This window comes from Leptinotarsa decemlineata, unplaced genomic scaffold, assembly GCF_025532065.1.
Source record: "Leptinotarsa decemlineata unplaced genomic scaffold, Ldec_3_MD MMD2_tig00000882_RagTag_RagTag, whole genome shotgun sequence".
NCBI lineage: Eukaryota > Metazoa > Arthropoda > Insecta > Coleoptera > Chrysomelidae > Leptinotarsa > Leptinotarsa decemlineata.
In genome coordinates, this window is record NW_027412556.1 from 2,979,103 (window position 1) to 3,101,580 (window position 122,478).

A 122,478-nucleotide genomic window follows, 5' to 3' on the forward strand; every position below is an offset into this window, starting at 1 on the left:
AGTGACGAGCTTTGGGGAATCACTCGTAGACTCAAAGGAAAGAAGACAGCTCCCTCACCCATTCACGGAGAGCGCGGAGTATGCTACTCCCCCGCCGACAAAGCGTTGGCTTTTGCTGACACGATGGAACGTCAGTTTCAACTTAACGTTCAACTTAACGTTCACCGCATCCTCAGGGAGGATGACGATGATGACATTCGTCCGGCTTCTGTGGAAGAATTAAAGGGCTACATCAAGGCCGCAAAGGCCAAGAAAGCCCCGGGGGTTGACTCAATAACAAACAAGTTATCGAAGAAGCTCCCGGAAAACTGCGTCGAGAGCCTACCGACCATCATCAACAGCTCTCTGGCTCTAAGATACTTCCCCAGAAGGTGGAAACATGCGGTCGTCGTCATGCTCCCAAAACAGGGGCAGAACCGGCTTTTCCCGCAGAATTATCGCCGATTAGTCTGCTCTCGTCGGCGGCTAAGCTGGCTGAAAGAGTCGTACTTCAAAGGCTCAACGAAGAAGTTGAGGACCGAAATGTTCTGCCTGATGAGCAATTCGGCTTCAGGAGAGAACATTCCACTGAGTTGCAGGCTCTGAGACTGGTCGAAAATACCATCGCGGAGCTAAATAGGAACAAAAAAGTTCACCTAGTCCTATTAGACATTTCGAAGGCCTTCGACCGCGTTTGGCATGAAGGCCTTCTTCACAAATTAATCGCGTTCGACCTGCCTCGGGGCCTGATCCGGTGTATTGGGTCTTAAGCCTGAAGAATAAAATCACGATCTATAACATGATGTTCAAGTCTGTCATCATGTATGCTTCAGGCGTTTGGGGACAAGCGGCTCCGACTAACATCTCCATTTTGGAGACTTTACAAAATAAAATTCTACGGATGATTGTGAATGTTCCGTGGTTCGTGCGGAATGAAGCCATCCGCAGAGATTTGAAGCTGCCTTCCATTCAGCAGTCCATCCAGTCGAGGAACCGGCGAGTTTTTGATTACGCCGAAACTCACGAAAATCCGTTAGTCAGGGAAGCTATAGATTACGCTGTAGACGACCCCTCCCGATAAAGAAGGCCCCGACACTCTGTCGAATGAGGCCCCTATGTCCTCCGTTAACAGATGAATAATATCTTCATCCATCTCACCCCAGCCAGGTAGGGGTACACCGCGAAGGGCGGTATGGATGTCTGAGAACTTTCATGCCACCATCAAACATCAGTCATGACCCGTTTGTCTTTCTGGCAAACATCAGTTCAAAGGGGAAGGGAGCCAGGCTTCAACCTGAATAAACTCAAGATGGATTACGTCGTCATCGCATTTCAATATCAGTTAAAAGGGGAAGGGAGCCAGGCTTCAACCTGAATAAAATCAAGATGGATTACGTCACATCTTCAATCGAGGACCGCCTGCCCGGTACTGACGATGCCCAACAGGCTGAAACAGCTGTCTACTGATGGAATAGTACTTCTCTTTTGATTTTCATGGGATTATTTTCCAGCAGCTTGACTGCATTAACCTTCCTCGATTGACATAAAAACTTGGCAAATTGACTTGGGTGTCACACCAATAGTGGTTTTCCACTTATGTCTCGCTTGCGTTTACTCAGTTATTTTAATCAAGTACTTTTGTTGGTTATTCACATTTTGTTTTCAATCGAGGACCACCTGCCCGGTACTGACAATGCCCAACAGGCTGACACAGGTGTCTACCGGTGGCTCTTGAATTGAAATCAATATGGGAAGGATCAGAATAGTACTTATCTATTTATTTTTTATTTTCATGGAATTATTTTCCAGCAGCTTGAGTGTATTAGCCTTTCTCGACTTCAAATCCTTTCGCCAGGTTCCAACCTGACCAAAACCACGATGACTTTCCACATTTTGTCTTCAATCGAAGACCACCTGCCCGGTACTGACGATGCCCAACAGGCTGAAACAGCTGTCTACCGATGGATCTTAAATTGAAAACAATATGAGAATGATCAGAATAGTACTTATCTTCCGATTTTCATGGAATTATTTTCCAGCAGCTTGACTGAGGACCAAGAACCGACCCTTGTGGAGCTCCATAACTTCCATCACCCTTCATTTGGATAACAAAACGTAACCAGAAAATTTGACGAGTCGGTTCTAAGCAACTGTTAAACGACGAAGGAAAATAAGTACTAAGTAGTATTATCAACGTCTTTATATTGATAGTATAAGCAAAACAATTTCCAAAAATCTTCGTGAGAGCGTCCTGAGTTTACATTTATTACATAATGAAACTTTGTCTAGAAATTGCCTTGAATTATACGTAATACAGCCATCACGATGATAATTTTTTAAACCTGCTACATCATCGTTTCCTGAGTCGAACAGGATAATATCCATCTTTGAAACGAATGCTGATATCCATTTTCAATTTTTTGTCTTCTAGTTTTCCATCGGATTCTATGTGGAAATGTTGTAGTATCGTTACAATCATTATCTTCAGAGCCATGTATGCATACGATTTTCCTGAAAAAGGTAAAGAAAACGAAATATAATAACTGTGATGAAAATTAATGAATCTATCAATGATGATAACTACAGAATTTTCACAATGCTAGCTTCATTGTGGAATAGTTTGATGTAGCAGTAACTGAGGAAGCTACCTTGTATCGAAACGCATCTTGAACGAAATTTATTGTAAAAATTCTATAATTTTTAACGTGGGAAACGAAATAGTTGTAATTATTTAAAGATAATGTAATGAGTCAAGTGAAACTTCAATAGGATTTCAATCGGAATTGTTTTGGAGGTACAGGGCCGAGAAATTATGGACAAACCCATGTTTTTCAAATCATAATTGTAGCCGAAATAGAAGTATGATGTTAAGTACTATGCTTGAAACATTCCGAAGCCGGTCTGATCGGCGAATTTTCCGACCCTTCTGCTGGAATCCATAAAATTCAAGTTCACAATGGAACGATATTTGAATAAGAATTCCAATCATCACCCGCGACAGAAAAGAGGTTGTTAAAACTCTGATAGAACCGGTAGATGGCGAACCGCAAAGACTACAAGAGGAAATGCGTTTATAAATAACAGAAATAACGAGGCCGAAATCAACCCAACCATACAGAAACCCACCACGGTGGCAGTGGATCGAAGGGCTAATGAAAGAACTTTTGTGCCCTTCATAAGCAGTGTGACGGACTGAATTGAAAGGATCCTAGAAAAACATGGAGTTATGACCATTTTCAAGCCCACAAGAACGATAGAGAATGGTCTCAGATCAGCAAAAGACCCCATCGAGTACCCCAGGAGTATACCGAATATCGTGTAGTTGTGTTTCGTTCTGAGCATAAAAGAAGTTGCTTCTATGGCCATACAGATAAATCGGCATAACACGCTCTCTTAGCGTGTTATGCTACTAGCATAACACGCTAAGAGAGCGTGTTATGCTAGTAGATGATCCGTTAGATAGGAAAGCTATCGATTATGATGTAGATGACCCCTCCTGAAATAGAAGGCGCCGACACTTGGTCGAATAAGGCCCTCAAATCCTTAGCTAACAGATGAATAATTTTCTCACCCAATCACCCCAGCCAGGTAAGGGTACATCGTGAAGGACAATTTGAATGTCTGAGGACCATCATGCCATCATCAATCTCCAGTCAGTTGTATCTCATTCGTCCTCCTAACGAACACACGTTGGAAGGGTAGGAAAGCTAGGCTCCAGCGTGAGTAAATCAAGATGATCAATCGGATTTTCAATTTGCGCATCGCCGCAAGGTAGATCACTTCGACCGTTGCTGTATTGCCTTTGATAATGTATGCCGCAGTAGCAGACGAATTCTCAGGTATAAAAGTCTGCAGATCACGGCTAATAAGCCCGGAAACAAACAAACAAATTAATCACCGGCCGTGAAACCCTACACACCATGATCAATAGTATACTAGTTTCTTGATGTTGAATTTTTACTGTCATGTAGGGATTAACTTTTTTTGTCTCTTGGAACTAGTGCTTGCAACTGGTCCCATTATATTGTTTTGTGAAGAGCGCTATTTTATTTTACCATTCGCTACTTTACGCTATTCTATTGTTGTTGATGGTAGTAACGAAAACGTTTATAATTATCATCATTTAATGAGCACCGTATATATTCAGTACATTTCTTTGGAACATTTGAAGATTTTGAGCATACTCACCAAGACATCCTCTTGGACCAGCACTGAATGGCATGAAAGCAAACGGGTGTCTTTTTCCAACTGCGTCGGGCAAAAAATGATCCGGATGAAATTCATTTGGTTTCTCCCAGTAATTACTGTTTCTATGGATGTTGTAAATAGAAACCATAACCGAACAACCCTTTGGGATCAGCCACTGTTCTGAAAAATGTGAATACTCATGTAGTAATCATTACGGACAGGCGAATATTCAATTCATGGAGCAAAGAGCAATCTGATGAATTGATGACTTGATTTTGGATGATGGAGGGCAAAATCTCAATCTTCCAGTCAATTTAGCACTACGCTTTAATGCTTCACACAAGAATTTCCTGCAAATGCCTTACGATTATTTTTGTCCGACGGTAAAATTGAAGCTATCAAGTCGAACATGCAAAACGTCACATTGAGAAGATCCATAAAAAAGTTAACACGCACACTGATGTCAAAGCTGGCCAAAGTCGCTGCTAGTCGTGCTAATGAACTGATGTGCATTATTCAAAATTTAGAGGACCACGATGTTGAATGGCTCAATGAGAACGGCATAGACATTCCAAAAGTTGGATGAAAGTGAGCAGACACGCAACATTGCGCAGCAAACATCCAATGACATTGAAAATTCAGAATCATGGATTCAGGTGTCATGGACTGAAGAAAATTAATGGAAATTAATATGTATACCAAGAATTTTGAAGCAGTTTGTTTTGTTCGTAATACCGTTTTTTTAAATGCGTTAAATCTATTTTCTTATAACTGTTGCTCATGAATCAATGGAAAAAAAACAGAATACATTAAAAGAAAATACATCTAACAATGTTTACTTAAGCATGGGAGGGGAGAGAGCTAGGTTTACGTAAGCATGGGGGGGAGAGCTATGTTTACTTAAGCATGGGAGGGGAGAGAGCTAGGTTTACGTAAGCATAGGGGGAGAGCTATGTTTACGTAAGCATGGGAGGGGGAGAGCTATGTTTATGTAAGCATGGGAGGATGTGAGAGCTTTGCTTACTTTTGCTGCCAAGGGAGGTGGGGTGGTAAATATGCTTAAGTAATACTTGAACGGCAAATTTTTTATTTCGCCCCGATTAGCTACAGGGTAAATTCAAAATATTTTTCAGAAAGAAAAATGTTCTAATTATCATAAACCTTCTTAAGGTGAAACTTCGTTGAGAAGTTCATGAATATTTTTTCGACGGTTTTTGAATTCATCACCCACCTAACCGAACGTCTTCTTCCGTCTGTCTGACGATGAACGCTGCAATAGGAAATAACCGCAATACGTCCTTTACAACCATGTCAAGATACTCAAATGTGTCCAACTGGCTTTCTTCAATTTCCTTCTTGTCTTCGCCCATAACATCGAGTACTTCGTCCACAAGTTTCTTCTGGATGTTGGGGTACATTCCAAGGAGAACAAGAGTAAAAGACACAATGGAGGTAATGGTGTCTTCGGCCTGAAATTCAAAGATAATAATAATAATAATATTTGTTTCCATTGAAATATAAAAAATCGAGGAGGGAAGGTGGAAATTAATAAATTTGGCCCTTGAAAAGTCTTTTGGGACTTGTTCCGAAGCGATAGATAATCACCAGAAATGCAACACTCTTCTCGACGCGCTTTTCACGAACCAAATTGGCATCTTCAGCAGATGAAGAAGTTTCTGGTGCATTTTCAATTATTAGTTGAGTGAGGTATAACATTATTCTCAGGTGAATTTTTGTTGTACTTACTGCTGAGTATAGTGTGACAAGATGATGCAGCATCTCTTCATCGCTTGCAAAATTAGGTACTTCACCCTGTATCTCAAGTAACTTGTGAATAATGGGTTGGAAAGATCGATCTTCATAGTTGTTGAAGCCTGCTTGCGCATTTCGCAATGTCTAATAATAAAATTATCGATATTATTCAAGTGAAGAACAGGGAGTTAACATGCCGAAAATTTATGAGAAAATTTGATAATTCAGCTGGTTGTTTCAAAAGTTTGGTTCGTTTCAATGTCATGTGTTTTTGCATAAATGCACTCATCAGATAATATATCTATACAAACAATAATTATTATTTATTCGAATAAATCCGGAATTTTGGTTTATTAAATGTTTTCAAAGCATTCGGTAGCTCATTGTAAAATTTGATATCTTTATAATAAATCGAATTTTTCTCAAAATTGTCATCTTGCCAAATGGTTGTGCTGGTCACACCATTTGAAAGTCTTAAGTTTGACGATTGTCGTGTCACGAAGTGTTCTGGCGATGTATTGAATTTATTGGAGCCTCTGGAGACACCCTACATTTTGTTTTATGAAAGAGAGGACATTGGCAGATCAAGATCTTCAGATCTGGTGTTGCAGGTTGTTCCGGGGTTTCCTGCAGCTGAATAAGCAAATGCGCCACTGGAATCAATGAAGTCGCCTCGGAGCGCCAATTAATTTTTGTTGTTGTTTTATAATGCCATGATTTGCTTAATATAATTGTTGTTTTTAGCTATTAATTTTTAATTTTTAATTTTATTAGTTCTTTCATGGATTTGAAGTCGTTTCATATAATATCAGAACATGGAAGTCCGAACTAATGAAATTCATCATGAAACATTGTCAATCATCTTCAAATAAACACACAATTTTTATGCTGACGGAAATAATCGGCTTGTGTTACGTTGGCAATAGTGCACTGACTCCAATGGCGCTCATTTTTATAATACTAAATAATTATTCACTGAGGTAATAGAGTTGGAAGTAGACTCATTAAAACAGACAAAACTTTTAAAAAAACCAATACGACAGAAGTAAACATCACATATTTTAATTACACTAATATTTCAAAAATATTCTAGAAACTCACCTTCTTCATGAAACCGAATATAACTTCCTTTCCCCTCTCTTGTTCATCATAATAATGAAATAATTTGAACAGATAGTCATTTTGGAGCCAAACTTTGACTATACGTGCATGAATTATCGTGTACATCCTAGAAATAATGAGTTAATTGAAACATGAATGAACGGTAAGAAAATTATGAATAATACCCAAATCCAACCTTCCGATAAACTTGCGGTTATTATATCAAAATATCACAGTCGCCACGCACCCTTCTGCAAAGATCAAGGGTTGAAATAGTTAGGGGAATTTTCAGACAGGGTAACACATGAGTGGCAAAAGCGGTGGGGTATTCCATCACCCTCATTTCTGAGAAGTCCATAGATCAGATGGGAAAACGTTCTCGTTATTTAATTTCTCAACAGAAGGTTGCAGAAAAATATGTGATGGAATTAGCCAATACTCGATGAAAAATGTATAACGTATAATGGGGAATGTTCCTCAATTTGGGTTATTACAGCAAATGCAAGTTTGAACAAAATAAAGTTGAGTTTATTTCATGGATTTTTCAAATTCACTTCGAAAAGTATTCAACTTGATGTTTCAAATGTTGGTTTTTAATTTTTAAAGGGATTTGTTTCTAATTCACATATTGGTAACAGCGCCTATATCAAGTTGAAATAATGTATACGTACCTAGATATTCTACTTTAAAAAAGGAAAACTATTTTTATAAATCAACAATTGAGGCAAAATATAAATTATAGTTCAATACCATCTCCACAAGCCATATAAACAACAGTTGTTTTGTTATTTATTTATATAGAGGAAGATATGTTAAGCGCACAAAATGTCATGTCACAGAATGTCTCGGAACTCGGAACATAAGTAAACAGAACAGCACGCCTGTGAAATATGTCTCTTTGTTTGTCTCATACAGGTAACAAATTCATTGTACCTTATTAGCTATAACCGATGTTGCCAAATGGTGAAATGGAAACGAATCCCTTTAAATGTTGAATGCATTATTTAATTCCTATTTTTGAAGTATTTAAATAATTTTAAAAAAGGTTGAAACGATAAGTTTAAAATGCGTTGTTTTAGAGCTCTTTTATGAAAACTACTTGATTTTCGTCAGGAGGAACATTCCCCATTGTAGGGTGGTCAGCAGTTGGTGTGATTCACTAAACTTTCTGCAACCGGGCCAAAACCGTGCCAAACCATCTCAGCAGAGTCCTATTGTGAGGAAATCCACACCGCGTACCGTAGAATGCATCATCAGCAGCAGCAGCAGGCACTGTTTAACATAAGAGGTCCGACCTCGCTCCACGGCAACGCCCGTCCGCACGTTTCACAAATCACCGTCCGAAAGTTGAACGAATTGAGGGTCGAAGTTCTACCTCACCCACCAGACTTCCCAGACCTCTCGCCAATCGACTATCATCTTTTCAAACACTTCGATAACTTTCCCATCGGTAGAACCTTCGCCAATCAGGATTAGCCAAAAACGGCCATCGTCGACTTCATCAAATCCTGAGTACACAATGCTGACGGAATCAATTGGATCGTGCTACGTTGACAGAATAGCAAAATATCTAGTTGCGATTATAGTTTGCCTAGTGAATTGAGGAATCAGTGTTTCTCAGTGATGACAAAAATCAGATTCCGTCAATAATTAGTTTCCACTGCGAATCAGCGATTTGGTACTGTTTTCATTCAAAGCTTTGTTGAATTCCAAACAACAGGCCATATTGAGGTTACTTCTATCGGTACCAATTCTTAAGTTTCATACATGTTTTTTGTTTCCGTACAAACTCGTAAGTAGTTTTATTTTAAGTTTGGTCATCTTCTAAAAAATGCCATTCTGTTACTTTCAAATTTTGTTAAAATATGTTGAAACCAGTTTTTCTGGTAACCAGCTGTCGCCCTTCTACGAACAACCCTCAGAATTACCGAGGTCTTACCTTTTTACGTGAGATTCTCAGCGCGGGTTGGGCGATAGACAGTAAAAATCGATTGTCCAACTTGTGGGGTCGAACCACCGTTTCGTCCATGTTTTTTTGTTTTCGCACTAACTCGTTAGTAGTTTTTTTGTTGGTCATATTCAGATTTTGTTAAAATCTGTTGACACATGTTTTTCCGGTAACCAGCTATCGCCCTCCTGAGAACGACAACCCTCTGAATTAACGAGGTCTTATGTGCATGCGTTCAAGCCAGTGAAAATCGATCGTCCTGCTGGTTATCGTCTAGATTGAAGAAGAATCTCTTGTCTTGAAGTTTCCTCCTTTTTACTTGAACCCTCTGTTGATTTTTTCTTTCATTTTCATTAAAAATACCCATGTGATATTTACATGAAACAAAAATAAAATCTGAATCTTTACCTAGTGAGTGTCCTGACAAAGTTGTCCATTTGACCAAATTGAGCCTTCGTTTTTGTCCCTAATATTGTTTCTGAAAAAAACGTACGTTACTCCACATCATATTCATAACTAATAATGACGAATGACAAATAAACTACTCGTGAATTTCATAAAGAAAACTTTACTTTCGGTTACTATACATATCATTTCCTTCGCCAGGAGGAAAAAATTAGACGATTTATCGCCACTTTCCCTCAATGATGAGGTCATTCCATTTGGAACGGAGGTGAAATATCTTGGCATTGTACTCACCTGGAACTCTCACTTGGAAAAAGTTCTATACGAAGCCAGATTGTCCTTATGGACATGTTGAAGGATTTGTGGTGAAACTTGGGATTTAGGTCCCAAACAAATCCATTGGATTCATGTGATGTCTGCCAGACCAATGATGGACCAATTATGGAGCAATTGCTTTTTATGTAAATTTAGTCCGCCCTATATATCTTGTTCCGTTCAAAAGTTGAGGTAGGGGGCTATTATCGTCGTATTATCGACGCGACGTGAAGAAAGTTGATAAATAAGTGACCCAAATTTTTTTTACGTAGTTGAAACGAACTTATAAAATATAAAATGAAATTCTGATGCATACCATTCACGAAATCTGCTGAGCACCTATGAATAAATGGTTCAATGTTAATCGTTGCTCCATCGACTTCATCTTCCAGGATGCTGATCAGAGTTTTCGTGTGACGAAGAATAGATGGAAAATATTGCTGAATATTTCTCTTTGGAAATAAGGGAGACATTAGACGTCTGTCACGTTTCCATTTAGTTCCTGAAAATCGATTCAAAATTGCCAGTGAATGAAGTATTAAGTGGGCTAAGAAGTTCACAAGCTAATACACAGATGGCGTTGCTAGTATTGCATCCACATGCATTTCAGTTAACTCTAACCTTCAAAAGCCACGTGTACGAATTTCATAGCTGAGTATTGGTTTTTGGAAAAGAACATTGTGAGTGATACAACTTTTTTTATTGTGAAGAAAATAGATTAAAATGAATTTCGTGTTTTAATGAAGTATTGTTTTTTGCCGAAAAAAATAGTGTTGAATCGAAGTCATGGCTGGATCAACATCATCAGAACTTTGCACCAGGAAAATCAACCGTTGAGAAGTGGTTTTCTAAGTTTAAACGAGATAAAATGGGCACCTAGGACGATGCACACAGTGGACCAATGAAAACATAAAAAAAGTCCAGAAAATAATTTTGGATTACAGTAAAGGGAAGTTAATCCAGATAGCTGAGGCTCTAAAGATATCAAAGAAACGTGTTGGACATATCAGGCATGAATATTTTAGTTTGCAAAAGCCCTGTTCAAAGTGTGTGCCGCTCGTGCTCACAATCGACCAGAAACAACAACGAATTGATTATTCTGAGCAGTGGTTGAAGCCGTTCCACCATAAAATAAACGAATTTATCAGAAGATATATGACAAGGGATGAAACATGGCTCCATCATTTCACACCAGAATCAAAACGATCGTCATCTGAGTGGACTAGACGTGGTGAACCGGCTCCAAAGCGTTCAAAGACGCAACAGTCAGCTGTCAAGGTTATATGGTATCAGTATTTTGGGATGTGCATCATATTATATTTATCGACTATTTCGAAAAGGGAAAACTATCAACAGCGACTATTACATAACGTTATTGGTTTGCGTGTTTCATCAAGACAGTGCACTGTGTCACAAATCAATGGAAACAATGGCAAAATTGCATGAACAGTGCTTCAAATTGCTTCCGCATCCACCGTAATCTCTAGATCTGGCCCCCAGCGACTTTTTTGTTTTCAGAGCTCAAGAGAATGCTCGCTGGAAAGAAATTTGGCGCCAATGAAGAGCTAATCGTCAAAACTGAGGCCTATATCGAGGCTGAAGACAAATCGTACTATAAAAATGTGTATGACCGCTCTAATCGTTGTATCGCCATAGAAAACAACTATATTGAATAAAAAAATCTAATTTTTACCAAAAAAAAAATGTTTTCTATGTTAGCCGAGGAACTTTTTAGCCCAACTGTTACATATTAATTGTTCTTAGATTATGAGTATCAATACTGACCGTTCGAGGTGATCAACCCTTTTCCATCGAATGTTTCCAGAAATCGATATATGTCATCTTTCCTAGAGAATTTATATGACGACATTACTTTCTGCGGAAAAAAATCAAATCTTTAAAGAGGTTTTGACACTTGATGAAAAACCATACGAAACATGTACACGCTGCCCGGAAAGTCATGAATTGAATAAAAGGGGAATATTTTTTGCAAAATGTTAACTTGAATCATTTTTGAAACTAAGTTTTTTCGTTCTCGATGTCGCCTGATTTGATCTGAGAGATTATAGGAGATTGAAACGAATGTGTGGAAAAGTTAATAGGCAAAAAAATTGTAGTGGCCGATAGAACTAAAACCGTTGGAGTAGGATATATCCAAAACAAGAACTGCTCCCAGAACTGCAACACTTTTCGACGCGCGTTTCAAAAAACAATTTGACATATTTAGGAGACGAAGTAGACTATCTCTAAACTTTAAAACTTAGCTATTTACACCTAAATGGTATTCACATTCATTTCAGGCACACTTCGATACTTTCTTGGGTTCAAATTGCCGGAAAATTTCTCCGTTAAAGTTCCTGCTAGTTTAATAGAGTGATTCATTATATATTATATACTTATATATTGTATAAGTTTGAAAATGTCCTTATAGGACGAAACTGCAGTAACGTTAGTTACAAATAAAAGTGGTAAAAAACATAGAAAGTTAAATTTCTCTTTTCTTCATTAGGATTTCCTACCACGTAGTAACGGCTACATCCATCAATTAATTGATTAATTAATCATCATCTTCATCACGAACGAGTCTCTGTGATCACCTGTGATGGCGTCATGGCAACAGAATTCAGAGTGGGAACGGAGTGAGAGAGTAATAGATAGAGAAAAAGTGAATAGAGAATAGAGGAATAGAAACTTGTAGAGGGAAATATAGGTATCACACAGCTGCACGCATTAAACTTTATCAACGAATTTTTGTTATTTCGGCTTGCGGAAATCGTCAGATTATATATTTTTCGTTATCCTTGAATTATTTCCTTCAAAATAAAAAAAAATTGCTATGATCGAGAATGTTGTTACGTTGAATGTCGTTACGTCACTCTCAAATTGTCAGATTACTGGAATATACACTTTTTAGCAGGTAATTAACTCACCCTACCTTAATCTGACGCGCTCGAGAATTTCTGATGATCAATTTTTTTTTACTAATCTGATCCTTTGTCCCTCACAGGCGGCCTTATATATGGGGCTGATATTTGGTGGAGGTACTTAACCGGGTACAAGGTATCCCCCTGTATATTAATCTGCCGCGCTTTAGTAAATCCCCGCTTGGGCTCCCCTATTATAATACCTGTTTTCTTAGGCGAGTTGAACAACACTAGGCTTTTCTAATATCCAAAATTGGATATGTGCTTCGTGTTCTTTGAAACGAGTTTCAACAGTTCGTATAGACGATATATTTTTTGTCACATTCCTCACAAATTATTTCATTTTATTTTTAATCATATTTTAAACAATATTACTGATTTTCAGCTTGGTGGGAATTTAGGTAGCTTCGACTGTCTAAATTGACCGGACTATAAAGAACAAACTTTCATCGTTGTTCAATGAATAAAATCAGAAGAAACTATGAAGTTTTAATTGATGTATAAGTCGAAAAGAACACGAAAATCATTTTCATACGACTGAAAGCTCAACAAATAGCGAAAATTAGTAAATCTAGGAAGGAAAAACAATCGTGGTACTGAATTAGGTACCTACAATTCAGAAATCGGAAAATGTAGTGGTAGTTTACTAAATTTTTCAGCAGAAAAAACCGTAATTGGTTGGGTGATACGGAGAACACATGAAAGAGGAGGGGGAAGAGGAGGTGGAAGAGAAAAGAAGATCGAGAAAATCGAAATTGCTTCAGTCAGAAACAAAAACTGATTCAGAACCGAGAATCGCAAGAAAATAATGGAAAACTAGAAACATATAACAACGTTATCTACCTACAAATCAACTTTACCTGTGCCAAATTGACATCTGTGATAACTAACACGAATTTTGGTCCCAGCCATATTCTCAAAGGGCTTGTATATTTTTCACAAATACTAGCAGCCCGGTCATATAGTTCTGAAACAATAAAACTCATCTGTACTTCTTCAAGTTACTCTGATTGTTCTGAATTTCAATGTATTTTGGTTAGCAGATCACAATTCATTCTTAAACAGTTGAGAAGATATGTCAAAGTAGCTCCCTACTAAGAATATTATATTGAAAATACAATATGCATGTAATATAAATGTTGAAATTGAAAGAGTAACTTTAGGTATATTTTTGTTTATTGGGATATACCTACTCATCAATCTGCCGAAACTACGTCTTCAGAAAAAAAACTAAAAAAATATTGTATTGTATATAAATATTGGCAATATTTATATTGCCAATACCTAAAGCATTAGATTTTATTTCTTTGATAGCAGTCAAAATATCATCATCACATATATCGGTGAGGAAAAAGTTCACAGGAGCGTTCAATTTAGCGTTCAATTTTGTAGAATGAAAGAGTGTTATTATTAGAGATGAAACGGATATCCGGTATCCGGCCTTGTTTTAAGTATCCGGCCGGATACCGGATAGTAATACAGTATCCAGCCGGATACCGGATAGTAAAATTTTAAAAAATCTCATAATTTTACACAAGGCAAATCATACTCCAATAGGTTATGGACACCGTTTATTTTTATAATCGCCCATCAAAAATGTTTGTTTCATTAATTATTAGTTTAATACTCAAAATTAACAAGTGGCAAATTGTGATGAATAAATACCAAATTTTCCGCGTTTTTTGGTAAGAGGCGACTTCGCTTGGCTTCGTATACCAGACCAGCTTCTGAAAATAGCCTTTCGCTGTAAACGCTACTGCCAGGTGCTGAAAGATAAATTCTAGCAAACCTTGACAACTGCGGGTACTGATTTAGATTAACTGACCACCAAATGTATGGGTCGTGATTGCGATCGATTCGAGATGTCTTTAAAAAAAAGTCAATCTCGTTAGCAATTGGATTTTGTTTTTCTTGATCGCGACAATCACTACTATTACCCTTTGCCACTTCATTGAAACAATTCCAAAAAGTGTCATGAGCTTCACGTGTGAACTTGGATCCAGTTTCATCTTCTTTCATTCGTTTAGCAGGTGTTGAAGACGGCGATGATCTTTCACTGTCAGAAGAAGATTCCTCGCAAGGAGTTTCAAGAACTCCTAAATAATCTGACTTGAACCTTGTGTCTAAAAAGGTAGCAATTAGGTAGTTTGGATTATCTCCTAAGGATTTAAAACGACTTTCCAATTCAGCTTTCAAAAAAGCTCTCATACAGGAGAGGCCAGAACTTGTAATTTTCGTTATTTATTCAAATGGTTTTAAAAGATTTATGCACTGCTCCATTAGGCCCCATTGTTGTTTCGTCAAATTAGTGAGTGTGTCATGTTCAGCGACATAAAGAGAGATATCCCTTTTTTGTTCCAACAAGCGTTCTGCCATGTAGTAGGTAGAGTTCCACCTCGTGTTGATGTCCTGAACTAACTGATGCTGCTATTTATTATTGAATAGCTCATGGCTACGGCTACGGCTGAGGCTTTTTTGTATCTTCCTGGGTTTGAAGACTGTTTCGATGTCGTGTTTGCCCAATAGTTTTCCAATTCAGTCCGTGACCCTAGGGATAAACGGTAGATATGCGCGTGCAACCATCTGATCCTTTTTCGCTTTTTGAACCGTGGTGCTCTTCGGTTTCGCGCCCAACACCCTAGCATTAAATTCACCATGGAGATTGAGCAGGACCAACGGATAGCTTTCCTAGATGTACTGGTAGAACGATGTCGTACCAGACTAACCCACAAAGTGTATCGGAAACCCACACACACGGATAGATACTTGCACGCACTATCGAACCACCATCCTAGCCAAAAGAGAGGAGTTATCTCAACTCTAACGGAACGGGCTCGGAGAATATGTGAACCGGAACATCTGGAGAGGGAAATGAAATACCTTGAAGTGACCTTGAGATCGAATGGATACAGTGCCTTCGAGATCAGGAGTCAGCCTATTTTATTCACAAAGATATTACTAATATAATGCTCTTAATATTCACGTGTTTGCTCACCTCGCTTATCTATACTAACTCATCACTACTAGCGCAAAACTAATATGATGATCCGATGGTCAACTTGCTACTTTTATAACGGTTCCGTATTTCTGGTATTTTCTGGAAACTTCGAGTATCGGAAGTTGGAGAAGCGGCGTTACAAGTCTCATATATAGCGGAAGCAGATTCGAATACTGGGCAGAGCCGCTGTGTTGCCAGATTTTAAACAATTTCCTCAATCTAGGGGAAAAGCATATTTGGAATGTCGTGTTCGTTAAATTTTTGTGAAAAAAGTCATAACTCAAAAATCTTACGTGTTGGGAAATTTTTACTATCATTGTCGCATTTAGGGACTAAAAATCAACATGGCATTACAGTCGCAAACCGGCTGAAAATTAGTGTAATCAAGAACCATCCGATGAGTTTGATCTATTTCATATCCAACAACGCTATCCGAAACGAGGATATCAAATATCTGGCCAAAACAATTTCCACATCATTCACCCTGTGAGTATCACAATATATCATCCCGTATGAACAATTCAGCCTGCTCTATGACACAAAATAACAAATAGACAACCTGACTTGACTGTCTAGTTCTGTCAGTGGTGTCTTTGAACATGTTGAGAGAGCACCAGTGTCGTCTACCAAATCCTCCTCCTACCATTCTCTGCCAAGTGATCGACTCTGGACTATTCATAAAACTCCGAAGAAAATGCCACAGTTTCATAATGATAAGCAAGAAGCATCCGATGAGTTCGGTCTACTTCACATCCAACAACGCTATCCGAAACGAGGAAATCAAACATCTGGCCAACTATTTCCACATCATTCACCCTTTGAGCATGTTTGCTCTTTACTGGGAATTCCTGATCTTTATTTGCTATACAGCGTCGTTCTTCATTCTTACCGTTATAACGTCTGAAAAAGTTCAACGACATATCACTCTATCATATATGTTCATCTCTTACCTGGATCTTATCATTACTGCAGATATTGTGAAGATGTTTTTCACTGGATATTACGACGGCGTGAAAAACCGGACCATCCTCAGGCAAAGTAAGATAGCGATACACTACTTGAAGACCTATTTTTTGTTGGACTTCGTGACAATCCTGCTCTCTCGTTTTTCATTAACTTATGTGATACACCCTACGTCTGCTCTACAGAAATTTATCCTGGTATTGAGATTCTTGTACAGCTGGAGAATAATACGTTTGAAGAGATGGGCAGAAGCGTTGGAACTCTTCCGCTTATATACCAACTTACCGAGCGTTTTTCATAGAGCGCTGAGGGCACTCTTATTGTATGTAATAATGTTGCAGTGGCTGTACTCCCTTATCTTTCAATTCGGCATTTTCATGGATGTTCAGTTTGATGTAGACGTGCGCTTCTGGAGGGATACAAAGTATTCGAACTATTATTCAGCCACGTTGATGATTCTGCTCGTCAGTTATGGACATTCAGTTCTGAAACACACCCACGAACTGGTAGGGGTTATTATTGGCATATTGGTCGGCTACTGCCTACAGATGTTCCTCTTCACTCAGATACTACAGGTTTGTATAATAGTATAATAATAATGATAATAATTTATTCCAGTTAGATCACAATTCAAATGATATTGGAACAGTCAAAAAAAGAACAAAACACCTTGTATATATAAAATTATGAATAATAGTAAATATTATAAAGTAATATTCTGATAATTATCACCGGTTATATACTCAAGAGTATAAGATATTGTTACGATATTTACTTGGGGTTCGTTTTTAAAACACAACTGCTGCACTGATTATAATTCACTTAGAATACTCGCTTGCTTGAGACTTCGAACACTATCTTACTACTCCCCTCTTTGCCGAAGGAACTCGCTCTTTTATAGTAAGATCGATGCATCTAGAATTTCTACAAGTTCCATATGCATCGCGATGTTTCGCTCTCAAGATCGACGTTGGAATTCTTTGACCGAGACTTTTCAAGTTACCGCGCGTGTGACGTCATGCTCAGGTAGAGGTCCCTTAGTCGAATTGAGGTCCCCTCATTGTATCGTTCGAGTCTTTCTAGGTGAACGACCTTCATTTTTGCTCGGGGGCTACGTCGAATCCTATACACCACGTCATTTATTCTCTTCACTATCGTGTAGGGTCCTTCCCAAGATGGTGGTAATTTGAGGGAAATTCCTTTTCTACGACAAGGGTTGTACAGCCACACTCGATCTCCTTCTTCAAATCCACCAGTATTTGCCTTGACATCTTATCGAGCCTTCATCCTGTCACTAGTCATCTTTAATCTTCTTGTAGCAATTTCGTGGATCCTTGTCAAGCTATCTCGCAGTTCGTCTGCGTAATCTTGCACCTCTTGCTGCTTGGCAAACGGAACTCTCCTTGGGGGTTGTCGAATCGGGTGGGCTTGGCCAGTATCAATTCTGTGTTTAAACAAGTTAATTCTTCCGAATGTTGTCGAATCAAATATATCGCTTTCGTTCTTGATGAAGTTTTTGACAGCTTTAAGTTCTTCTTCTGATAAGTGTTCAAGTGATTTCTCAAGAGTTGTCATAACACTTTTAGAGGCTGCCTTTATTTCCTGGTGGTCGTTTGAATCACAGTTCGCCACCCACGTGACTGGTTCACAGGTTCCTATGACATCATCTGCTTCAACTGTTACTGCTTCAGGATACACATTGGCAACTCTCACAGGGATGGTTTGTTTCGTTTTTACTAAGGCTCTTGCACCCGGTATCTTCATAGCGTAAACTACTTACTCCAAAAAAACAGGAATTCGCACAGTATTCACTAAGCGCAGTTTCACAGGTATTACCCTTTCTGTTGGAGTGGTAAGGACAAATTCCTCTCCTCCAAACTTCATAATCCTCTCTTCGTTGTCGAATGAAAAGCCGTACTCAGTGATCAAATTCATTCCTAGTATGAATTCATCTTCTATGTCTGCAACGTACACTGTATCAATAATGGTGAGTCGCCCAAGAATCAGTGTTGTTTCAGCTTCTCCTCGAATAGGTGCGTTTTCACCAGTGACTGTTCGAAGCACGAAATTGGAAGAAGTTGGCTTCACGCTTTCAGGTCGAAGGATGTCGCTGGGTACCAAGGAAACTGCAGCCCCCGTGTCTAGGGTGCATATCACGTCCATTTTATTCAATTTTCCTGATATGGTTAGGCTGTCGGTTGTTCGTTTTAGCCTGTTAACTTGAATGACGCTGGGGGCTCTGTTATTGTTAGCCAGCATTCGCCCCGATATGCTGGCTAATTCTAGTTTTTCCTGCCGCCAATTTGAGGACTCGCTGGATTACCTTGTCCTCACAGGTGATTGTGTACGTGACGACACCCTCGCAGGTGAGTTGGATCTTGGTTACATTCTCACTCTACAATATTTAATGAGATGTCCGGGCTTTCCGCACCTATAGCATGTCCTCTTCTTCTGGGTGCTGATTCCACTTATCATTAACTTGAGTTCCTCTAGAACCTTCTCGATTGAACCAGTCGCTGTGCCGGATCGTTGTTCGGGTTCTTCTATAGATACTGCCCGCACTTTCGGCCTTGAAGTATTGAAGGCCGCCTCTACTTCTAACGAACGTACCGAGGCGTCGCTACTCCTCTTGAAGTTTGTCAATCGCAAAGTTCTTTGGATTTCTGGGTCTCTTAAACCATCTATAAATAGCTGCACCGCTAGCTGCTCCTTGAAATCTCCAGGTGCTTCTGGATAAGCCAGCGTCTCACATCGGCTTCGAATTCTTGAAGACTCTCACCGGATTTTTGTGTGCGCGTCTTCATTTGGGCCATACCGCAACTCTAGTGCAGATATCAGATCCACGTATTTACTCTGTTGTTCGGTCATCAATTCCGGATCGCAAAAACAAATGAGGAATAATAGCCTTTTAACGTTTGATGGAAGCAAAATAATTTAGACGTCTCTGCCCTTTTGAAGTGTCAGTGTCAAATTCAGAAATGTTAAAACAGCACCAATGTCGTCTAAACGTTGCTTCTGTGGAAATTCTCAACCAGGTCATAGAAACGGGAATATTCATCAACCTCCGAAGAGCATTCCTCAAGTTCACAATGATCAGCGACAGTCACCCTCTGACTCAAGTTTATTACAAATCCAAGCACGCCAAACGTAACGAGGAAGTGAGACACCTGGCCAATTACATTTACGTCATACATCCCTTCAGCATGTGCAGTCTCTACTGGGAATTCCTCGTTTTCATGTTGTACTCCTTATCTTTCTGGATATTGGCTATGTTTGCTACTTACGAAGTCGCGAATATTTCGGAACATGTGATTTATATCAAGTTCGCCACGGATGTCATACTGACGTGCGATATCATGAAGATGTTCTTCACCGGATACTACGACCCCGAACAGAGCAAGACCGTACTCAAGCCTTTTTTTATTGCGAAGAAATACTTGAAGACCTTTTTCATACTCGACTTTTTATCTACTGCGCATTCCTATTCAGCAGTATTACACCAGTTCTTACCCAGATATTTTCATGAGGTGAGAATTGCCCTGAGAATTTTCTACGGCTTGAGAATCCTGAGGCTAGGCAGATGGGCCGATGCTTTGGAATTGTTTCACTTGTACACCAACCTATCTAGTTTCTTCAGCAGAGCTTTGAGATCCTGGTTCATGTTCACGATCATCGTAATGTGGTTGTACGCTGCGATCTTTCAAATCGAAATTGCTATGGACCAGGTGTTCAACATAAATGTTTTGGAGTGGGAAAACGGAAACCTACAGTCGTATTATTCAGCTACAATGATGCTGCTACATGTCAGTTTTGGGGACCGAACTTTGGAATACACCCATCGAAAATTCGTTGCTGTCGTCTTTATATGCATCGGTTACTGTCTTCAATTGTTCCTTTTCATTCAGATACTTCAGGTGGGTCGTAGTCCAATTATTAACTATCAGCAGTTCTGAGGTTTTTTTTTCATTTCAAACAAATAATTGTATAACGACATAACATCGGATTTACAAAAAAATAGTTTCTCAATAAGCAACGCAAAAAATTCGAAAACTGTAGTAACGACTCTAGAATCGTTCAGTGAAAATTGTGGAATCTCGGAATCCTGGGCCAGCCAATGAATCTCCATAAAAACGGTATTGTTAAAAGCTCAAATAAAAAATAAAAGAAAATGCCCAATCTTGATTACAATTTTCAACAATAATTTACTGAAGAATGAGATTGTCAAGAGAAAACAATATTTAGAGCAAAGATTTCAATTTTATGCTAGTCTAGTGCACAAACCACTTTATCACTTTTTCATTATGAAAAACGACGTTTTTGCTTGCTTTTTTTGAATGAAAATTACATTTTTATTAGAATTACAGAGATCATGTGACTCCTTCAATCAATTAATTGAATTGGTTGAAATTGCAAAACAGAAGAGAATTGCATTTCGTCTGTTTCATTCACAAACTGATGAAAAAACAACAACCCACTTATTTGGTAAATAAACTTCTTCCCAGACATCAGATACACTCAAGAAACCTTAGATTTAACAATAATTTTCGCATTCCGAATCATAACAGCCCTATTTATGAACGATCCTTCACGTAACAAGCCGTAACAATGTATAATTCATTCAGTGAATTTTTTTAAAATTCATCACTACCGCTATTCAAAAGTAAACTTAAAACTGAATTGCTCAGTCAATAGTGATCCAAACATAAACATTTGTATTTCATCTTACTACTGTCCTGAAATTGCCATTTATTTTTTGTAATTTTATTTTTTCTAACGTGGTTGAGGGGAAGAATAGCGCTTTGCTAAACTCCGCCACGTAAAATAAAGACCATTTATTATTATTATTTTTGTACTTTCTGCACTTTCTGTATAATGAAAAGTGTTTTTTTATTAATTTATCTTCGAAATCCTAAATAATGACATTTTCAAAGACTAACTTACATATTTTTTCCAATAAAAACGACAATTTCTTTTCTTAAATACAACCCAAATAGCCTAACCCAAGTCACTAACCCAACATCGTGCAACCTACACTCCTTCTCCCCACTCCCTAGTCTATGTCTAACCCAAAACCTAACCTAACCTAACCTAATCAAACCTAATATAACATAACCTTACCTAGTGGTTTGTGGCTAGTGACACTGCCGATATTATCGCATGAGCTATTGAGGTGCGTTCCGTTTCATAATAATTGATACACTCCAATTTACCTTTTTGTCATTCAAAATTATTTCTGATAATAAAATGATAGGGATTTCGGTTTTGTGTCATGAACGTTGTTAAACTATTAATCACTGGCCGGATAAATTTCATTATCATAAACCTGTGACCGGATATGTCGTCGTAACATTCCACTAGCAGCCTTTGAAATTCGATATTTTTTTGCTTCACTATCTTTAGACCTCTGACTGTACCAATTAACGGACAATATTTCGTATCTCATTTTTTTACAGCAAATTATTGTATTAGATCCAAATTTGCTGGAAAATACAATATTATCCTCATAATGGTTCATTAGTCCCATTTTTATTGTTTTATCATCAGGAATATGATCAGTTGTTCCATGACAACATCGTGTTGTCATGGAACAACTTAACAATATCACAACAATATTACTAAAAACGTCAGTTTTTTGTGTTCGCGAATTCGCTTTAACAACGACCATGGATGAAACTGAAGAAATTGAGGAACAAAATCAAATCTTTTTAGAAATATTGGTAGAATCATTTGCAGCGAGTGTTGATTTACTGCCTAAAATAACTCAAGAGCGATTTCAAAAATAATATGAAAAATTTTGAAACGGAGGCTGTTAACATTAACTTTTCATATACACTTCCATAATTGAATTGATAATCATAGGCTTCAAATTTAACGATTCAGCAATGTTGATTATTTCTATTGTTCCTATTGGTCAATCGAACAAGAAGCGGGAAATAGGGCCGTGACGTCACCAGCCTACCACATTCAATTTTTAATAATTAATTACGGGAAAACAACGGTACTTAGTGAGCTGAAACAAAGTGCACTGTTTTTCAATTTGAAATGTCTATCAAGTGAATCATAAACCAAAAATCATGAAACAAGTCCATTGTCATCTGAATACGGTTATATCAAAATAACAGTATGGAATTACGAAAAATTACTTTTCAATTTTGTCAGAGACAACTGGCAGTCATCGTGTATTTAAAAATCTACTCCGTTGCTGCGTCTACTTGAATTGTTACTGGATTTTTTTTCTTCCTCTGGGTCTGTTTTATGAAAGATTTTAAATAGACGTAATAATCCGCGTGATATTTAGCTCCTTGAGCCACTAAATCTAACACACCTACAATTTTTTTATGAATCTTGCGAGAATATTCACTTTTTTCTCGATTTATTAAATTTAAAATTGTTTTATTGTAATCAGAGGTACCTGCCTAATTACATAGCTGATTTGGTGTCTTGACGATTTAGACTTTCTCCTTTCCTTCATTTCATCTGTAAGCTTTCGAATTCATCCAAGTATTGGTCACAATTTCAAACTTGTCTCATTTATTCTGTAGCCGTTCTCTCAGACATATCGAGCGACACCAGACTCCTCTGGTCTACGAAATCAGATATGTGAAACGTGTTTCTTAAAACACTTCATTAAAATTCGCTTAGTTTGACCAACGTACTTCATGACGCAATCCTAACAGCTTATTTTATGAATCTCAGACTTTTTCTTTTCCGTTATCCTGTCATTCAGCTTGCTCCGTAGTTTTTGAAGTGTATGAGCAATTTTGAAAGCAACTTCCATTTTAGATTTTTTCAAAATTCGGACCAATCCATCAGTATATTTTGGCTTATATGAAAAAACGGTGTCAAGAAAGGTACTCTGAATTTACGTTTTCTCATCAACTTGTCGAAGATTTCCCGTCACTTTTAGCTATTTCCTTTTTTCTCGATGTTGTACCTTTACCCCACCATTTTTAGTTGTGGACAGCTACAGTCCGTCGCGTATTTCTGATATATGTACAGGGTGGCCCACCACATTCGCCTCGGTATTTTTACGAGAAATGAAGAGAGTTAGGGAAAAACTTTTAGCACAGTTATATGTGGGTCCATGAGGAGCATATTCCAAAATTATTTTGAAATATATAGGGTGAGTCCCAAAAAAGTTGCATACCAAAGTTATATTTTTTCTTATGAAACACCCTATATTTTTTTTATATTTTTAGATACTATAGACAAAATAAAGGTGAGTTTTTACTATATTTTCCATACTTAAAACTGACCGTTTCTGAGAAATTTCGAGAAATTTAAAAATACAGACCATAATTTAAAAATTGTTTTCACCTTGTAACGTGCAACGAGCTGCTCGTGATTAAATGTACTGCTTAACTGAAAGGATAAACATGAAATTTTTAATGCAATATTATTCAGAGTGGCGGAAAAAATTGCCTCAAAATTTGGACACACATTTAATCAAATAACTTCGCAGGAGTAGATTCCCTTCAAAACTATACTTTTGCTTCAGAAAATGGATGCGGTAAATTATTTCTTTCTGCCAGTTGGTAAGCTAAGGTTTAAGCATCCTGTGTGGCCAGCCCGTACATTCTAGACTCCATGTCCTTAATATAGTCGACAAGTTCCTGTTCTTGTTCTTGGTTAAACACTGTTTGTTTGCTACCTGACTTTTTAACGTAGCCTACAGCTATTTTATTTTTGCCTTTGGCTCTTCTTTTCAATGCCATCACAGGGAACTTAAACTCTCTACTTGCGGTTTTGTAAGGCATGCCATCTCTGACGGCATCTAATGCCTTTTGCATTTTCTCTTCAGGCCAATTTTGGCGATTTGTTTTCCATATATAAATTCTCGGCATGATCTGTAAAAATAACAAATACTAATGGGGTAAAATGATTTCAGAGATCATTTTAAACACACAGAAAGGGATCATATCTCGCCCCAAACACCAAATTCCAACATATCGATCAAAACAAAACCTTCAAATACCGCGTGCGGTGATCGAACATTGCTTAAATATTAGCGACTGCTGTTAATACCCGGATATAAAACAAGATTTCTATAAACACGAACATGTAAAAAGTAATGAGAGTCAAAAACATGCTTACCTTAGATCAGAGTCACACTTTTCGATTATTTTTTAATTTAATCACGTCAAGCGCTCGCACCGACATGACACTTGGAGAGGCAACTGGTAGGGGTGCGGAAAACATGTTTCATGTGCATTTCGATACATGACACTAGTTGTCTCTGATTTACAGCGGGGGATCATTTGACCTACAGGGATCGTATTACCTCACCTTCCCCTACTGGTTAAATGATGACAAATACGTTTTGAAGGAGATCAAGGCTATCAGCACTGTCAAATGATTATCAGCTCGACATGTTTCGAAAACAAAACACACCCGTCTGTTTCTGTCTCTTCCAAGTGTCACGAAAAAAATTCTAAAATGTTAAGAGAGCACTTATGTCGTCTACACGCTTCTCCCGTGGAAATTCTCAACATATTCATAGAAACTGGAATATTCATCGACATCCGAAGAAAATTCCACAAATTTATAATGATCAGCGACAGTCACCCGAAGACCTCAATCTATTACAAATCCATACACGAAAAACGCAACGAAAAAGTGAGACACTTGTCCAATTACATTCACATCATACATCCCTTCAGCATGTGCAGTCTCTACTGGGAATTCCTCGTCTGTATTCTGTACACCATATCGTTCTGGATATTGGCCATGGGTGCTGCTTACGAAGCCACGAATCTTGGAGACACAATCGGTTTCCTCAAGATTTCAACAGATTTGCTGCTGACAGTCGACGTTATGATGATATTCTTTACCGGGTATTATAACCCCTCGCAGAGCAAGAGCGAACTCAAGCCATCGTCAATTGCGAAGAAATACTTGAAGACTTACTTTTTACTGGACGTCTTATCGGTGTCCAACTCCTACGCTGTCCTCGTACTCAGGATATTTCCAGAAATTGGAGATTTTGTGACGGCAAGAGTGATACTGAGAATATTCTTCGCTTTGAGAATCCTTCGGATGGGCAGGTGGCGGGATGCGGTGGATTTATTCAGTTTATACGCCAACCTATCAACTTTCCTCAGCAGAGTGTTGCGAACCTGGTTTATGTTCACGATGATGGTGATGTGGTTGTACGCTATGATGTTTCAAATCGATATCGCCCTCGATAAAGTGTTTTTGAAGAATGCTGAGTGGTTGGAAGCACCCCAGTTTCAGTCTTTTTATTCGGCTACAATGATTCTTCTACACGTTAGTCATGGAGACCATTCTATCGAGTACATTCACCGGAAATTGGGAATAGTGTTCTTCATAGGCATTGGTTACTGCGTCCAGCTATGCCTCTTCATTCAGATTCTTCAGGTTGGTCTTAGTAGTGGTCCACTTGAACTCTTCAATTTTTCCTTTTGGCGTTTATAGATCGACTGATACTAAGTCTGCGGTAATGGATTCAACAACAATCAGATAGGGATATGTAATGTTGGTAGCAAATTGCCAAAAACGATTCTCCTAGATAGGAAGACTTAACAGATTGTATCTGGTCTGGATTCCTGCCCATACTGGCCTCGGAGGCAATGAGGCTACTGAATCCCTTGCAAGGGAGGGTGCTGCAAGCAGCTTCATCGGACCAGAACCTGTCATTGGCATAGCTTTAGGCTTTGCCAAACAAACATTGAACATCTGGATGGCAAAAAGATGTATGGACTTCTGGCAGAATCTTCCAGGATTGGCTCACTCCAAGGCGTTTATTCACCAAGTTGTTGGACTACAGTAGGGATGAACTACGATGTCTAACAGGCCTTCTTACAGGTCACTGTCATTTGAATCATCATATGCAGAGACTCGTCTCTGTTTAGAAAATGATGGAACAGCAGTATATAACTTGTGCCTGCCCCACTTGGGACCGAATCAGGTCTCCTTAAAGTTCGGCAGAGCCGTACTCTTACCATCTGACCTGAAAGACCACTCACCATACAAACTAATCGGCTTCATTGAGAAGCTGGGTTTATTTGGTCGAGTGTGAATATGTGTGAGCCACAATAAACCCTTGTGGATGGCGGTGGAGGGTAGAATGGAGCCACTCACTTTAGACCTAACCTAATATAACCTAACCTCAAAAGCTGCTCCCTTCGGGATTGCTACTTGTTCAAACCAGATAAGTTCCAATCCTTGAAGAAATATATATTGCATTTTTCAAGTTTTGGTTAGAAGATGGCTTTAAAATATATCTATTCAATTCTTTTCAGGTTTGGATAAAATTCTCCAATGCCAGAAACAAAAACGAGAGCCTCTTCCAGCAGTTCACAGAATACCTGAAGTACAAGGACCTGCCGGTGAGTTTGAGGAAGAAATTCTTCTCGTTCTACCAATTCAAGTTCCAAAATCAGTTCTACAACGAGGCTCACATCAACAGAATGGTTTCCAAAATTTTGAAGCAGGAGATTCTGGTGTACGTCACGAAAAACCACGTGCAGAGAGTAGAGTTCTTCAAGGATATGCCGGACGCCGTTTTGGCAAAGCTGGTCTCGCGTCTGAAATCGGAGATATACCTGGCCAATGACGTCATCCTGACTGCCGGAGTTGCCGGCAATTGCATGTATTTTATTTACTTTGGAACGGTTGCAATCTATTCTCCGGGCGGGAGAGAAATCTGTCATTTGGAGGACGGGGCCCACTTTGGTGAGATCGCGCTCATCTTCAACGAACCTAGAGTCGCTTCCGTCAAAGCCGTGACTCCTTGCGAACTGTTCATATTGAACAGATCCGATTTTTTGGAGGTGTTGGAGCCGCATCCTGACATCAAGGACAAAATCACGCTATTGGCGCAGGAGCGTTTAAGAACCACCGGATTCCTCCAAGAGGATAATGGATGATGGGTTGCCGTCCTTTCAGAATTTGAATCTGGGTAATTACTACTGAAATGTTTAACGTTTGTTGATAATATTGCGGTCGCATACGTTCAGTAAATCTTTGTATCACGGAAAACAATCTCTGAAAAATTCGAGCAAATTTGCTTGGAGTATTTTTCAATGATACCACCAATGATACTACCATAATTTTGTTCAAAAATGTTTATACACTTTTTTCGTTGAATTAACCATTTTTAAATTACGAATCTATTTCAATGAGCCATTATCTGCACAGCTAGTCTCTGAACATAGCATTTCTAGATTTTCACAGAGGTCTAAGATATATGGAACGATAACACATGGGCTGAGAAGTTCCGGGCCTGAGAAATAAAACGCGTTTTTTTTTTGTTAAAATATGGCTTTATTCATCAACTTTATCTCCATTAAGAGCCAAACAATCATTCCAACGTCGCTCTAACATTTCAATATCACTTTCGTAGAACGACTAATCTTTTGCCTCATAATAGGTCTTAGTTCCAGCAATAATCTCTTCGGTCGAGCGAAATTTCTCACCGGTGACCATTTTTTTGAGGTCTGCGAACAAAAAAAACTTGCTGGAGCTGGAGTCTAGACCTAGAGAATACGGTGGATGCGGAACCAATTCATGCAATTTGGCCACTGTGTTGATTGACTTGTGATACGATGTGTTGTCCTGATGAAACAAAAATTTTTTTCGCCATATGCGGTCGTTTGTTTGCAATTTCAGCCTGCAAACACTCCAATAACGCTATATAATACTCATTGTTGATGGTATTTCCTTTCCAGCTATCGCTTCGCTTGAACAGTAGGTAAGTTTTTCCATCAAGAAGCAATGTAAAATTAAAACACAAAATATTTTTGATCCATTGTTTTGAAAACAACGAAAGTAGTGTCACTCTTAGCACAATAACTCACAAACTTTTGAGTAGAATTTCATGAAATTTCAACAGCTTTCTTTTAAAGTTTAATACCTCAGAGTAATATAATAAGAATTTTGAGAAACAGGTATCGGACTATCCCCTTCTGTACAACATATGGGCAAAGGGTGGTGGCGGGTAATGAGAGGTTATGGAGGGTTTGTTTACATTTGAAGTAAGTGGGACCATAAAACAGTGGCGGTTGGTTTAGTTGATAATCGGAGGGATATTATATATTTACAAAATAAATCATTTCTGGTGAAAATGTATTCTGTTCAAATAGTTACTACAGGAAATCTGATTAATTATTAATGATTATGGAAATGAGGCCATTATTTCTACCACCAAGGGTCTTTGTGGACTGGCAGTATGTTTTTTTTTATAATTCATGCTGATGAATTCTATAATTACGAAAAATCATGAATGTAAATGAAAAAAACTGTATTCAAACATGAAAAATATGTTTTTCATGTGTGTGTCATAGCTCATATTCATTCTGTGATCAACAAATTAAAAAGCTTTCTACTCAATGTTTAGTTTGTATACTCAATAGTTATTCTTGTGCAACCGGTGTTAAATCTGTTATTGCTCACTTAACAACTAACTTACGTCACACAAAGAATATGATTTCCGTTTTGGATTTTCTTTCTTTGCACGAGGATCTCGAGTTGCATACAGAAAATATTCAATAAGAAATGACGGTTATTTTTTCAACCTTTTTTTTTGGTTGGGATATGTCAAATAATGATATAATATAAACCTAGTTTCAAAAACTTTATTTATTAGAATAAGATCAAAAAAATGATCATTGAAAACATCAAAAATATTCCCTTTCATAATGTCGGTCCACAAAGACCCCTAGATACCAATTTTGAATGGAATCACATAATATCAAACCTCAATTCTAATTATAAATGTTCATGATTTCGAATCGAAAATTCTTTATATCGGACCTCACAAACCGTACCGCTTGTTTATCAAATCTGAGAATGAATCACAAATTTCTTCATCTGATTTTATGAGGCAAAGTTCATCACTTTCGAAATTGACATTTATCCTTGTTATCAATTAGTTCATTTGAAATAATTTAATTTTAACCCAGTAAACCACGCGCTTTATTATAAAGCTACACATAAATAAAAATCAGAAAGTAAATCAAATTTCCTGTAGGAACTATTTGAACAGAATACATCTTCACCTGAAATGATTTATTTTAATAAATATATAATACCCCTCCGATTATTAACTAAACCAACCGCCACTGTTTTATGGTCCAACTTACTTCTCGTAAACAAATAAAGTTATGCTGCCTTCAACGTAAGGATGCAAATGGCCTCTCTATTGTCTTTTGTTACTCTGAGGTTAGTACTAACTGAGAAAGCGGTGAAATCAATAAAGCTAGCGCCATCTATGTGTCAGTCCCGAGACTTTTCAGCCCAGGTAGTATTCCTTCGGTTATTAGAGGAATGTAGATCAGCCATAAAAAGTCACAAAACACCTAAATGAAATCTCTAAAATTGATGGATTTTATTTGTGAAGAACATAGTTTGCGTCATCAAAATATTGTTAATTCATAGAACATTTAAAAATGTCCTTTCAAGTTCAAATAAAGTAAATAATTGACATGAGTGAGAAATGGAATTAGTCCAAAAAAGGACCCTTGTGGATCCTGGATATCATCCGATCTGTTCTACTGAACTGCATTATTTTGAAATCTTCAAAAGGTAATAGGGATGTATCCACTGTAGTTTATGGCTCATTCCAATAGATTCTTGTTTTACTTTTGGTTTTCTTAAAACTTCCTAAATTTTTGAACTTGTATTTGTAAATAACGTTACTTCAGTTCTGTCCCACAAAGACATTTTCAAACGAATACAATAAACTGTTTGATGTATTCGTTTGAAAATGTGTTTGTGGGACAGAACTGCAGTAACGTTACTTACAAATACAAGTGTTATAAAAACATAGACAGTGTTAATCCTCATTTTTCTTGCGTTTACTATTCAATGGCTGAACTTATACCCAACCTAAGATTTCAGTTGATCGCTATTTACCCAGATTCAAAGTCAATGAATGACTTTTTCTTCTCTAGTTGCCTTTATAGTTTTTTTATAAACATGTATTATGATTTTCTGTCCGCTTTTATCATTTTTTGAATTCTGGAATTGTCTTAGAATCCCACTTTCAAGATTTGATAGGTATTTTTAAGGACAAAATAAAATATTTGACGCATGAGCTTTATATACTTTATTGAATTCGATCTACAGTTAACCAAGGTATTTCTTAATAACAAACTAATGTTCAAGGGCAGTATGTTTGAGTTCATTTTAAGAAAATAAGTTCTAAAATGAACATACGTATAAGGACACTTTTTGATTTATGAAAAAGCATTGAGTTTAAATACTCAAAATAATTCTCTCCAAATCCAAAAAATAAAAGTCCCTTCAACTCATTTTGAAAAATGTCCATGGATAACATAAAATAAAAACCAAAAATGGACAATTTCCAACTTGAAGTGAATGGGCGAAATATCTACCTTCTGATAAAATACACGGATGCCTTGATTGTCGACACGTTTAATAACTGGAGTATTCATTATGATATTGCAATTGTCAATTATTCGATTGCTCAAGTATTCACATCTATTACAACAATTTTATAACCAAGCACCCTAAGATGACCTCTCAAATAGAAATCTAGAGGATTCATATCAGGATTACGAACTGGTTACATTTAAGGACCTGGACGACCAATTTAGCGATTAGGATGGGTGATATCGAAATGCTGACGAGCAAGATCACTAAAATTAGCTGGAGCCCCGTCGTGCATAAACCACATGTTGACTCATCAGTACGCCGGATATTTCTTATAACAAAATGGCAAACGATCTCGAAAAAAGTTCGCGCCAGTTAGGTCACTAATAATTCCTATCCAAACTTTCAGCGAAGTGTTGCTGAAAATTACTTTCTCTAATAACGTGGGAATTTTCGTCAGCCCAAAAATGATCATTGTGAAAGTTTATAACAGCACACCGTGAAAAATCAGCCTCGTCCAAAAATAAAATATTTGGTAAACAACTATTATTTTATATTGAAAGGATTATATTTTTAGGAATGATCAATTTTTGAGAAAGTTTTTGCCTTTCTTGTAGAAAGCCATTTAAAGCTCCTGACGAATACTTCACAGCCCCAGAACATAAAGTCAATATCTTCACCTACTACAAAATGGCGGAACATTTAATCATTTCCTGAAGACACACTTTAATATCGATATTTCTAGAAATATTCCTTTTTATCTGCCCTATTCCAACAACCCGATAAGGTTTGTTAATTTATTTTTTGTTTATAAAAACGTCAAAAAATGTCAGTACGACAATGAACATCATTGTTCAGCTAGAACATTCTCATTTAGTTTTCGGTTTTACTCGTAGAAAAACATTTAAGCGATTTTTATTTACGGTGCGACGCGTAACTTTCACGAGACCGAAGGGATGTTCAATGAACGTTTTCCGAATCGTCCTATCTGTAAGAAATATTTGAGGGAACTTTATCCAAATTCACAACTACCGGTAGTGCACATAACAAAAAGCCCCCAGGTCATCCGTCCATTCCGGAAGAACAGCAAGTGCAAATAATTGGTGAGATAGTAGTAAATCCTGAACAGTCTACTTATTCCGTCGCGAATGTTTGTGAGGTGTCTCCCTCTACTGTGTGGGGACTTTTGAAGAGAAAGAGGTATAATCCATACAAAATTAAAATGGTATACCAATTAACTGAAGATGACCCTGATCGAATAATTTTGCGAAGTCATGACGGAAACCATTGCAAGACATCCTACCTATATCCATAATATTTGTTTTAGTGACGAATGTACACGTTAATCCAGACAAGTAAGAAACTATTTGGATACTACTTTTCCAGGTCGTTGGATTGGCCGTCGAGGTCCTACAGAATGGCTAGCCCGCTCGCCAGATTTGACATCTTTGGACTTTTTTATGGGGCTATGTGAAGCCCCAACAGGTTAATGCTTCAATATCGGATATACGGCAGAGAATAATAAATATTTGTAGAGATATTGACGTTAATGTCGGATATCGTATAGGCAACCATTTCGAGCATCTTCTGAACTGACCTCAAGCTTATTACCTCATATTATATAGTTAATTGTCAATTTGTTCAGGCAATTATCAAAATTTCCGCCATTTTGTAGTAGTTGTGAAGCATTTGTTATAAGCTTCAAAAAGATATGTCACAAGACCCCCCTTTCCATTTAGTTTTTTCCCAGATGTCGCCCAGTCGCCATCTTGAAAGTTTCATTTGTCAATTTCAATATAAAATGAAGTATTCATGAATTAATTTCATTATCCCAAATTTCATTTTTTTGAGTTGACCCGTTCGAAAAATAAAAGGGGGGGGCATTAAAGAAATGCACTGTATATGAATTATTATGTAACATTGGGATTTCGCATTTATTTGGAATATTCAATAATTTAAAATGAAAGAAAATCACTTACCATCATCGTCACAGAGAAAGTCCAACGCATTCCCTATAATCGGGAAAGCAAAAGGTCCTGGAAGATTCCACGAGAGCCAATAAAATTTTCGATTTTTATAAAAATAAGTGATCATCAGAGAAACAAAAACTGAAAGTAAGATTTCAGTTGTCCAGTGGCAAAACATTTTGAATTTATGAAATTGGTGAAAAATTATACACGAAAATATTCATCAAATCTAGAAGAGAACTGGAATCACTTCTTAATGAACTTTGACAAGGAAAAAAAGAGCGGTAGAGATTCGTTTCGAAACTAGACTGAACTGAATAGTCGAATTTTTCAAATAATAATAGACTTTATGGTACAGATCACGTACAGGCGAGTTTCTTTATAAGTACATATTGCGCAAAGAAACGATTTATTACTTCAAATAAAATGCCATCAGCTATGTGATCAGGTTAATAATTCGAGTTAAGACGTATCACCGGGAGTCAGGTGTATGATGTGGAAATAGTTCGGTAATTTTCAAGTACGAAACACCCAAATAATTATAATCACAGATTACAATTAGTAAATTAATTTTCACAGAATCCGACCAAGTTAAAGTACTCTCAGAAAGTATCACCATTAAATTCGAACAAATTTTTCGTTAATATTGGTGTATATTGCTGAAAATTGTTTTATATACAGCTATAACATTTAAACATATATTGTAAAATAATAGATAAGGCAAAATTGTAAAATTTATTTAGGGTGGTATACCTGTATGGGTGGTACACCTGCAGGGTTTACCTGTAGGGTATATCTATATAGCATAAATAGCGTTAGCTTCGCGATAATTTCTAGTTTATTATCCTTGAAGATGATCACTTGGTGATCGAAACACGTGTCGAGGTGTTAAAAATAGCGATTTGGTGTTGGGAAAAAAACTCCGGTAATATTATTTTTAACTGCACCAATATAGAATTTCAACACTCAAATCGGGATCACTTCCTGAACTGAAAATGGATGACACGACAGCGATAACCATCCCCGCATTCCCCCGATTTCTATTCGTCACCGTAACATGGCTTCAAATTTAATTTTATGACTCTTCAGCCAATCATACGAAGCGCTAAGTCTACAGTCCAAGTGGATTAGTTCGCAGCCGGTTCATTTCTTTTATTGTTTTTTTTTGGCCTTTGAGAGTGTGCACAATATCGTTTACTTCGACTATAAATTATGTGTTGATTCAAAATTTTTGCCAGTTTTAATGATACCGTTTTTATAGCTCCATATCTCAATAAATATGTATTCTACTGTAACGTGGTATATACTGATCGATAAAGAATGTTGTACTCAATACTTTGATGCCGTTCATTTTTAGTCTATTACTATATTATGTCGTTAGAGATTTTCGGTAGATTTTGTTCTACGACAGAACTTTTTAATAAACCTAATATGTGCAATGTTCATCATCTCAAGTTTTAAAATTATTTGATTTGTTGAAAGCAATCACGTATGTTTTTAATTTTGAGCCAAAAGAATGACCACACTTACGATTTATAATCAAAATGATTGGTTCTCTGTACACGAAAATATATACAGGGTGTCCCTGGACTTCCTCTTTTCCTCTCGGGAATGTATAGATGGGGTCAAAATATCACCAGCACTTCATATAACTTTTTTTCCTAAAAGCCTTCGTTACCAAGTAACGGGCCCTCGAAGTTACAAAATGAAAAATGTTTTTCTTTGATAACTTTTCAAGTGAATATTCAAATTCATCCAAATTTTGGTAATTGACTAAACAAATGAATTCCTTCGATGAGCTTTCATGCAGGAGTCAGTTGTTTTGCTACAAAGTCAGGAACGGACTACCCCCGATGGTCCACACCCCAAAACTTTGAAATGACAGATATTTTTCAATATTTTTCAACAAATTAAGGTTATTTGGACAATTTTATGAATAACAGTACTCGTGTGGAAAGTCGATCGGAGCAACGAGTCTTGATAAAAATGTAGTTTCACTCGACGACATCAAACCCACTCGTCCACCATTATTTGAAATGAATAATTATCAAAGCACCCTGTATAGTTTTGCAAAAAAATTATGGGATCTAAGAATATTTTATTTACCCCCGCCGTTTCAACACCGTGTCTGCTCAACAAGATCTCACTAGCTCTTTCACATTACTAATTGGTAGTAATCCCACATTATCATAAGCGAGATATGACGGTTCAATGAAGATTTATTTGGATCCTTCCTCACCGGTCGCATTTTCTGGTTCCAAAGCTCAATGACAGTGGCGGCGCAAGACCTAAATTTAATGTGGGCGTGGTACATTTCGCGAGGCTCTCTGATATGCAAGAAAAGGGTTTATAATATAAAAAAAAATTCTCGCATATAGTCAGTGGGCATACTTGAAGACTATAAATCAAATCATCTAAAAGAACAATTGGTTCAGGCCAGTCTCAACTTACCTACACTGTAGGTTAATGAACTGACACCTATCAGAAAACAACTACTCCCCTGGCTAATACCACGAAGGGCGTTGGATTATATCCGACAGGTGTCAGTGCAGGATTCTTCAGCATATGCTGTTGGTGATACAACTGCTGCAATAGATTTTCAATTATTGCAACCGTTGAATACTCACCCAAGTGTTCATATAAAACCAGACGATTCAATCTAATGAAGCTGATGTATAATAAAGTAACTGTGGTCCCCTACAATAAAAACACAATTAAAACAAACTTTTAATAAAAACATTTTATTGTCTGAAATTGTACATAGTGATAACACAAAGTGTAGACTAGAGAACGCTAAAAGACTTTATTCGATTGTATAAAAAATTGTATATTGCCTAAAATTAAATTACTTGGGTCCGATATAACAAGGCACTTCAATTGTCAATATAAATGGCTGTTTCTTCTTGTATCGAATAAGAAGCATGGTTCTATGAAATTTAGCAACAAAAATTCATAGAAATATCTTGATAGAAACATTTTTGGCACAGCAACATGTTCATTATTTTGAAATTATTCGGAAAAATACAAGATCAAAAGTTTACGAAATACTTTGAAAAGAAAACTAAATATAGGGTGTAACCAAATTCGACTGAAGAGTGAACATTGTAAAGTAACGTTCTGATCAACCCGTGTCAGTTTTTAAAATAAATTAAATAATAGTACAGTAATACACCACAATTCAATATTGAAGAAAACAATTTTGACTAAAATAAGCATAAGTTAAGATGCACTGAAGAAGAAACAATCAACTTTATGTTCAGGTTAAAAATTGCTCCAGTACGAAATATTTTACTTCAATAAAAAATGTGAGACTCATTTAAAAGTTATGCGAGAACATCAAGTTATCCCGTTCCTTCTTCAATCACCGAATTCGTTTCATTCTTCGTTTTCTGATTCGTGAAATTCTTCATCGCCAGTGTCAAAACTGTATCCTATATTTATTCGACGAGTCGTTCAAGGACTTGCTATCTCTTCCCAAGGAAGAGCCTCTTCGCAAAGAATTACTACCGTATAACCGAACCTTTGAATGAGGAGGTAGAGAGTTGGCCGAATTGTCGCTCAGAGTCGAGCCGGAGTCCCTCTCGCCTGCAGAACCGCTTCTAGCTCTGGCGGACGGTTTGCGCAACGAAGCGCTTGAGCCTCCGCTTTCTGACAACCTACCGTATTCGCCCAATTTTCTAGGAGGAGGGATCAGCGATCTAGCTGGAGACGCCCTTCTGCTGCTCGAATTCGAACTGAGCGATTCGCCCCCGTCGGATTTCTTTTCATTGTCGGGGAGGCGGTTGTAATCGCCCATGCGTCTGGGCAGGCCAGAGCGTATCGAAGACCTGGGGGGCCTTGGAAGAGAGCTCGGTGCGGGGCAGTGGTTGGCGGGACTGCTCGAAACAGGTTGAGAATGATTGTTGTCGTTATTTTCTTGCATCCGTTGCTGTTGAGATGTGCGGCCCTGCTTTTCAAGTAATAACATGTCCCCCGACTCGTGGCGAGAGGGAGGAATTAAAAAGGTACCCGATTCGAACAATGTCCCCGTGTTTGAAGTCACACCTGCCAATAGTGGCTTGGGTATTTTTCCTTTTCTCTGCGCAGTGACTGGATTAGCGAATCCTGGAAAACAGCAAAGACCCCGCTGAAATAAGGAAGAGAAATCCAGTGTTGGGAGATGTCCAGGACCTGAGTGAAAGACGGGTTAGTCACACGGCAACGCCACACCAAAGGGGCTACGCCATGCTGGGAGAGGGGTGGGGGTAATAAGGTAAGTAATGGGTGAGTTCAAAACTACAAAATGGAAATGAAAATAAACGGCATATTTCTGATTTGAATAATTTTAGTTGTTGGATACAAAATACGTTGTATATATATGCACACATGAAAGGACAGAAAATCAAAAGCTGACAGCTGACAATCAGGGGTGTTATGAAGCTCCGCAACCATAACCGAAACTATCGGATATCCGAAATAAAAATATACCCATAACCGTAACCGGTACAAACATTTCGGATAGTTTCGAATAAGGGCGGAGTCCAAATAAAACATGTTACGACAGGTTTTCGATTCACCGCTCGCGCGCCGCCTGAATCTGGCATAGTTTGTTTGTTATTTCTAGTTATAACATAATCTCATAACATAACCTCATCCAGAACTGTTGGAATATGAACTGAATTGCAAGAGTTTGACTGTCACGCGTAATTTTGTATTTCTCAAGTTTATTAAAGTTCTACTTCAACTTTGGTGTTTCACTACGATCCACAGTTTCAAGTATAGTGTATAAAAATAACTTGTCGTTTTTGTATTTAGGAGTAGATACTCATTTCAATGAAGTGGAGAAAAAGTCATGAAAAATAAGAAATTAAACTTTCTATGTTCTTTACCACTTTTATTTGTAACTATCGTTACTGCAGTTATGTCCTATATGGACTTTTTCAAAATAAATAAATTTTATTGTATATATTGTATATTGTATTGTATATAAATAATGTTATTGCATTAGTTTGAAAATGTTTTAAAATTTATTGTATTAGTTTGAAACTGCAGTAACGATATGTCGTTACTGCAGTTTAATCCTCTATGGACATTTTCTTACTACAGTTTTATTCTAAATGGATATTTTCAAACTAATACAATAAATTTTATTGTATTAGTACAATAAATTTTATTGTAGTAGTTTTAAAATGTCCATATAGGACGAAACTGCAGTAACGAAATGTCGTTATGAACATTTCTTTACTGCAATTTTATTGTGTTAGTTTGAAAATATCCATATATTAACTTTCAAACTAATACAATAAATTTTATTATATTAGTTTGAAAATGTCCATATAGGACAAAACTGTAGTAACGAAATGTCGTTATGGACATTTCGTCCAATATGGACATTTTCAAACTAATACAATACATTTTATTGTATTAGTTTTAAATACAATACAACTAATACAATCAATGTTATTGTATTAGTTTTGAAATGTCCATATAGGACGAAACTGCAGTAACGAAATGTCGTTATGGACATTTCGTTACTGTAATTTTATTGTATTAGTTTGAAAATGTCCATATAGGACAAAACTGTAGTAACGAAATGTCGTTATGGACATTTCGTTACTGCAATTTTATTGTATTAGTTTGAAAATGTCCATATAGGACAAAACTGTAGTAACGAAATGTCGTTATGGACATTTCGTCCTATATGGACATTTTCAAACTAATACAATAAATTTTATTATATTAGTTTTAAATACAATACAGCTAATACAATCAATGTTATTGTATTAGTTTTGAAATGTCCATATAGGACGAAACTGCAGTAACGAAATGTCGTTATGGACATTTCGTTACTGCAATTTTATTGTATTAGTTTGAAAATGTCCATATATTAACTTTCAAACTAATACAATACATTTTATTGTAGCAGTTTGAAAATATCCATATAGGACGAAACTGTAGTAACGAAATGTCGTTATGGACATTTCGTCCTATATGGTCATTTTCAAACTAATACAATAAATTTTATTGTATTAGTTTTAAATACAATACAACTAATAAAATAATTTTTATTGTATTAGTTTTAAAATGCCCATATAGGACGAAACTGATGTAACGAAATGTCGTTATGGACATTTTGTTACTGCAATTTTATTGTATTAGTTTGAAAATGTCCATATATTAACTTTCATACTAATACAATAAAATTTATTGTATTAGTTTGAAAGTTAATATATGGACATAAATTGCAGTAACGAAATGTCCATAACGACATTTCGTTACTGCAGTTTCGTCCTATATGGTCAATACATTTTATTGTATTGGTTTGAAAATGTCCATATATCAACTTTCAAACCAATACAATAAATGTTATTGTATTAGTTTGAAAATGTCCATGTAGATTCTGCAAAATGTAAACTTTTCACGGAAAGGAGGTGGCACTTTATTACTTCATCTCAAATCAAAACACAGTGAAAAGTACAAAGAACTTTTGTTTCTGGAACCAAATAACCAGCAAGAACCACATACACCCAAACAGCTGACAACTTTATACAAGACTGTCGAGAACGATTGTCTATAACAGAATCTTCAATAAAAAATGGTACCTGGGATGAGAGTAATGCAAAACAAAAGGAATTGGTCGAACTGCGTCAGTTTACTTGAGAATGATTTAGTAAACAGAAACTGGTCGTAACAAATAAAAATCTTAGTATAAATTAGACAAGAGTTATTTTTTCTCTATTCTATATTTAATATGAATTTCTACAAGATAAATAGGTCATCAATAGATCAAAAAACATACTATATTTATTTTACATATACATTGAGTGGGCTCAGAGTCATACATTCTTTCTAAATGAATACACACACCTTTGAATGAGGCGTCTTTTGGCGGGACTCATCTCTACAAAGACCTCACCCGGAAGGGGTAATCCAATGACCGTTACAGGTCATTTTATAATACTATCAAGTTTCGCCCGTGAGAAGAAATTTTTTTGTATGGAATAAATACATGATTCTACCAAAAAGAGTAAAAACTAGATTATTTCAAAAAATAAGAAGTTTTTTTTTGTTTATTCAAATTTGTTACACAACATGTGAGTTTTGTGTATGTGATCAGATATATTTAAATCCGTTCATGTATTTTTTGTTACTTAGTGTACTATTTTTTTTGGAAAATTAATAATCAATGAATAGACTGGTATTCCATCAACATGCAAATCTGTCCATGCTTGTGCATATATATACAAATACGTATCCATTGAAAAGTAATGTACTTTATTTTATTTCCATTTCTTTGGGAAATCTGAAGCGGATCATAGGACTTGAACACAAAATCAGTGAGTTTGCAAACACTTGTACACACTTATAAAAATAAATTTTATTGTTTCATCATGCTGCCATACAACATACAACACTCACAAATCTTAAATAAACAAAATTTCGAAATACTGGTGATTATTCAGACCAAAATAAATTAAAAAATAAAAATAAGTGAGATTCCAAATGTCAAAAGAAAGTTGATTATTTGAGGGGTACAATATCAATGTTTGATAAAACAAGATTAAATAAATATTTTTGTATAAATAAACAAATTACTATGTACATAAAAATGAAAGTAATTTGATAAGGTTAAAAATGATTTTTTGTCTACTTTACTTCAATAAAACTTTCATAGACTACTCGAAATTAAGAATGTAGTGAATGTAGGGATCTCAAATTAAACACACAAAGGTTATATACAAAACAAAACCAAACAAATATTCAACTCTAAAATAGCACTCAAAATAAAACGAAATTGAAACTGACTTACTATTTGACTGTATAAAAAACCAATAATTCAAATTTTAATTCAACTGTTCTGTACGAAATCAATATTAAAAACGATAATGAAAAATACGATACAATGGATTTTAATTGTGACTTAAATAAGAGAATTATGAAACATAAAAAATAAAATTTTTGTAACAGAACTACCAATATTGAATTTTGTTTAAAGAAAATATCCTTTATTTATCTTCGATTACTCCAGAAACATAATGGACTTATTAGGCACAAAATTATGAAAATGACAACTTTGTGAAAGAGGGTATTTGGAAATATATACTCGTGAAATAAAAAATGGATCATCAGTGTCGCGAAAATGGCAAACTTGATGCCTTTCTGAATTCAACAAATGATTGAAATGAAATCAAAAAATGTATCTGACGAGTCTTGATTTTGTTTCATCAACTCACAAATTGAAATCTACAGAAGTTTTCTCAGTTTTATACTTGATAATGGGGTCAAACCCGAAGCCGGTCCTATAAATAAAATCTACCAGTGGTATTTAGACAAAAGTGTTTTTATTCATTCAATAATAATAATAATTATTATTATTATTATTAAGGGGGTCAGTAATCCTGTGATGGCCGAAAAAAGAGGCAGATGTAAAAGACTGCAAATTATATACAAGACCAATAAATTCAAAACGATCAATGGAGTGTTTCCAAGTGAAGTTTTATCTTCGAGAAGAATCCAAATATATAATAACTGACCATTGATTTTTTTACTTTTTCTGGACCTAAAAAAGGCATTTCATAATGATTCTTCAAAATTTTTATCAAAAAATTTACTAGTTATGGGCTTTCCCGATAATGTGTTGTGTTTTTATAGAATCGTATATGGAAAATCGTAGTTTGGTGGTTGAATGTAATGGAATTACATCAGCTTCGCATAATGTGAAACTAGGTATTCCACAAGGCTCTGTTTTGGGTCCATTGTTACTCTTGATTTGAATCAGTGGCTTGCCTGAATTCGTATCAGATTGTCACATAATGAGTTATTGATGAAAATAAATTTAGTTGTTGAGGAATTCAGTAGTTAAAAAACTGATTTTCAATAAATCCAAGTCAGTATGGATGAAATAATTTCTTAGAAGGGATTTCTGTAAATTTTCTAGGAACTATTTTAGATGAGAAACTCACCTGGGGTAGTCACATACAAAAAGTGTGCAGTACTTAGTTTGGCTTATTATTCAATCAAACAGTTGAAACATTTTTTGGATAGGTTTGGTTTACTGAATGTTTATTTTGCAAATGCATGCTTCCAGTTTGAACATAACGGCTTGGGATTGTGCGAAGGAATTTTCTATAGTTTTCAATCTCTCAGAAACAACTGATAAATTTTATATTCAATCTGGGGTTTCAAGAAAGTTGTAGAACAATTTTCCAATGAAAAAGTCAGTTGTGCGTAGGACACCAGACTCCTCGATGTTTGATAATATGTGAGATATAATAATAATGCTGTGAATAACTTAAATTCACCTAAAAAGTCCATTATTTCATTTCTGTGCAATTCGGTGGAGCAAACTAATTAAAATTTGCAACTGATATTCAAAACCCAAGTACAGAACATGGCTATCTATGAGTAGCTATACAGTCAATAAAAGGTCTCTGTTTCTCCTACCTTACTAAGAAGCTGAGAATCTAGTTGGCTATCTATTTCTTTCAGTTGATTATCCAGTTTTTGTTTCGTACTGTCGTAGGTTTTATTCGATTCATATTTACTGTAGGACGGCACGTGATAAGATGAGTCACTACCGGTATATGAGTTTCCGGAACCAAAAGCTGTGGAATTTGTCAAAACACTGCTCACTAAAAGAAAAAAAAACTCTTAAGTTGTTTTCTATCTCAATAATTAATATAGATAGAAAGATAATCTGTATAGATTCTTTGTCAAATTACGAAAGAGCAGAAATATGAATTAAATATATGACATACTGAGAAATATTTCAGGCTAAGGAGCATAAAATACAATGATAAAATTTCAACTAGCAGTCAATTCAAAAGTCTACCAGAAAAGTATTCTTCTACTGAGTAATATGCCTTTGACAGAAGCATGATTTTCAATTGAATTGAAAAAAGTATAAGAAACGTTTTGGCTTTCTATTTCTTCATTTTTTGTATGAAGCTGAAAAAGTCGAAAGCCAAAACGTTTCTTTCCAGATTTTCCATTACTTCTTCATTTTTGGGAAATCACACAAAACTTCTATCTCTATCAAGTATAAAAAATGTGAAGTGGTTGCATTTTTGGTTTGTTGTAAAAGTATTCATGTTGTAAAACATGTTATGAACGATTTGAAAGGACTCTTGTATGTGGAAATTGACATAATGTACACACGAAATCAACATAGAGTGACACTTTCTATCGAATAAAAAGTAAGGTTATAAAACTAAATTCGACTCACCTAACTCTTCCCTGGAAACAGTCGATCCTAAAACATGATCAATATCCGTTCCACCGAGGCTAGGATGAGGTGTGTGATGTGGGGAACGACCCAGCATACTCGAAACGTCTTTGTCGTATGTGTGTTTCTGCAACACCCTAATCATGGCATCTCTTTCGGCTAGTTTAGATTCCAAATCTTTCAATCTACAAAGAAACGAGAGAAATAAATTTGTAAGTGATGTAAAATAACGGAAGCTTTACCTGGACTCCAAATCGGCAACCTTCTTTTGAGCTGCATGAACCTCGTCCATGTGTCGTATTTTCTCATTTCGGGCCTCCGCTATGATTTTTTCAGTCTCTTGGCTAGTTTTCTCTAGTGCTGCTATCTTGGCATCCCTAATAAATTGTAGTTATAGATTGTAGATGTTTTTCATAAAAGGGTAAAATTTTTTGAACAATTTATAATTTTTTTTCAATACCAAGTTAGTTTTCAAGGCAGCCAGAAACCCTAGAGTGAAAGTCTCCCCGATATATGCTACAGAAGAAACTTTCAAAATCATCACCTCACCAAGCTCAACATTTCTGGAAAGTTCACCTTATTTGCAGATGACACTACCATACTTTGGAATAATAAAAACACTTGTGAGTTGCACAAAATAATCTCTGCCGACTTGAAAAGAGTTGAAGATTGGCGTGATTCAAACATTTCATCATTTAACTTAACGAAAACAAATTTAATATCATTTAGATGCTCAATCAACGAATTTTTTTTGAAACAGATCACTGGAATCTAAAAATAACACTAAATTTCTAGGAGTGTTCATTGACCAGAATTTAAAATTTGTGGATCATGTTAAACAACTCACTAGAAAAGTTTCCTCTGGCTGTTATGCGGTTAGAGTGATTTATAAAGAATTGCGGTTCAACACTGCAAAGATGGCGTAGTAGACACTCATAAATTCTCAATTATGCCACGGAATACCGTTTTGGGGAGCAAGCAGTCTAACTTTATTCAAAAGTCTACTAATTTTACACAAAAGAGCAATACGGTATATAGGAAACCTTAAACCAAGAGACTCCTGTAGAACCTTCTTCAAAAAACATAATATTCTAACGGTAACTGCATTATTTATACTGGAATCTGTGTGTTTAATAAATAAGCATAAATATATTACATTTTGCTGCATCCTCTTTGCATTATAACACCTGAAACAGCAGACACACTCTGAAACTCACGGTGCCAACTAAAAACATCACTAGAGACTCCATATTTTACAACGGTGGAAAAATGTACAATCATTTGCCTATGGATATAAGATCTGCCAATATAAATGACTTCCAATTCAGGAAGTTAGTCAAACAATTTTTATCTGATAGACCCTATTATTTGGATGAATATTTTAACGATAGCTTTTAACTGACTTACTCATATTTTTTATCTGTATTTATTGAGGAGCTCTTAAGTTGTTACTTTTTATGTCTACTCTTTTATAAAATTGACTTTTACTCTTTTATATATACATATCTTTTATATCCTCCATTTTAACATAGTTTGTACCCATGCATTTGTTATGTATTGCATTTCTTTAAGTATTTACTACCCAAGCTTTGTCTACAAGATTGTCCTATGATAAAAAGGAGGTCCTTCATCACCTGACAATTCGTTAGTTAGAGAAGCCACAGATTATGCTGTAGACGACCCCTCCCGATATAGAAGGCCCCGACACTCTGTCGAATGAGGCCCTCATGTCCCCCGTTAACGGATGAATAACTTTTTCATCCATTCCACCCCAGCCAGGTAGGGGTATCCCGTAAAGGGCAGCACTGATGTCTAAGGACTTCATGCCGTCACCAACTCAGTCATGAACCCATTGGTCCCTCTCAAGACCAACAATCAGCCAAAAGGGTTCGTCCAAACCTGGACGAAATCACGATGACATTCTGACCTGACAATTACAGACCTATATCTATTATACCCATCTTGGAAAAAATAATAGAGATCATAGTTAAAGAACGTCTGATGAGCTTTATGAATAAATATAGTATTCTCCACAAACATCAATATGGCTTCATGGAAAACAGATCCACAACTGATGCAGTTATGGAAATAATACAAAATGCAATAAACAATGTGAAACGTGGCGAACACACCTCTTTAACGTTGTGGGATCTGAGCAAAGCATTTGATTGTGTTAATCACAATCTCCTTATCAGAAACCTTGAGTACTATCTTTAAATTTCTTTACATCCTATCTCTCTTCAAGGAAACAAGCAGTTTGTTTGGATAGTACTCTGTTAGATACAAAAATTGAGTCTCATGGCATCCCTCAGGGGTCTGTTCTGGGACCTACATTATTTGTTATCTACATAAATGACATTTTCGACTATATGCTTCCCAAAACAATAATTTGCTTTGCAGACGATACGACAATGCTAAATGAAAGTTCCGATATTGACGTTATATCAAAAGTAAACCAAGAACTGGAAGAAAGGGCGAAAAAATGGTTCTCACGAAACAAGTTGAAGCTAAATAGGGATAAAACCCAAAATATTGTTATATCATCAAATAATCGCTTAACAAATAACAATCATGTTAAACTTCTTGGCAAAACTGTCGATGATTCACTCAAATGGGAAAACCACATTGAAATGTTGTGTAAAAAACTATCCAGCCAACTTTATCTACTTCGTAGGCTGAGGAAAGTTCTGAGCACCCAAACACTATTAAACTCCTATCATTCACTATTCCACACTCACCTAACATATGGTGTACTCCTATGGGGTAGATCTTCCTATGCTCTCAGAGCATTCCGTATGCAAAAAAAAGCTCTCAGGATTATAGCAGGTGTCCCACTTAATGAACACTGCCAACCACTTTTTGTAAAATTCACAATCATGCCATTGCCTTGTATTTTCATCTACCACACACTGCTTCAGATTCACAAGAATAAAAATGAATATTTTTCCCATTCAGACTACCACAATTACACTACCAGAAATGCACAAAAACTGATACAACCACCGGTCAAGTTAGAAATGTCAGTGCGTAATTCGCTGGATATCAAACTCTACAATGTTTTGCCTTCTGATCTAGTATTGTTGTACATGAATGTATTCAAGAGGAGGGTGAAAAAATATCTTATAAAAAACTGTTTTTATAATTTAAAAGATTATATGAACTGTACATATACAGAATGATTTTAATATTTTCATGTTTTAGATGTTGTGCTGAACCATCACAAATTTTACTGTCTTTTTTATTTATACATAACTTTGTACATTGTATCATTGTTTCCTGACTTGTCATAAATGTAATTTACATATAACATGATCAAATAAATCTATCTATCTAATAAAGCATATTATTATTATAAAAAAAAAAACTCTAATTTTTTCAACTTCCGAGCAGCGCGACCGTAATATTAGGAATGGATCAACTCGACATACTAAGTCTAGTTCAAATTAATTCCTGTAGGAGTTTTCTTACTCGAATTAAGGTTGGCAATGGCACAGAGGATGTTTATCTATAATATCGACCGAATCATGAAACGTCTGGCGACAGTTGGAACTTGACTTCCGCTAGACAGATTTTCCGAAATAAAAATCTATTTACACCTCATTTTCTGTTAACACATTTTCGGTAATCATGGAAGGGCCTCACTAATCATTTTTTTGATATTTTCAATTTGTTGTGGAATTTGCCGCGGTGGTAGTGCGCCCGACTCATGATCGGAAGGCCGTGGGTTCGATTCCCGCCCCGGCCAGATATTTTTCTCGAGAAAATTTATCTGGTTGAATCTGGGATGATTTTGCAACCTTGTTAGGAAGCACACGTTAAAAGGTAAGACCTCGTTAGTCCTTAGCTCGCACAAGTTTCTCAACTTCTGAGAGTTGTCGTTCGTATGGGGGCGACAGCTGATTAACGGAAAAACAGATTTTTAAAACAGAAAATCAGATTTATATTTTTTCGACATTTCATTCGGAAATGTCAACTTCGAAGGTTAGATTAGGTCGGCATTTATAAGAGATCGTATAAATTCTGAGTTGAAACTTGGAATTTCTAAATTACACCATAGAAAATGAGGTTAAAATCGATTCTCCACCTCTCAAACTCGGTTCCAACTGTCGAGAAATGCTCGTCCAAGTCAAACTAGATACCTAGAAGGAAGATGAAAGAAGACATGCGCCATCTGTTTGTGAATAGGACAACAATGAAAACTGCCAAACATCTTCAACTATTCTAAAAATCCCTGATTGACTCTTACTTTGGTATGCTAGCGGCATCAATAGCTGCTTGTCTCAGAGTACTCTCCTCCAAAAACCTCTGTTCCCACTTGGAACACTCTCCTTCTAAAGTCATGATTCTTTCGTCTCTTTCCCTCAGTCTCCGCTTCAGTTCCGATGCAGATTCGTTTCCGGAGCCATTAGGCGAGTCCCATCCTCCACCTATCACTTCACCTTGGGTTGTTTTTGTCCGTTGAAGCTCCCTCTCCAACTGGAATCGTAGTTTCCTTTCCGTCTGTTCGCGACGATCGCTGGCCATTTGCATTGAAGATAATGCTCGTTGCAGTTGGGATACCCGCTCTACGTACACCTGTTTTTTACGACACTGAAACAAAGATCATAAACAAAGTTCTAAAAACTGAGTGAGAAATGGTTATTTGGAAAAATTAGGTGACTGAGTTTGAATAGTCAAATATTTCGATTGGATTTCTTACTTCTTCTTCTAGACGAACAACATTTCCCTGAGCATTTGTCAGAGCGGTGTCTAAAATGTCAATATGGGTCCTTTGTTCTTGTAGAGTAGCACGCTGGGCAGCCAGTTCAATCTCTTGTCTCTCCTTTGCAGCAGATAACTCCTTATCTATGAAAAAAGAAAAACAATGCAAATATTTCATTTTCAAGTCTGATTCAGAGAGTCAGAACACTGGAACTAAAGCAAATAAATATGGTTTAAAAAACTAAAAAACACGATTTTAAAGAACATCGAACTAAAAAATTAAAAATATTTTTTTTTGATAAGCTTAAAACAATAACGAACGAAGCGACGGGCGCTTGACATACAAAAAATATGACACAAAGCGCCCACGCTTTAAAAAAAATATTTTTTAACTTTTTAGTTCGATGTTCTTTAAAAGCGTGTTTTTTAGGTTTTTAAATTATATTTATTTTTTAATTTTAGTTTCGTATGCTATAAAAGTGTGTTTTTTAGTCTTTTTAAATTATATTTATTTTATCTAAACTTTGGGATCAATCAGTCTTATATTGTTTAGAAAAATGACCAAGCAATAATGTCGATATATCAAGGAGGTTAAATACAGCGCCATCTGCCCGCGAATAGTCTGTTATAAAAATTGATGGCATTTTACAATGGAGAATTTTTTAATAATACTGGAGTTTTTTTCCCAACACCAAATCGTTATTTTTAACACCTCGACACGTGTTTCTTGTGATCACGAAGTGATTGATATCAGCAAGGAAAATCTACAATGACAGCAATGTTAGAGATTATTCAAAAAATCATAGATGCCATTGATAATCAAGAGGACTCTCAGATATTAAGCTGTGACTTGAGTAAAGCTTTCGATACTGTTGACCATGAAATACTGTTAGAGAAATTATCATATTATGGAGTAAGAGGAATTTCGTATGAACTGCTTCAGTCATACCTGTCAAATCGTTTTCAATCGACATGGTGGAAAAATTCACTATCTCAGACAATTCCGGTAACTCAAGGAGTGCCCCAAGGTTCTATTTTAGGGCCAATTCTGTTTATCATCTACACAAACGATCTTATCGAAAATATCAAGGTTTATGCATCAAGTGCATATGCAGATGATACAACTTTTCTAGTTAAAGACAAAGATGAAGGTGACATAAGACAACAGACAGAGCAAGTTCTAGCCGAAGCAGATATTTGGTTTACGGCAAATATACTCCTGCTAAACAAAGAAAAAAACTCTAAGGCTAATGATGTCAAGCAAAAACAATACAGAGGAAAAATCACTAAAATTCCTTGGAATACATCTGGACTCAAAACTAAATTGGAAGGTACAAATAAGCAAAACGAGTAAGAAGCTTAATTCAGCAATATATTGTATAAGGAGAATGAAAACAATTTCAACACATGGAGCGGCTAAAATAACCTATTTTTCAAACTTTCACAGCATAGCAACTTACGGAATCCTTTTGTGGGGCACAAGTTCTGATTCAAACAAAATATTTGTTCAGCAAAAAAAAGCCATCAGAATTCTATGCGGACTTGCATATAGAGATAGCTGCAAAGAGGCTTTTCGTCAACATAGAATCCTCACCATTTCCAGTGCATATATATATACATAGTTGTCTAAAATATGTTCACGCAAATCCAGAGATGTTCTCAAAAAATGTACTCAATCATTCCTATGATACCAGAAATAAAGATTTACTGCAAGTTCCTCTTCATCGATTGAAGAAAACGGCAAGGATGCGATTATTGGGGCGCAAAATTATATAATAAAATTCCAGACTTTGCAAAAAAGAAACACTCGAATGAATTCTCCATCTGGCTGAAAAATATCCTAATAGAAAAATGTTTCTATTCAATAGAAGATTTTATAAATGAATAATACATGTACTACATCTCTTGTAGGTTTACATGTGCATGATAATTTTGTATATATTTATTTTATTTTGATCTGTGCATCTCTGTGTATATGTATTATAATTTTAATACCAAGGAAATAACGACGTTGTAATGTTTCATTTACAATGAATAAATTGATTGATTGATCATCTTCAAAGAGGAAGATTAAGATTGAGTTTTAATCTTCCTCTTTGAAGATGATCACTTGGTGATTGAGGTGTTAAAAAATAACGATTTGGTGTTGGGAAAAAACTCCAGTAATATTCATCACTACACCAAAGGTTCCAAACAGTGCATCATAAGTATGAGAATTTTTGAAATGGTCTCTCTTATACGAAGGGACCCTCAGAACATTAGCATGGCGAGTATCCCGACAGTGAATGCTCAAGTTTGTTATGTACAAGTCAATGTTCCTATGCACAAAAACAATACATTTCATTATATTTATTGTGGGTGCAGTCAAGCATAACAAAAATATTGGTTTTAATATATCTAAAACGAACTTATTTGCTTCAAATGTTCCATTAGCAATTTACAAGTTGACATCTTTGTTGCGAATAAACCATCAACTAAATTTCTGCGACTAATTATTGACAGTGATTTGAAAATTGAAGACCATATCAGGGGTCTCAAATCAAAGTTGTCGTCTGAGTCTTACGCTGTAAGGCTGACATCTTGTGAGTTAGGATTTGCTGCTGCCAAAGTTACAATCACTCTATCATAGAATCTCACCTACGATATGAAATCCCTTTCTGGGGTGCATGTACTGTGACAACATTGCAATCAATTTTAGTTATACAGAAAGAAGCTGTATGTTTTCTGTGTAAAGCAAAGCCAAGAGATTCTTGCAGATCACTGTTTAAGGAAAAGAAAATCTTCACTGTAATATCAAGTTTTATTATTGAAACTATAAGTCTCATAGTAAAACATCAAAATCGGTTTTTAATTGACGCAAACGCCACCCGCCAAAAAAAACTTTAATCTGCTCATTCCAAAATATTTCCTTGTTGAACTCTTTTTTTTCTGCCCTTTTTTGTCGTATATACATATGTTCAGAATCTATTTGAAAATTCTATTCAACACACTAGCAACGTATATTATTTTATAGTATATAGTTTCACCTGACCAAGTAGGGCTAGCTAATATGTGTAATTTTGTTTTTTCAATTATTTTAACCAAGCTTTGTCAATGAGAAATAAATTTTCAGACAATAAAGCATATTTTGACTTTGACTAACCGTTCTCTTTTAAAAGTTGCCCTACAACTCTCTTGGTACCCCAGATTGAATATCACTCTGAGCAGTCAACAAACTTTCTCTTTAGAAAATTGATCTACAACTTTCTTGATACCTCAGATTGAATTTTAATCTTATCAGTCGTTTCTCAGAGATGAAAACTGTAGAAAATTCCCTCGTAATTCCCCAAGCCATTATGTTCAAACTGATGTGGGAGTACGCATTTGCAAAATAAACATTCAGTAAACCAAACCTATCCAAAAAATATTTCAACTGTTTAATTGAATAATAAGCCAAACTAAGTTTACTGCACACTTTTTGTATGTGACTACCCCAGGTGGGTTTCTCATCTAAAATAGTACCTAGAAAATTGATCTAAGTCAGTATTGATTTCATCAATACTGACTTAGATTTATTTAAAATCAGTTTGTTACGTTGACACAACTACTGAATTTGTCAATAACTAAATTTACTTCCATTGATTATAGGATAAAGAAAATACTTTTGTAAGAATATATGTATAAATAAATAAACAAAAGTATTTTCATTGATAACTCATTTCTCGTTTTTCCCAGAAACAGTGATTGTAGTATCGTCAGCATACATAATTATGCGACAGTCTGATATGAATCAAGCCAGTCATTGATAAAAATCAAGAATAACAATGGACCAAGAGCAGATCCTTGAGTTACCTTTCGGCCAGATAGCCGTGACTTCAACACAATTAATTTCCAGTTAATACAGACCAACACTACTTACTTTGAGAAATGAGTTGTTTAATCAGCCCCTCCCTCTTGCCGAGTTCCCTTCGCAGATTTTCGGGTACGCTGTAGTCTGGAACGGGAGATCTCGAAAGCATCTGCGTCGATAACAAGTCAACTTGCTCTCGGAGAGCTTTGTTCAGTTCTTGATATCTAGCACAGTCCGATTGCAATCGAGCTCTAGCTGCACGTTCAAGCCGTTCTCTTCTGTCACAGGATTGGACTAAATCCTCGTGGCCTTTGTGAACTTTGAGAATTTCTTGTTCAAGCTAAAAAAAATTGATCGAGAAGTAGCTTACTATTTCTAAATTATTATTTTTGTAACAGATCTCGTATTACCCAAAGGGAGGTAAATCTGTATATTCAATCACTTTATGAAATAGTAAATAACTAATCAGACTTTAATCGTTCCTACTGTATTTATTCTGTATGTTGTATTGTGAAAAATGTCATGCTTTTAATAAGAGATTTCTTGTTCCACGAGTCTATGTGAAACATAACAGTATGAAATAATACACAACACACTAGTAGGATAAATACACAATTTCACCACTAAATCAAAACAATATATATCAAACCCCAAAGTTTCAATAGAAAACAAAATCTCACCTTCTGCGTTCTCTCCACTCTCTGATAGCAATTTTCCAACTCCTGTTTCAAAGCACTATTTTCCTTGATTAAAATTTCCACCATTTCAGCGGAAGGCCAGATCTCTTCTCCTTTAGATTCGTTCTCCTCCCTTCCTCTTGTTGGAGGTCTGGGCGCAGAAACGCCTCTTCTAAAGAAGGAGGCGTCACATTTGATCGAATCGACATTCGAGAGATCCGGTTGAGATTTCGAAAGAGTTAGTTTCTCCGCGTTTATCTTATTCTTATTATCGACAGCTTGAAGTAACGGGGACTTATCGGACCAGTTCGGATATTCGGGCGGTGGAGGAAAATTGTTGATGTCAAAACTGACGGGATCGAAACTGAAGAGATTCTCAATATTCTTATCTTTGGCAGTACTATTGGGGGACGGAACTTTTACTTCTTTGGCTAAGTGCTTCAAAACTGACGATTGAGATAAGTAATCGTCTGGAATTTCTGTAATCTCCTGCACACCTAAATAAAAATACATGAAAATGGTACCAGTTCAATAACTTGTTTATTTATACACGCATTGCCTATTCTTACAAAATAATTAACAAAGAAGAACTTTATTTCCAGATAGGCAAGCCTAATATAAACATAATTAATGTACTTTATTTAAATATAATATATATAAATCTAAATAAATTAGTCTATTATAACCAAATAACAGAAAATCACAAAAAAGAAAAGAAAACTATATTGCACATATTCTATATAGGATACACGTTTACATATTTACTTATATATTTATTCAAAACAAAGTCTTAGTTATTATTATATTTTAAATATAAATTAGCTTTAATTCAGTTTTTTGTTATGAATATTACCAAATCCCTCTTGAATAGACGGAGAGAAGAAGAGTTTTTTATGTTATTTGGTAGTTTATTAAAACTGTCCAGACCTTTGAAAAATAACGAGTTCATACTGCTACATGAATTTGTTCTTGGGATGTGAAAATTGGTGTTCGATCTAGTATCATGATGATGTACTTCACTATTTGTGATTAAGAGGTTTACTAAGTATGTTGGTTGCAATTTATTTATTATTTTAAATATAAATATCATAGTTTGATAATACAATCGTTGAGAGACATTAAGTATAGGTGTCATTCTATTACAGAGTAATATTATTCCCATTCCACGATTTTGTTATTTTTGGAATTGATTTAATTTATTCTGATTCAAGAGATATAAGAGAGTCCCGCAAAAATCGTAATGAGGTTTTATTATGCAATTATAGCACGTTATTTTGGCATACATTGATAATAGAGATGCCACTCTAGAAAAAAATACAGTTTCTTTGATATTTTGCTTATTATATAGTCAGCATGATCATTCAATGAAATTGTATTATCTACAATGAACCCTAGATATTTGATTTTACTCACTATTTCTACATCACTGAGGATACACTACAAAAACACACTTTTGTCTATTTTCCACTATATTTCTTTATTGTTGACCGGTTTCGGCTATTATACCATTTTCAAAACTAACTGATTACATTTAAATCCGAGTAATTTATACCTATATTATTCTAGCATAAATGATTTGATATACCTGATATATCTGATATACCTGATATCCGGTACCTGCGTTTCATATACCTGTAAAATCCGTGAACATAACAAAGCTTTCAATATAATGTAGGTTTTGGGATCTGGACTATAGGTTCAGGAGAGGACTATTGTTTAATTCAAGTTGTTCGTTGAGGACAATAGAATTGGGATCTTTCTTTGACCTGTTTATTTCCATAGATTCCAACAGATTCATCATTTTCCCTTTTTCGCATGTATGTAGGATCTTTAAATTATCTTTATCTATTTTATGTTTCGAATTTTGAAGATGTTCGTACATTAATGATTTTTTATCCGAAATGACATGTTCATGGTACCTTGTATCAAAATTCTCCCAGTTTGGCCTGTATATATGGCAGGGCATTCACAACATTCTATTCGATATATACCAGATCTCTTTCCTTTCTCTAATTTAGGTTTGGCATTAAATAATATGTTTCCTAAATTTCCGTTGGATGTGTAGGATGTTTGTAAATTGAATTTTGAGAGATAATTTTTAATATTTTCGAAGATTCTACCAAATATTCCACAAAATAAACAAGTCGTCAATCGAAGAAGTGAAATTTCTACATCAGTTTCGTTAATTTTAATTTTGACTGTGTTTCTCTCCCAATTTTATTTTGTTTATACTTTGTTGTAATGATCATCGCCTTAGTTTTAGTGATATTAAGTTTCAGTTTATTTATTCCAAGGTACAACTCAATATTTTTCAATGAATTATTCATCTTTTCAATAACGACTTGCTAGGTTTTATCGTAGGTATATATTAATGTATCATCTGCAAATTCACACATATGTACTATAACTATCAGCTAGATGTAAGGAAAAACATAAAAAGATAAGAAAGGCAAAAATAAGCTAATCAATCACAATCTTTTAAAAAGAATCCAAGGAAGAATTGGAAAGTTTTAAATCCACATTGCAAGTGTTAGCAAGTTTCAGAATTCTACCTATAAACTCATTCTGGCCATAATTGGTATGATGAAAGGGTACTTTGAAAATTTCTGTATATCTTGTTCTCTTTGTATTCACATTCAAAGTTATAAGTTCAACAAGATCCGGGGAATTATGGCTTACCATTTGGCAACATCGGTTATAGCTAATAAAGAACAATGAATCTGTTACCTGTATGAGACAAACAAAGATGACATATTTCAGAGGCGTGCTGTTCTGTTTACTTATGTTCCGAGTTCCGAGACATTTTGTGACATATGACATTTTGTGCACCTAACCTATCTTCCTCTATATAAATAAATAACAAAACAACTGTTGTTTATGTGGCTTGTGGAGGTGGTATTGAACTATAATTTGTATTTTGCCTTAATTGTTGATTTATGAAGATTATTTTCCTTTTTCAAAGTAAAATATCTAGGTAAGTATAAATTGTTTCCACTTGATATAGGCGCTGTTGCCAATATGTGAATTAGAAACTACCTTTAAAAATTAAAACCCAACATTTGAAACATCAATTTAAATACTTTTCGAAGTGAATTTGAAAAACTCATGAATTAAACTCAACTTTATTTTGTTCAAACTTGCATTTACTGTAATAACCCAAATTGAGGAACATTCCCCATTGTAAGCATCTATTGTTTATGTAAATATTAATAGATGCCTGACATATGCTGATTTTATTAATATGTATGTATTAATTTGTGTAAATACTGATGAATGTTTAAAAAACCTGTAAATTATCTATCTATTATTATCAATATCGTCTACTAATATAGTTTACCTGTACTGGAAATAGAAGGAGATGGTGAAGCAGAATTTCTTTTAGTTATTGGAGATAGTTTGGGGTCGTTGCTTAAAATGCTCGACTGATGTGTCAAGAAATTTGGAGGCGAGATATTTGATACTTCCCTTGGTCCCGAATTTCTTCCTGTAAATCATTTAATGTATGATTTATTTCAAGTACATCTATCATATTCACAAATATTGGAAATATTTTTTATGTTTAGAATCAAACTAATGAATAGAAATTTTGCAGTGAGCATAATAGTGAGTTCTTTACACAGACTTTGATGATAATAGCAATGTGGTGCGATATTAATTTTCACATGATGATGTCATCATTAGGCGAGATTCAGTATAGTGATCTGTACCAGAAGATACAGACATTTATCTGCTTTGGTGAAATTAAATAAACTAGACGAGCTAACACACAAAATGGGCCTTAAACAGATTTTGAACTTAGTTTATATCAATGCAGTTTATACAATTGGCCCAAACAAAATCAGAGAAATTCAACCAAGATAACACAACCTGAATAAAGAATCACATAATGAACTTATAGTTCTTCTATGTAAAATATGTGTATGTCAACACATCATTTTGAGATTACAATTAGCATCTTTTAAAAGATAGAACGACAATCCACATTCTCAACTTCATCAGAAAGTATTTAAAATCATAAAGAGTATCATCAGCATAATAAATGATGAAAAGACAAATCCACATTGCAAGTATATAGAAAATTAGTGGTCCCAACACCGATCCTTGGGGAGTTTCTTTATTAGGACTTTCATCATATAATATCTCAGTTTTATTGCTTGAATAATACTATGAGAGATAAGCTGTTCAACTATTCAATATTTTCGAGTCTTCTGACAATTTATTACAAAAAAAGCTTTTTATTTTCTCCTTCTCCATTTTAAGGGTGCTAATGACGGTTCTGAACCTCCCCCACCACTCATCCTTGACCTTGAATAACGGAACACGGCCTTGAGCTATGTGCCAGTCATTTGACCTTGAATATTATAAACGACCTTGAGCTATGATCACGTCATACAACCTTGAACATGAAGTTTGACCTTGAGGTTGGACTTTCCCTCGCCATCGAGTCGGAGTGGGGTTTATAAGAAATTTGGGGCTAATGTTTCAGTCCATCAAAGCGTTCAGTCTGTAATAGGTGCCAGCGTCAGCGGTGAGAGGATGCACGAGGATCCCCTGAAAGTCATTTCGAGATTGATACATTCACATTCTGCCATTCACCTAGCGGTTGGCATTTTATACATGCTCGCTGAGCAGACGGTTGCCGTGATTCATTCAGTCAGAACGAGGATTCAGTGGTGCCAAGGATGTATTGCAGTGCTGCTTTTGACACTTTGAGCTGTGTGCACGTCATATGACCATGAAGGACCTAAACGACCTTGAAGTATGAGCACGTCATATTAACTATCTATCTATTGTACTGAGCACCGCAAAAATCCATGCATATTTTTTTTGTTTTCATCATTCATTTCCAATTATGGCCACAGTAGAATCATAATATAAATGAAATTATGTTACAATCAGATAATTTCTGAAAAGGAATATTTATTACAACAAACTGATGAATCTGATGTTGAGGAATGAGAACCGTTATCTCATTTTCACTCTTTATGAATTATAAAACTTGACTATGCAAAAATTACAAAGTAACTGAATCCAATTGAGCGTTTTAATATTATTACCTGTCCATGGTTCATCTCCAGCACTATGAATGATCAGCGTGTTATAAGATGAAGAAGAAACATCTAAAGAACTACGATTCGATGGCAAGCTATCTCTCAATGAACTCCGTTTAGAGTCACTCAAGTTTTCTTGACCCTGTGGTTCTTGTCTGGGTGTATGCCTAATAACATATTTTTCTTCATTTGACAAATTTTCATTAGAAGTTGACACATCAGTTTCACTACCGCTCAGACTTTGACGAAAATTTCCTGAAAAAAAAAAAAAGTTTAGCTATGACGACAAAGAGGATTATTGCTTACCTTGACTCAATTTGAAAGGTCTGTATCTGTTGTTAGACTGCATTTTTTCACAACTTTCATAAAACTGCATTCGACTACCATATTTTACAAGCTAACCTGTAAAAATATAATATTTTTCAAAGATACGAAAATATTATTCAGCATGTTCATTTAAAAGCTCCCATAATATTTCATTGGCAAAACATAATATGCAAAATTCACAATTATGTGAACAGTAGGTACCAAAATAAACAATTCATCATAATTTTCCGGCAGATGTTAAGGGTTCCAACAAGAAAATTAATCACTATGAATCTGACTTCAATTCCAATTTTAACGAGTATTTATGTTCAACATGGTTGTCTAGATGCTGTTCCTTGAATTTCCAATGACACATTTTATATTAAACCAACAAATATATTCTTAGATGGAAAGAAATCTACAAAAATATAACATAATTATTACAAATTGAGTTACGATGTATACAGGTAGACAGTTGCTTGTATATAATACTAAAATTTGGATGCGGACCATAATTGACATTCAAATAAATCAACAGTAAAACAAACATTTTCAAAAGCAAGGCTTTATTCACTTGCTCTTAAAAGAAAAAAATTAATTTTAAACAAAATCAAGACCATCAAGTTACTACATTATACAATTTATATGAGTTATTGTCAGTAGATTTACTTGTTTCAAAAAAAGAGAGATTTTTATATTATATTTCATAAAAAATAAAAGATCAAATTATGTATTGTTGTTTATCCACACAGGTAAATCTCGTAAATCAACATATTAATTTTGATTTCTTTACTATTACTGCCTCTAGCCAAAATATCTAGTTTTCTATGCAAATCTGAATTGGATAAGGAATTTATGTATATAAGAGAAAGCACTAGGCCATGAATAGATCCCTGAAGAACATCACATAGAACAACTACTCATATTGGATAATGGAAGTCCAAACTAATGAAATGCAGTATCAAATGAGTTGAAATGTGTTGTTGGAATAATCCACTGGAATGTTTTTGTCAAATTTGAGAACTCACCTATAATGGTTTTTATCTATCAAATAATTATGAAAACAAGTATACACAATACCCCTAACTACTATTTGGAATAGTACTATGTAATTATTACTATCAAAGGCTCTTCATAGTTCTCATTTATTTAAATCTAAGTCAACTTGAAATTGAGTAATAACATCTACTATTACTGATTCTCTATCAATAATCTTCAAAAGCCGTTTCGTCCATTTCAAAGTTAAATTTTCTCAGATAGTCTAGATAATTGTCTAGGGAACTATCCATGAATTAATTTAGATAATACTTAGTTATTGAAATTGGTCTGTAATTCATCATGATGTACATGGTACATTAATAATATATATTATACAATAATAATACACAATAAATATAATAATAAAGAAATGCCAAACACTATAATATTATCTTTAAAGATATTTAGAAAACATTCCCTGTGAGTGGTGTTTACACAACTTTCATGTTTTTATCAATATCCACTGTCCAGTGCATGTCCATCATACTTAAATGTTCATGGTGTGATGTAATTCAATAGTTATTCAAGGAATTTCACTGCATTCCTGGCATTCCTAAAAGCGCCCATGATATTTAGTAATTGGCTGAGTTCTGATAAATCCTCCGAGTTTAGTGCTATTAAGTTCGCTCCCAATAAAGGAGAATGAGTCGCATGAATTGCCGTACAATTCTAAATCATAGGAAAACGGAAAATTAAAATTTATCTCTTTCAACAAGAATGCAGATTGAATCTGTCAAAACTTTCACAACTGTTTTTGTTCCAAATTTCAAGTTCTCTTTGAATAAACTTACATATCTTATTTTCTAAACACACACTTCGTAAAGGCAGTAGTAATCATAATGCACAAATAAAACGAACTAAAAAAGGAAAAAGTTAAAAAATGGAAAATGTTCAAAACTAGCTCATTACACATCGTCCACACACTAAACACATCGATCACAGAATCTTATTTCTGTATTGTCAATTGTCATTTTATTTGTTCTGACGTGTTTTATTTGATCTTGATTGTGACTTGATAAGTCTATAGAGCCTTGACCATACAGATATTCAAATATATATACTTACACATTTCGAAGGTGATATCATATTTTTACCTTAAGATGTTCATAGTCATAAATTCGTCAATTCAGTTGTTCATTAAAGATTTTTATTGTTCTCTGGTTCATTCCCATATTACCATTTTTCCTTGTTGTTCCTGATATCCACAGAGAGTTAAAATATAAAAAAATTGAATTTCTTTGGGAAGAAAAATCTTTTGAAGACAAAACACTCATATTTTTAGTGCCTAAATACAATTTATTCTGTCATCTGATGCGCTGTAACTGCGACGTGTTAGTCTTAACAATTGACATTTTTACTGGATTATTACCATACAACTCATAAACTTGTAGTAGTAAGATAGAAGTTTATGATTTCTGTGATTACTACCAGCTGCTGAGAACGCAACATTTTGTATAATTATCAGTTTCACCAATGAAACATACGAAAGTAATATTTCTGGCACAGCATACTATCAAAATGGAAGACGTAACTTAACATTAACTCAACAATCCCAAAAATATTTGACCTTGATCGAAGTAATTTAGGATGCCAAGAGCCACGATCTATAATGAGAACTAGTCGGGATAAATCTTTTTAGCTACGGCATACGTTGTTTAATATTGTATAAGTAATAAAAAATTTGATACAGTGACAAAAACTGAAGAACACGCCGAAAATGGCTTGCACAAATAGTGAATTATTTGGCTTTCCCTTATGTATAGTTCGATATTCTGTAGGTTAGCAGATTAGCCCAGTGGTAGCAGTTACCAGTAGAAGTAGAGAGAGAGAGAGACAGAACTATAACTAAGTTCTAGTTCTGTCTAGTTCATAGTTCTGTCTGTGGTTGAGAAACAGTACATAACCTAATAAACATTGTTCATTACTTTACTTGACACTATTTTGTAAACAATGAGCACATACGAAATCAGCAAATCTTCGGTAGATTGTCCCTACTATTTTTTGGTAAATAGTCTATCAATTTTTTTTTAGTTGCTGAGTCTGAAAGCTGAAATACTTAGGAAACAACAAGAACTCACCAAAGCCAAATTTGATAATGAAGTGAAAGTTAAGATTTTGAAAAAAAATACACCACTGGAAATTAAAAATAAAGGTATAGAATCTCGAATTAGGAATGATGAATGCCCAGAGGACGAAGACTTGTTGAAGCAATCTAGGTGAGCAATGATCATTTCACAATATTTTCAACTATATGAAAAAATTGGTAATGGTGGCATATGTTCAGTCATATAGTTCCAAAACAAACTTCTGATTGGAAAATCACTGCTGATATTGAAATAATACTTTCATAATTTCATGTCAACTTTGCTAAACGATTTTATACTTGAATCATAGTTTTAGAATTTCTGAAAGACTCCACACAAAGTTCAAGGTTAATATTTACTGCCCTACCGCTCAGAGTGATAATTCAGCATTCATATCAAAGTATTTGTTTTGAAAGTATTTTTCTTTTGTGCTTTTTCTTCCAGTTCGTGTCCAAAAGTTACTTCTTTGCATGATCTATACATCCATGTGTAGAGTTACTTATTTTCAAATTAATTACTTCCTTTCTTTTTTTGGAAGATTCCCACATTTTTGTATCAAATGGGAAGAAGTAGAAAGCGCCAAAACCTTTCTTTTCCAAAAAATAATTGAGTATATTTTCTATGGTTATTTCCATTGTTATTATGATTTTTATACTTTCATTTTAGATCTGAATAAGTTCTGATAATAGTATTCCGTATAGTCCAGACCACAAAGGTGTTACAAAGTTCATTTATAAACGATAATATATATTTATTAAAGTTTATTCAACTTCTATCGATAACAAATTATTTAGATAAAAGTACAGTTCAATCGAAATATAATACTTTTCCAATGCAGTAAAGTTGTAACTATGTGTATTTGTACAAGATGAAACCATTTCATTCTCACATTACTTCGTCAGGATTGAACATACCCTAAAAAGTCAAATTTAAGTTTTCGTTGATTCTGTCGACACAAAATTTACCTTTGCACGTCTCAAAATGGAATCTTTACTTGCATCATAGGGATGATCTTTAGATGGAATTTCAAGAATAGCTGGAACTGGAGAGTTGTGACTATCTATAACATGTCTTATGATTTCTGCAATGTTCTGATTTATCAGAATGATATCAATATCATCTCTCTTGATGAAACGCTTGAAACATTCCTCAATTTCACTCACAGCTGTATTTTTATCCACTACCAAAAAATTTGGATGTCTGTTCTTATTTATCTCGCCGACTCCTCCCAAGAGGAACCCCACACAAGTATCCTGGAACAAAAATCATTCAAATTGGAAATTGAGAAATATTAAGTTCTTAACCTCATCTCCAATCACTGATATCAATTTTCCTTTTATTGCTGCGTGTAATGCCATTATACTTTTTATAACTACTTCTTTGGGACTGAGAAATAACTAGATGAAAAATTTATTGAACAGAAAACCTGCACCTTGTCACATGACAATATTGACATTCCTTATGACGTAGAACAAGTGATTCAAAAATGACAGCCGTGACAGCGTTGCCAACGTCACCAAAACGTCACAGGCACACTGTGTTCCACAGACAGCGTGATAAGAATTCATTGAAAAAAAATTATTATTATATAAAGAGTGGGGAATTCCTAAATGAAGAATGTAGAAAATTTAAATATTGATAACCCCTCCCATAGATGTCCAGATCATGAGAACAGAAGTTTTGGGTGAAAATTTAGGAGATATTAGTTTTTTGGGGAAAACCCTTTTAGATTACTACTTTTCCATATATTTATTTTTCCAAAAATACGTATGAACCAGGGTGTCTCGGCCTTCTGTGAAAAGCACGTTCCACTTGTAAACATTTTTCTGACTCGAGAGTATAATCACCGTATGTCACTGTCAACATTTCAATTGTTTTTGAGCACTTTGACACAAATTCTTTGATCCATCGTTTTCGCCGAACATGCAAAACACTTCCATAGCCCGCGAAATTTGAACATTCACCTTATTATTTTTGCATTCTTTTTTGAATGATTTTTGATATTCACATTTATGAGATAATTGACTTTTTCTGTATTTTACTAGTTTATATTCACAAACATGCTTCTCAGTAAGAGTTTAATTGCGCTGAATATTTATAAAGTAAATGCTTTTCAGGTCTGCTTTGGAATATAAAGCAGATTTGTATGAAAAACTGTCATCAGGCTCAACAGCTGAAGATAAAAAGATTGGAAAACGATTCTTGGTGAGATTTGATAAAAAGAAACCCAAAGTAAGTGACCTGCCTCCTAGTGGTTCGGAAGATGAAGATAAACTTGTAGAAAGTGATGATGACTATTACCAATCTGATGATGATATCAACATTACAGACCCCGGAGAAAAATTGTAAGAATATCATTTAACAAAATGAAAGTTTGAAATTAATCTGTTTAATTATTCAGTGTGGACTATGTCGATTGTTTCGGAAGGACAAGAAAGTGTTTACAAAAAGATTTAGAATATTTAAAATCAAATGATGAAGAACTGCGCAAAGTAGTTGAAGAGAAACGGAAGCAAAACCAACAACAGTCACTGTCTGAAGACAATGATTTCAATAAAAACAACTCTGAAAGTAAAGATGAAATTATCACTGAAAAAGAGAAAGAAGTTGCAACTACCAATCCTGTTGAATCTGAGCTATTATCAAGTGATATGAGAAGAGAGATGTTGAGGAAGCAATGGGAAGCAGAAGAAGAGGAATTGAGGAATAAGTCCAACATTCACTACCAAGATATATTGTTTGCAGGTGAATAAACTTTGATGTTTTTGAAAGTTTCTAAATTGAATGTTCTCTTAGTTGTTATTGTAAATGATCACATAAAATAATTCTTTCAGAGGCGAGAACACATGGTGTTGGATACTACAGTTTTTCTAAGGATGAGGAAGAGAGGTTAAAGCAACAGCAAGCGCTGAAAAAATTAAGAGAAGAAACGGAGCAAAAGCAAAAGAAAGCACAAGAGTTGAAAGTGTCAAGAGAAAAGTTGCTAGCAGCAAGGATAAAAGCTGCAAAAAACAGAAAAAGAGCTAGGATGGGTCTACCTCCAGAAGAAGATGGTAAGATGAATCACTCCCACAAAATTAGAGTAACTAAAATGTTCAATTTCAGAACCAGAACCTCCACCAGAACCAGAAATAACTGAAGAGGAGAGGAAGAAACAAGAAGAAATCAAATTGAAAGAACAAATGAGAGAGCAAATTCTAGAAGAAGCAAGAAAGAACCATCTGAGGCCATGGGACATAGGAAAGGAAGGAGTAAAAGAACATTATGTGATGACTCAGGAAGAATGGGTGGAGAAAAAAAGGGATGAGAGACCGGCGGCTTTTGCGCCCCCTTCATCCGATAGGAAAGATTTTAGGAGCTGCGAAAAAAAGTTTGAAATGAAAGATATAGACAGATCTTTGAAATTTTCCACCAAAAAAATTGATGGAAAAAGGCAAGAAAAGGGTACATTAGCAGGATTGAATCCATATAAAAGTCGTTATAGAAACAGCAACCCTCAAGAAGAGGAATATGATGAAAAACCAGTCAATACGAAATTGACAAAAAAAATCTCTGATTTTAAGGAAATTGCACAGGATGCAAGAATGTCTCCTAGACCAATAGTAGATTTGACAGAGGCTCAAGAACTAGAATTTGATGACCGACTCTTGGGTGACTTTAATAAAGTAAAGCAAAACATGAATCAGATAGATTCTAATGAATCGGAAAGAGGAAAAGGTGTTGAAATTGCTCCTCCTCCTTCATTTGAATATTATGGTCCTAGTCAAAAGAAAATCAAAAGATCTCCTACAGTTAATATGTTTGAAGACTCCATAGAGGCTGGTTTGAAGTTTTTGAGGAAGCAAGTTGAAGAAAAAGAAAAGCCACCAAGGCATCCAAAGGATTTGTTTCTTTTTGAATTATCACTGTAAATAAAAAACAATGTACTGTTCTTCTAAATTATGCTGATATTGTTGAATGTCACAGTAAAAAAAGCAATAAAATATATTGTTTAATGAGTGATTTCACTGAAGAAAGTCTACATCGCCACCAATGAACAATAGTTTTAAATACATGGTCAATGGATCAAATTGGACTAACAGTCCTCAACTAGGTTATAAAAAACTACATAAAATTCTTATTACTATTAGATGTGGAACTGACAATTCAAATGTTGAAAGTGTCACAACCTTTGAATTTCTACCTGTCTATTGAAAATACGTTAAGTTTAAATGATTTGCTTGAGAAATATCTCCAGCCGTATCAATAAACTTTTCTTGGTTAAAATATTCAAAAAATTGGTTAAGTGAACACAGATGTGTCGAGACAAATTTCTCATCCCAATAGAAGAAAAAAAATGATGGCTACTTGAGATAAAAAATTATACAAAACCTACTGTTTACAATCACATAAAATAAATGTTCCACATTTATGTTCACAGAATTAATTAGTTCATCCCCAAGCTTGTGTCTTGCAGTAGTGTAGTACCAATTTACCCTCTGTACTATAACATTCAAACAAATTTTTCACTGTTTGATCTGGGGATGGTGCAAAGGTTTGATTCACATATATAAACAACTTTTCATTTTGCTCTAGTCTTATATACTTCTTGACAAACTGTATGATCCAGCCGATTTTCTGGTCACCATCAACTGCCCACTTTTTTTCTTCATGATTGGGGCGTTTCCAGTTGGTTTCAGAAGAATATCATATTTTTGTTTTTCCTTCGTTTTCGATTGTTCATCAGAATCTGGTGATTCGTTTGGTAGGTCCACTGCCAGTGAAGGTAAAGAATCACCAGTTTCTTCGCACTCTTTTATATTTTCGCTACTCATTTCTCTTGGCAAAACACCCTTAATTTCTCAAATACATTAGTTTGATATGCAAAACGTGAATCGTGAACGAAATAAGAAAAATCAATAAAAGCTTTATTCATTCGTAAAAAGGATCGATACACCACTAGGTGTGTTCGTTTAATAGATATCTGAGCAACGGATAGCACTCTCTTTTCTGGGCTGTGTTCGGTATTTACACGAGCGAGTAAAAAAATGTGATCGTTTAGCACCCAGATTAATATTATAATCAGGCGGATTCTTCAGATGTCACTTGTCATACTTTTAAAAAATAGTTGATTTTTAGATATTTTTGTTGGTGAAATTTTTGATTCTGACATTATATACTATCTCCATTATCATGGACATGATAATGTCTTCTTCAACACTGATCATTTTTGATAAATCCTAAAAATCTTTTTGCATTTCAAAAAAAAATTAAAAATTCCAATTCTATTCTATAGAAAACCCCCACAAATCATATTTAGTAATCAAGAGTAGATGATTTGTGATGACTATAACACAAATGTCAACTTGTTATTCCAGACAGAATTGTGCGTGATGAAGTGGTATCTGCTCACTCGGTTCCAATATTTCAAACCAAACACAGCTTCCGTAAGTAAATTGAAACAACACATCTGTCTAGAGTTTGCCTCTAAAATATAGGAGCCAAGTTGCAACTGTCACAAAACCCTCTGTTGAATTATTATATCATTTGTGAGGACTTATTATATAGTACTTTCTATAATAAGCAAACCAAGCGATCATCCAGGGACTTCCCATGCGCAAATTCATGATCCGTATTTTCATATAGCAAAAGGCTTCAAAAGAGTAACTACCTGGACCGGTTGAATGATTGAGGCTAGCCCACAGAACACCCATAATTATTTCAGAACTCATAAATATAGAGAGAATTATGAATTCTGTGGGTAGGCCATTCCCATTTATATCGAAAATTTAGAAGGGTTATTAGATTTTTTTCACAATAACGATAGTTGAAAATTATTTGATATTTTTGAAAAGACAGAAGAATTATTTATAAGACAATTTCACTATATTATAATCATTGTGAAACTGTCGACATTGAATATTATGTATGTCATTGTTTCTCCCCTCTCAACTTTAAACGCTATCGTAATTTTTCAAACAGAAAAGCAATAGTGTGACGTCACTTGCCGCCGAGAGAATGTCAATTATTTTTTATTGAAAAAAAGCATCTTGTGATATGTTCAAGATACATAGAAATATCATATCACTTGAACCCCTCCATATGTAAAATATTTTGACAAGAACTCGATCTACGGCACTCTTGATTCTTCATAAAATAAAGAGTTCCAACTTACTTTGCCATTCTATTCAAAAAGGCGCTAAGCGCACACACCAATGTTTACATTTGGAAACGATTCTTGGTCTACCTATCAATATGTGTACAAAGTTGGGTCAATCTTATTACTCGCTTCTATAGTTTTTGTCAAAACAAACACCTAGTTTCCATGCATCGTTAATAAGTCCTTCGAAAAATAAGTAAATATATATTAGTTGTGTTCGTGGTCTACTGCGCCGAAGGGAAGCTAAGACCATAAAAATAAAGAAGAAGAAGAGAGAAGATGTATTTGGCGCTTTTTTTAAGGGTTGTTAAGATGAATACAGAAAAGTATAGATTCAAAGTTCAATATATTTTTAAATTTTATATTCGAAATTTGAATATAAGCAAAAATTGAAAACGAAGAATAAATAACCTAAATCACAAAAATCAACAAATTATAAATGAAACAAGTAAATACTACATGCTATTTAAAAAAAGGTTCTTTCGAAGAAATTATAATCTCTCGTCTGTGAAGTCAGCCAAATAAATATAACAGCTGAAACCGTATCAAAGCTATTTTCCGACTTTGCTGGCCGTGGTCTGAAAGTGTTTATGGCTGATGTTTCGCGTATAAATGCGGTAGATATTACCAAATACAATGAGATGATAGGTTTTAGAAAATGAAAAATACAGACAATTTCTATGGAAAAGGATAGAAAAAATTAACACGAACAAAGGCTGGCTGCCCTCACTCAATAATACCCTAATCAGGCCTAGTAACCGCACCAATAGAAAAGAAGCCATGGCTATCATGAAATGACTTGATGTCTACTGCAGCTGTAGACGAAATATCAGTCAAAAAACTACAAACCACGACTAACAAACTTGAAACACACTTTAGTGTTATCTCTGGCCATGAAAGTGTACATTCTTTGAACAGTTAAAACTGTTCATAAATGATTCATAACAGTGTTATAATGAAAAATTTTAGCCTACATGTAGCTTCTTTATTATTTCACAATAAATCAATTTCAACATTTTTCTTTGGTACAGTTTTGCTTCATTTTTAATACTTTAATCTCATAAATTTTGTTAAATATTGAAATATTGCTAAATTAACTTTTCAAAACAACACCATATCTCTGATCAAAATTTACAATAAAAATACCCACCCCAAGTTCAACCAATTCAATAAATTGTATACTTTTGATCTAATATAACATTGAGACCCCCACATGAAGTTCGCCATATGTTGACGTATAATAGATGATTAAAACCTGTTTAAAAAAATAATACTTTGAATTGAAATATCCTAACATTCCTATACAGTAGGATCTGTGAAATTCCTGCCAAAATAGAAAAAATTCCTGGCTAATACCATAACAGACATTGGATTTTGAGACTGATTTTATTTCTATTAGAATTTTGGTACAAGTGATGTTTCCTGAGCTTGAGTTCACGAGATTAAAATGTCACTACTTTATTGAGGTGAAATGCATTTCTGGACTTCAGACAAGGTTGCAAAGTCAAGCTTTGACTTTCCCAAACGAGATTCATTCTGCCTTTGGAGATGTAATATATCAGGCTAAGGTTTAGCCTAACACCACTGATGAGTTCTTTGGTGATTCGAAACAGCGTGTTGGATCATGAATGTTTTGCAGGGAACGCCAGAGGACGAATCTCATTCGGCAATCTATAGATAACATCTTCATAACAGATATCGTCCCCTTAACTTCAATAGAGGAGAAATACTCTGAAATTGATTTCAGAAAGGTCCTGTTGCTGGACAAAAGAGAAGCATCTGCAAGAATTTTCTCTGCGAGAAAATTTGCACAAATGTCTGTTGAATATAATCTAATGTCCGTCTTGGTGTTAGTCAGGAAAGTAGTTGTTTTCTGGGTGAGGCATTTGTTAGAACCTGCTGTGTAGGGAGAAATGAATATTTTCAATTCAAAATATTAATTTTCTTGGTATGTTTGCATCTCTCCTTGACGCAGTTAAAATTTCATATGTTGTTTCAACATAAAGCAATCTCCAATCTCAAAGTAATCACTGAGAGAGCCTGGGCAAATTGTTCAAGAGACTCTATTCATTTATCACAAAGAAATTACAGATGAATATTTCATATACACAGTTTTCAATTCCAGACAATCAAAATTAAAACGTGTTAGTCGTGTTTGGCTGAATGTGCACCCCCCAAACGTGTAATAATTTCATACACAATTAAATATATTACAGCCTAGGTGTGATCCTGGTAAACACCTTCATACAATGCCTATATTTTCAACATCATCTAAAATAAAAATAGAATATTAAAACACAAAGTTACATCCAGTTCATCAACAACCTTTCAAGAATCTGAAAATTCAACATATTTCATTAGCTGCCAACTTAATACCTGATCACCAACGAAATTTATTGATTCACAGATCATATATGTATAGGATAAATAGATGATCAACAATAAATATAAAATTTTTCACATCAAGAGGGCCAGATAGTTTTTATCGATAATATGTATATATATAGTTTCTCAACTACCAAATGCGATTTTCTGTTTGAGGAGCTCTCATCACACCTACTCCGCCGCCTAGTCGCCTGTAGTTCATAGATCCGCACAGTCTCCATTGATTTTGCTCAGTGTCGTAAAATTCTATTGTTTTCAAGTAAGCAGTTCCATCAAAACCACCCACTGCATATAGCTGCCCGTTAACAACCGCTAACCCAACCTGTGGAAAAAAAAATTAAATAAATACTACTGACAACACTTGAAGAACATGTTTTCAATAAACAAGCAGATGTGTTGAAATATAGAACATTTAACTCTTTCAGTTATTTTCATCAAAGAATAGCCACCTCAACAAATGAATCTAAAACTATGGGGCTGCTGGTTAATCAGATCAAAAAGAAAAGTAATGACTTAGGTTAGGTTAGGTCTAAAGTGAGTGGGTCTATAAGGATGTCCAGAACACGTGACCAATTCTCGAACAATATGGCCGCCTGTAGGCACACAATGAGTACAATGACATAGGTACTTCACGGTTTTTTCGTGTTTTGTTATCTTTGAAAGCTGTGAAAATAATTATGATGGCTGTTTGTAATAAAAGTGATTATTTACTAACATTGGAACGTGAAAACAAAGACATTGCTATGCATTACAAAGATAAAATCAGAGTGATACAGTGCATGGATTCTTTTACTTTCACTTCAGAAGAAATGAACAGTTCAATAGAATGTTTTCCACCAGTTACTGCTTTCGATATGAGTTCTTATCTGGTGCTAACTCATAGTTTCTATAAAAATCAGCAGATGAAGGCCTACAAAAGTTTGACTGGCTACAAATATTTTGAAGCTGGATTTGTACATGATTGTGAAGCAAAGTCAATTGGAGAGCACATTGTTGTGATTGCCAAGGTATTCAGATATTTTTCGAACTTGATTTATTCATAATTTTCGCTGAATATGTATCTTAATTTTAGGTGAAGCATTCACAAAGGATGAACAATCCCTCCACTGCAAGTCTGGATTATATTCACGAAATGTGATGCCATAATTTCAGCTCATTATACCTGCATGGCAGGCCATTCTGAAGTTTGCACTCACGTTGCTACTGTATTGTATGACCTGGAATGTGTCAACCAATTCTAGAGTGTAGGCCAAGTAAACAGTTTTTGCATGCGGCTTTCATTTCATATTCAATACTGAATTTTATCATATATCTTATCTTTCAAGTGTTTTTTTATTTCTTGTTAACTCATTTTTGACTCAAGAGAAATCACTTTTTTAAAATAACCACTATTGTGGATCATTTGTTCAATGAATGTGTATTGAAACTGACTTCCTCGTCTGACGGGGAGAATAAACAAAATAATATAACCTTATTTTGTGTTTCATTAAATTAATGTATCTTTGAGTGTTTGGACAAAAAATATTCTATATACTAACGAATCCTAGTTTGTGACCTACTTAGAACTTGAAATTAGAGCAATATGGTGTAAGGGGCGTGTCACTGAATCTGATAAAATAAAATTTGAATAACATATCTTAAATGGTTTTAAGACAAAAATATATATATTTTTATAAAATATGTAAGTAAATCTTAAGATGAGCTTTCAAATGATTCAAATTCTGTGATATGAATTGATAGATTCAATTTAATTAAAAGTTTGTTTTCTTATTTTTGGAGTATGCGAACAAAAGTGTGATTTTACAAATGTTTTTCAATTCTCCACTACACCTTTTCATTCTTCCTATAGTTTTGATTTGTTCATTTTTATCCATTCTCTACTTAACCTCTCCAAACCCGTATTTCTAATTGACCCCCCTCCTATTTCTTATCTTCCATTTCATTCTCTCTTTGGATACCACACCTCTCTATTTCTATATCTTTCCCCTTTAATCCTATACCTTTTCCCCTACTTTTTGATGAAATGAGAGATTCTATAAAAATAAGAACAAAATTTAGATTCCAATACTCACCCCACTACGCCTCGATGTCATAGCCACTATCGGACTCCAAGAATTCATATGTGGATTGTATCTTTCCGCACTACTCAATTCCATGCAGTCATCCCTTCCTCCGACTGCATAAATCAAGTTATTGAAGACGGCGCATCCCAAGTGTTTCCGACGGGTCGACATCGGACTCACCAAAGTCCATTTGTTATGCCTAGGATCATATCTCTCTACAGTGTTCAGGGGTGACTGACCGTCCGAGCCCCCAATCGCGTAGAGGTAACCCCCGAGCACCGCTACGGCGACTCCTAACCGTCGGGTAGTCATCGGCGCAACTTTGGTCCATTTGTTCTCCTTCGGATCGTACCTAGCACAACATACATGTGAAGTTTTTTCAAAATTCTCAAATTTATTTTACTATACCTTTCGACATGGTTTAAACACTGAACACCGTCCTGACCTCCAACGGCATACAACAAATTATCCAACACCGCAACCCCCACACTAGTCCTGCAGGAAGTAGTTGGTGCAACGTCACACGACCATTGATCTGTTTGTGGATCATACCTGCATAAAAGTATAAAAAGTGTCACAATAATCTCTGATAAAAAGCAAAAGAAAATCACTTTTCAATATCAGGTTGTTTCAAAAGTTATGCCCGTTTCTATGAGCCTACTTTAAATACGTCAATTTTTTTAGTATATGTACAAAGGTGGGCCCAGAAACTCGGCCTGACCTGGAGATGGTGGTAGTTATTTGAAAAATATCACTGTATTAGAAAGTTCACAATCTGTAAAACATATGTTTCAAGTTTGAAGACACTGCGTTGTTTAGTATTTGTTTGGCAGACATCAATAACAAACGTATTCGATTAATTTGTGAAAATAAAAAAAATTGGTCATTGTTATGTGGTTGTTATGGAGTATTCTCAAGAAAGAATGAGTATTTTCTTTTGTGACTTTTTTGAAAATGTGTATTGACAATTCTGTAACAATTTTTTTCTGACAGTAGTTATCAACATAAAAAAAACTATATCTAGATCTACAAGGTATCTCAAAACAAATGAATAATAATAATAATAACGTTTATTGTGCAAAAACAAGTTTTATACACAAAGGGAAATGGGTTAGCCGGAGGCTATCTTCCACCCGTCCCATAATTAGCAGTTACAATAGTAACAGTTACAATAAACACAAAAATAATATAAAAAAACTATTGTGGAGATAATATAAAAGATTACAATCATTTTTGAACATCTAAGAAATGAATTTTCAAAGTTTTTTTGAATTGATATATAGACAAATGAATATACGGTAATAAATTATTTAGATACTTCGGTCCAAAGTAAGAAAAACATCCCTCAAAATTGGTGGTAACATGATATGGAATGGTAAATGTATCTTTTCTTAAATTGATAGAATGATTATCAGATCGCTTACTAATTAATCTGAACAAGTAATTAGGAGTTTTGCTTTCCAATAGTTTATATAAGAATACAGATATGAGATAACGAATTCTAAACTCAATATTCAGCTGATCTAATTTCAATAAATATGGAGTTACATGATCACGGTAGTTTATGCAGCACACAAATCTCATGCAAGAATTTTGTATGCGTTGAAGTTTGTGTTTATTATAGTCTGGCAAGAATTTGTAATACACTGAGCAGCAATACTCAATATGGGGATAAATCAATGATTGAACTAATTTCAGTTCTGTTTCTTGAGAAAGCTGGAACTTGAACTTGTACAAGGATTTCAGTTTAAAGAAGCAAGTTTTGTAAATGTGTTTAACGTGCTCGTTGAACGAGGGAGTGTTATCGATATATACACCTAAATTTTTTGCTGAATTCACCCAGTCAATCAGTTCATTGTCAAGAAAAAGATGGAAATTTGTTTCAACTTCATTTCTTTGTAGGTCAGACCCTAAACATAGGGCTACTGTTTTATATGGATTTATTCGAAGGCCATGCTTTTTGGAAAACAGAAGTGTATTTACTAAATCTAAGTTCAGCCTGTTGATAGCATGGTGAATATTATTAGATTGACTTGACTTGATCAAAACTTCTTTCTTCTTTATCCACAACAGTGGTAAAATACTTTTATTTGAAAGGCCTCAGCCCGACCAATATAAAATCTGAACTAGATTCTACTTTGGATGAGTCTGCTCCTTCGTTTACAACCGTAAAATATTGGGTAGCAGAGTTTAAATGAGGCCGTATGAGCTGCCAAGACGAGCACAGCAGTGGTCGACCAAATGAGGTGACGACTCCAGAAACGGTGAAGAAAATCCACAAAGCGGTACTGAGTGATCGTCGACTAAAAGTGCGTGAGCTAGCAGAATTTGTAGGCATTTCAAAAAGTATGGTACATCATATATTATCTGAAAATTTGGACACGAGAAAGGTGTGTGCAAAATGGGTGCCGCGTTTGCTCACACTCGAGCAAACGCGGTGGTGAAGATGTTTCAATTGAGTGTTTAGCGAACTTTCACAGCAACAAAGCAGAATTCTTGCGATGTTTCATAACCATGGATGAAACATGGGTCCATCACTTTACAGGCGAGACAAAAAACCAATCAAAACAGTGTACTCAAAAGGGAGAATAGGCTCCAAAGAAGGCGAAGACCGTTTCATCTGCAAGCAAGGTCGTACCAACAATTTTTTGGGATGTGCGTGGGAGGGTGGAAAATAGCTGAATGGTCAAAGATTTTCCAACGATGAAGAAGTGATGTTAGCAGTTAATGACTATTTTGAGAAAACAGTATCGAACTTATTGAATGTCGCTGGAAAAAGTGTATAGAGCTAGCTGCAAAGAGATTATGTTGAAAAATAAGTACATTTTTTTTTTCAAAATGTTTGTGTTTTCTTTGTTGGGTCGTGTACTTCTGGGACCCCCCTCGTATATGTATAGCCCAACCCTAGAAAAAAATATAAATAGTAGTCATAACTGCAATTCCCGACACTCCGAATTATTTTGATCCCAAGCAAAAAATGAGAAATTTTCAAGGTTTGAAAATATCAAACAAATCTAACTACAGGATAGAGAAGAAAAAAATGTTTTGCAAAAAATATTACCTTTCGATAAACATCAACAACGAAATGGTAAGAAGCAGGCAATCAGTAAAATACATGGGAGTTAACATTGACCACAAAATCGACTTGAACAGCCATACAAAAATGATTAAAAAAAATGCATCAATGGAGGAAAACGCTTTCGGAGTCTGACATTCAAAAAAAGAGGAATCAACACTAAAACTGCAACTAAAATATATAAAATGATCTGTCGTCCACTTCTCGAATATGCACATGTAATTTATTCAAGTTGTCGTAATCCTGCGTTAAATAATCTCCAAACAGCTGAAACATCTACACTAGGAAGTATTACCAAAATGGGTCACCCTCAGAACACACTACACAAATCCCTCAAACGCACTGCTTTATAGAACTACAAAAGTGAAACCTGTAAAGGAGAGACTATCAGACCTAGGAAACCGATTTGCCAAAATTGAAATCAACTTGGAGACCCTACAGGCTTTATGTAGGGAAAGAGCTCAAGGACAACCATACAAATTCAAATACCCGGAAAAACTATTTGGGAAAACATCAAATCACTCTCATAATTTATAATACTTTTTTTTCTTTTCAGAAATATAATGTTCCTCAAATCTATCATGTAAGCATATCTAAAAATCACTGCAAATATTTAAAAATTGTACACTGGCTGAAGGATTTCGGTCGATGGCCCTTTGGTATTCACCAATAAATGACATTTATTTATATTATTATTATTATTACCTTTCGATGCTGTTCAGGTAACTTTGGCCATCATGACCGCCCACCGCGTATAAAAGATCATTGAGTACCGCCACGCCCACACCACATCTCCTTTTGCTCATGGGAGCGACCATTTTCCATTCCATTGTTTGAGGATCGAATTTCTCAACCGAGGCTATTGCGTCACCACTACACCATCCTCCGACGGCAAATAATACTTCTCCTGAGAAAAATATAAGAAATAGAATATCATTTGAGTGTTTTCAGTTAGGCAAACAGTTAACTAACATATGTACTGTAACTGTCAAATATATCCCTGGACAGATGACTTGAAACTTTCTCGTGATCTGTTCGTTATGTATGCTGATGACACATCTTTGTTGATAACTCAGGAAAATATTAAAGCCACAGTTGATAAAGCATCTGATGAAATAAAAAGAATCCAAAAGTGGTTCTCAGACAATGGTCTCTTGTTAAATGAAAGAAAAACTGTGCTTTTACGTTTTAATCATTCAACGTCAATTAATGGATCAATTCAATAAGAGGACACAAAATTTTTGAGTTTGATATCCTCAATATCTTATTGTATTGAACAACTACGCTGGAATGTAAATAAATCACTCTTAATAATGTACTACCATGCATACTTTCATTGTAATATTTCCTATGATATTATAGTTTGGGGAGCATCTAGTGACTGTTCCAGAATATTCAAAATTAAAAAAAATATGGTATATAGCAGTTGCAAACTCATCTTCCAAAATCTCAGAATATTGACTGTCACAAGTATATACATTTATGAGATATTAAAATATGTAAAATTGCATATAACCAGTTTTCCTACTCTTAATGGTAATAAGAAATATAATACTAGAAATTCCCTACAGTTGGAAGTGCCAACACATAGATTAGTTGTATCTGAATCATGTCCCAGGTTTATGGCCATTAAATGGTACAATAAACTTCCAAGTACAATAAAAAACTGGCTCTAAAATAGTATAACTATCATATCAAAGAGTTGCTCCTGGATAAATCCTATTATTCTCTCAAAGAATATATGATGATAACTTATGACCCTGTACATGTAGAACATTTTAGGCCGATTTTAATAACGAAGATGTTGCATAAATAACAGATTATTTTATGTTTTGACTATTATATATTATATTATCTAAATTGTATATTGTATATTGTGCCTCTAAGTGCACTAAGTTTGTATTTTTAATTGTCAATGTCATCTATAGATGATCCAACTGAATGAATATTATTATTATTAATAGTTTATTTCCTAAATTATCAGATTCTTCACAAGATGAACTGGAAAACCTAAACAATGAGTGTGGAAATAACGAGAAAAATAGTGACACGCATTTGGATATTGACTCACTCAAACGACTGTTACATAACAACTGAGCGTCCAAAATGGCTGAAACTTTGGTGTGTAACTGTCAACAGATGAACAACGAAATTCACTAGCTTTTATTTACGAGTGCTGCTATTTTCATGTTGAGGCCGGAAACTTTCCAAACCTCCCTCGTATATCTGTTTAAATACACTTCTGCAGTTCATTTCTTCAACTAGTCCTCTCTGTGTTGACTGTTCCCTATCTTTTCACTGTGCCTACAAAATAAATTTATTCCAGTTTTGCTTTCAGTCTTCAAAAGGTACACAAGACGCTATATTTTCACTCCTGGAAAACCTGTACACCAATCTTAATGGAAAAGAATCTGCAGCGGCCATGTTTAGTAACCTAACCAAGGCCTAAGATTTTGTAGACCACATGCTACTTCTCCGCAAGCTAGAAGTTTATGGATTTAGAGGATCTACATTACTTTGGAATATCATTGACTTTGGGTCGATGATGGTCACTATCTTGCACTGTTGAGTGGCTAATAAGCCCGAAACCGGTCTGCAAGTGTGCCCGTTCCATAATTGAAGGTCGACTGTTTCAATTGTATTGCCAATTGCATATGCAGGACATTTTCTGTGAAGATTCCTGCACTGACGCCTGTCGGACATAATCCAACGACCTTCGTGGTATTAGCCAGGGGAGTAGTTGTTTTCTGATAGGCGCCAGTCCATTAAACCTACTGTGTAGGTATATAGAGACTGGCTTGAACGTTTGAAGTTCCATTTGCTTTAGATTTACTTATATTTGTATCTGTTCAGCTGGGCTTAATATTGTTCTGTCCATATACTCTGCTCTTATCTCTAAGCATTATTTTATAGTTTATATTTTTTAATTTAATGTCCCGTATACACGTTTCACTTTACTAGACTTTGCCAATAAGATGTTCAGGGTAATAATGAAGCAAAGTTTCTCTAAGGGGAATGGTACGTCTTTTAACCCCTATGAGCTATTACATCTATTATTAGAAAATGATTACCTCTTCGAGTCGGCTTCCTAGGACGCGTTCTAGGCCCTTGCATGAGCGGCCTTTCTTGTGGTAACAGCAGGTAATTCTTCGCCTCGTCTACCAGATCTCTGCAAGACTCGTCGGATCTAACCAACAAATCCGACCCCACCGTACCCACCAGAAACTTGGGACTCAACAAGGGCAGGCGAACATGTTGCAATACTTGGGGAAGGTGCTGCCTCCTGTCGGAAACGTTATATTTAACCCACGACATGACGGCGTTGAAAACTTGTTCCTCTGTACGTACGTTGAGTTCATCGCTAGCTATAATGTCGACTAGCTGACCTATGGGCAGCAGCAGGAACTCCTCAGACTCCATAACTTCCTGAAAGTTGTGCTGCGTGAACTTATCGGCGATCCTCAACAGCTCCCGGCACGAATGAGTGTCTGCGAACGCCCTGATGCCCAAACAGTTCGAGGGATCCAACTGCCGCTTGAGGAACTCGCAACAAATATCCTGTATCTCGGTCAACTGCAGGAGGCAAGCCGCTGGCAGCAGCATCTGCACGTTCGATTCCTCCACGACGATGTGAGAAGTGTAACAAAAGTCTATGAGCAGATCCATGGCCAGCTCGTCGATGTCGCGGATGGTCACTTCAGTCTGGCGAGACTCCGCGAGCTCCCCCGTGAACATCGCCCGGAAGTAGGGACTGCACGCGCTCAGAATTACTCGGTGAGCGAATATTTTGCGAGTCCCCACATTTAAAACAACGTCGCAGAGCTCCCGATGCCGACGGAGGAGATTGAGTTCCGTTAGAGTGGTCTTGGGATGTTTTTCGGAGGAGTGAGATAGGCGGGCGGGGGAAGGGGGGCGGTCGCCTCCGGTCATCTCCCCCATTCTGCACGGACCGCGGAGATGGGCGGCCAGTTGTAGACGTAAGGGCGGTGACGCCCAACCCCACACGGAGTCTATCTGTGAAAAAATAAATAAATTCAATAAGTAATTCATTTGATATATTTATTTGTTAGGTATAAACGGGAGAACCCTCAGTTACAACGTTGTAAAATATACATGTATAAAAATATACTTTAATCCAAAAACAGTTACAAAATGTATTAATTTATTTATTTACTAGTACTATGTTGCTGTATCGCTGCTGTTCCAATGTTTTGACAGAATCAACGAACTTAGGCGTGCGCAGTGCTTTCAAAAAATTGTTCTACAGCGCCATCTAGTAGCGAGTTACAGAAAAATTGATAGCCTAAAAACCTTCTCTATGAAAAAATTACTTATACATGTCAAGTTTCATCGCGATCGGTTGAGCGATGTAGAAGTGTATCACTTACCAACCAATATATATATATATATATATATATATATATATATATATATATATATATATATATATATATATATATATATATATATATATATAAACTCGAAGATTCTGACGGATAAAGTATGATGAGCTGGTTTCTCGGACAGGTTTTCTGTGACAGGACTTACATCGGCCAGACCAACAGACGAATCAACATTCGCAAAGATGAACACAAACTAGCAGTGAAGGGAAAAGTCACCACGTCTTCTCTCTTCCAACACGTACTTCAGACAGGACATAACATCAATTTCGATAACACAAAAATACTAGCAAGCAACGAAAACTTTTACTCGCGAACAATCAGAGAGGCTATTGAAATTGAAAAACGACCTAAAAATATGAACAAGAGGGATGATTACCATCAACATGGAGATCCGTTTTATCGCTTCGCACAAGCAATCAGACCGCTCAACCCCAGAAGCAAAACTCGGCAGTGACAATTCAGGTACAATAACAGAGGCAGGAGGGGCAGCTCAGGTAATAAGACCAAAACAGGTAGTCGAGCAAACACAGGTGAAGGGAAACATCCATCCCTATAAATTGAGACACAGAGTTCGAACTCTGTGAAACTTGTATTTAAATTGACACTACTTAAGACTGCATCAACTTACAGAGTGACCTTAACAGGGTTGAAGGATGGTTCAAGAAGAATAAAATGTGTATGATTGATGACTTGTTTATTTTGTGGTAATTCATGATTTCCATGGCTTCCAACAAATTATTTTTTTCCTTTTTTTACATATGTGTATAATTTACTCATAAGTATTTTGTGAGTTTTTCCTGATATTATCTTTTCTATTAGAGAAATTGTTATATACCTGATTGTTTACTGCAATTTGCAATCTTGGAAATTCTTTTCAGGTAAAGGGATTGCGAAAGCTCTGTGTACCATCGACCTAAACGCAGACAACTTATCTGAGAGTGGACTGAAAAAGTCAAAGGGGATTGTACAGTCTGAGAACGTGTTTTTCCAGTAGATATTGAATCGAAAACCATTATTGACTCTTGAAATGTTCAAATCTAAGAAGTTAAGCTCCTTGTTTTGTTAGATTTCTACTGTGAACTTAATTTTGTTATGCAGACTATTGAGAAAGTTTAAAAATTGATTAATTTGTCTGTTTGAACCATCAAAACCAACCAGTACGTCATCAACATATCTGAACCAAACCACAATATGATTCTGGAAAAGGGGGGTTATTAAGGATGCGGGTACTTTCTAGTGTGTCCATGAAAATGACTGCCAGAATGGGACTTAATGGTGAGCCCATAGGAAGAAATGAGTTTTGCAGATAAAAATTATTATTATATTTGAATAAATTTCGTTTCAGACATGTATCAAGAAGTTTTCAAAATTCGGTAGTTATATATGGATTTGTATGACTCTTATCCAATATGTATTTCACGAGGGGAAGACATTCGTCTGTTGGAATGTTAGGAAACATTTTTTTTACATTGAATGATACTAGTTTGATATTATTTTTGATATTCAGATTTAATAATTTGTCAGCTAGGTCTACTGAATTTAGAACTGTGTTTGAAGGATTAAATTTTGTGAGGTCTCGTGATGAGTTTTGAACAGTGAGATCACTAATTTTAAGTGACAATACTCATGCACAAGCATAGATATTATATTCCATAAACAAGTCATAAGTGTTTATTAGTAACAAATGGAAAACAAACTCTTACCACTTTGAACTTCTGACTTGAGACTGCTGAAAGAATTCATCCCCAATTTTATCACTACTGACTTCTTCCATTAGTTAAGGATTGTTTCAATTTCAGAATGGAAAAGTATTCCTTCTCAAATGAGTGAAGACAAGACAAGGCTTACAGTACAATTTTGAATTTATTATCAATACAGAATGTGGAGAGAAATTATTTCTCGTCTTATTGGGTTCAGAAGAAAACAAATCCAAATCGAAAGTAATACATTCTTCCACTCACCTTTGCTTTATTTAATTAACACTGCTGTGAAAAACAGGCCTGTGATTCTTAAATTGTAGAATAAAATGAAAGTATATCAATTATTTTGTTAGCGGCATTAGTTCAACTACTAAATTATTATTTTAAATAAAATTGGAAATCCCAACCAAAACAGATTCACTCGACTTTATTTATTGAAGTGACACTATTGACACTAATGACAGCAACACAGCACAACAATAACACAACCACAGAATAGTATTCTGTGAAAACCACAGTATCATAATACTACTGACACAACTACTAACCGTCAAATTTGCCACTCGATATTTTATTCTCGTACTAAAATCATGAAAAATGGAAATATACGATTTCACATCAACTTGAAATGAAAGAGAGGAAATGTATTAATTATTTCATTCTTGTTACCAGATGAATACTTAGTGGATAAGGGGAAACATATAAAAAAAATAGACAATATTCAAAATGTATTTGATTGAGTGCATCTGTATTTATGTAACATTTAAGTAAATTATTTAATTTTTTTGAGAAAATCACTTCGAGAAAATTTTGCAGAATGGGACTGTTTCAAAGACTACAAGAATTTTACTTTTCATGGTACAATATAATTTATCAACATTATTTCAATTAATAGCACATGTTATGAACATTAAACTCCAACTCAATATCCAATTGAATTTCATGTAGAATGAATACGCAGTATAGAATATCAATGTCGTACAATGATATTTTGGTAATACTTATAGATAACTTCAGATTTTCCAAGGTTTAAAAAGTGTACAGTGACTGAAAACAATTACAGAGGAAAATTCTGAATAATTATGTGTCAAAGTCGTTAACTTTAAATTTAAAAAAATAGGCCGAAGTAGGCTAATGACCATAAAAAGTAACCAAAGTATAGGAGATGACTAAAACTGAATCCCACGACTAGGTTAATATCGTTTATATACCTTTCCATTTCGTAATTCCAGATAGACAATGAATTGACCATATTTTCAGTTCAAATTTAAACATTAAATTTAGCGAACAGAAATATAAGTCGATTTTGAATTGTTAATTTATGAATTTACAAGTTTTTATTAACTAGGTGAATAGAGCATATTGTTTTCACTGGTTGATAACCGAAACTTTTCACCAGTGTTGAAAGTATCTGAGTCAATAAAATATATTTTTTCAGAAAATGACAAAATGCTTTGCAAAATTTACTGATTCTACTCATGTAGAATGTAAAATATAACATAATTCTTCACTCTACAATTACAAAAAAAAAACATAATCATCGGTTTTTCAATATAATCACGATGGCGAAGATTTTAGAAACACAAAACAATATTTCTAGTTACATTTGGAACATATCTTAAATTCATACTATTTTATTGGCGCGTTCGGTTGATGTTCGGAAAATATTGTGCACGCGCGATAATGAGTACAATGAATCATCCTACTTCAACAGAACAGGACTCGGTACAGAATGATTGCAGAAAAAAAAATATATGAGCGTTCATTGACTCAGACAGCAGATGTTGAAGCAGTCGAAGTTGTACAAGCAAAAAATAATTTGCCATTTTGAATTAATAAAAACGAAGTGATTCTATTAACTATTGTCACCATTATATGTAACTCATTTTCTGCATATTTTTTTTCTCTAACGTTACGACCAACGCAGATAATTTCAATTATCAGATGTGGAACCTTTAATTATGGGCAGATTGAATTTGTGTCAGATCAATATCGAAATGAATCTTAAGGACACAAAACAATCGAAGAATCAAACAAAAACGAATTAACGTGACCGATCATGGAAGAAGCAAAACTATGTTAATTATTTTCGTTATAGAAATGTTTCTAACCATAATCAAACAAGAGAATAACTGACTAATTGACACATAATTTGCCTACTTGGAAAATATATGGACCGCTAAATTTGAAGTTTATACAAATTAAACTGACAGATTTCAAAATGGGAATTGATTATTACGGGATTCTACAAATTCCAAAGCATAGTACTGACCTGGATATAAAGAAAGCGTATATTTCTCTTTTTATGAAATGTCTAATATATATTGTTTAATAATTCATTAACAATTTCAGATATCGGAGTTTAGCATTGGAATTTAACAAAGAGTTACTCGAAAATAAAAATGCCCAGGAAGTATTTATGCTCATTGGAGAAGCATATGACGTATTGAGTAATCCTTCCAGAAGAGCCATTTTTGATCAATTTGGGGAAGAAGGTCTTAAAAGAGGAATCCCAACAGTTGACGATTACATTCCAGCATATCACTACCATGGAGATCCATATGCTACTTACAAGTGATGACATCTTTTTGTTAGATATTTATACCTTAAATCACTCGATACGTTTTCATTGTAGAGACTTTTTTGGAACAATTTCTCCTTTTGCTGATCTTCTGGATGTCCTTAAAAATCCTCCACTGCTATATCAGATGGCAGACGGAAACAAATGTGTCCGAAAGAAACAAGACCCCATACGACATCCCTTATATTTAACCTTACATGAAATATTCTTCGGAGGAGTGAAAAAAATGAAGATTCAAAGGCTGGTTTTTATCAGCAGTGAACAAGAACGAACTGAAGTTAGAGAGAAAATACTCAATGTGCCTATAAAACCTGGAATTAGACCAAAAACAGAAATAGTGTTTCCTGAAGAAGGAGACCAAAATCCAGCTCTGATACCAGGTTCGACAATAAGTTGATTTTGTTGAAGAATTTATATATGAGAATGAAAAGATAGAAACAGTTAATACAAAATAATTTAGAAGTGTCATTTGCGTAACGAGCGACATTTTTGCCGAAATGAAAAAATTATTTTATCTTCAAATCATCTATTGAAATTTGAGTTGTACGCGATTAGAAAAAATGGTATCTGCCTTTGCCCCCATACGATTTCAGGTACCAGCAAATAGCAAACAAGTTTCTTAGAAATCAGTCATTAGTTTCGATTTTGTCATTATTTTTTGAATATTTTTCATATGCTCAAAATGAAAATTGGTTTATTTATAGCCGATGTTATATTCATAACAGAAGATAGGCCAGATGAGACCTTCACAAGAGTTGAAGATGATTTGATTATGACGAGCGACATAACTTTGGAAGAAGCTCTTCTAGGAACAACAGTAACGATAAAAACAATTGACCACAGGACAATCAGGGTACCTATAACAGATGTTGTTTAGTAAGTAAAATATATGAATATGCTAACTGAATAGTGAACATTTTTTGTCTTGTGAAAGGTATCACATATATAATCAATCAATTCGTAAAATAGCTTTAAAACCCTACATCAGAGTTCACTAATCACAGCTAATTGAAACTTTTTGGCGGATACTTGTTCTAATATTATTTCTAGAGCAGTCCATAGCATTATTCACGCCGGTAACTAGTCCATGACATACCAGATGTTTTTGCAATGTGAAATGGTTGGCGCGATTGCCCCAAAATTTTCAATTTCTTCATTAGAGGATGCCTCCTTTGAATTATATTTCTATCTTGTCTTTATTTGATGAGTTCAGTCATTATGTCCATTAACTCTGATTAGATTTATTTCTAGACGATTTTTTTATCTAAGGTTAATAAAATAGAACTACAGTTTTCTCTTATCCTCTTTCTTGTAGTGCGAACTTATGTTATTTATACCCATGTGTTTCTTTCAGTGTTAAGCCGTCTCACGTTTCTGCTGAATTAATAATGAGAAATTACATTAAAAATGCTAAGCCTCCCTAAAACTTGTCCTAGACTCCTTGCTCTGTAATTCTGCACTCGCATTTCGCATTATAAGCCGTTGTCATTTACAAAGTCAGGATTCGGTATTTTGGTGTTTTGTCGAACACAGAACACACATCACAGCCTTCGAACTTAGAACGTCATAACCATTGTACCCATCCCATACCTGAAATAAAATCTTCCTTATTTTGAATAAAATAAAGCTCAGTGAAAAGAGATTCACAGAAAACAAAAACAGAGCCGTAGTATTATGGATCTTATCATATATATTGTGAAACTGAAGAATGTTTTCAAGTAGTAAAAGATCAGTCACAGTAGAATGCTCAGTGCTCTTAACGGTTGGCATTCTTACGCACGTGTGCAGAATTCAAACTTTTTCAGGTGCATTATTGAACACGCCTGATGAAGAAGCTATTGGGAAGAATATCTACCGATGGTGGCGCTTCTCAAACGATAAACGGCCGATCGGAATACCTGAATTTGGAGTATAGGTTATTTTTATTGTTATGGAGTTTGGTGTGTTTGGAGATTTCTAATTGAAAATTTTCTGCCTCAGTTCCAATATTTCCGATAAACGTTGTATTTGGACTATGTATAGTGAAACATAAAACACAGGTTGCGGTTTCGTCAGTATTTCCAAATTCACTCACGAGAAATCTAGTACTATTTAATATTTTTATTACGTTCTTACGCCGAAGCACATCTATTGTTTTCATAATTCAATCATTTTGATAGTGTAATTTATCGTTTTCGAGTAAATTTGGCAGCTTGGATTTGAGTTCTAAGAATCTTAATTCGATATATAGAGCATGCGCACTTACAAATGTTACGAAATTTTTATATGAAAATAAAATACCTAACTCAAATACGGACTCAATATACTATATATTCAGTCCATGTCTAAGCTTTTCAAATACATAAAAAATGTATATATTCTGTTTTTTTTTGTAGATTTGCAAGAAAGCATTTGTAGATTGAAATGATTCAAATATATATAAAAATAGAGGCTATATTGATATGTATTTTTCATTTATGATGAAGGTATGATTTTGAAAAAATAGGCAATATTTTTTCCAGCCCTGGATATGAAAAACTTGTCGAAAACGAAGGAATGCCTATATTAGATCAGTATCCTAGCAAAGGAAATCTGATCATACGATTCAATATATATTTTCCTTTATATTTATCACAGAGCAGCAAGGAAGTCCTGAAGAAGGGGTTTCATTTAGCCAGACTTGGTGGAGGTACGAGTCAACATGAAGTGATTAATAAGTTAGTTTTAGCAGACAAAATTATGCGAGTTGACCCTGATGAACGATTACCCCCAATGTAATTTATTCAAGTGTTCAAATTATTACCTTCAAAAATAAAGTGATGTTGAGAATTTATATTGTTTTATTGTTGGTATAGATGAAAACCAAGTGATGACAGCAATTTGCTCTGGTAATAAATATGTCAAACAAATGATCTTCGTAACAAACGAGAAACTTTCATTCCTATATGTACATGTATGTCATATCACTTTTGTTCGAAACGTGAAGTGATTGTAGATCTCACTACAACTTAAGTAATGATAACTCGAGAACGAATATTCATATATGTAGATAACACTCTGCTTGAATAGATTCGGAGGTCACAACATACATTGAATGTATAAGAAATATAAACATTAATACTATGAAATCATGAAATATCTATAAACGATAAAAAAAATGACAAGAAATTGAAGATCTACAGCTTGTCAAATGTAGGAGACTTGAGAATTTTCACAACCTCCCTAACAGAGTTCTATTGAAGAGGATGGAAACTATATATAAAATAGCATTCGTCAAAAAATAAAATCTTGTCCACTGTACTATCGATGTAAACACCTCAAAATTATTAATGCAAGTGAGGAAAGCGCTCTCACACGCATTCAGTGGGCAGAACGACTTAATTAATGATGAATGTACTTAATAAAATCATGGTTGAACGCACAGAACGATAACTTTAAGTTATAGTTCTGTGGTTGAACGTTACTTTTTTCTTCTTCCTCCCTCTCCGTCATTTCTTGACCATGCTTTCATGGTGTTTTCAATCATACACGAAGTTGCACCTTGGAAAGTCAATTATGTCAAATACTAAAATAAAATAACACAATCTAATAATTTGGAGATACAATTTTGATAGGTACTCATTATATTATATGACAGAATATTTATTATAGTTCTGAAAGGAATAAGATGTGAAGGTCAAGTTGAACCAGGTATTATTTATCATTTTTGAGATGAACACAAAAAGTTTCATTCTTTTGGAAATCAATTTAAATCACCATCAATTAATTAATAATTCGTAACTTTTAAAATTTACATTTCATTCAAATGTTTATTCACTGAATTTGACAAAATGTGTATTGAAGATATAATACACAACAGAAACTTACCCCAAATGTGTGTGTGTAACACAAGTTATAAATATTTGTATATACGTTTGAGTACCTGAGTATTTTTTAATAATTTATGCATTATAGATGCAAGGGTCGTTTATTCCCCGCTGTTGGATTTATGCACGAGATGGAGCTGTTACTAGTTAAAAATTTTTCTTAGATGAATGTTTCATACATGCAGTCGAGCTGCATTGAAATTAATCGAGTCCCAGGCACACTGCTGTTTCGGTCGGATCTTTCCTGTACTGACGAGAGGTCATACTTCGAAACCAGTCTGTGATTGACTTGACTGATTTTATTATGGTTCTACTGCTGGATGAACGAGAAATATCTGCAAGACCAACCTATCTGAGGTATCTTGCATAAATGTCTTTGGGTATAATTCAATGCCCATCGTGGTATTAGTCGAGGAAGTAGGTGTTTTTCGGTAGGTATTCACTAGAATCTATTCTGGATTCAGTATTCAAACTTATTTCAATGACTTTGTCAATAAAACATCATCTTTAGACAATAACTTTTTTGATTCAATGATTCTGCTGTACATTACACGTACAGGGTTTAAGCATTTTTCAAGCAGATTGAAGCTGACAACATTTAGTATAGAAGCAAGTCTTTCGAAACCCACTATCAGTTCTGTTTATTTTTGATCCGTCGAAGGTCTTATCAATTTCAATATGTATTATAATTTTAACATTATTGTTTTTCAAATGCATTAGAAAATTGATATCTTCAAAGCTATGGAACAGACTGAAAGATACCATTGGATTCATTTCATAAATTTCTTTCAGAAAAGTCATGTTCAAATTTAATTTATCAAGTCAGATCAACACTCCTTATTCTTCAGTTTAATACACTCTCTTTTACAGGCCAAATAAAATTAAATCACATCATCAACACATTAAAAAAACATGTATTGTTTAGACCACATAATTGCTAATTCGTTGTCTCAGATATGCTACCTCTTACGTTCACCTTTAACAGTCTTGCGCTTTTCCTTTTTTTCTTCTTTGAGTTGCTTCTGTTTCTCTCTGAAATTCGAAGATGAATAATCAATGACTGGACTATATTTTCAAATGGTAGTTTTACAGTTACATAATTATCAGTAATAAGCAATCCTAAATATAAGTTTAATCAGTCAATGGCTTTTCTTACTACCTTCCTACCCTCAAGACTCACTTAATAAAAAACTAACCAATACTTCTGGTTAGGTAACGTTTGGCACTAAATATTCTATATTGAATTACTAATTTCTGAATAATACATAGACGTGATGGAATTAGCCAATCCTTGATGAAAATGAGTATCGTATACAAGGCAAAGCTTTATTGTAACATTTTCATTGAACAGTTTACAAAATAGCAACTTGTATTTCACTATACGATAACTTCCACGAGTGTGTTCATACTGACAAAATTCTACCCAATTAGTGCTTTATATAATATAATAGAATACATCTGAAGTATATGAGTTGGGTTCTTGCATGAAACTTTATATCAGTCAAACAGAAAGAACCTTCTCCCAAAAAATAAAAGAGCAGTGAATGGTTTCTTGACAATGAAGAAGAATTTCATGTGTTCAACCACGACTTTTTGTAATGTGGAAATTGGTAATTAGTTTATTACAAGTCTATTTAATGATTTCCTGAAATTCCTTTCCTAATGTTTGAATTTTTAATTATTTTATACTAGAATTCAGAACATCCTTGAGGAACCTACTGTTTAGTGAAACATGTGTTGCTGTTTTGTAGTGACCTCACCTTACCTACCTTAACTTTCTTGTAACTTAACTAAACTACTCTTTTCGGTAGAAATTATTCAACTTTCAATGAAGAAAACAAAGGAATTGAATATAAATTACCTGTCTTCTCTATCTTTTTCCTTTTTTTTCTGACTATCAATTCGAGCTTGTTCTCTCTTGAGCTTTTCGGCTTGGGCAATAGTTTGAGCATTAATGTTTCTTTCCAACCCATTTTCATCACTGCTACTATTTCCTTCATCACCTTCACCCTCATCATCAGTCATTGCACTATATTGGGAGAGAATAGCATTTCGAAGTTCCCTCTCTTCCTGAGTATACTCCTTCTGTTTGGTAGTAGTAAATGATTGAGATTCCAATAACTTAGCAAGTTTGGTGTTAACATCTTCACTAGACATTTGAGTTTCAGTGATTTTCGGTTTATGTAACTGCCACTGTTCAAGTATTTCATTGCAATTTTTTGTAATTTCGTTTCCTGTGAAATTGAATTTATTGAAGCAGGCAAAACCAAGAATTTTTATTAACATACTGCAAAAAGAAAGACCGACTACACAGCACTTCCTCTTAAAAACACTAGGTAAAATGTCCTTTGGTATTTTATAAGACTTTTTTAGGTTCAAAGCACAAAGATAAAAATACTCGAAAACGGTGAAGAATTGGACACATGTTACGTGAACTCTATTATCCGAAATGAACTCCTCTATTTTCTCCCTCAGTTTAGAACATGACTCGTGAAACATCCTGTATAAAAAATCTTTCTTAAACATCAAAATTTGCTAGTTTCTATATTTTTTTTATTATTATTTTATATAAAAAGTACCTTCACGTTATCCGAATTCCTGAGAAAGGTGAAAAATATTAAAAAAAAAACTCCAAGATCTCCAGAAAAATTTACTTTTCTTCGATATATACCATAAACTGGTCCCTTAGTACATAACAAAATCCCAGATTAATCTGTGCTGTACTTAATCTGTGACAAAACCTTAAAAAATACTTACGTTTTCTACTATCTCCGCAAGTAGCCCTTCGAGAGCTTCGTTTTTTTCTTCCTGAGTGTCATCACCTTCAAGTATTCCTTGAATGTAAGAGCCGAACACAGTTTCATCTGTCTGAAGTTGTTTTAATTTTTCCTTCAACCAACTTGAAAACTCTCCACTGGCTTCTGCCATTTTCGATTTTTCTAGCTGTCAAATTGACACAACTGACAACTGACAGTGTCACATATTAAAGCAGGATATCCACAGCTGCGTTATTCGATGATCCGACAATCTGAAAGTTTTCTAATTGGTGCAAATACAAATAATTATTTCAAAAAGATTTTCTGAATATTTTAACGAATATTGGCATTTTTTTATTGGTGGACGTACTGAAATTATATTAACAGGATATCCGACTGATTTAATTACTAAAATATGTTCAACTTCATACTTCATCCCATACATTTATTCACGAAATACAAAGATCCAGAACATTTCACCATTTTCTGTCAAGAATATATGGGTATTTCATATCGTTTCATATATATTGAAATGTATATAAATTATTATCCATAGTTTTTACTGGCTCATCAAAACAGTGAAAACGACAAAACCAGTAAAAACTTGAAAACATATGAAATACTATTTTCATTTCTTACTTCAAAGAGAAAAAAAGGCAACTGTGGATTGGAAAAACATCAATTCACATCGTCGCTTATTTTCTCATAAGAATTATATCTAAAGTATTATACTTCTTGTGAGAGAGAGGTAACGATGTTGCTTGATGAGAGGAATTTGAATTTTCTGGCGTGGAATAAATCCATTGGAAACGCTTTTCCTCACCAGAACAAAAGTGCTGTCTCTCGACGCGTGTTTCTCTAACCCAGTTAGCATCATTAGATATCTCCCTGTCAACTTGTTATTCAGATAGAATCGAGAGTTCGTTTAATATACTTCGCTCAGTTGACTCTGTGATCAAGTGGTATCTAATCTGCATCTGCTCTCTCGACACCTGATTTTTGAAACCGAACACGCTTAAAATCATGTGAAACTTTCTGTCTTCCTGACAGTTTTTATTTTTTTCTCTGAATATATTTGCAACATTGCTTAAGTTCTGGTGTTCCATGTTCCATGGTGACCAGTCATTCTATGGGGAAGAAGAAAACAGCTGAATGGATTCGTCTGTATTTAAGACAAGACTGTTAGTGAGTTGTCGAAATCAGAATCTGGTTAATCTCTAATGTGTGGTTGAATGTATTACTGAGGATATACGTAACTATTCCTAAATTGGTGTATCCAAAAAAGTGATTGTGATTTTTGTTGGTACTGAAGGACATTAATGTTTGGTGAAAATGAGTGAACTTTTACAAACACAAAAACAAGTCGATTATTAATCTGTTAGTGCAAAAAAAATTCAATTGTCGGCATAAATATGAATAATTTCTTCATAGACTTCAAGATTTTGTAATATTTTGTTAATGGTTGTTGTGCGTAATGATTCCCTGTTAATAATTACCGAATTTGGTGCGAGAAAAGAGAAAGAAAATTACAAACAATGTCAACTTTGAAAAGTGGTGGTCTAACCAAAAAGGAAGGCAAAATGAGGATCCGTGCCTTTCCTGTAAGCAGTTTTTGAATAATATTGATCACTTTTTTTCCTGGTGTTACATGATGTATGAAAAGTGATATGTATAATTATATCATTTTGTAACATTGCCATATGAATCCCAAATGTGTGTCAGTAAATTTTTGATCTGTCATATTTTTCAAACAAAAAAATATGTGTCATTTTAGGAACAAGAAATAAAAATTCATTGTCATTTTACAACTTTTTATGGAACATTTTAAAAATATAAGATAATTCAAATCATTCGAAAGTTGAAATTAAGTTCATAGGAAGATTTATTCAATAGCTACATATCAATATTTCTCATGATATACCATATATATCATGAATAGTAACTCATATTTTACAAAGTATTGGGATCATTGGGAAACACCAGGAGATAAAGTAATTGCATTTTTTATTATTATTTTCAATTTGTCCTACATCTGATTTGTAGATGACTATGGACGAAAAATATGTCGAGAGTATATGGGCCCTGTTGAAAAATGCTATTCAAGAAATTCAAAAGAAGAATAACTCTGGACTGAGTTTTGAGGAACTTTATCGCAATGCTTATACCATGGTTCTACATAAGCATGGTGAAAGGTTATATACCGGATTAAAAGAAGTTGTTACTAACCATCTTGAACTCAAGGTAAGAAAATCTCTATTTATTGGAATACAGTACAGTGACAGGACTAATTTTTCAGGTCAGAGAAGACGTATTGAAATCATTACATAACAATTTCCTAATGACTTTAAACCAAGCCTGGAATGATCATCAAACGTCCATGGTTATGATTCGTGACATTCTGATGTATATGGATAGAGTTTATGTTCAACAAAATGATGTTGATAATGTTTATAATCTTGGATTGATTATATTCAGAGACCAGGTGAGTTCTAGGGAAGAAATTATTTATTGAGTTCACTTAGTTGTTTTGCAAATAGAAATTATAATTAAGTGATGTATTTTGAGAAAGCTACAACTTTAGAATGCTTCAAATTTCAGACATTTTTTTAGTGATGAGATAATTCCTATTGAAAATCCTTTGTAATGTAATGTTCCAATTAGGAGAATAATCCAATGCAAAATAATAGAATAGTTGGTAAAAGTTGATATTAATCAAATAACTTGACGGTTCTGTTTTGGGTTGTGAGTAAATAAGCATTTATTCAGATATTCAGTTAACTACTATAATCGTATTAACAACTTTTATTATGGGTGTGCTGTTAATAACTTCTCGAGTCACCTAGGGAGCATCACGGCTATTTGTTATCTTGTGGGCCATGTAATAAATGCGTTAAATGAGTTCATGTAAAATGAAGATTCCTTCACATGAAAAATTCGAATTCCAATCCTTATCCTAACAACAATATTTATATTAGTATATAGCCTTGAAATTTTTCAATTTCATTTATCCCAAGGCATTTTCAGAGAATTTACCTACAGAATCAAATATCCTTTTTCTGTAACTAATTGTATCAAATTCCCTATTGAATGACCAACAAGAGGTTAACCACTCACCATTGTTAAGCATTTTTTCATAACATACAAATATTGTCCTAACAAAAATACCTACATTATGTTCCTATATTAGTATATAGTCTTGAAATGTTTCAATTTCATTTACCTCAAAGACATTTTCAGAGAATTTACCTATAGAATTTAAAGACCCTTTTGCATATGTAGGTAGAAATTGAAATTCCCTGTTGAATGACCAACAAGAGGTTAACCACTCGCCATTGTTAAGCCTTTTTTCATAACATACAAATATTTGTCCTAACAACAATACTTACATTATGTTCCTGTATTAATATATAGTCTTGAAATTTTTGCAATTTCATTTACCTCAAAGACATTTTCAGAGAATTTCCCTATAGAATGAAAAGATCCTTTTGCGTATATACATCATCATCTCGAAGTATTTCTGTAACTAAATAAGGACACTTAGAGCTCTTAGGAATACTGGCCTCTTTCACATTATCAACTATGACATACACTCTCCTATCGATCACACTCTCAAATAGATTAACGACAAAAAATTTGAGGTTACTGGTATTACGTTATCTACATCAAAAAGTAGTCTGTGGTCAGAATCATAACATTTCTTGTGTACTTTAATTTATTGTACTCGTACTTAACTGTCTAACGAAAGGCAGCAATAAGAAGTATTTTAAAAACTTAGTGGGACTCAACTCACAAATCAATTTTTTCAACTTTAAAATTTTGACATTTTATGCAATCATTGTATACTAGGAATTAATAAACATTAGAAAGCATGTGAGCAAAAACTTGGAGAAGCCAGATGTGCAGAACCAAAATTGATATAGTAGTTCCACACAACACTAAAAAACAGGATAGATATCGACCTCTTTGATAGTTTGCCATCTCATTTCTAGAACTTATCATTTGCTTTGTGTAATCACGTGTCTATCTTCTCCTGTTGACCGATTGATTTTCAATCAATGTATTTATTTTCTTTTCAATTGTATTTGGTCTTGTTCCAAATACGCTGTTTGTGTTCAGCTGTCTGCAACTTTAGAATAGTGGGCTTCTTTAGGCTGGTTTTTTCTTTAGAGAAATAACCACAAGGGGTAAATAATAATATAATAATAATCTTTATTTTTCTTTTTAACATGATTGAACACGTATAGAAATTGTCAGGTACATAGAAAATATCATACTTACTAATAGTAAAAGTAAAAGCAATACATGTTATTGAAATATGACAGTAATTAGTCACGTTTTGATGAAATAGAAATATATAACTTTTATCTATGTATACACATATGCACAGATACACACACATATACATAATCTGCATATACATAAGAATGTTTGCAGCGCTACTTCAAAAGGAACTCCTGTATCCTGTAGGGATTTTTGTTGATTGAAAATCTTATTAATAGAAATTTAAATTTTCTGAGGCACCCTGTTTCCCTAATCTCTTGTGGAAGTTTTGGTCCCAGGTAACAAGCAGAGTTTTCTGTTACCTTGTACTTAAAAATTGAATGTAAGATTTGTCTTTATTTTGTGTGGTATTAATGCTGTGAATATTCACATTCAAAGTAAATTCTTACATACACATAAATGCATAGCTCCAAGATAAATAAACTTACCATTGGTAAAAGTCTGAACTGGGAAAAGATATTTCTACATGAGTATGTACAGGGTACCCTAGCAATGAGTCACAGAATATTTTTTTACACCGAAAAACATCTTGCGCTAGTGTAAATAGAAGTGTAAATACGGTTGGGGTTTGTTGACGGTCATGGCATTTTTAATATTTAATTACACCCACATTATTTTAGCTATTGTATTAAATTGAAACTTTATATTATGATGAGACGCTTTCTTTTATATTTCAGGTTGTTCGACACGGATGTATAAGAGACCATTTGAGAGAAACACTTCTTGATATGGTCATGAGAGAACGAAGAGGAGAAAGTAGACCGTATATCCATAAAGAATGCCTGCCAAATGTTAATGGTTCTCGGTATCAATGCTAGATCAGTCTATGAGGAAGATTTTGAAAGGCCCTTCTTGCAGCAGTCTGCAGAATTTTATAAGGTTTTGTAATCTAAAGTTAATAATAGTTTTGTCTTGTCATCAAAAATAATTCAGTAAACTGTTTCGCATTTTACTACTGGATTTCTATAGTTCTTTAACTCATGCATGCTGTGTTCTTTGAATTGTCTTTAGTAACATTTGTTGTTTGACCAACATCATTTTCTCAATTGCCACTTATGTGGCAATTGTGTGTCATTGAATTTCAACAAACTGTTTTGATTTTTCAATCGATTTAATTGATTTGCAGGTTGAAAGTCAGAGGTTTTTAGCTGAGAACAGCGCATCTGTATATATAAAAAAAGTTGAAGCTCGTATAAATGAAGAGTCCGACAGGGCCAAGCATTATTTGGATGAGTCTACCGAATCTCGATTGTAGAGGTTGTTGAAGAGGAGCTGATCAAGAAACATATGAAAACAATCGTGGAGGTAAAATTATTCTTTCATTTTTCATAATCTGACCTAGTATACAACATATTTTAACTCATTATTCTTGTGTAGTTGACCGTGTGTCAGAACACAATAGCCCCAATTCGGTGCAAATGAGCTCATAATTAAAATACGGTAACGAAATGATACTGATATATGTAGAGCTTTTCTAAAACTTGATTATGCAAAATTTTGGTGGCGCTTCCAATTTCATGAGGCATTCAAATAACAGTGTTGTAGTTGCTAATTTATGAAGTAATAATTGCTGTGATAATAGTATTCCAGAGTTGCCAGTTTTATGATTTCTTGGAAACGTTACCTCTGAAGAGAACAAATAGGGTTAGACTGTCTATTGAAGTTTGAGGTTTATATTGAATAGCTATTTTTGATACACTTCTTCTTGAATAATAATTATGTGTAGTAGAAGTAGTATTTATTGGCCACATTTACATGCAGAGTACAATGGGGAATGTTCCTCCTGACGAAAATCAAGTAGTTTTCATAAAAGAGCTCTAAAACAAGGCTTTTTAAACTTATCATTTCAAATTATTCCTTTAAAAAATTATTTAAATACTTAAAAAAGAGGAATGAAATAATGCATTCAACATTCAAAGGGATTCATTTCTATTTCACCATTTGGCAACATCGGTTATAGCTAATAAAGGACAATGAATCTGTTACCTGTATGAAATAAACAAAGATGACATATTTCAGAGGCGTGCTGTTCTGTTTACTTATGTTCCGAGTTCAGAGACATTCTGTGACATATGACATTTTGTGCACATAACCTATCTTCCTCTATATGAATAAATAACAAAACAACTGTTGTTTATGTGGTTTGTGGAGGTGGTATTGAACTATAATTTATATTTTGCCTTAATTGTTGATTTATAAAGATAATTTTCCTTTTTTAAAGTAGAATATCTAGGTACGTATAAATTATTTCAACTTGACATAAGCGCTGTTGCCAATATCTGAATTAGAAACAAATTCCTTTAAAAGCTAAAACCCAACATTTGAAACATCAATTTGAATACTTTTCGAAGTGAATTTGAAAAACTCATGAATTAAACTCAACTGTATTTGTTCAAACTTGCATTTACTGTATGTAAAAACCCAAATTAAGGAAGATTCCCCATTGGCAGGTCAAAAAAGTCGTTGACAGTCATGAGATTATAAAAATTTCACGTTCACGGATAAAAATTAAAAAATCACGAATATAGGTAAAAAAAAAGAAATTTATATTATACGTATTTACACATTAAAACACTTACTTGGTGAACATTCAGTGTTTGGATTCCAATGCTAGAAATTCCTCTTTCTAAAGCTGTTATAGCCATTGATATCCTTTATATATTTTGGCAAGTTAAAACTGTTTTCAAAGTCTAATTTTTTTGAGTTGCTCACATGAAAAAGAAATATGATAAACGTTTGGCAAAACTGTTAGAAAATGTTCCCATTGGTTGATCCATTTTCTACTTCATTCGAAATGGATAACTTCTTTGAAAATTTGTTTTGTGAATAATGATTTGAGAAAAAACCTACCACTTTTTCTACTGTCCTGGAAGTGTCGCTATTTTATCTGAAAGTTATAGAGTCATTCGTGGACATAATGTATCTTTATTGTCTAATCCATACTTTCCTATTAATATTATTCTATTTTCCATTAATATAATTTGGATGTAATGTTACTTCTTTTCAGATGGAAAATTCTGGGGTTGTACATATGCTGAAACATCAAAAAACCGAAGATCTCGCCTGTATGTACAAACTGTTTGGGCGGGTAATAGACGGTTTAAAAACAATGGCAGACTGCGTAAGCCTTTATCTGAGAGAGCAAGGCAAGGCATTGGTCCAAGAAGAAGATCACCAAGTAGCGACCAATGCAATTACTTTTGTGCAATCACTTTAGACTTGAAAGACGGATTCGATCACTTCCTCAAGAATTCGTTCAATAACGACAAAATATTCAAACAGATGATTGCCTCCGATTTCGAACATTCCTCAATCTCAATCCAAAATCCCCGGAGTATCTGTCTTTGTTCGTTGACGAACAAACTCAAGAAAGGCGTGAAAGGGGTGAGTAACATTTTTTTGATGCGTACTGTCTTGATGCTTTTCTCCAGGATTGTGATTGTAAAACTTTTTTTATTTCAGATGTCGGAACAAGACATAGAATTAGTTCTAGATAAATCAATGGTACTATTTAGGTTCCTTCAAGAAAAAGATGTATTCGAACGGTATTATAAACAGCATTTGGCTAAACGGTTATTACTCAACAAATCTGTCAGTGATGATTGGGAGAAAAATATGATCTCGAAGTTGAAGGTGAGTATTTACTTTTTTATTATATTACTATTTGAAGACTTATTGTTTTTGGGTTTCGTGATTTAAGTAGTACAAGTAGAGAGTAGTGCAAGAGAGACATATAAGAGGGAAAGGGGAAAGGGAGATATTAAAATGGCTTTGTGGGCAAAGTAGAGCAAGAATGCCATAGAGAGAGAAAGAAAGGTCTGTTGATAGTTAGAATATATATGAGAATAAAGTAGTAGGGTATACATAAATAACTATTTAGTAGTGATACGGGCATTGATTGCAAAGAAACCGTTCCAAATTTCTACACTTTTCATACTTTTCTAGTAATTCTGATGCCTTAACATCACAGTTTGTGATTAATTTTGTCACAAGTTATATTGTTTCCCATATAAATTACTGAAAATTTGAGTTAATTTACTCTCAGTTGAAGTATTTGTGATGGAAAATATTAGGAAACAAAATGGCGAGAAAAAAAAATCATATAAAGCGGGCAATTGAGCAGGGACAATTTTGGATGGCCTTGGTCATGATAAATGTGTAGGTTAAATAGTTTTTTTTTCAATGAGAACTCTATACACCCTAGCATTCGGTGGAGAATAAAATTTTATATTCAAGAAAACAATTATGTTGTTGGACAAAATGACTCGTAAATGAGTGACTATTGTGAATAAGGGTTTATTGTTTAAAAATGATTTGTCTCTACAGTCACTTTGATAGGGTATATGCTATATTTACTTTGTAGGATTTTCAGTGTCATTTTATAAAAATCGTAGACCCAGCATTCTAAATAGGTACCTTATTCCTCAACTTTATTCTCTTCCCCAGGTGAAGAGATAATGAAGCTTTTGTATTATTATTTGTGTCTATATCTATAAAGTTGATAAATAACCAAAACTAAAAAATTCATTTTTGGGAAAGAAAGTTTTTGGCTTTCTACTACTCCATCTCGATATAAAAAAAGATGAGGGAATCTTCCAAAGAAAGGAAGGAAGTCATCAATTTGAAAATAAGTAACTCTATACATGGATGTGTAGATCATGCAAAGAAGTAACTTTCAGACACAAACTGAAAGAAAGTCCTCCTGAAACAGCTACTTTCATATAAACATTGAATTACACGAAAGAACAAAAATTCTTTCGAAACAAATACATCTATATGAACACTGAATTATACAGAAGATACTTTTCTTTACTCAGTTTGTATTTCAAACATTCGTCGTGGAATAAAATCAGATATCATTCACGTGAGTTCTACTTTAAATGAATGGTAACAAATTGCACTTACATGGAACACTGTCATCCTCACTGGTATACATCGATGTTTCGCCGTAAGACACTTGCCCTAAGGCTCTTCAGTACCAAATTGGATAACATTATAGAAAATATACACAATCCATTCATGAATTACGATTTTTAATGTCACGGAATAAGCTTAATCTGCTTATAAAAAAATAAATCAATATAGGAGATTTTTGTTGTTATTGTTTACAATAAATTGTGTAACAATAAAAGCTTATACTATACTAATTATTATAAATACCTTTATGTGTGTAACAAAAGACAATAAAAACAATGACAGTATTAACTAATAAAATACATTTATATGACTAATGAGCGAGAGACTTGTTTTTTAAAAGTATTTTGATTATCTTATCACAGAAAAAATTGACTTTATCACAGTAGTTATTTCCCAGTCTCAACATTTCAGATAAAGGAGAATGATAACCATAGTTGGTTGAGTGATATGGTGTAAAAAATAGCTTTTTTTGTCTAGTGGACCTCTGTGGAATGTTGAAGTTGATAAGAGATACAATTTCCGTACAATCAATGTCCGGAATATCAATCATATTAATACATAGTAAAACAAAGTCAATGTGGCCCTTTACAGCATATAATTCAAATGAATATTTTCGAAGGTACTACAGATTTAAAATGCAGGGATATAGCGGTTGCGGAGGTACCGGCCGGAGGGCCGGCGGCGCGTGCCTGTAAATAGCGCATTGGAGGCCGCGCTTTGCCCTATAGCACTTTATGATTAGCAGCGTTCTCACGCGTGTATATGTATATTTAGAATCAGCATTGCGCCCGTGCGGAGTTTTGGCAGATCGCCAGGAAATTTGTAAAGTTTAATTCACAAAGTTCTTTGCAGTTTTTGTCTCTCTCCAAAATTTCGAAAGCTGACCTAATGTATTTCATGATTTATATAAATTTGTCGTTGAAGTGATAGTTCCAAACAAAACTTTTTTTTTCAGACGGAGTGTGGTTGTCAGTTCACCTCGAAGTTAGAAGGAATGTTCAAAGACATGACAGTGTCGAACACGATAATGGAAGAATTCAAAGAGCACGTCTCGAAATCAGAGGTAGGTTATTATTATTTGAATCCCATTACAATTATAATGGACGCTATTTTGCTTTCAGACAAATTTGGGTGGAGTGGATTTATTTATGCGAGTCCTGACGACTGGTTTCTGGCCTACCCAAAGCGCGACTCCGAAATGTCACATACCAGCTGTACCGCTTGCTGCCTTCGAATGTTTCAGAAGGTAATAATAATAATATAATATATTACAGGGTATGCTTTACATTGTTCTGCAACATAAAAACATGAAATGCAAGAACTTCAGACAGATTGTACGAACCTTAAATAGAAAAACCATCAATATGCAGTAGGAATAAAAACATTGATATAAAACGAAGTTGTCAGCAATCCAGATATTCCTGAATTGAATATGGTTCCAAGTCTATAAGAAAATCATTCACATATTTTTGAAATTTTTTAAGGCTCTCACAGGATTTGGTATTTTGTGGTAATTTATTGAAAAACTTGATTGATGCATATGACGGATGCTTTTCTGTTAGTGTTAGTCTATGAATAGGAAAACATATATTTGCATCCCGCAAAGGGAAAGTATGATTTGATCCTGCTTCCAATAACTTATCTTTATTTTCGAAAAAGTACACTACACATTCATAAATGTACAATGCATGTATTGCCATTATATAATTATCTTTGAATTTACCCGACAAGATTGGCGGTACTTCAATTTGAACATAGTTCTTATCACCTTTTTTTGAATTCCAAATATATTCGAGATGTCACTACAAGAACAATATATCAACTTTTGCGGAAGACTCAAAATTTGCCGCGTATATGATTTTTTGTTAAGATAAGTACTAATAATCCTTACACTGTAGCAGACTTGATTCAATTTTTTTTCCTAAATTTACAATGTGGGTATGCCAGTGAAGATGCTCATTGATGTGTATACCTATAAATTTTGTTGAGGTGTACTTTCATTTGATTATTTGCCAATTGAACAGTTGTTGGTGACTCAATTCTTTGTTGAAGGGTTCTAAATGGAATTACCTTGGTTTTCTCGGAGTTAAGAATAGGGCCATTTTTAGAAAACCAGTGCTGTGTTTTTCCGACTGAATGGGATGATTCCGTAATTCAATTTCGATGGTTGCAGCTAGGAACCAGTAAATTTGTGTCATCGGCATAATCGTTATTTAAAATATCTAAGATGCCGTTCATGAAAATTACAAATAGGACATGCTGCACATCCCTGTGGAATGCCTATAGTATTTTTTCTGATATCAGACTTGAATATCTGTCCATTTTTCATAATTTTCGTTCTTTGTTGACGATTTAATAAATTATGACTCGAACCATTTGAATACAGTCCCTCTAATGAGGTGTTCCTCCTGACGAAAATCAAGTAGTTTTCATAAAAGAGCTCTAAAACAAAGCATTTTAAACTTATCATTTCACCCTTTTTCTTTAAAAAATAATTAAAATACTTAAAAAAGAGGAATGAAATAATGCATTCAACATTTAAAGGGATTAGTTTCCATCTCACCATTTGGCGACATTGGTTATAGCTAATGAAGGACAATGAATCTATTACCTGTATGAGACAAACAAAGACGGCATATTTCAGAGGCGTGCTGTTCTGTTTACTTATGTTCCGAGTTCCGAGACATTTTGTGACATATGACATTTTGTGCACCTAACCTATCTTCCTCTATATAAATAAATAACAAAACAACTGTTGTTTATTTGGCTTGTGGAGGTGGTATTGAACTATAATTTATATTTTGCCTTAATTGTTGATTTATAAAGATAATTTTCCTTTTTTAAAGTAGAATATCTAGGTACGTATAAATTATTTCAACTTGATATAGGCGCTGTTGCCAATATGTGAATTAGAATCAAATCCCTTTAAAAATCAAAACCCAACATTTGAAACATAAATTTGTATACTTTTCGAAGTGAATTTGAAAAACTAATGAATTAAACTCAACATTATTTTGTTCAAACTTGCATTTTCTGTAATAACCCAAATTGAGGAACATTTCCCATTTCATATTTTTCAAGTTTTTCCAATAAATTCGTGAGATTAAGGTAAATGTAAGAAAAAAATATTTAGTAAAGGGAGTTATTCAATTCTGATTGATCATTTAGTAAATTACCCGAATTCCTAAACATGAGTTTCAAACTCTTCTCTTCTAAATGTGATACATCGTATTCATGATTGAACTCATGGCCTTCTGCTTAAAGGTGGTTTGCAAATGTGGAATTGGTCTTTCTATTTAAAAAACTACTTCTATGCTCTTTATATCTTTGAGAAAAATGTTCTCCCTGTTTGGCCAATATAAAGTTTTAGACAAGAGCCACAAGTCATATATTTGTAGTTCAGCTATCAACTATTTTTGATGTCAATTAATTTTGTTATAGTCACATTAAAATGATTTGTTTGAAAGATTTCGTTTCTCAATTCTCGGTAGAGAATTTGTTTCTGCGAAGGTTTATTGAAACGCGTCTAGAAATGAAAATGTTTCTAAAAATTGTGTGATTATTATCACGGATAAGATTATTATTTGTATTGTAACATTACAGGTTTTATTTGGCCAAACATAGCGGGCGTCAATTAACACTACAACCACAGCTAGGCAATGCCGATCTCAACGCAGTGTTTTATGGTTCAAAGAAGGATGACAGTGACAAAGATGGAGCATGCTCGTCTTCTACCAGCTTGGTATCGTCCAGAACAGGACCAAGAAAGCATATAATCCAGGTATCTACCTATCAAATGGTAGTGCTGATGCTATTCAATAACCACGACAAACTCACCTACGAGGAAATACTGAACGAGTCTGACATACCAGAACGCGATCTCATCAGAGCGCTGCAGTCCCTCGCCATGGGAAAAGCGACTCAACGTATTCTCATCAAAAACCCCAAGACCAAGGAAATCGAATCCTCTCACGAGTTCTACGTCAACGATTCCTTCACTTCAAAGTTGCATCGAGTGAAAATTCAAACGGTAGCTGCCAAAGGAGAAAGCGAGCCGGAACGTCGCGAAACCAGGAATAAGGTCGATGAAGACAGGAAGCACGAAATAGAGGCCGCCATTGTTAGAATTATGAAGTCGCGGAAACGGATGGCACACAACATCTTGGTTACTGAAGTGACGGAGCAGCTCAAGAGCAGATTCCTGCCTTCGCCGGTTATCATCAAAAAGAGAATAGAAGGTCTGATCGAGAGGGAGTATTTAGCTCGGACGCCCGAGGACAGAAAAATGTACACTTACGTTGCATGAACTTTTTATTTTTCGAGTGAAGTGTGGGTTATTTTGAAACTTTGGATAGACATTCAGTGAATCCTCATAGCTAATTAATATTCATATAAACGTAATATTAATTAAATTATTCCAAACGATTTTTTTTTCATTCTCTAAGTTGTAATTTTCATTGACATACAAGTAATTTTCTCTGTCCAAAGATGTTCGAGGAAATTTTCTGAATTGTAAAGATAACATAAAAATTATTTTATTTCGTCAAGAGTTCTATCCATTGAAACCCTGAAATATTATATTTGGAGTTTTGGATATTGTCTTTTGGCATTTGTATTATGAAAATTAACTAGTGCAGTTAGTTATTTGATTGGTAAAATTTCTGGAAAATATTTTGTAAAATAAACTGATCACATTAAACCTGGATGTAGACGTTTTTTAAGCCCAAAATATCATACTTATTCCTAAACGCAAACGGCCTATCTATGCCTGTGGAAATAAACAGTTATACAATTACTTTAAAACTTATTTTCAATAAGCTGTCTCGATTGCAACCAAATAAAGCTCCAGGACTAGATGGGATGCTGCCAATACTATTGAAAAATTGCAGATTCACTCTAGCAACCACAATTTTTTCAGCTTCACTCAGTCTGGGTGATTGTTCTCTTGTATGGAAGTGAGTCGATAATATTAGGTTAGGTTTTACGTTGTTTAGTCCGTTTTAATGTCATGTGTTTTGTAGCTCCATATCTCAACAAATATATACAGTAGTATTTTTATTAATTTCGGCTATTGAAACGTATAGTCATTTTAAAAAGTCAATGTGACAACATCAATCAAGTATATGGATACACATAGACTAAAATTTATTATCTATTTCGATGTGCTGCAATAATACTACTTTGAAATTATGAATACTTTTGTTTCTCGAAGAACCAGCCAGTTTGTTAAATTCCACTAGTCCTCTGAAAATCAGACTATTCATCGCTGACCTTGACTTTGTCCTGGATACATGGAAGCTTATACTGGTTCTAGTGCCATATTGTTATTATTTTATTTATTTATTCAACGGGTAGTCCCAATTACAATTTGTTATAAAAAAAAATGTAAAATTTTTACTGAATTAAAGATAATAAATACATAATACAATATAAAACGCAATACAATAATATAGTGATTAAATCACAGTACAATTTTGTCATAGAGAACAAAAAAGTTTGTAAAATCTTAAACTGAACTAAAGATAATAAATACCTACATATTATACTGTAGTCATGGAGAAAAGGGTGAATAATTCTAGAAAATGTTTGGCAGAAATATTTGGATATATTCAAATTCATGTGATTCATGACACACCAGACATAAAATTGTGACAAATCTTTGAAAATAAAAACCATACTTAGATAAGATCTGTTTGAGATTGATAACCACTGAAGAGAATCGAGCATAGGCTTTGTAGTTGTAGGGGTAGGTCGATTGCATCTCAGAATTATACACATACCTCTGTTTTGCAGTTTTTATAATTGACCCAACTCATTTTGATTCAGAAGATACAATAATGTAGCATATAAGTCAAAATGTGGCTGAATTATACAGTTGTAAATTATTACATCCTCCGCCACTGTCACTATCAAACAGTCGACGTCCTCTATTTTGACGAGTCATTGTTCAGTGTACACATGGATGATCGATTCCTCGGTGGACTTGCTCGCGAACAAAAAAATTAAAACGAGTTCGACCTACCTTTCCTCGTTCCTCTTTGTGCTCATATGAATACGCGCCTCAAATCCTCAGCATAGATATTACAGTATAATATATTATAATATCTATGTCAAAAACATATAGGTCGAGAGAAAAGACCAAAAAAACCGACGCAGGACACGGCAGAACACAAAAAGTCCCGTTTTACCCCGACGAAGCTGTTGTTTTCATAACGCACAGTTATGTCAGAAAGGTTTGTTCTGGTTGTAACATTCGAAAATGTTCGGAAACTGGGCAAGACATGATAAGAAGAATCAAAATATTCCAAACAATCCGAGATAGTTGCGGACATTTTGTTAAACCAAGAACGCATTTTCAGGAGACCACTGCCTGCTTCGTATATCTTATATATGATGAGTTTTAATTTGGCAAGCATGCAGGCAACTTTGAAATATATTCATAGTTTGAGTAGACCGTCATTAAAAAGTTCCTCGAGTGTTAAAACATATAACACTTCAGTTTTGTTATTTTTTCATTATCTCCATAATATTTTTCAACCGTGTCAAGTAAAAATCTAGTGAATATAAAAATTATATAAGTAATAATAAAATATTTTTCAGAGGGTTATCAACTTGCGAAATTTTTGATCCCAAATAGTGAAAATAAAGATGTAGATAACTTTATCAGTAGAGAGACGATTCTCGTACTTTTAGAGTTATATAAAGTATATAAACCAAAACTTCCTCAGCATTTTGAATTTGAAGAATTGGTTCATTATCGTTAGAAGATGAGGATGATGAAGATGATAGAATTCTGTTGATCGTATCCGTGTAATGTATCCTTGTAGTGGAATATCCAGTTCAAATGTTACCTAACCTCAATCACCAACTGACAAAATTGAATAAATGTGTCCCAGAAACCAACCCAAATTTCGTGCGTGAGCGCAACGAGAACAGTACTCATCAGTTTAGTCTCGAGAGCAAGAACGATTCGTGGAGGTTCAGGAGAGTATCGAATCATTTCACGGATTCGTCAATCCGAACATATCCTTAAAAAAACAGAAAGCACTAAAAAATTATTTTTCGGCTATGATCAACTGCGCCTTTGAGGCCTTAACGAACAGGAAATAACGACTATCCAATCAGAGAGAGAGGGAGATAATGAAACCCTAGTACTTTTTGAAGGTGTGTGTTGGTAATCATGATTGAATTTGGCATTTATTCAGAGGTCATTCATTTTCCGTCATTTTGTGACCATTCTACGCTTCGCCGTTAGCATTTTCACAAATCGCAAACGTTTTCGTACAATTCTTTAGAATGAGTGCTCAACTATTATTCGCGTGTTCTCGTTGTTTTGCTCGACACCCCTTCGAGGAATTATCTGCTGGGCAACAGCTGTGTAAAGTAAGTTTAAATCAAAAGTTATTCTTGCCTAGATTTCCAGCCCAATTTTTCTAAACACAGAAGAATGCATGAATATTAAAAGTTCAGGGTACTAGGTTACTTTTTATTTGAACAATGTTTTATGTATATGGAAGTATTTGGTGAAAGTAAGACAATTATTTATTTTCTTCAATTAGGAGTGTCGTGGGGCTTTTCCTGTGGTAAAATGCACTTATTGTCGGTCCGAATTTCAACAAACTTCGAGAGGAAACACTAGCACTATTTGTAAAAAGTGTGAACAGAATGTTAAATCTTATGGAAAGCCTACGGCATGCGAGTATTGTAACATTATAGCAGGATTCATCGGAAATAAATGCCAGCGTTGCACAAATTCCGAAATTAAGTATGGTCCCCCCGTCAACTGTGAACAGTGCAAACAAAAATGCGCTTTCGATAGACATGATGACGACAAGAAGGTAAACTCCAGCATCATCCCTGTGGATCTGTCCAGTATCATTGGTAACTTCTGTTATTTTAGGTGGACGGGAAGCTTTTGTGTTGGTTGTGTACTCTTTCTTTCAAAAGGGCTCTGGCTAAAACAAAACAAGGAGATGCTGAACGTAGAGCGCATTTGAAAAGATCTCAGTTACATAAAAATAAACATAAGGAGGGCAAGTGAGTCTAAAATTTGTTTACAATACCGAACACTTTTTTTATTACCAAAATTAATCAAAATATACCAACTCATCGTTTTTATAGTAGTTTGAAAGATTGTGTGTATCACAACATTGTTATTCAAGAAAGATTTCAGTTAATTTGGAGAAGTATTTTTCCAGACCTCCCTATTTTGGTTTTTTGATCACAAATCTGGTGCTCCTATACTTCTGTGCTCTAAATGAAATATCTTTCTATTTTTTGAGAAGACTTGTTCAGCAGAACGAAAATGCTTTCTCCCAATCCCCTATTCGCTAACCAGGTTACAATCATCAGGAGATGACTATATTTTGTAACACCTCCAATATAACCAATGAAGAACTTCCTTCTAAAAGTGCCATTTAGTTTCATGATTAATTATGATGTACTTTGATACATGTTTTGCGTGATTAAAAATTTGAAGTCACCAGTAAATAAGGTTCCAAAGAAAACTTTCTTGAAAAAAAAAGAAGAGATTTTATTACCGAAAATGGGTTCCTGAAATATTTGCAATTCAACTTTTGAGTGGCTGCATCTCCAAAGTATCAAATTTGGACATCAGATTCTTGATCAACAGACAAAAATACATGGGTTTAATAAAGATTGAGATGTAAAAATCAATTTAAAATTCATTTATATTTCAAGGAATCGTTTAGTGAAAAATAAAATTTCAAGTTGAACATCTTAAAACTATGGGGCAATGAATTAACATTGTCTAAGTTGAATATTATTTTTATTTTAATGTAAAAAAAAAGTACTAATGTCCCAGTAAGTACACCTTTGAATTTCTGTTTAATATATAGTTTTCAAAAATTGTAAAAGCTTTATTATTATTATTATAAGGAAGACATTCAACTAGCCGTATAGTACTAGGGAAATGGCGCAGAGCCGCCATCTTGAAAGCTTCATCTGTCAATTTCACTTCAAAATAAAGTATTTATGCATTAATTTCATTATCCCAAATTTCAATTTTTTGAATTGACCCGTTCAAAAAAAAGTGGGGGGGGATATTAAAGAAATGCACTGTATAATAACCTTTTCAACAATGTTATTGTTTTAATGCAATAATACTTCTGAGAATTTAGTGCCTATTATTATGGAATTGCACTATAGAGATTAATTTCTGGGATAGAAAAGTTTTGACTTTCTGCTTCTCCATTTTTTTTTTTCAAATGTGGGAATCTTCCAAAGCAAGTTGTTTCTATGCATGAACTACACATTTCTAGAAAGAGTATATTTTGAAATTAAAGCTTTCTTCCTTTGTTTGGTAAAAAAACAAAACCTTTCTTTCCCAAAAAATCCATTTATAAGACAAACTGGATCCAAGACCGTCCTCTGTGGCACGCCGTATGCTACTAGAGCTGACTTACTCATATACTCGTTTATTTTAACCTTCTGGCAGCGATTTTAAGAATAAGATTCAAACATTATAGGGAAAATCTCTTATTTCATTTTTCTTAAGTCGCTCCAGCACTATATGGTGTGACACAGTGTCGCGATAGCATATATCTACCTCTTATTTATTTATTTATTTATGTCATATACTATTCTACAGGATGAACCCAATTACAGAATAGGGAGTAACAGTAACATTTACAAATATGTACTTACATAATATAATTTGTGAATCTATATTTAAAAAAAAACTGTCAGTTAGCTAAGAAATGTCTTTTGATTTGTATAATCTGACAGTTGAATATATCTAGCACATGACTAACAGAATTAGAGGTATCGCACATTGTATAAATTGGACATTTTTTCATTATATTTGTACGCAGCGATGTGTGAGATAAAATGTGACGCTATTCCTAGATAACCATCTAGGAACCCAAAAATTCAACATATGTAACAATTGAGAGCAGGTTTATGACCTTGAATAAAAAAAGAAATGAATAATATTTACGCCTTACCTTGAGACTACAAAAATTGTGAGTTACAAGCAATTCATAATAGGTTATTCCTACAGTAGAATACGTGCCTTTAAGTTTAAAAGACATATTTTAGGAAGCGCCTCTGTAGAGCTTCTAGTTGATTTATATGAACCTGACAGTAGGGACTCCACACGACAGATGCATATTCCAGCCTAGATCCAACAAAAGTGAAATAAAGTAATTTCAATGTTGAAGCTTTTTCGAAGTCTTTTGTATTTCATGTGATAAGCAGCTGTTAGAGTAGTGTCAATATGTTTATTGAAAGAGAGGGATGAATCAAAAGTAACACCTAGATCAGTGAGTGTGTCAGGACGCTCCAGAACTTGATTGTTTATGACGTAGTTGTGTAAATTCAAGTTCGTTTTCAGTGAGTAAGACATTACATTACTTGAATTGAAGGGGTTATATTTTTAGGAGTGATTAATTCTTTTGGGAAAGAAAGTTTTTGGCTTTCTACTACTCCATCTGATACAAAAAAAGGGATGAGAGAATCTTCCAAAGAAAGGAAGGAAGTAATCAATTTGATAATAAGTAACTCTATACATGGATGTGTAGATCATGCAAAGAAGTAACTTTCTTTCCCAAAAAAACATTACATTACATTTGGATATGTTGAGAGAAAGATTATTCTTCCGACACCATGTAGCAACGCGATATAAATTCAGGGCGAGACGTTCGCAATCATTAGAACATGTTATATTGTGATATATGTTATATGTGAGTTTCAAGTCATCTGCGTATAAAAGGAAATTGACATCAATCTCAGCTCCGATATCATTACTGAACATATTGAACAATAGATTTGATCCTTGTGGTACACCAGATGTGTCTATATATTCGATAGACTTGAGACCATTGAGTTGGACATACTGCTTACGGTTGTAAAAATACGATTTGAAGAGGGTAATTAATTCATTGGATAACCCAAAAGTCGAAAGCTTGTTGAGCAGGATACTATGGTCAAGTCTGTCGAACGCTTTAGAAAAATCAATGTAGATGACATCAGTACCCTCTGCAATACCTTGAGTGATTATAATAATAATAATAATTATACTTTATTGTCTGAAGATACAATAATCTTATCGACAAAGTGTAGACATTCATAAAACTTGATATATCATGGTTCACATGATATTGTCAATAAAATATAGGACTATCAATTAATTTAATTTTCAATTGGTTATAACTAAGTATTAAAATAAATAAATTAAATAACACATATAACATACTGAGCTGATGTTAGACGTCAGTGAACACTGTCTCAAAAAATTCCGTAATACTATATAAAGCCAGATCCAGAAGAGAAGTTTTCAATTTTTTTCTGAACACAGCATATGTTTCAGCATGTTTTATTTCTGTTGGCAGATGATTGAATATTTTGGCAGCGTTATATATGCATGAATTTTTTATTAGATTTGTTTTTGGGATTGGAAGTGTTATGTCATTGAGAAAGAGAAAGAAAGAAAGAAAGAAATTTATTCATTCATGGACCAACTACATGGTATCGAACATGTCAACTTATACTTATAAATATGTAAACAAACAAACATGTAAATATACATTCAATACATATAAACATTTCTCTGGCGGGTGATTCCATCAGCGAACTTGTAAAGTGTTTTGTTTTTATATACTAGACAGGCAGTTTCGAGAATGAACAATGAGGGCAGAGTTAACAACTTACGAGTTTTGAATAGTTTTTTACAAGATACCCTGGGAGCCGCCTTACAAAGATAGCGAATTGCACGTTTTTGAAGAACAAAGATTGAGTTAAAATGTACTTGATTACATATCGAATGTGCGATTCGATCAAGGCATGATAAACCTGCATTGCTGTCGCTGTACCTAGTTCATTTACAACGATGCGTAGTGCATAACCACCCGAGGGGATCCTTGAACCTAGCTGTCTAACATGATGCTGGAAGTTTAGTTCCCCATCCATGTGCACCCCTAGAAACTTATTACATTGTTACAAGATTGGTGGTGGTTGAACGTCCTTTCATGAAACCGTGTTGATTGGGGCTAATAATGTTGCTGACATGACAATAGATTGTCTTCTCAAGAAGCATATCAAACACTTTACAAAAGTTGCATATGATAGAAATTGGTAGCCACTATATGCAAAATACTGAGAAATTGATTCAATTGTCATTTACACTAAGTAATTTGGACGAATCTTTTAAAAGTTATCACGATGAGATCAACTTGACGCAACGCAGTAAGCCTTTACGCGTCGCGTCTACTGTAAGACGACGGGAGACGATGAGTGGGGGGTAGAGGGGCGGTCTAAGCAATGAAGCGCCATCGTCGAGAACCCCAGCAGACGCTCGTGACGGTTGTGTTAGTTTTGCGAACTTCTTTATAGGTCACATAATTCGAAACTCGAAGCTATTCATTACTTAGTGCAGTTGGCATATTTTTTTAGTTATTGTATTTTTGAAGTAAAAATATAAATTACTAGCTGTTGACCGCTCTTATATTGACATACAGCCGAAGCTACCTAGAATCTTGAAATATGCAGGTAGGTTCTTTGTATAGCATAAATGAACATCATGAAAAGGAGTCAGGAATTTCCACCCCCCAAGAGGGAAAAATTAGGGTTTAACGATTGTATTGAATTTCGTCAGTTTTGAAGTTGGAAACCTGAAGTTTTGGGTTGATAAAAAAATATTGTCGGCTGAATTTTTTTTAAGGGTGCTTCCATTTCAAATGGGTCATAATGTGTTAGGACATCTATAATCCTAAGTGTTTTAATGCACAGGAATAATAAGATATGACGAAATAGTTCTAAAATAACAAAAAACCAATTGAAATCGACTTTTTCCACCATCATTGAAAATATTGAGGATTGTTTTGTTATTCCAAATAGAAATCCTCGTAAAATCACGTTCTATAAATTCGTTTCTAAATGTTCACACACCTAATTCTTATGATAAGGATTATGCAACTCTTGTTTAAAATATGCCTACTACTAATGATTGACTAACTTATATTATTTGTACTTGACCTTGATCTCATTGGTTGTTGATGAATGTTGAATAATTTAATATTGCGAAAATAATGACTTGAATTTATGGATTTTCCCAGATGTCCATAGGGTTTCCTTTAGTGACTTGTTTTATGAGTTTGATGTTTTCTGATGGGGGAAAGTTATATTTGTTTTGTATGGCGTGTCATAATTCACTTATCCTCATCCGTCAAATCCTTTTTGAAAAACATATGTTAATATTAAAATACTGAAAATAAAGTAAAACGTTGCACAGGTGCCTGAAGGTTTTACTTTAATTCTCTGCGCGACCTTAGCTGGGTTAGTTGTTGTTGTTGTTCCGTTGGGTATCCGTCACACGTACCTACAAAGTCGTAGGTGTACATGAGAGGCAAGGGGAAAGGTGTTTTCACCTGAACCTGGAGCATGTCATATGCACCTTTCCGGAGTATATGTATATGTGTATCACATTGTATTCATCTATATTCCTTTGGATAAATTTTAGTTTATAGGTTCAATTTTAATATTGATATTGATCATAAGTATTTATGTACACCTATGTAAAAACATGTATGTATATCGGGTGCTGCCCGTTAACTAGATACATAAATAAATTCAATAGTGATAAGCTGAAGAGAAGCAAAAAAAAATGGAAATTTGTAAAGAAATGAACAGGATCAACGTATCTAGTACAAAATTCTCTATCAATCGCTATATATTACAACACAGTGGAATAAATATTTAAGAAGATATGGGACCACAAAAACACATAACATTAAAACGTATAACCTAATTAAACGCTTCATAAATTGATTTCAATAGGTTCTGAAATACCACCATTGATATCAACTTGCTGGCTTCTACCTGACAGATATGAAATTACCCAGTCGGAACAAGGGCCTCGAACACCTATTTGATGAAGTTTAGCTACCAACAGATGGTCAACTAGGTCGAAAGCTCGGTTAAATCGAAGAATAAACCCATAATGTTTCGGGTACAGTACTTGAATCCTTTTTGGAAAACGGTAATGATAATTTGATTAGCACTATGTTCCGTGCTGTGAACCGCACGTTAAAAGGTGGGGCCTCGTTAATCCTTAGTTCGTACAATTTTCGAATTTTGAGTTTTCGTTTTTAGTGGGTCGTTGGCTGGTTAACTGAAAAACAGATTTTTTTCAACAGAAACAGATTGGTTTGCAAAAATTACTCGTAAACTGGTATTCATGCATTCTTCTACTTGATATCACTTTGATAATACTCCACCTGAATTCAGTTCTTTCAGACTGTTACATTGTCACATTGTTTTTTACAGACTGCGTGGCCACAACAAACGACCGAATCGACCGGATGTTACCAAAATGCCACCTCAAGATGAAGCCCCCCTCCCAACAAAGTAGCTCGCAACAATTCAGCGCCCGTGATGATTAGAGGCGATGTGGATCCTAACAGTTCGGATCATGTCGTCGCTATGACCCAGTTGAAAGAACAGATTGCCAGTCTTCAGAAACAGATGACACAGAAGAATTCGGAACTCATCAACAAAGACAAAATGGTTTGTATAAAATAATTCAAATAAGCAACTACCATACCAGAACAACATATTTAAATTGGTGTTACTTGTGGATCAGTTGCGGGAACTGTATTATTTGGGAAAGAAAGGTTTCGGCTTTTTACTTCTCCATATTTATACAGAAAAATGTGGGAATCTTCCAAAGAATGGAAGAAAGCAGTTCTCTTTAGAAAAAGGAATAGATTATGCAAAGAAGGAACTTTCAATCATAAATTGGGAGAAAAAGCCCTCTAGAAACAACAGCGAAAACCAAAAAAAATGTTCTTGTTGATCTGTGTCCTTATACAACAAAAGAATTTAGTAGCAATTTAGCTTTAATTTAGTTATACATTTAATATATTATCATATGGAATTTTAATTGTATGTTTTTATGACTGATAGTATTTGTAAATGTAAAACCTTTTTACCCTTTTACTGCTTTTACTTACTTGTCATATATCACTTGTGATCTATATCACAAATTCAAAATTCAAATTATTTGGTTCATAACAAAAAAGCTACAGCTTTAGAACATGTCACAAAATACCAAAAATTAACATATGCTCAAAAAGTAAAATATAAAATCTTCAGAAGATACAGTGCAATAAAAAAAATAATACAGTACATACAATCGTGCAAGGCATCTTTGCTCTATGGTCCAGGGAATGAATGGAAAAAGTCATTAATACCATATAGGAGATTTTCCGTAAGTAATGTCTTTAATTTCTTTAAATGTTTTTTGAATTTAGTAAAGTTCAGAGAACGTACTGTGAGAGGTAGGGCATTGTACATTTTAATATCAATAGTATCGTCCATTTTTTGTAACGGATTTGAGGTATAATCAAATTATCTTCATTTCTAGTATTGTGACTGTGTATATCGGACACAACAGAGTAACTATTAATGTTTTGACATATAGTAACTTTACAAAAATTATCAGAGAGTAAAGTGTCACTATTGTCAACGTTTCAAAGATTGGTTTGCAGGAGTCTTCAAAATTAGCTCCTATAATAGATCTTACAGTCCTCTTCTGAATGACAAATATAACATTTAAATTAAACTGTGCTGCCGAGCTCCAAATAGACAAGCCATGTCTAATAATGTATTAAACAGTGCATAATAAGTCTGATTGACATCTGACCTACTGCTGTCGAAAGCCAGCCTTTAGATGCTTTTACTTTTTAATCTATTAATATAAGACCATTAACTAATTTGTATACAAATATAAGATCAGCCTTCTCTCATCTTCTGCTCAACAAGTCTATGTCAAGACTTCAGTTGATGACAGTCATCACCCGAAGACGATTGTGGATACTAACAATCAAAACGTCATGTGAAGTAACTTAGTTTGGTATCTTTTTAATTTATATTTAATTTTTGATAGTTCAAATTTTAATTTTTTGCATATTTTTATTTTATTGTAATTTCATTTAAAGTTTCATTGCTCAATATAATTGCTATTTTCAGCTATTCATTTTAGAGATTTCAAATCATATTATATTATATAAAATTTGTTCACAAAAGGTTCACAAAATCTGATAAGGCAAAATAAGATTTGCAGAGACTCCACATGAAAGAATCCTCTGTATGTTTTTTAACAGGGTTTTATTGGAGTTTTATTTATAAAGGAGCGTGCAAAGATGCAAAAGTTTTTAGAATTTTAATCAGCCAGTAACTAGTCATAGTTACAAATTGTCTGTAGACAAAATGTTAAGTCATTTTGAGAAAGCTGAGTATATAAGATATTCACAAACAAAATTTTCGAATGACACTCAGAAACTGCCCTCAACAAAATTATCATTTCTTTTTTTTTGACTGATGCCACCATTAACAAATTACAAAAGTAAGTTTTATTCATTTTTCTACAGATCATTCAAATATAACCTAGTTTTTCTCTAGTGTAATTGACATTTGTGCTATCTGTGAATGTCCTAATTTTTAAAATTTTTCATGACTCCGCCTATGTAGTTAACAATATTACAATATAACAATATTATTTGTTGTTGAAGTATACCAGAATCAATTACTAAGGCAAAAAGGGATCGGGAAACAGTTTTTGTTATTGGATTTAGGAAGTTTTGACTCTAGGTTTTTGTTCTAGATTACCGAACTGAAGGCAAATAACTTCACAACAGAAAACGAACTCAGAAACAAACTGAAGTCCATTCAGAAAGAACACGAAGACAAAGTGAATTTTTTGAACAACCGAATATCTGGTTTATTGAAAGAAGTTGCCGGTCTATCCAAGTCCGCTAAGAAGGGCAAAGGATTCACAACTGTAGCCAATTCGGGGGACAACAACAGCAGCGGGACAGACAGCCCGAGTTTACAGTAGTTTCAAATTATTTCATATCAGTTGTTGGATTGTGATTGGAATAACAATTCTCCAGAAATGTACCTTTTGAATTTCAATTATTTACATGATGGTAAGCCAGAAGAGTTGATAATTAGTAGCCTTGAATTGTGTTTTTTTTTCTTTTGAAATATGATTGGGAAATGAGCAATGTTTCGACTTGACCTCCAAAAACTAAAATAATCAATGAGAAACACCATAAATGAAAACCAAGTTTGTGTATTTTATATAGAACTTTATTCTGAACTCTTGTGTAAAGTCTGTTGACAAACACTCATTGTTAGAATTTCCGAAACTCAACGAAACACCGAATTAAAATTTTCTTTGCAAAACAATATATTCTAATAGGGTTCTGTTTTCTTATAAACATCTTATCTAAATAATGGCGTTGAATCTTTCGTTGCTCCTCTTTCAAGCTGCTTTCATTTGGATTGAGTTGTCCGACTGACTAAATTAAAGGATTCACTAAAATATAAGGGATCAGTGGTTTTGTCTCTCAATATTTTTTATGGTTTCCTTTATTTCTGCCGCATGTTATCGTTCTGAGTTGATATAATAAAATCATATGTATTATATTCAACAGACTAATTGAATTTTCCAAATCTGGGTCAATAGAAAATCTCCAAACAGTGACACAAGATAAGATATGGAGTTTAACGAAATGATTAGTACTTTTTTCAGGAGGTACTAAACAAATTAAGTGAAAAATTTTGAAAGTTTCCCCTTCAAATATTTGCCAGGTACATTGAACAGGCAATGCTTGTACATATTTAATTTACACTAAAAATTAATACAGAGATAACAAAGACGAGGCTCAAATTATCAAGTATGACTTAGTTAAGTTAGTTATATAATGGAGTATTTTATTACAAGGTGGACATTTTGTGAAATTCGATATGCAGCCTTTGAGTTTTCTAGCAATGTTTTCTTTTCTGCTTAACATTGAATGAACGTTGCTACCTTCAGATATTTCAATTAATGTACTTGTTAAATTATGTTTATACTTTGCAGGTAGCTTCTTGACATTTTGTGAAGTTAGATATAATTTGATTTAATTTATTCTCATTTGAAAGGAAATATTTTTGTAAATCTTTGTAGTTCGTAATTTTTATTGTAACATTACATTTTAATAAAAGGTAAATATAAATATACAATCGTTTTATTATTGATTTCATCACAATTCGAATTAAGCAAACATGGCTGTTTTGCCTGCTTAAGTTATGAGGAAGACATTTTAAAATTCTCTGATACTGAAAAAAAATTACACACGTTTATCGTCAAAGAAATAAAAACTTATTTATTGCACAACAGTAGCCTCTTGGATAATTTTTGGTTTTTCGATATCGAGTTTGCTTTGCACCAACTTCAACTCGATATTCCTTGGGGTCAAATCACGATCTGAAACCAGCAAGTATGTAAAACTAACCAAACAACCACCTGTATGTTTATATTTACCTTGAAGGCCCTCTGATGTACGTTTCAAAACGGCCTGTAATGTTGCAATAGTCTTTTCCAAAGATTCCTTCAAGTTATACGAGCTTTTATGCATCCAAGACAAAAACAATGCTGCAAACAAATCGCCTGTGCCTATGAAGTTTATAGGCAACTTTTTCAATTGCATTGAGAGCTTCTGAGTCGAATCACCTAAAATCAGTATTCTTGTTTCAGATTCATTTTGGAGGAAAACATGAAATGCAGAAAGATTAAGGTAGAGTATAAGGTTAATTCTCTGATTTTGATGACATTACGGGAGGTATAAAATAAGGTAGACGGGTTGACTATTGCAGGAACGCCAAATTCAGCCTCATTTCAGAAATAATTTTTCAATCATGAGAAACTTACACATATTGGAGGAATGTGCTATTTTGTAAATTTAGTAAACTGAACGCAATGAAGTTTTGTGTGAGGTTGATGTCGAAAATACACACAATCTGTTTGTAAAATGTGAACCTACATTCATAAGGAAAATAGATGCATTCTTGAATCGTGGTCTCGTAAAACTATTACCCAAATAAATCGAATGGTCATGATGTATAGGCTTCCATTGTAGCTGTATAACAAATTACTCGCTGTCGCTATTGCTGACGAAACATCAGGCCAAAATCCTGCCAGCCACAGTCCGATGAGTCCGAATGATATGTTTTGACTTATCTTCTGTCTGTCACTATTCTACACAGGCTGTTTTTTTGAGAAAAATGCATAGCATAAATCGATCAGTAATAGATACGCAGAATATAAGAGGTGGTTTTGGCAATTGGTTTGGACGTCATCAGATTCATCAAACCATCAGCACTGAATAGTGATTGACCTGAGGCACTCTGGGATGAAACTAGCAGGATGTAAAATTCAATGGAAATCCGAACAAATCAAAAATTGTATAAAAACCATGAAGATACAGGAAATATGTAGGTTCTGCATTTTGTTGGCACCAGTGGCCATGTGTTAAACCGTAGTAGTTCAAAAGCGAAGTGTTGCCAGAAGGCATAAAATGAATCATAGTTCATTAGAAGTCATAATTGAATCTAAATGTTTCACATAAGCAAGTCCATTTACTAGGATCTGCTTTTTCAGTTGGATAGCAAAATCCCATACTGTTCTAGGTAGTTAATCTTCCTTCTAATCATATATTCTTCAGTGATAGGCTTTGTTTTGTAACTTGAAGACTGCCTTCAGGGCTGTAGCCTCGAGTAGGTTCAATGGGAGTGGCTTACAACTATGCCTTGGCATTCAGTTGGAAAACTTGAGAGTGGCGGCGCCTATGAATGTTTGAAAGAAGAACCACGAAGATGAAATGATATAATACACCAGAAAACACTCTTTCAAGGAAGCACATTTGATTACAGGTGCTAGAAATGGATCATGCTTCAAATATCTGGCTTAAAAAAGTTAAACTTATCAAAATCATAGAATTAACCATATTTTTCACCTTTTCTGAGAAAAGATGAGAAGAGGTTCTTGTGTTAACGTGTTGAAGTAATAAATTACTTTTCATTAACGGTTTTTTATTGAAACTATACCAACCTTTTTTGGTGCTCGCGAACACTGATAGAGTATCCTTATTTTGTCCAATTTCCGCCGATGAAATGACTACTGTCTGGCATCCTTTTTCATGTAAAATTTCAATAGCTTTCCATACATCATCAATTTTAGTGATACGCATGTCAGTCAACAACTCAGTTTCAAACAAATTTGGTGTTATGATATTAGCAAGTGATAGTACCGTTTCTTTGTATATGGGCACAAGTTCCTTGGGAACATACAATTTTCCATGATCTCCCATAACAGGATCACAGGCTGTCAACAATTATTCATTCAGCATACTAATAATATAATTACACTTCAAACTATGAATTTTCATACAGATTTTTCTGGTTTAAAAGAAAAGAACTTTATTTGTCAAGTAACATATAAGAGAAAGAAGTGTTTTAACAGCATTTCTTTCTATAACTCTGTTATATTTCCCATTCTCAATAGCACCTATTAATAGAATCAATTTCTTCTTAACTTTTTCTATTTGCCTATTCCATATCAATTTATCATTTATCAAATGTTCTAAATATTTGTGTGAGTGGGGTCATTAAATAATTTGCTATTCCCATTCAACTAATGATAATGAATTGGTATTTACTTTGATTACCCTTGACTTCTTTTTCTCAGATACTACCAAGGACTAAAATTATTAGATACTAGATGAATTTCATATAGGATTATGTATCAACAGCAAACAAACTGTTGAAAGTTCGTTCAGTTATATACTTGTGAAAAACCAACATACACATAAACAAGATCTGGATTTTTTTCCTTCAAATGCTTAATGACTGTGATGACTTGTTTCAGAAACGATTCTGATCCAATATAGCCAGTTAATAAATGAGAATAAAAATCGATATTGTTAGCGACTAAGCCTTCAACCAAGTCTGCCAAATCTTTTTCAGATAATATCTGTCCTTTGACACATTTATAACCAGTGTGAGTAGAAAGTTGAACTGAATTGATAAAATCCACTTCCAATCCTAAAAGCTACAACTAGATTTGATGAAATGAAAACAAAATCAAATCAATCTCACCTGCATGGGAAATACAGCACTTTTATTCCCAACGTATCCAGAAACAACATGACTCTGGATTGATAATACTCTTGGGGTGAAAGTCATCTTGTATTTGTGGATGTATTTTCCTATGAACCTATTACACCCTAAAGCTCTGTGCACAATATGAATGAATCACTAAATGTAAAAAATAAAAAACCGATTGCGGTGAAATCTTATCTCCTTTCTTCACCATGTTGACGTGCTTAAGGATAATTGAATGAATAGAGACGGAAAATTTGTTTAAAAAATTGGAACTTTCCACTTATATTATCATAAAACAGCAAGAATGAAATTACAATTTGACAATATTGACTAAAGTGTATGACATTGACATACACTTCTGTTGTTTTGTGATTTGGTTCTTTAACCTTGGAGTCAAGGCACAGAACTCAAAAACTTATATTTTATGACTAAAAAAACTCCGCGTTCTCTATAGTTCTGTGCTTGAAAATGGACAAATCTTAGATGAAGGCAGCTTTGAATATTCATCTCTGTCACAGAATATTGGCAAGTGGAATGAGTAGTTGATAGACACGTACAAATGTTAACGCAAAAATTCAAAATATTCACACACTATATAATTTTTACCAACTTACGGAATACTGGAAAAAATGAAGTCCCACAAAATGATGAAACAACTTTGAAATTTGAATAAACTCAAAATCAAACATATATAACATAAATAAAAACAAGATAAGAATAGAATCAGTCGGTCATCGAAAGCAGTAAACTAATCTACTCTTATATGTATTGATGAAACCCAATCTGATATTGTGTATTGTTGTACAGTGACAGAGGTTTGTCTACAAAAAAACCCGCTGATATTTTGGCTACAAGAAAAAGGATAGAAGGGCATCTTTGTAATTTTTCTACCACTGACATGGCAAAAGGGTCAAATTTTAGCGACCACGGAGTGAGTAAAATCTAGGTTCGATGATTCAAACGTCAAACCTTAGGAAAACATGGATTGATACCATAAGGAACCATAGTTACAAATATTCTTTGTTCTATTGTAATATTTTTTACAGATATATAGATTTAGCTCTGCATAATGATTAGTAAGTCCAAAAAGATTTGCTCAGTGAACCAGTGGGATTGATAATCATAAAATATGCCCATTCACAGCTTTTTCCAAGATTTGAAATCAGTGTAGAAGTGAAAAATTTTGGCGCTCCAGTCTATTTATGCAGTCTCACAACACCAAAAATTACCAAAACTGTAACTTTGTGGTAATAATAAGCGGGGCATGTTGAAGAATGTAAGTGTATAAGAACCAGAATTTCATTACATCTAGTGAAAAATTCGCTCTTTTACAGAACTTTTTTGTGTGCCAATTTTATTGTTGTTATAAATTAATGACACTGAGTTTCAAAGTTCATGCACGAAAATTTTCAGGGAAATATTGATGTTGGGAAACTCCACTCCTCCACTCAATTGTCCTCTTACATTGTACCGAAAGTCCGCTTAAATACCTAAAAGTCACTTCACCAAATGACAACTGTTCTTTCTAGATTTATTATAAACTATCCATTCATTGTAAGTTTGTTGCAATCATGTATGTGATTAGATATTCCAATTAACTTACCTGTGCCCATTGCGATAAATTGAAAGTGTTTTCTCAACTGACAAGGCATCCCATGCACTAAAATAGGTACTTTGTTCTTTTAGATATGCACGATTCATCCTTTGAATCATCATAATACTCGAAACGGTAATGAATTTACAATGTGTACTCTGGAACTTTTTAGTCATTCAGAATGCTTGAATAAAGTGCATTTTTGTTGTCAAAGTGTTGGGAAATGTATATTATGTCAATTTAGGATGGACATTAATACACTGCCGGAAATTAGTTGCTCTATCCTTCAGCAATGCCATTAAATGTTTTGAATGATTTTCGTATGGTTAAGAACAGAAATCCAAGAAGAATACGTCATCTTTAATAATGATTTAGGCAATTTTCACTTTTTCAGAGTAATTCTAAATATTCTCTATATCTCTCTCTTTTTCCGTAATAAATATTTGGTTTCAATATGATTCCTATGGTTTCAGCCACCATTCAAAAATGGCTTTGTTATAACAAGAGTGGTTCAAATATACATAAATACTGGAACAAGGGCGCACCTAAATAATGTTGTTTCGGGAAAAGGGGTATCGGCTATATTATTCTGGTTGTTGTGGTTTTGGTAGTTCAATTTAAAACAATCAGATATTTGATGATTAATTAGCCTTCAGTCTATAAACTCAGATTCACCAGACTTAGTTCGTTTTAGCTAAGTTGATGTTACAACAGTTTAATACAGCCAAGTAAATTTACATTCAATGCGTATATTCAATGATTCTATTTATTTGATCAATGCTATATAATATTCAAATTATTTAATTTTTTGTGAATCTTAAATTTTTTGTCAGTAGATGTTAATATATGTTGCTTTTATTGAATTCTAATCAATTCTGAATCCTTACATAATCTTAATGAATATTTGTATCAATATCTCGATCTTATATTTGTTTGTTGATGTAACTTATCCTGTGTTATTTCGTTTGCTCTGTCTTCTATATTGTTCTGTTTTCTTTTATTTTATT

At 34.4% G+C, this 122,478-nt stretch overlaps 12 protein-coding genes and 1 long non-coding RNA gene across 21 annotated transcripts; 5 read left to right on the forward strand and 8 right to left on the reverse strand.

Moving 5' to 3' along the window:
- Positions 1–2,164: 2,164 nt before the first annotated feature.
- On the reverse strand, positions 2,165–33,347 carry LOC111504218 (cytochrome P450 4c3). Of its 3 annotated transcripts, XM_074174798.1 has the most exons (11): positions 24,668–24,859; positions 24,225–24,420; positions 13,473–13,579; positions 11,474–11,564; positions 10,005–10,190; positions 9,377–9,446; positions 7,021–7,147; positions 5,914–6,063; positions 5,399–5,636; positions 4,168–4,347; positions 2,165–2,490 (listed from the first exon to the last, which is right to left on the reverse strand). In XM_074174798.1, the coding sequence occupies exons 2-11, from the start codon at positions 24,415–24,417 to the stop codon at positions 2,330–2,332; spliced, it is 1,503 nt and encodes a 500-aa protein (XP_074030899.1). In that variant the 5' UTR covers positions 24,418–24,420; positions 24,668–24,859; the 3' UTR covers positions 2,165–2,329. The 3 variants fall into 3 exon arrangements, with proteins under 3 accessions (XP_074030899.1, XP_023014492.2, XP_074030900.1); XM_023158724.2 differs by lacking the exons at positions 24,225–24,420; positions 24,668–24,859 and adding an exon at positions 32,908–33,347; XM_074174799.1 differs by lacking the exons at positions 11,474–11,564; positions 13,473–13,579; positions 24,225–24,420; positions 24,668–24,859 and adding an exon at positions 32,908–33,297.
- LOC111504217 (potassium/sodium hyperpolarization-activated cyclic nucleotide-gated channel 1) lies at positions 16,171–46,394 on the forward strand. Of its 5 annotated transcripts, XR_012465356.1 has the most exons (4): positions 24,949–25,951; positions 26,836–27,494; positions 28,264–28,286; positions 46,055–46,394. XR_012465356.1 is itself a non-coding variant. In XM_074174797.1 (3 exons), the coding sequence occupies exons 1-2, from the start codon at positions 25,010–25,012 to the stop codon at positions 27,460–27,462; spliced, it is 1,569 nt and encodes a 522-aa protein (XP_074030898.1). In that variant the 5' UTR covers positions 24,949–25,009; the 3' UTR covers positions 27,463–27,494; positions 28,264–30,629. The 5 variants fall into 5 exon arrangements, 4 of the variants coding, with proteins under 4 accessions (XP_023014490.2, XP_023014491.2, XP_074030898.1 ...); XM_074174797.1 differs by lacking the exon at positions 46,055–46,394 and having other exon boundaries at positions 28,264–30,629; XM_023158722.2 differs by lacking the exons at positions 24,949–25,951; positions 46,055–46,394 and adding an exon at positions 16,171–17,148 and having other exon boundaries at positions 26,836–30,629.
- Positions 35,621–59,664, reverse strand: LOC111504207 (angiomotin-like 2b). Of its 2 annotated transcripts, XM_074174793.1 has the most exons (13): positions 59,611–59,664; positions 59,493–59,558; positions 57,664–57,759; positions 57,364–57,612; positions 55,644–55,790; positions 52,310–52,803; positions 51,699–51,969; positions 47,799–47,944; positions 47,346–47,689; positions 43,342–43,476; positions 43,100–43,284; positions 42,319–42,506; positions 35,621–37,021 (listed from the first exon to the last, which is right to left on the reverse strand). In XM_074174793.1, the coding sequence occupies exons 3-13, from the start codon at positions 57,731–57,733 to the stop codon at positions 36,314–36,316; spliced, it is 2,937 nt and encodes a 978-aa protein (XP_074030894.1). In that variant the 5' UTR covers positions 57,734–57,759; positions 59,493–59,558; positions 59,611–59,664; the 3' UTR covers positions 35,621–36,313. The 2 variants fall into 2 exon arrangements, with proteins under 2 accessions (XP_074030894.1, XP_074030895.1); XM_074174794.1 differs by lacking the exon at positions 55,644–55,790 and having other exon boundaries at positions 59,493–59,641.
- An 874-nt stretch (positions 59,665–60,538) lies between these two features.
- LOC111504214 (coiled-coil domain-containing protein 174) lies at positions 60,539–64,780 on the forward strand. The gene is made up of 6 exons (XM_023158718.2): positions 60,539–60,681; positions 60,733–60,917; positions 62,903–63,130; positions 63,187–63,530; positions 63,620–63,838; positions 63,891–64,780. Exons 1-6 carry the CDS (start codon positions 60,652–60,654, stop codon positions 64,694–64,696), a joined length of 1,812 nt encoding a protein of 603 aa, XP_023014486.2. The 5' UTR covers positions 60,539–60,651; the 3' UTR covers positions 64,697–64,780.
- Vha14-1 (V-type proton ATPase subunit Vha14-1) lies at positions 61,532–62,249 on the reverse strand. The gene is made up of 3 exons (XM_023158720.2): positions 62,090–62,249; positions 61,751–62,038; positions 61,532–61,700 (listed from the first exon to the last, which is right to left on the reverse strand). Exons 1-3 carry the CDS (start codon positions 62,141–62,143, stop codon positions 61,671–61,673), a joined length of 372 nt encoding a protein of 123 aa, XP_023014488.1. The 5' UTR covers positions 62,144–62,249; the 3' UTR covers positions 61,532–61,670.
- Atg12 (Autophagy-related 12) lies at positions 64,764–65,724 on the reverse strand. The gene is given in 2 exon segments (XM_023158719.2): positions 64,764–65,425; positions 65,428–65,724. Coding segments are annotated over 2 exon segments (381 nt in total). The 5' UTR covers positions 65,600–65,724; the 3' UTR covers positions 64,764–65,216.
- Positions 65,725–67,253: 1,529 nt separating this feature from the next.
- On the reverse strand, positions 67,254–81,007 carry dbo (Kelch-like protein diablo). Of its 2 annotated transcripts, none has more exons than XM_074174805.1 (6): positions 80,813–81,007; positions 77,520–78,462; positions 75,154–75,355; positions 71,781–71,924; positions 71,382–71,724; positions 67,254–69,631 (listed from the first exon to the last, which is right to left on the reverse strand). In XM_074174805.1, the coding sequence occupies exons 2-6, from the start codon at positions 78,385–78,387 to the stop codon at positions 69,440–69,442; spliced, it is 1,749 nt and encodes a 582-aa protein (XP_074030906.1). In that variant the 5' UTR covers positions 78,388–78,462; positions 80,813–81,007; the 3' UTR covers positions 67,254–69,439. The 2 variants fall into 2 exon arrangements, with proteins under 2 accessions (XP_074030906.1, XP_074030907.1); XM_074174806.1 differs by lacking the exon at positions 80,813–81,007 and adding an exon at positions 80,555–80,730.
- Positions 81,008–82,595: 1,588 nt separating this feature from the next.
- Positions 82,596–85,942, forward strand: LOC111502271 (dnaJ homolog subfamily B member 13). The gene is made up of 5 exons (XM_023156297.2): positions 82,596–82,840; positions 82,904–83,125; positions 83,187–83,512; positions 83,837–84,008; positions 85,634–85,942. The coding sequence occupies exons 1-5, from the start codon at positions 82,773–82,775 to the stop codon at positions 85,887–85,889; spliced, it is 1,044 nt and encodes a 347-aa protein (XP_023012065.2). The 5' UTR covers positions 82,596–82,772; the 3' UTR covers positions 85,890–85,942.
- Positions 85,943–87,806: 1,864 nt separating this feature from the next.
- LOC111502270 (coiled-coil domain-containing protein 43) lies at positions 87,807–89,944 on the reverse strand. The gene is made up of 3 exons (XM_074174812.1): positions 89,731–89,944; positions 88,839–89,211; positions 87,807–88,009 (listed from the first exon to the last, which is right to left on the reverse strand). Exons 1-3 carry the CDS (start codon positions 89,903–89,905, stop codon positions 87,937–87,939), a joined length of 621 nt encoding a protein of 206 aa, XP_074030913.1. The 5' UTR covers positions 89,906–89,944; the 3' UTR covers positions 87,807–87,936.
- A 956-nt stretch (positions 89,945–90,900) lies between these two features.
- Positions 90,901–105,285, reverse strand: LOC141482129 (uncharacterized). The gene is made up of 2 exons (XR_012465359.1): positions 104,712–105,285; positions 90,901–93,256 (listed from the first exon to the last, which is right to left on the reverse strand). It is a non-coding gene; the product is annotated as an uncharacterized lncRNA (long non-coding RNA).
- On the forward strand, positions 91,192–103,636 carry Cul3 (Cullin 3). The gene is given in 15 exon segments (XM_074174808.1): positions 91,192–91,334; positions 91,777–91,974; positions 92,030–92,215; positions 94,692–94,768; positions 94,770–94,893; positions 95,141–95,261; positions 95,264–95,319; positions 97,022–97,223; positions 97,226–97,318; positions 97,321–97,373; positions 97,375–97,398; positions 97,477–97,647; positions 99,887–99,994; positions 100,053–100,177; positions 102,535–103,636. Coding segments are annotated over 15 exon segments (2,307 nt in total). The 5' UTR covers positions 91,192–91,268; the 3' UTR covers positions 103,238–103,636.
- Positions 105,286–106,114: 829 nt separating the features above from the next.
- Positions 106,115–117,046, forward strand: LOC111502267 (protein FAM76A). The gene is given in 6 exon segments (XM_023156291.2): positions 106,115–106,314; positions 106,491–106,769; positions 106,832–106,968; positions 113,215–113,276; positions 113,279–113,454; positions 115,553–117,046. Coding segments are annotated over 6 exon segments (975 nt in total). The 5' UTR covers positions 106,115–106,227; the 3' UTR covers positions 115,787–117,046.
- On the reverse strand, positions 116,948–120,162 carry Pdxk (Pyridoxal kinase). The gene is made up of 5 exons (XM_023156292.2): positions 119,872–120,162; positions 119,581–119,824; positions 118,826–119,098; positions 117,260–117,448; positions 116,948–117,202 (listed from the first exon to the last, which is right to left on the reverse strand). Exons 1-5 carry the CDS (start codon positions 119,956–119,958, stop codon positions 117,102–117,104), a joined length of 894 nt encoding a protein of 297 aa, XP_023012060.1. The 5' UTR covers positions 119,959–120,162; the 3' UTR covers positions 116,948–117,101.
- Between the last annotated feature and the right edge of the window lie 2,316 nt (positions 120,163–122,478).

Coding starts and splice junctions, on each gene's coding strand:
- LOC111502270 (XM_074174812.1), bottom strand. CDS start 89,905: ATGGCAGAAGCCAGTGGAGAGTTTTCAAGTTGGTTGAAGGAAAAATTA. Junction 89,212..89,730: donor GGAGATAGTAGAAAACGTAA/GTATTTTTTAAG, acceptor TCAATTTCACAG/GAAACGAAATTACAAAAAAT. Junction 88,010..88,838: donor GAAAAAGATAGAGAAGACAG/GTAATTTATATT, acceptor TTCGAATTTCAG/AGAGAAACAGAAGCAACTCA.
- dbo (XM_074174805.1), bottom strand. CDS start 78,387: ATGGGGGAGATGACCGGAGGCGACCGCCCCCCTTCCCCCGCCCGCCTA. Junction 71,725..71,780: donor TGTTTAAACCATGTCGAAAG/GTATAGTAAAAT, acceptor ATGTTGTGCTAG/GTACGATCCGAAGGAGAACA. Junction 69,632..71,381: donor TGACATCGAGGCGTAGTGGG/GTGAGTATTGGA, acceptor TTTTTTCCACAG/GTTGGGTTAGCGGTTGTTAA.
- LOC111504218 (XM_074174798.1), bottom strand. CDS start 24,417: ATGCCGAGAATTTATATATGGAAAACAAATCGCCAAAATTGGCCTGAA. Junction 7,148..9,376: donor TTTGTCAGGACACTCACTAG/GTAAAGATTCAG, acceptor CATTATTTCTAG/GATGTACACGATAATTCATG. Junction 5,637..5,913: donor TTGTCACACTATACTCAGCA/GTAAGTACAACA, acceptor TTTGAATTTCAG/GCCGAAGACACCATTACCTC.
- LOC111504207 (XM_074174793.1), bottom strand. CDS start 57,733: ATGCAGTTTTATGAAAGTTGTGAAAAAATGCAGTCTAACAACAGATAC. Junction 55,791..57,363: donor TGGAGATGAACCATGGACAG/GTAATAATATTA, acceptor AATGATTTACAG/GAAGAAATTCGGGACCAAGG. Junction 47,945..51,698: donor TAAACAACTCATTTCTCAAA/GTAAGTAGTGTT, acceptor CTTTTTTCATAG/ATAAGGAGTTATCTGCTGCA.
- Vha14-1 (XM_023158720.2), bottom strand. CDS start 62,143: ATGGCATTACACGCAGCAATAAAAGGAAAATTGATATCAGTGATTGGA. Junction 62,039..62,089: donor TATCAGTGATTGGAGATGAG/GTTAAGAACTTA, acceptor TTTTTGTTCCAG/GATACTTGTGTGGGGTTCCT. Junction 61,701..61,750: donor CCATTTTGAGACGTGCAAAG/GTAAATTTTGTG, acceptor TTGACTTTTTAG/GGTATGTTCAATCCTGACGA.
- LOC111504214 (XM_023158718.2), top strand. CDS start 60,652: ATGAGCACATACGAAATCAGCAAATCTTCG. Junction 60,918..62,902: donor GACTTGTTGAAGCAATCTAG/GTGAGCAATGAT, acceptor AATGCTTTTCAG/GTCTGCTTTGGAATATAAAG. Junction 63,531..63,619: donor CCAAGATATATTGTTTGCAG/GTGAATAAACTT, acceptor TAATTCTTTCAG/AGGCGAGAACACATGGTGTT.
- LOC111502271 (XM_023156297.2), top strand. CDS start 82,773: ATGGGAATTGATTATTACGGGATTCTACAAATTCCAAAGCATAGTACT. Junction 83,126..83,186: donor GATCCATATGCTACTTACAA/GTGATGACATCT, acceptor TTTTCATTGTAG/AGACTTTTTTGGAACAATTT. Junction 83,513..83,836: donor AAATCCAGCTCTGATACCAG/GTTCGACAATAA, acceptor GTTTATTTATAG/CCGATGTTATATTCATAACA.
- LOC111504217 (XM_023158721.2), top strand. CDS start 25,010: ATGTTAAGAGAGCACTTATGTCGTCTACACGCTTCTCCCGTGGAAATT. Junction 25,952..26,835: donor TCTTCATTCAGATTCTTCAG/GTTGGTCTTAGT, acceptor AATTCTTTTCAG/GTTTGGATAAAATTCTCCAA.
- Pdxk (XM_023156292.2), bottom strand. CDS start 119,958: ATGACTTTCACCCCAAGAGTATTATCAATCCAGAGTCATGTTGTTTCT. Junction 117,449..118,825: donor GTTCGCGAGCACCAAAAAAG/GTTGGTATAGTT, acceptor TACTGATTTTAG/GTGATTCGACTCAGAAGCTC. Junction 117,203..117,259: donor TACATCAGAGGGCCTTCAAG/GTAAATATAAAC, acceptor TGCTGGTTTCAG/ATCGTGATTTGACCCCAAGG.